Consider the following 119432-nt stretch of genomic DNA (forward strand, 5'->3'; position numbering starts at 1 on the left):
CACAGTCTGCCAAGACCAAATCCCGTAATCAGACCAGACTGATCATTCAAAAGCCAAAAGGAGGAAAATGACGATTACATAAGGAGCTGAAACTTTTGAAAACTTCTTACAGTCATAGTCCATGTTCATGTCAAGCTGTGCTTAAATGACAGAGGTACTTCTATAGATCTAAAAAATACTGGAAATATGAAACATCTCCAAAAGTTAGTATGTGAAGGCAAAAGCTGCTGTCTACAAGGATAAATCCATTCAAGCTTGCTCTTTGTTTGTAATCAAAACAAGCATTTCAAGTGTTTTTGTCCTCTTGAAGCAAAAATATAAACATATGTTGTTCTGCTCTCAAAGCTTCATTTTGTCATATCAAAGATAATGACAACAGCGGTCCTGCTCTGCTTTCAGCATCCTGCAGCTGATGCCATTACATTAGCTTCATTACCCGCCATTAATAATGCCCTGAACATACAAATGAATCACTCGGCTGAAAATAGCAGCGCTATGATCGTTTCTGCCTGCAGGATAAACAAAAAGAGAAAATATACAAAATGCCGGGAGAAGAAATGAATTCCTGCGGCTGGAAGAACAGATGCATATTTCAGACATGACACTTTCTGTGCTTTTGGATTTATTTTCCCTCGATAATATGTACTAAAAAGTACAATAATGTTGACTGAAAATGTTGATATGACATTCTTTGGAACAGTTGTTTAAAAACTGAGAGATACAGTCAAATGTACTTTTCATGCATGTCTGCAGCTCCACAGGTGGTTCATGTGTTCACAAATCAAAAGAAGCAGCTCAGAGTTTCATCATGGCAGTAAACAGAAATAGAAAGAGGAACAGTTGGTTTATATTTAAGTCCCCCATTTAGCATTTATAAGCAGTCTACAAACATTTAATAAAGGGTGTTTATTAATGTACAGTATTTGTCAGATGTTATAGCTACTCACACGGACACAAGCAACACATGTGCAATATATATATCAGGCTGAGGTTAAATATGAAGGTTCCTCAAACCACAACAGCTACTTAAAGGGTAACTCCACCAATTTTACACATTCTAAGTGTTATACAGGTCTGAGGGAGTACTACAACATATGGGGAAAATAGTGTAAAGCCTTTTGTCTAGCTGCATGTAATTTGATAAATTCCCTCCAGTGATGTCACTCAGTGGCTTAAAAAGCAGTCCACTAGCATTGCAATCCTATAACACTGTTGGGAGTCATTAGATTAAAAAATCAATACAGAGGAACCAGAAATATCACCGATTATATTCCAAACATTCTACTTCCTTTTCCAAACATGGTGCCTACACTACCCACAATGCAACTTAGCCACTGAGTGAAATCATTGGAGGCAATTTATTAGATTACATGCAGCTTCCTCTGGAGCCACAACAGGTATTGAAAAATCCAGCATGCCCAGTCAGCAACTGTGAGTACACCAGTTACAGATGCTTCAGGAGAATTGTTAGTTAGTAATAAACTCATGTAAACATCTGCATCATTGCATCTTCATTAAGCTGGAAGGCAACTTTTTCATAATCGTCAGAGACTTCCCAACAACACAAAAGAGATGTATTGATTTCTTCATTCATCTATTACAACTTTGAGTTTGTTCAAAAAAAATATTTCCATTGAATTCAGATTGTGTTGGCTGTATGCAAGACCTGACTGTTGAACAGAAGTGATGCGCTCTTTCTCAAAGATCAGCCAACGCTAAATATAGTCAATTCCTTTTTTTGTAGGGTTTAAAGGGGGCTTTAGCATCTTTGATGGTTTCACTGCTACTTTACAGACTTTTATACACCAACAAACCTTTGGGTGACATGTTGAATTGAATTGAATTTTGGAATTATATTATGCAAAGAGTTTTTCATTTTAGGGCTTTTTAAAAAAGTCCCACCAGTCTCTCTCTCTCTCTCTCTCTCTCTCTCTCACACACACACACACACACACACACACACACACACACACACACACACACACACACACACACACACTGCTGTAAATAGGACACCTCTCATCTTCTTCACTCAGGCTGTCAGGAGGTTCACACTCATTTAATTTCTCTATAACTCAGCTGCCCATCTCCAGGAGTTATTTAAAACACTCCGGCTGTATTTGCTTCCTTCCACTTGGAAATATTCTCTTGAAACTCTATCTTGACAGCCGTCTTCTGAGTGTGTGGAGCTCATACTGCTGCAGCAACTGTCAAAAAATGAGAATATTTTTCTGCTTACACTTCAGGCTCAAGTTTGCTTGCCTTTCTCTCTTCAGCATAGAGGATTTACTTTACTGTAAGCCATCATTATTTCAGTCTAGACAGGCCCACTTAAAGTGAAATATTGATCTAGTTTTGGCCGTCTGGGCACCACAGACGTGGCACAGCCTAAATCAGAGTCTCTAGGATGAGCAGTAGCCTAAAAATTCCAGTTATTTGTCTCACTGTACACATTTTTTAATATTTTTTTATATTTATTATATCATTATTCGTTATTCAAATATATGATTCTCATACTTCTTGTTGTTTTGGTAACTCTACTTTTTCACTGGTTGTTTCCCTGTCATTAAGTTTTCTCATCATGCCCCCTCACAACCATCTGACTGACTAATTCTACATATTAACTTTATTAATCATTAACAGTTTTATCAATTTGAACGTGTATTTAATTATTTCGTTTGTGTTTAATTTTATATTGTAAGATTAATTGTTTCAAACGTCTTTTTCAACTTCAGTCATAGCTGTAGAAACGCTATTCCGCCGCTGTACCGCTGGTGGCGGTAGTGCGCTTCACCAGCCTTTGTTTAACAAACGAAGAAGACGGAAACCGGAACTTACGACAAATGTTGTCATGGCGTCTCACATGTAAATGAACGAGCTCCAGAAATTGAATAAAACATCTTAATAGGAGATTTGAAGGTACGTTGGCGCAGATTAATTCATATGATATGTGTCTTTTCACTGTAGTTAGTCCGGTTAACTGGGCGACCACCTGATAATCTTGTAACCGTTAAAACTGCACACTGCACTTTGTTGCCAACTGGATGCAGCGCTAACCTGCTGTGATAGCCGCTGCTAATCAGAGCTAGCTCCCGTTAGCCAGAGTATTTTAGCAGATTTTTAATCTGTTTAGCTGCATGAATGTGTTAGTTTAATCAGTTATTCATTCGTCTTTTCTCCCTTTAACTGCAGTAGGTCTACAAATGTAATATCTTGTCTATAAGGTGTTTGTTTCCTGGCAGCCAAACTAGCAGTGGTGGAGCAACATTTGAGATCCTGTACTGAAGTAATAAAGTAATAATTAGTAATACCAAACCTTGAAAATACTGCAAGTTAAAGTGTAGTCATGGAAATGTACTCAAAGTCATGTAAAAGTACTCGATGCAAGTAAATGGCCCCTCTGTTATGCTGTTATTATATCATTAGATGATTATTGCTCAGACATTCATGTAAAAGCAGCTGTTTTTAACTATGTTGTATTGCAACAAATGATTATTATCATAATGGATCAATCCGCTGAATATTTTCTTCATTAATTGATTGATTATTTGGTTTGTAGAAACTTGGAAATTAGTGATAGTTGTCATCACAAATACCCAGAGCTGAAAGTGAAACCTTCTCTTCTCCAACAACAACAACAGTCCAAACTTCAGCATTATTATAACAAGAAATGACAATTATTAAAGGAAAAGCAGAAGCGATGATCAGAACAGTTGCCAGTGAATTTTCTGTCAGTCGACTAATTGATTCATCAACTAAATGTTTCAGATGTCTTTGTATATACTATTGGATAGTTTAATTTATACAAATCATATTTGATAAGCTCATCAGCAATCCCTATAATTTGTACTTGGTTCCATTTCACAACTGCAAACTAGTTTTTAAAAATAAAGATTCTCTGCTTTGTCAACACTAACACATGTTAATGTTGTTTCAGGTAAAAGTAATCTAACTGGCTGTCCAACTCCCAGGACCAAAACATGAGCACTCAAGTAAGCAACAAATTGAAAAAGCTTAATATTTATCCTCAGCATTTCCTTACTTTGTTTGTTTTCTGGATGAAAGACTAACTGTGAGTTTGTGCTCTGATTTCAGTACAGCATTCTTTTCAAGCAAGAACACGGTGAGTAACACAGAAGATAAACAGCTCTCTGAACTAATTTTCCTCTTTTTATGAAATTTAAATGTAATTAAATTTACACAGTTTTTTTTGGTCTGCAATCAGTAGTAGAGACAATAAGGCAAGACACTAAATGAAAAATAAAGGCTATTACTTAACAATACATAAGGATTTCTAGAGTCTACAACAGGTGTCGTCTAAAGCTAAAGCTTGTTATGCCGAAGCTTTTTACAATACACATCCTATTTGACGTCAAAGGCTAATGTCGAGTGAAAAAGACAGAACTTTGAAGCATTCTGTAATAATATCATAATAATGACAATTTGGCTTTCTGATCATGGCTTTATATATATTGGTTAATTACATAATTTTTAATGGTCTTTTTCAAACTTACTAAATGTGCCACATGTTTTTAATTCCTCACTACAGCTGATCCATAAATCTATAACTGAAATACACTGAGTTTTTACTTTGGTACTCAGAACTTGTTTTTTTAAACATCCAAATTCCTCTCAAATCAAATTGAATTTCACTCATTTTATTCAGCTTTTTTGATACTTTCAGGTCATAACTGATTTTTAACTTCATACATGATTCGAGCGGATTTAAAGTTGAACAAATCTCTAAATAGTTTTCTAACTTAATAAGCTACTTTCAACTGAAAAATCCTGTTATTCAGAACCAAAGACAGTGGATGGAGGTCAGAAAGTATTCAGAGTCGTACTACCTGATTGTGTTTTCAGGCATTTATTGACAATTACAATAAAATAATAAAACATCAGACTTATCTTTTAAATGCCTTTCCCATCAGCTCCAGTAGAAACACTGCTTGTACTCACTATCACTATCAACTTGTGTTTGTTTCCTCTCAGCACACGATGATGCTATCTGGACAGCAGCGTGGGGTAAAAGTGAGGCGGATGGGACAGAAACGATCGTCACTGGTTCACTAGATGATATGGTAAAAGTCTGGAAATGGTGAGTGTTTTTAACACTACTCCTCGTGACAATACCACTTAAAACACAGCTTTTACGGCCATTAGCCGGCTGTAAAGTCGCTTTCTTCATAAATATTATATTTGTGTTCTTTTTTATTTTCTTAATATTTGCCTCATTTTATTTATTGTCTTTGTATTGTCTTTTATTTCAAAATGTTCACAAATAATAAAAATGATCAGTATGAGTGACAAATCAAAAAACAAGACAAATATAGAAAAAACATTTTTAAAGCAGAAAAAGGCAGATATGATATCTACATGCTCAGAGGCTATATAAACATTAATAAATAAAGACAATGTTATTAATCGCACTCATTATCATTCACAAGGACATCAAAGATTTATCGTGTAGTTTGAGGTCCCATACAAACTAAATTCAGCCCACAGAGCAGAACCACATTTACTTCACTGTCTGTTAGAGTTCAAGTCTCTCTTCTGACAAGATGTGACATGTGTGTTCATTCCACATCAGCAGTCCTGGTTAACGGAGCCTGACTGTTTTTATTCAACTGTAGAGGCAGTGAGGGGATTGGTTGAGACCACAGATGGAGACTTCAAGAGCACACTTGTTTATTTCATTTTTAGCACATATATGGCTCTTGACTAGAGAGGTTTTCTGTTCAGACTGGCATCCTAAATATGGCAATGTGTATTTAGACATTTATCTTTGAGAAGATCTTTAACAAAGGAAAGACACATACAGTATATATACCCATTTTGGTACTAATAAGTTACTTGTTAATGGTTAATATATGTACGTTATATTAACCATTAATTAGTAACTTATTAGAGTGCATATTAGTATCATATTGGCTGTTTATGAGTCATTATGAAGCACTAATGAACGCCTTAATCTGCATGACCATATTCTACAACTACTAGGCCATTAACTATTGATAGTAAGCGGGGAAGTTATTGTACATGAATTTTGATCTTAATATGCTGACAAGTAAAGTCCATTCTTATGTAACAAAACTAAAATCTCTTTGTTCTGAGCACTTTACCAACTTCTCGTCCGTGTTGGCTTATCCATCGAGTTTATTTGACCTGACGTGACAGAATAATCTCAGTGTCGCACTGTTGCTGCAGGTCAGACGAGAAGCTGGAGCTGCAGTGGACTCTGGAGGGCCACCAGCTGGGTGTGGTGTCAGTGGACATCAGTCACAACGGAGCCATCGCTGCCTCCAGCTCCCTCGACGCTCACATCCGTCTCTGGGACCTGGAGTCAGGAAAACAGATCAAGTCCATGGACGCAGGGCCAGGTAAGCCCGGGCCTCAGAGGATCACTGACCTGTATCTACCTTTGTATTGATTCCCACATTTATATCCTTTTCCATCTGATTTTCAGTTCATTTCATATACAAATTAAATACATTAATATTCATTTTTAATATTATTTTTGGTGTATTCAATAGCATATTAATTGATTGATTTCTTTATTTTTTATTTTGGTAGTTTCAGTTCTCGAAAGCTCTTATGTGATAGTAAACCGAATAACTTTAGACATCTTTTAGGAAGTTGTGTCATTTGTCACTATTTTTTTTTGACTGATCAATTGAGAAAATAATCATCGTGATAATTGATTTTGACAATTTGAACTTTGATTTTGAGCTACTTTTTTACAGCCACAATGCCTGTCTGATAAAAATATAGCTGACCTAACCTTGTTACTGTGCATTGAGTGTTCAATCACTGCTTTTTACTGTCTACCACTGGAATAAGGTCGCTGTAAAGGAAATCGTCACCAGGTTTCGTATTCAAACGAACCTGCAGGGGCTGACAGCTTGTCTGTTCTGCTGTGTAGCACAGCATTACACAGTATTTTTTTCACTCTCACCTTTCAGAAACCCCACACCCAGAAATGTGTGTTGAATCAGGCTGTACTTCATCTAAATGCCATGTCACCTTCCATTAGTGACACCCTGTTTCACTCAGTGGTTGGTCTGGGTCAGTGGATTTAAGACCCTTTTTCTCTCTCTCTGTGGACGTACTGTGTTTTGGTATATTTGGATTCTTCAGAAGTCTTTATGTAAAACCTGTTTTCTTTGTGTAGACGTACATTATAATGCATTATTTACATTATATATGCTTATAATTTGGTGTTGTGTTTAGGGGCAGTTAGATGAGACACATTGACAATTAGAAAATAGAACATAAAAAGACACTTTAACAAGGTGGCACATTGCATTAATTTGCTGTAGACATTGTTAAAATAGTATGATGTGTTCAACGTTCCCTCTGTCTGTCTGTCTGCTCTCCACTCCAGTCGATGCATGGTCGGTCGCCTTCTCCCCAGACTCTAAGTACATTGCCACAGGAAGCCATCTTGGCAAGGTCAACATCTTCGGTGTGGAAAGCGGCAAAAAGGAATATTCTCTGGACACCCGAGGAAAATTCATCCTGAGTATAGCTTACGTAAGGAGCCATAAATCACCCTCTGGTCAGCTGGGTGGTGACGTCTCTGAAGGCTGAGACCTCACTGTCATACCTTCACAATAACTCATCTTGATTTGTGTTTCCTCTCGTTCACATCAATGTTTCCCTTTATTTTAACGCTGAACCTTTCCTCTTTGGGTCCAACGGTTGTTTTTAAAGGCTTTTAGAACTATCTATAGCTCATCCAGTTTCATGTCTCCACATTTTTTTACATTTCTGTTTTTGTTTTTGCGCCCTCAGAGCCCTGATGGAAAATATTTGGCCAGTGGAGCTATCGATGGAATCATCAATATCTTTGACATCGCCACTGGAAAGCTGCTCCATACACTGGAAGGTGGGTTCACATATGAAAGCAACATCATGTAGCTTTTTTACCTTAAATTAACAGCTTAAAAATCATTTTGTTGGTACAGTGTCTTGTAATAGAATGAATAGTGTCTCTGTCTTAACCAGATTTATTACCAGTTATTCTTTAAATGGTCTTTTAAAGGATAACTACCGTTTTTTACAACCTGGACCTTTTTTCTAGCAAAATCTATGGTCATTTACTCACCCAGATAACTTCGGTGTCATTTGAAGTTGTTCGGACGAAATTAGATCCAGTGTAGCGCCGATATATCCATATAATGCGAGTGACGGGGCACCGAAGCGCAGCCTTTATGAGCATTATCTGCCACGAAACTAGTTCATTTCACCAATATTTTGTTACGATATGCTAGTGCTATTCCCCTCTGAGTCCGGGCTCGTCTATTGTCAACATCCGGGGTCTGTAGGTTGATCTACTACCTCTGACCTGGAAGATGTCATCTCTGAGCTGCGCGCGCACCCACGACAGCTCGGCTTGTTTACCTGTAGCTGCTACTGCTAGTTTGACCCCGGATGTTGATAACGGAAGAGCCCGGACTCAGAGGGGAATAGCACTAGCGTATCATAAGAAAATATTGGTGAAATAAACTAGTTTCGTGGCAGATAATGCGCAGATAAATGAACAGATTAAGCAATTTGATTATTACATGTGAGAATATAATCAAAAATACTCACAACACTTTCTTAAAGGTCAAAATAACATCTTCCCATTGCTTGTTTTGTTTGACCAATGTGAGTAAAGTTACAGATATGAGGCCTAAAAAAACCAAACGAAAAACCTTTGATTCAGGATCCAGTCAGCTATATTAAACATTTTTAAAACAGAAGAGAGGCAGCGATCACCAGGACTCAGTAAGGAAGCTAACTGACTTGTTTCCTCTCCCCTCAGGTCACGCCATGCCCATCAGATCCCTCACTTTCTCCCCCGACTCCCAGCTCCTGGTCACAGCATCCGACGACGGCTACATCAAAATATATGACGTGTGAGTTCAGCTGGCAGCTTGCGGTGGACACTCTCACCAGACATTTTTTTTTTTTTAGCTCTTTTGAGAACTCAATTCATCCCGAAGGAAATTTCAGCACCAAAATGAAATAGAACAGATATACACAATGAAATAGAATATATACACAGATAACATGGGAGGGGAAGGTTGTTAATGATGTTACAAAACACAGATATTGAAGGAAAAAAGAAAGAAGCTTTTGTTTGCTCTAATAATGTGTGTTTTACAGGCAACATGCCAACCTGGCTGGCACACTGAGTGGACATGGATCCTGGGTCCTTAACGTCGCCTTCTCCCCAGATGACACCCACTTTGTCTCGAGGTAAAACTTCAAAAACAGCTTCAGGTCGCCACAAATCAGAGGTTAAGTTTTAAGACCTGAAGCTGAAGATATTATTAACACTCAAACAGCTGAGGCTGTTTTTACAGACCAATATTAACTGAGCAAGTCAGCCAGACAACACGAAGCTTGTTTCTAAGATGGGATGTAAAACATTCTCAAACGTTCTCTCTCTTCTGTCGCTCTCAGCTCGTCCGACAAGAGTGTGAAGGTTTGGGACGCCAGCACGAGAGCGTGCATCAACACTTTCTTCGACCATCAAGACCAGGTGACACAGATAACCCTCTATCTCTGCACTGAGTGTGTCATAATCAAATTCAAAGTGAGAAAATAGGTGCTAATGTGTTTGGGGGGGGAATCAATACAGCCAATGTCACCGACTGGCCTCTCACATGACCCTCCTCTGACGCTTCAGCTCAGATAAAACCAATAATCTCAGCTGTCATTAGATCGCTGGTTGCAGACGCCTGTGGGGAGGATGATCTGTTCTCTGTTATAGAACCACGGCTCCACAGAGAGATCAGAGGAGGTTGACTCTGCCATCTTTGTTTTGTTTGTTTCATCGTGGAAATGACAGCAAAACTGCAGGGACAGTTTGCTTGCCACTGAGGAGCTTGGCTTTGCTTTGTTCTTCTATTTAGAGCGTTTGTCGGGCGGCCTCATCGGTTTAGCTCTGCTCTGTTTCTCTATTCAAAAGCGTTTTGTTGCAAGTCTCCTTCCAGTTAAAAATGTGTTTTTCTGCTTGTTGCTACAGTTGAATGTTTGAGCTTCACTGTGAAGGAAGACGTATGTGCAGAGTTTGATACTAGAAGGCTGTTTTCACACTCAATGAAACAATGATTTTAACATCACAAATAGTTTGGAAGCAAATCCTGGTCCAATATGTGTAATGTGGAAACTTTAAGCCTCCAGTGCACAAACACTGAAAATGGACTTTACAGTGAAGTCAGAGACATCTTGTGTCCAGAGGTTAAACTTGTGAAATGAAAAATGTTTGAGTATTCATATATTTTGGAGGGAGAAGGAGTAGGGGCCATTTTAAGGATTTTAGTGTGGTAATTATATTTTTTTCAGAAAAAAACATGTCAAACACATTATTTTAGTATTTTTGTATGCTTTAATACATGTGTGGAGGGGATCTTTATATATTAGTATTTGTATTTGTATAGTATAGTATTTGTAAAACATCCAAAGAAAAGCATCCGGGAAAACTTCATTTCTAATAAGCTTTTCCTTTTGCCATCCGTTCTATCCCTGTTATCTTCAGGTGTGGAGTGTGAAGTACAACAGCACCGGCTCAAAGATCATCTCAGCTGGAGACGATCGCGCCATCCACATCTACGACTGCCCCCAGTAAAGGCTACAAGAGGAGAGAGTCCTCAGAGCTGTTTACTCAAACCATGCAGTTGAAGCTGTTAACTGGGGGAGGAAGGGAGAGAAGCTGTAAATGTAATGGATTTTTTTTGCACTGGCCCACCACGGTCAAATAAAGGGGTTGCTTTTTTACTTTGGTTTGAGTTTAATTTTTTTTCATTAGTTATCATTTTCATGTCAGTGGTATCATTTGGTTACAGAACCAGAGTGTCTTTGGGTTTCAGATGAAAAAAGCTCTCTAGGTCTTTCTTTAGGTCAGTTATAAATCCATGTAGTTATTAAGAACTGACAAAAGGCTAATAGTAATCAGATGAGTCAGAAATATAACTAAATAGATTTATAACAGAAAAGTAACAGATGTAATTTGTCAGACCTAACCTAATGTTTCATGTTATTCCAGTTTACATCCATTCCTAACCCTCCAAATACAACTGTAGAGGGACGTTGTTTCAGCATCTGTGTGCAGGTGATGAAGTATGATCGAGTGCTCCCCCCAGTGGTCCAGCAGCTGTACTGCAGCCCCATAATCGTAAAAGTGTTTAAGACTCAGACACGTTATTGATCCCTGAGGGGAGAAATTGGGCTATGTGTAGACTCTATATATACTGTAGAAAACTTTGACGTGTAATTGACAATAATTGCTAAAACAGAATTAAAAGATTCTTAAATGTACAGACCATAAAGACGGTTACTAACCACTGCAGTGATTCTGAAGTCTTTATTACTTTTCAGTTCAAAAACTTTATCTATAAACACACAGCAGGTAACATAGATGGTAAATATACATGGGTGTAGCACTTCCTCCATACAGGCAAAGACCCAATTTTTTTTCAGAAATTAATCACCAGTTCAGAAACTGGAGCAAATTCATCACTTATTCTCTTGAACATTGTATTGTACAAATAAAAAATTGCTGTTTGCAAAAACAGACAGATTATAAAAGACAGAAACCTCATTGAGATGTTTTCTGGCAGTAATTGTCGTTTCCAAACAACTTGTTGATGTACCTCAAATGTATTAAGTGACTGGTGAAATCTGAAGGCAACTTCGGAGTTTAGTTTAGTCTGCTGGTGCTGCTGCTACCTTTACCCTCCCTCTGTGTGCTCGCTTTAGCCAAACAGCAGAATCTCCCAGTGGTTTAACTTTCTGCCCTGTGACCAAATAGTTGCAGATTTGATCCTCAGTCATCCCAAACAGTATATAAAGCACAACAGATTTATTAACAGTAGTAGTGGCCTATGAAGAAGGCCCTGGATTCCCACCTCTCTGATGTGGTCTAAGGCCTGTAACACGTTTACACTTTTCTGCTGCATCTGCCATTTTCTGTCAAACTCCACTTTGTTTTTCTTTTTTTTACAATTAACTTACTCTGACAGGAACAAAAAGAAGAAGAAACACCTGCCTGATTGGCCCGTTCAACTTATCCTTACGTAGAATTCATCATTATACCTGCACACCTGACTTTACAGACTGCTGGAAAATTAATCACTTGACACAGCTATATTACAGAAAGGCTTTCGGTCTAACTACACGTACCAGGTTTCACAAAACCTCGAGATATTTCTCTCAACAAACTTGTTTTAAATACACTTTTGGAAGTCTGGCTTAATTATCACACAGACGGACGATATACTCATCACTGCTGTATTATTTAACAATATAGTGTAACTTCTAATCAAAGCTAACTCTTCATTTTACACCTGCACAAAAGTTTCTTTTCACTGGAATGCACACAGATAAAGCTTTTCTACTCTTGGCATGCTCAACAGAACAAAATGGGCATTTTTGTTTCATTACACTGGCCTGGTCAAATATTCTCTTAAAATACAAACTGTAATTTACTGTGGAATACCTTCATTTTAAAAAAAACTGGATCTAGCCAAACCGAACTCACAGGTGTATCAAGTGTTGACATGAGGTGCAATATGTAAGAACTGGCCACCCGTTGAAGGTCACTCCAAGCAAATAAAGGGGCACCGATCAGCAGATGATTACTGCTAACTGTAGCTGCCGTATGCTAGGTAGCTCTGTTAGCCGTGCAATTAGTGGGAGCTCGGAGTGGTATTCGGGACAGGCCAGGCCGGGGCTAGATAGTGGATATCTCCATATCTCATACAGATATTTTCGTTAATTTTTGAATGTTTTAAACCAAAATTCTTACATATTGCATCTTTAAAAATATGGCACGGTAAATAAACAAAAAACAAACAAACCCCAAGCTGTTACATATCCAGGCATAAAAAATACACCGGTTCAGTCGAGTCCATATTGTTAAAATATACAGTAGAGGAGACTTTATCTGCCATCTGTCCTCAGTCATCTGTCAAACTTCAAAGAAATCATGTTTTCTTTTTAAATGGGGACATTCAGTTTTGGCAAAAATACAGAACATTTTCACTGATAACTTTGGATTTCACAGTAACAGTAAAGAAAAGACAGAAAAGAAAAGAAAATCAGCAAGGTAACAATAACACCAAGTGTACCCAAAGATAAACATCACCATTTGCACTCTGCTGCATTGTACCTGCATTTAAAACAACACAGACCGAAGAGGCATGTGGAGGCAGCGACACAGCTGAGCGGTTACCACAGAGTCTGGACACAGATGCGGGCAATTCTCTCCTTTTTTGTGTGAAAGGTTCCTGCCCGTCTTTGTTGAGGTGAAGTGTGGTTCCCTCTGACCTTTCACCAGTGTCTCGTCTCTATTAAATCAGCCCGCAGGCTCAGTCTCTTCAGAGTCTCATATCCTACCACAATGAGCACCGACGTGGGCAGCGAGGAAATGATGCGAGCCGACAGCCCCTTGGTCATCCCCCAGAGGCCCTCCTCTGCTAGCAGCTGCTTGAACGTCTCGATGACGGATGATCGTCCCTCCACCTTCAACAGACAGGGGAGTGTTAGACCATCTCAGGTATTTGCAAACAAGGGAGATCATTACTAAAGCTACTAAACTATTTGATAGGTATGATTGATATGATCAAAAGCTCCATGGCAGCAGCTGAATGGACGTTGACATAGGGATGCAACAATTCTAAATTTTGATGGTGTAATTACTGTCTGAGGAGAAGTCCCGGTTTTGTGGTTTCACAATTTTAATCCATTCATTTATTTCACAACACTAAGGACATATAAATTACAGTGTTTTTATTTAGAGGTTTACTGTATTTTGTCCCCACAGCATGTCTTTGTTGGCTTGCTTTTTTAAACAGCTGGTGCCTTTCGACAAAGAAACTATTCATATAAAAAATAATAAATTAAAATTGAGTAGTTTTGATAAAAATGACTGAAACTGAGGGCATCTCTCATGAAGCTGTTCCGCCCTCGAGGGAATAACATGCTGTTTTGGTAAGTGTTCATTTATAAACGGTGCAATGCTCCTTTTCCTTCTTTGTTTCTGTTGGTTTACATTAGCCTGAAAGTCTTACTAATGTCCCTTTTATAGGAGTGAGAAAAGAAACGCTCTTTGAAGCTGAACCTTTTCGGTTACAAAACAGTGACATTTAAACTGTGGTTAATAGTGAAATCGGTTAACGCTGCACCCCTACACCTTGAGGTAAAATTGTTTTGTCAACTACTGCCTCCAAAGATGAAGAATGAACTTCCAAGTTCTACTCTTAAAAGCAACAGGGATGAAAAGTATTTCCAGTAGTAAACAAACTAAAAATATCAACATCAATTCCTTTACCAAAGGGGAACTTATCTACTGAGGAAGAGTGGACCAAGCTGTGAAATTGTTGTTACATTTTTTTGGCCTTTTTCACGGCTTCATTTGACAGGTCAGGCAGAGAGCGACAGGAATCAGGGAAGACTTGCAGCAAAGGGCCACCAGTTGGAAATAAACTCAGCCTGCTGTGGCGAGGACACAGCCTCCATACATAGGAAGCAGTAGCCAACTGAGCTACTGGGCCGCACGCAATGAAATCGTATGTCAGCTAATTTTATGTTGTATAGTTTATCTTCCTGGCCTAGAGATCTAATTTAAAATCAAGCAAAGTTCTGCTAACAGTCTTTGTTCTGAATGTTTAAGCACCAAATGTAATGAAATGACGTGTAAAGAAAAGGAAACTAATAAAAGAAGTGGGATGTACAAAAACATCAGCTACACACAAAGTTCTACTTCCATGTGCTGTCAAAACAGTTTGTTGTTCAATTGCAACAAAGAGCAAGTTGAGAAACTGTTGCATAATGTTCAGAAAAAGAGGAAGTGTATCTGCAGAGAGAAGCAGCTGACTCCAGCTGTATTTAGAGTTGAAATATCACTGCAATGAGGGCCAGACGCAGTTATTAGTTCTGCAGATTTATGAACAAATAGACTCATGTTCTCTACACCACACATCTGTTGCCTTGTACATATGACTCTTCACCCTGGATTAAGACAAATTTGTGTTGGTTAATTCTTGCTCCTCATATCAAAGTCTAACATTGTCTTTAGTTCACCTAAAAGTCAAAGTTGTTTCCATCCTTCCAAGAACAAAATCTTCCTGGCAAATATAATTTAATTTAGGGGTCACTTTTTAAAATATAAACCCTTGTCACTGTCTCAAATATATATGTATATATATATATATATATATATATATATATATATATATATATACATATTTATTTGGTGCACAATGGTGGCTTCAGTGTTTACCTGCACTCTTGCTCGAACAACATCCATCGGGTTGGTGATGGTGGAGGCAGTTGCTGCTGCCATTGGTCCTGCCAAAGCCTGCAGAATCAGATGAGGGCACTCAGTTGGTGCCATCAACGACAGCTGCTCTGTGAACACAAAGGATATAAAAACATTGTACGGTCAATATATTTAAAGACCACTACAGTTTTGTTTAAGTAAAGCTATAACTTGCCTGAACTGTCACAGAAAAACGCACTCTCACAGGCATCTGATTCACTTCTCTTTTCACCACCTTTTTTAATTGGTACTGTATAGTTGTGTACATTTTTAATATGTTGACTATGACTGTGGATCATTTTACAAGAGAGGGAGTTTTCTAAGAACAGCTACTATAAACAATGTCTAACTGTGTGTTGACTTACCTGCATAAAAATGATAAAAAGGCCACCAGAGTGCACTGTTAGGGATGTAAGTGAGTAGTGATGCCACGTAACCTCTGTAAAATCCCCTGAAGCCATCGGCTGCAAATATCTGCACCGTAATGTCCCGAGTTTGCCCGAAAGTCAGTCTGCGTTTGGAAGTTGCGAGCATCATTTTGGGTTTGGCCTTGAAGCGAGTCAGGTGTTCGCCCTGTCCCTGCATCATCAGTTGCTGAGACACAATGTCGATGGGCACAGTGATGGTCTGAGCCACCAGGGATGCTGCCCCTCCTGCCACCACCGACTTCACCGTGTTACTGGGAGAGTACTGGGACACATACTTGCGCACCAGCTCGTAGGTGGTGATGTAAGCCTGTCCTGAGATCAGGGTGAACGTATTGACCATAAAGCCACGGTAGAGGCCTTGCACGCCCTCAGCTCGCAGGATCTTGCAGAAAGCATCCAAGGTGCCGGAGTAGAGGGCCTTCCCCTTCTGCACCTGGAGCCGAGTGCGGATGAGGCTGGCTGGGTAGACGGTGGCCCTGGTGGTCAAGGTCATGAACACGCCCAGGGAGTAGAACTTCCTCTTGTCCAGGTCCTCCCATTCGATAATTTGGATCGCACCTTTCTGCTGCATGGTGCCGGCTAAGGCAGCGCTGCACCCCTAAAGCCACATATCTGCAGTCGTCAGCCCTCCGACTGCATTCACACCTGCAGACAAGAACATTCAGCGTCAGTAAATCTCTCTGATCAAATGTAGAAACATTCCTGGATCCAGTTAAGCACCACAAGTGTTTTTTTGCGTAATCCAGCTGACACACAAATCAACCAACCAACAAATGGACACACATCCTCCTTGCTTTCACATATACAGACATGATGGATAAATAATGAATTTCATTTTTTGTTCCTCATTTTTTATTATATACAGACTTGTGATGAATCCTCGATAAGTTACAAAACTGTTTCAAATTGAACGTTGACATTTGTGAATCACTGCAATAATAACCAGAATCATTTATCTTCTTTGCAATCCGGATTTACAACTAGACAGTATGACCTTGTTGTATTTATTATATAGTGTAGTAGCTTCAAATACTATTTGATTATTTTAAATGTTTGCTTTATTTAGAGTCTGACAGTATTTTATTCTTGGTAGTGATTTGTTGAGTTTAATTATTGACTTGTTTAGCATAGTTAGTTTTGCCTACTTAGTACTTTGTTTTGTTTTTGTTCAGAAAAAACTGTGGGCACCTTCTGTTATATAGGTAGAAGGGCAGGTAAAGTACCATGATGCACCTTGGGGTTGGCCTATGGTTTTTTGGGGGGTTTTTTTTAAACAGAGTAGGAGAGGCATACAGGAACTGATTTCTTTGGTGTTGATGGTTTCATTTCCAAAAAAGAGCAAGCAAGCAAACGAAGAACAAAGAAACTTTGACTGGACAATGCACTACTTTAGCTTGTGTGCATTACAGGCCTGTGGTGCAGCGGTGGATTTAGATTCTGAAGTTGGATTAAAGCTGCACTATGTAGTTTTGGGGAATAAATGTTACTCAGAAGAGAACGATCTTTATTGGCTTAAACAAACTCTTTGTTTTCATGTCTGAATAAACTGAATAAAACAAACTGACCTTAAAGGACAACACAATTTCATACTGTTTTACTACATACTGCTTTACTTTTACTTAAAACCATACTGTTTTGGCGGACCCTGCCACGTTTCTAGCTTCAAACAGTGTTCTGGGGACCTTATTTTCCTCTGAGAACAGCTTGTTTATTCACTTATGGAAAAAATAAATATTCCTGAGTTTATATGATGACCTTACTTAGGGCCCCAGTGCATCAGGTGACAGATGTGATTACATGGTTTGACCACTATGAAAGTTGGCTTCAGAGCCTGGTGCACTTCCTGGGGGCTTGCATAGTGCCCCTTTAAAGTTTGATTTTTTGACAAATGGCAGCTGCATCCTTCATATGATTGCAACTGCATAAGAGAGAGTATTTTAAATCAGGAACCCGTCAATACCTGAGCAAACCAAAGAGGGAAGCTCTGTCTGAATTTTCAGTTCATTGAAGCATTCATTAAATCTCTGCAGAAATGATCCAATGGCCCACTGCTTCATTGGGATTGAGGAATAATTAGTATGTTAAATTAATTTTCAAGCACAGCTGTTCTAACAACACAAGGGACCAGTCACAACCTGATAAACTCTCTGTGTATCAGTAAATCTGTCTTCCGTAGAGGCTAGAAGTAGCATGCTACACTCCAGTAGACAACACGCTGGTACTATCTAACGTTGCCTTATGCAACAGGAAAACAAAGGACAAAGCGGACAGGTTTGACTGCATGTTGCATGTTACAGGACAGGGCAGGGCAGGACGGCCGCCGCACGGCTGGTGTTCAAAGCAGTGAAGGCCACTCTGACTGACAGCTACACAAACATCTCATTTGTTCTCATCTGCATCTTTAACTACACACTAACAACCGGGCACAGTTTCCTAACACCACCACATGGCCGTCTGATCGGTTAATCGACCCGTTTTTATTGATGTCTCGCAGCGGTTGAGGAAGCACGTGCAATGTCACAGCGTGTACTCGCGCCGTGTGTTGGCTAGCTAGCAACATATTGATACACGTTAGCTGTGTTGAGAAGATTTAACGCGACCACACCGATTAAACTCACCTGTGAGCGGCTCATGTGGTTCACCTCCCACCTCCGCGGTCACTGTTACAACACTGGGCTGCTCGGTTGAACTCAGACGGCCTGCTCTGCCACAAGGTGGGTCATGTCTCCCGTCCATTACTGCTGCGAGCAAACATTGTCGAGAGGTGAAAGGTCATGAGCTGCGAGCCAATGCAGCGTGTTCTTCGTGTCAGACAAACTTTTCCTGGATAAATAACGTGCTCTGGAGATAGTTTTGTCTTCCAGGTGACCGCTGGGACGGTTATGTTTACTTAACTAGCGGTTTGATTAACTAACCTAAATCTGACGATGGCGGTGCATTCAGGGCCCGATGCAAACGTAGGAGTACCAACCGCTGTGAAACCAAAGCGTCAAATTAGGGAACTTTTGATATTGATGATCAGATTTTATGAAAATTATATTGAAACTGTAAATAAGACATTTAAGATGAATGTTTACATAAATGTGTTTGATGTAATGTTGTATTTGAGTTAAGATAACATGGGGAATAACATGCTGCATAATATATAACTTTGTTATTTGAAGGGGAAAAAAATCCATATTCATTAGGAAAAAATGAGAATCCTACTTTCCTGCACTTTATTAATGATCTTAACAGTATAGCACCTCCATATCTGATGTTAAGAAAACTAGATATTTTATCAAATTAATATAATATGCTTGTAACATGAAAACATTAACTCTGGCATTGTGAATGTAAATATAATTTTGTTTGTTTTTATGTTGTTGGACTATTTTGTTTTATATTGTCTGTATGATTTTTTGTAATTTAACTTGTGTACAATAAGGTCTTTGGGAAAAAATTATATATATTGAAAGACGGACCATGTGTTTTTTCATGTTGAGTAATTCATACGCTTTGGCTTGATATTCACACAAAAAAAAAAAACTTCCCATCTTATATGAAAAGTGGTATACCAATTAAGTCTATGTGATTGATTGACTGATTAATTGATTGATACTTTTTTGAACATTGCACAGGTAAATGTACACCCATCCATCTAGTGTATATAGCATTTCTATTTTAATATACTTTATCTTTTTATTTGAGTATATTTTTAATTTAATACAATCTTATTTTACTCTTTGTCAATTCCAACCTCACACTGCAACTTTGTGTATTGTTCGAAACACTGATTGTTTCCCTTTGTTGCTGTGCCACACTAAATATCTCCTACGGGGGATTAAAAAGGTACATCTTATATTATATTATGTAGTGTTAAATCGTTACATTTGTAAGTAACAGTAAAACAGCCAGCACCAGCATCTGAATACCAAACAATAATGTAATGAATATTTCACATGATGCATAGAGTATGCTGCAGATTGTACATCTTGCTCTATAAGCTACAAGAACTACATTTTTCATAGGGCACTATACAGTTTTTATCTCTGACCAAGGGCACTTGAATGCGACACAGATCACTGCAGCGACTTTCAGCGTTGGTCCATGGTTGGTTGGAAGTCGGAGGTTCCTGAAGGCAACACGAGTACATCGTCACATCTGTGCTGTGACGTGAGACGTGTTAAAGTCACAGTAGACATGTAGGGTCATGTTCACTGACTCCATGTTCCTGTGTTTACAAACTATGGCAGATGTTTAAAAGAATGACCAGAACAAGTTATTTACAGTATGACCTTGTAGAGTTTTTTTTTTTAAATGTTTGATGTCACATGAATGTCAAATACACAATTTATTTGTACAATTGAATTGTGTACTTTCATTATATACTTTTTGGGTGACATAAATCCAAATTTCTCTCCATGTCTTGGTAGAACCAACATAAAGGATTCTTTCAATCTAAACAATTAACACATCATGATTAGTTGTATATATGCATGTGGTGTTTTGTTAAACTTCAACTATCAACAGAATGTGAATTATGATGTATTGCATTGCAGAGATATCTACTGAAATAAGCATGCTAACCAGCTAGCCCTGGCTCATCTGGTCTAGAGTACGAATTTGTCAGTTGGCTAATTCTTACATATTGTACCTTTAATGTAGTGAGTAAAAAGTTTGATATTTGCCTCCAGAATGTACTGGAGTGGAAGTATAAAGTAGCAGAAAATGAAAATACTCAAGTAAAATACAAGTACCTCAAAAATCAGTTAATCATAGTTTCACTCCAGCACTGATTATGACCAAAAAAGACAAAATAACCTAAGGTCCCCTCAGGTCACCTGATAGTAACATGACAACATTTATGACAATTGAGGGAGCCATCTCATGTCACCTCCCTCAGATCTCCAGTTACTATCAGAAGTCTTTGTTGTATTAGTCGGTAGCGGCATGAATAAAGCAATGCATGGTCTTCCTATAAGATGCAACGTGTTGTAAACGTGCTGGTTCATGCCTTTAAAAAGGACTTCAGCTTGAGGTTTTGCTGTTTTAAAGTGTTTTTATTATTATTTTGTCAGTGACTGGTGAGTGGGCGTGGCCGCACAGCTCTGCGCTCTGATTGGTCGGCTCGGTGTTGCCAGTGCAGTGCCGTGAGAACGGGTCGTGTTGATTTCAGAAGTCATCATGGCGCTCACTTCCCCAGTCAAAGGTAAAGAGATGTCTTCTGCTAACCTTACCTAGCAAGCCGACGTCCGCTCAGTTGTTTACCTTTAATGACAGGAATCGATTAAGAAATACATCCTTCCCCTGAAAATGGCTGTCGGTAGCTTTTAGTTAACATTACATAAAGTGTACCGGCGTCAAACTGCTGTGAGACATGAAAGCTAACAGTAGCTAGCTTGGCACTCTTTGCTGTACAACTAAAGCAAGAGCTGTTAAATAAGCTAACACCGCAAGCTAAATGTGTCTTCGCTTTGCTGAAAATGTCAAACCCTTCGTTGTAGTTGAGGTTAAAATGTCTGCAAATTGCTTTTCTTATCTCCTCAAGACGTTCAGCAGTAGCACGATAAGTACTTAGCGAGTGTGCTTCACGATAAGGACCAGTGTTAGCAACTTGAACCTTAGCTAGCTTTGTAGCTGTCTTCATAGCCGTCGCGAGGACACATACAGAGATGATTTAATGCATGAGGATGTCCTCAGACAGCACTGTCATCACCACTTAACACATACAATATTCGCGTCTAAGATTGTTATAACAGTGTGATTTTACAGTCATATTAATCTTAGGGAGGATTGCCTTTTCTTTAAACACCCAACGGATCCGAAAGTGGGATTAAAAGCCAAAGCAGACACACAAAGCTGTGTAATATTTTAGTTCAGCTGTTAATTTCCGCAATCCTGCCATAACAGCAAAAACAGGTTCTCATAAGGATTTATCTCCAAAGGATCTCACTAGTGATGATCAGTATCTTTGTTGATTTTCTAGCAGTATGATATTACTGTATGTTTTCCATTTTGCCTGCTTTGCATCAGCTTGTGGCTTTTAGTATTCGCATCAAGTTAATTAAAAAAGATGAGCAGCACACTGGCTGACAAAATCATCTGTGACTGTGAGGCAGGACAATTTGAGCTAGGGTTGTTTTCATGTAAAAAGCAGTAAAACATGGGAGTGATCAGCAAGCTGCTTGTGAATAATCTGACAAAAAGACCAAATCCCTCATGTAAATGTGATGTTTTTGTGATGTTCTTGTACCTGTGTAACTTAAACTAGATATGAATGTATGTTAGAAAGAATATTTGGACAAAATGTTATGATCATTTCTTGATTAACACAGTGCATTGTAAATTTGATGCACTGGCTTTTGGACCCCAGGAAGTCTAGCTGGTGCCAAGTGCATGCAGCTAATCTGAATCCTTTTAAATATACAGATGTTAAATGTATCTGTTGACAAAGTTAAATGCAGGAGTGACAGTTTAAAATATTCTGCTGCATGTTTTGCTGTGGAGTCAAGTACACAAACACTGTTCTCATGTCAGTGTTTGATTAAAGCTTTGTTTCAAAACTAGTTTGTGCTTGCTAAGGTAAATGAGAGCTAAATTACAGCGTTGTGTTTATTTGTCGTCTTCTTCAGCAGCAGTGATAATGCTCCTGCTGCAGTGCCCCACCACTAGTGAAATACTCAGGAAATGCTGCAGTTAAAGAAGATATGAAACCACCAGTGTGTCATTCACGTTGGTTCACTGTCAGATTGTAGGAATCCGACTAAACCGGTTGTGTTGTGTGAACTTTCATCGTGCATTTTCATTTGTGTCTCATCATTGAAGACATTTTTCCTTTTTGTATTTATTCATTAAATACATATTTAGGATATGGGAAATCTTGGAAACTTGCAGCTTCAGGTTCATAATGATCAGAAAAAGTGTTGCTTTCAAAGCCAGTAGTAACCTGAGAGCCAGTCTTACAGCATGATGTCCTGTTTTGAGACCAGTGTGTAGTGCTGTGCCAAGACTCAAAAGATTACTTTGTCCATAGGGGCTCAGCACTTGCTTAGCTTCATTTTTCTCAAGATCTTAAAGGAGAATTTCATCAATATTAAACAGCTACAACATGACTTGACCAACATTTGTCTTTTGGCCCAAACTAATCACTTTTTTGAGTCTGCACCATTATTGAGTACAAATCTGATACAGACATTTATTATTCTGAGAACCAGAGACAGGACAATTATACAGTCAAAAACCTTTGGCAGGGCTAAAGACATCTCTGTTTTCTTGCCTTTTTGGTTCAGGTAACCACATCCTGTATTAGCTAACATAACTGCGCTTAAAGACCTGAAAGGAATCAATAAAACCAGGAAGATAACTTTCACTTCTTTTTCCTGTTTAATTCAAAATTGGAATATTCTTGATAGTTTAGACCAAATGCTCAGCTAACCACTATAACCCAGCATGATATGTGATAAGACAATTGTATAGAAGCACTATGTGCACAGGAAAAGGAGGCGTACTACCAGTTTCTTAGAGTTGTGCCTTGTTTTAAGGCTAGGCAGGTAAAGTAAGGACTACTTGGCTTGATTTCATGGGGTGAACCTGGCTTACCTGCAAGCAGACATGCTGAGACCAAAAACAACAAAACAAAGAAGGAGATTTGAGGTGATCACAACTGGAAATTTCCTGTACTTGTTTTGAATTGTAGTTGCTAGGCATGAGACGATATGAAAATGTAATGTCTCGTAATGGGGATTCACAACTTTGTCCAAATAGTTATCAAAATATTCTTAAACTTAAAAAATAAAAAACAAAGTGCCCTCAAATATACTGGAATCACTTCAGCATTACACTTTGTCAGAAAAAAAAAGTCTCTCTTGTTTTTGTGAAAAACAATCAAAGAATCTTAAGTAATAAGTCATCATAAAGTCTTCTGGCACAAATTTAAGACAAATAAATAGTGGTAAACTTGTCTTCCCGTCGTCTTTTAGTCTGGTATCCGTAGTATTTACACACATCTGATTTAACTTGTTTTTGTGAGGGATACAATGTGCAAGCCAAGCCTTCAGTCATGGTGACAGGCTTAGGTAATTCAGAATAAATCAGGAAATATAAGATATCAATATACGACAGTATGTCAGCGGGCTAGACAGCTTTTTCAAGTCATCCATGTCAGGATATTCAACATTATCACGGTAGTGAAAATTCACCACAATCAACGTATTGTCTGCGATAACATCTTTTATTGTCCCATCCCTTGCCTTGATAAATGTTTGTTTTCTCTCTGCAGAGCACTCATATAGCCATCTAATCGACACACTAGAAGATGGCACGTTCAAGTTCTTCAATCCACAGAAATTAAACGATCCAAGATATGGTGAGTTCAGGCCCTTTTAAATGCACATGTGGATATCTATCAGCATATTGTGCTATACAAGCTACAAATAAGGTGGTGTTTTCCAGCATAGCAGTGTGAACATGTTTGCATGTGAAAGGTCTCAAAGAACATTTGTAAATACACCTGTAGATGAAGGTAATTCTTGACTTAACCTTTAAGAGCCTGAATTGCTGTTGTCAGTGCAAACCCACTTCACAATTAGATTTAATTGCACATTGTTTACTGTGGGAAATTAACCCACCTTTTTCTGTTTGTTCCGTGTAGACCAGCTGCCTCTGTCCATCCGTGTCTTACTCGAAGCAGCGATACGTAACTGTGATGGCTTCTACACAAAAGAGGAAGACATCCAGAACATCCTGGACTGGCAGCAGCAGCAGAATAAAGCCGAGGTGCCGTTCTCTCCAGCGCGAGTCCTTCTCCAGGACTTTACGTGAGTTTCGCATAGAAGACAGCTGATCCACCAGGAGTTTGCATAGAAGATTTTTAGGGAAGGAAGGAAAGTTATGATTTCTTAGTTTCCTTCTCCTGTTTCCTTTGACAGTGGTATTCCTGCCATGGTGGACCTGGCAGCCATGAGGGATGCTGTGGCCAAACATGGCATGGACCCCGGCCTGGTCAACCCTAAATGCCCAACTGACCTCATCGTAGATCACTCATTACAGATTGATTATAGCAAATGGTGTGTTTGCTTTTATATTTTCCAGTTTATATATTTTTTTATATATTGACAATAAGCTAAAGTAAGTAAAAACTGACACATATTTGACTTCTGATCATTGGATAATTTTGTGCTTTCATAAAAAATGCAATCAGTAGAAGTAACTTATTTTTTTATGGCTTCTTATATATATATATATATATATATATATATATTATATTTTGTAATACAACATTTATTTTTGTCTCCACAGTGCCATACAGAATGCTCCAAACCCAGGTGGAGGTGACGGCCCAAACCAGAGCCAGGGTCCATCCCGATCCACACCCTCCAGGCCTCTGTCCAGAGGTGGCTCACATTGTGGAGGCCAGCGGGGCTCCTGTAGTAAAGTCGCCTGTAGTGACCCTTCAGCCTCCCCCGCTCAACCAGCGTCTGTCCAGCAGATCGAGAATACACCGCTCCTCTGCCCTTTCCACCTGAAGCCTGTGTCTGAGTGAGTTTGATACGTGGCTGTTCATCTACAACTCTGCCGTTTTTAACATACGACATTGCTGATATCACAAGATTCTGATAAAATAATTCAGTTATGAGATGAAATGATAAAAATTACACTTTTGGAATTTGACTCGCATGGAAATCAAGTGCACGTGTCACTTCTTTTGTTTCAGCACTTGTTTCAGTGAGTTGACATATTCTCACTGATTCAGTTCCCGTTTAGCTTGTTTTACTGTTAATGTGCTCTTTTTTTTCCACAGACCCGAAACAGCTTTGAAGAATCAGGAAATGGAACTTATCAGAAACAAAGAGAGGCTTCAGTTCTTTAAGGTACTGCAAAGAGAAAATCTGTTTTTATTATATCAAAACAGACAGTCAGAGGGGGAGAAATGTCTTAAAGGAAAAAGTTGACATTTTGGGAAATATTGTTGTGAGTTAGATGAAAAGACAGCTATATTTCAGTTTTTGATAACTGTTACTGAGGAGCAATAGAAAGCATCCTGACTGGAAACATCACAACTATCATGGTTTGTGCACAGCCCAGAACAGGAAGGCTCTACAGTGGGTGATTAAAACCACCAAGAACAACATTGGTAGCGATCTACTGAGCATCAGTGATATCGGTGAGGTCAGAGCCCAAAGGATGCTAAAATACAACACCCACCCTAGCCATAGTCTGTTCACCCTGCTGCGAAAGATACAGAGGTATCTGCTGCCGTACCACCAGACTACAGAGCAGCATCTTTCCTCAGGCTAAGAGACTCCTCAGTTCATCCTCCACACTCCCCCAAAATAATAGTTTAGTTTTTTGACTTATTAGTTATTAAGTTAATTATATAACTTTGTTTTGTGTCTAGCATAAAGGGACTACAACTAGCATTTCAATATACAATCCTGTGTTGTAGAATGATAAATAAATGAACTTCTGCATTTTGGCTGATGAGAATAATATGTAGAGGACAGGACAGAACAGAGTTTGTACCCTGAGACATAGTTTATTGATTTTCTAACCATCACTCTTTTCCTATACGTTTACCAAACAGTGGTGTTCAAAAGCATTTAAGAATGTGAACGTGGTTCCTCCGGACGTCGGTGCGGTCCACCAGGTGAATCTGGAGTATCTGTCCAGAGTGATCCAGGTCAGCGACGGCTTCATCTACCCTGACAGTGTGGTGGGAACCGATTCACACACCACCATGATCAATGGCCTGGGCATCCTGGGCTGGGGTAAACCATTTTTAAACTTTTCTTACCACTTGTTGACATATTGGTCAAGTTGCACATGAACTGTAATTTACAACTACATGTTGTTATCACATGTTTTTCTCTTCAGAGGGGTTAGGAAATAAAAAAAATCTTGTTCTTTTTTCTAACGCTAACCCTTTTTTTTTTTCTTTCCCTGTGGTGCTTTTCTCCACCAGGAGTTGGAGGAATCGAGTCAGAAGCCGTGATGCTGGGCCAGCCAGTGTCTCTGACCCTTCCTCAGGTGGTGGGTTGTAAACTGGTGGGCTCCATCAATCCCCTGACCACCTCCATAGACGTTGTCCTCGGCATCACAAAGGTACCACTGCTCTGCTGTGCTTCATGTCTCATTAGGACTATATTTCTTCACACATGTTCCAGTGAGACACACTAGTGAAAGACAGAAGATTATAAAACACTCAAAATACACTCAAGAATAATTTCACAGGTGTGAACTATTGAATCATCAAAAAAGAAACTTGACGAGGACGAACTTATCAAGAATAAAAACTGATACAGTATCATCCATCATGTTTTACAAAAAGTGACATTTCCCATTTGCTGTACTATCTGTGCTAACGTATTATGTGTGTGGATTTTCCAGCACTTAAGGCAAGCTGGGATCGCTGGGAGGTTTGTGGAGTTCTTTGGACCCGGTGTCTCCCAGCTGTCAGCTCCTGACCGAACCACCATCGCCAACATGTGCCCCGAGTACAACGCCACCGTCAGCTTCTTCCCCGTCGACCAAGTCACACTCAAGCACTTTAAAAAGACAAGTGAGTCAGCCGAGAGCGAAACTGTTAAGCATTTTTGCCTTACAGCTGCAAACTGGAACAGTGGTTTATCCAGTCCATTAAGTTATTCTTGGATTTATTCCATATTCAGTCTGAATTTACAGGGTAATTACTGTTGTTTTTTCAAATGCTTTATTGAACAATAGATTTATAAACATCAAGGCAAGTTGACCACGGTATTAAAAACCTGGGCATGTGTCTGAGTAAGAGAGAACGCAGGCAAACATAAAAGAAAATATAACCGTACAATTAAACTATTAAAAGTCATTAAATACAATAAGTTCTGCTTCATGTATATAATATTATGTCATTAAGAGAATTGTTTGTCATATTTGTTTGTTTGTCATATTTTACCTTCCAGATTTTACCCAGGAAAAACTTGAAATGCTGGAGTCTTACATGAAGGCTGTAAAACTTTTCAGAAGCTATGAAGACCCCTCAGAGGACCCCCAGTATTCTGAGGTAATGTGTCAAACCTTGCTGTAAATCCTCAGAGCACTTAAGGCTCATTTATGTTCCACTTATGTATGAAAATAGATTCAACTGTTTTAAACGATATAACCATCATTGGCATGGATGTTTAGCCGCACAACCACGAGAGGGCACCACTCAGAGTCAGTGGTTCTCACACGAACCTCCACTTTTCCTTCGCCATCGTCCAATCTTTGTCCCTCCCAATCTCCCAGTTGTTATGTAGTAAATGTTTGTCTCTGTGCCCGGGTGAAGTAACATCATACAGATGTTAAAAATTTCTCACCAACTCGCATAATCTCTCCTCGGAAAGTTCCGCCATTTTTCTTCAACTTCTTCCTTCTGCTTTTCGCCGCGACTAGCAGAAGTTCTGCTGTGTTGGTCCATATCTGTAAGCTTTGAGAAAATGTGCTGAAATACAGATGAAATTAACCCAGAATACAAACAAAAGTATCTTCTTCTTCTCGTCCTTACTCTTCTCCCGAGTAAGAAGAGAAGAAATGGTGGATAAAGTCTCTTTTTTGTGTGTAATGATGGTTCTAAGACCCTCATGATAGCCATACTCGGGGTGCAGCAGTAATGGCACAGATTTTTATAGTAAAGTGAAATTAAACCTGTTCCATAATCGGCAGGTGATTGAGATCAACCTGAGTTCCATGGTGCCCTATGTGAGCGGACCGAAGAGGCCTCAGGACAGAGTGGCAGTCAGCAGCATGAAAGAAGACTTCCAGAGTTGTCTCGATGAGAAGGTAACATACAATAAATACTCTGTTAGTCCCTAGACTAACAAGTATGACTCAATCAGATATTTGGACTCAGGCTCAAGGTTATGCTGGTGACACATTGTTGACATGTTTTTGAGTGTTATCTAACATTTCTTTCATTGTCCTTGGTTTCCCTGCAGGTTGGATTCAAAGGCTTCCACATCTCTAAGGCGAAGCAGGACATCCGGATCCCTTTCCTGCACGGTGGTCAGGAGTATCAGCTGGTCCACGGCTCGGTGGTCATCGCAGCCGTCATCAGCTGCACCAACAACTGCAACCCGTCTGTCATGCTGACTGCAGGTAGGGCACTGAGTCAACAGATGGAGCTGTGATCAGATTTCCTCTGAAAATAATCCCAAATGTCATCTGTGAATGAGTCAGTGGATGTGAAGTGTTTCCATCCAGCATGAATCTATTTCTAGCTGCACTCTCGCGTCTTTACTGTTACTCACAATAACAATACTCTGCTTTGTGACACTTTTCTTTGTGGTTACTCAACATAGGCACATTTGCGTAATGCAGCTGTTTTTTTGTGATTGACAGGTCTACTGGCCAAGAAGGCTGTGGAGGCGGGGCTTGTTGTCAAACCTTATATTCGGACCAGCCTGGCTCCTGGAAGTGGCATGGTCACTCACTACCTCAATACCAGTGGAGTCCTGCCTTACTTTAGCCAGCTGGGGTAAGCATGTGTACGCAGTGACAACACACACACAAATACCCCTTTAGCTCCAAGGCAATGACCCAGAATAAACCCACCTCCCCTTGACTGAAGTTGACCGCAGCTCTGACATAACTAAGGTTTTAAAGGAGTAACTGGCTCTTTTAGAGGTTGTAGTTCATGGTGCTGCTGAATTGTTCTGCGATACACTGACAGGTGTTTGTTTTATATAGTCCACCCCCTTTTTATCAACAAGGGCAGGCTAAATAACAGAAACCTCTATTAATGCAGGACTGTTGTTTATCAGACTGCATTAGTTATAGCTAGATTTATAAACTGGCAATTGAATATATGTTTATATAAACTGTCAAAAATATCAAATCCAACAACAAGGGTCAACCATGTGTTTTGAACGTGACAAACAAGATTTAAAAAGTCTTGTCTCCTTGCAATGTTAAAAAAAAAGTAAAACGGCTATTTTTAGCATTTAAAAAACCTGCATATACACGCTAATGTTGGTGTTAAAGTGGTATTCCTTCACATCACAGGTTTGAGGTGATTGGTTATGGCTGTGCCACCTGCGTGGGGAACACGGCTCCGTTACCAGAAGCTGTCGTGGATGCAATCAAACAGGTAAGAGCTCCATAAAGCTACATCAAGCTGTTTTTGTAGATCATTAAAAAAAGTGCTTCTCACAACAATGAAATCCGGATCATCTTCTGTGTTTAAGGGGGATCTGGTGGCCTGCGGTGTTTTATCTGGCAACAGGCACTTTGAAGGCCGCCTGTGTGACTGCGTGCGAGCCAACTACCTTGCCTCCCCTCCCCTGGTGGTGGCTTATGCTCTCGCGGGCACTGTGGGAATCGACTTTGAGAAAGAGCCTCTGGGTAAGGAAGGCACACATCGGGAAGCTGCTCCTCTAAAACCTGACGCTCATTAGGGGATTTGGCTGATGACATTGAAGAATAAGTGGTTTGGTGTCTTGTGCAGACTTGTATTAGCCATGGAACAGGTGACAAAGGAGCAGTGTGAGCAGATTCAGAACAATGTGTTGTCTGGTAGTGACAAGTGATAAGTTCAACAAAAAAAGAGCATTTATTTTACATAAATTGAGTTTTATTTGACTCTTTTTATGTTGCCGGTGCAGGTGTGACCTCAGAGGGGAAGGAGGTGTATCTCTGTGACATCTGGCCGTCCAGGGAGGAGGTCCAACAGACTGAGGAGGACACAGTCATCTCCTCCATTTTTAAGGATCTCAGGGGAAGGATGGAGGTGAGGATATGATCTTTCTTTCATTCCTTCCTTCCTTTACTTATGTCTAATGTATGTTTCATTTAACTGGAGTGAAGTACTGATGATATAAATGTTTGTCGTTCCCTCTGCGCTCTCTCTCCAGAAAGGGAACACATTTTGGAAAAACGTTGACAGTCCAGATTCTGTGGTCTTCCCCTGGGATCACAAGTCCACTTATATCCGTTCGCCGTCTTTCTTCAGCAAGTTGGTAAGTCTTCCAGCCGTCGTGGTAATTATTGTTTAGCTTGTGTCGCCTGATTTCACATAATGAAGTAAGCACAGCAGCAGATTAGACAATAAGGGCCTCCTCTGTCTCTACTTGTCTTTCATCTCAGAGTAAAGAGGTCACAGCTCCTCAGTCGATTGAGAACGCTCACGTCTTACTGTTCCTCGGAGACAAAGTGACCACGGACCACATCTCACCAGCAGGCAGCATTGCGAGGGTCAGCGCCGCTGCCAAGTACCTGCAGAGCAAACGGTCAGTTTCTCATCAGACACCGTGGAGACCAGAAATATAAATTCAATGGTACTGATGGAACAATCTCACCATAAGGTTCATCTGTTAGCTGTTCTGAAAAGTGTTATTTCAATAAAGGAGCCAATCTCAGCACATTCTCATAATATATATAAATAATATGGCAGTGAGAGTCATGATGGACTACAAGAAGTCCAGACTAGAGAATTAGAGACGACAACCTGCATATTTGTCCAATTCTTCAATCGATCTCGATCGAGCAGTCTGTTGTGTGATCGTCCTGGCATTCCTGGAATTTAAGCCCATGAAATGGTTCTTTACGGTTCTGGTTTCCCATCCTTGTGGTGAATAAGAGATTCTGATTGAGCAGAAGATGAACATTATCTTCAATATTTTCAGATAACGACAGATATACAGTATGTACAGTCTGTGGTCTGAATAGGTCAACAAAGGATGCAAGTGTTGTCCCTGAACAAAGTCACGGTTTGTTTAACTGTAGTTAATTTGGTTAAGTCAAATTTCTTTACCTCTCACTTTGAATATTTTTTCCTCAGCCTGACACCACGGGAGTTTAACTCGTACGGCGCTCGCAGAGGGAACGATGCCGTGATGACCAGAGGCACGTTCGCCAGCATCAAGCTTCAAAACCGATTCATCGGCAAACCAGGCCCTAAGACTTTGCACATTCCTTCAGGCCAGACGGTGAGTGGAAGTTGAAAGTGTTACTTTTGAGCTGAAGCATGTGTGTGTAATAACACTTCCTTATATGTCCTCCTCTCGTTCGTCTGATCAGCTGGATGTCTTCGAGGCAGCTGAACGCTATCAGAGAGACGGCATTCCCCTCATCATCCTGGCAGGGAAAGACTACGGCTCTGGGAACTCCAGGGACTGGGTCGCTAAAGGACCATACCTGCTGGTAAATTTCACTACGCACACGCTACACTTTCCACAGACCGATATGGAAGGAAATAAGTTCCAAAAAAGTTTCCACAATTATTTTACCCTGCCTCGCTTTTTTAACCGTCCTCCTGCTTCTCTACAGGGGGTACGTGCAGTCATAGCCGAGAGCTTTGAGAAGCTGCACAAGAACCAGCTGGTGGGGATGGGTATAATGCCGCTCCAGTTCCTGCCCGACCAGAACGCAGACTCACTGGAGCTCAGCGGGAAGGAGAGGTTCACCATCACGCTGCCCGACAGCCTGAGTCCGAGGCAGCAGCTAACTGTCAAGGTAGGAAACAGGCAGTCGACCCTCAGCTGTGATAACAGTCAGAATTCAGTCAGAAGGTTTGGTTTCTACTTTTATTAATTGTTTTGTACCCAGGAATCTGTACAAAACAACAATCCTTTGTTAAAAAGAGGCAGAATAAACGCAGCCTTTACATATTATTGACATTGTGAAGCTGTACAGAAGAACATTTAATAAAATTAATTAAAAAAAAAACATTTTGCATCATCCTCATCAGATGATCCTCTGAGGGATTATCTGATGATGAGGTCTGTAAAATATCTTAAATCCAAAAGCACTTTGATAGCCAGTTCAGTGAAAGTTGTTTCTGTCTTCTCTTGCAGACCAGCCAAGGAAAGTCCTTCTTCGTCACCGCAATGTTCGACAACGACATGGACATAATCTTTTTCCGACACGGCGGCCATCTCAGATATGTTGCTCGGACTTTTCTCTGAAACAACCTGCACCCTGAACACAAGCCTACTGAATGTGCCCGAGGTTCATGAACAGCAGCCTTCATCATTTCACCAGTTTGTCTTCAGCACAGATGGAAAAAAAATGGCTGATGATTTGTCTGGTTGATTTGGATAAACGTCTCCAGACTTTTTGGAGTTATGAGACGCCTGAACTGCTTCTCCATCACTACACATGGCTGGTTCTGCATTTGCATCGGCAGCGTTTCACCTCACAAGACAGGCAAAATAAGGGCGGGAAGAAGTGGAGATTGTAACCTAGGCAACGAACTTTGAACATCTTGTGATTTATTGTCGGAGACTGAATCTGCAGAGTACTGAGGGGACATTTCTTTCATCAAGGACTCAGCCGAGAAGAAATGAATCCAGTTTGCTTTTGTTGTTGTTGTTTAACTGACAAAAACAAAACAATCCTGCCTAGTAAGGCTAACATGGTGCTAGGTACTACAGCATGAATACATTGTTTTTTCCACCACAACCAAGTTAATTGTCTAATTTTGTGAATTGCAAAAATTTGCAGAATTGATGTCAGTTCCCTACAGTTCTTATTGCGGCCAAACAATCTCATGTAAACTAAAGTTCTGTTCATATTTCTTTCATCAGATTGCCTTTTGCCGAACGTGCAATTGCCTCCTAATACAGTCGACTTTTATTGTGTGGAAAAAGTGAAATCCCTCTTTTTGCTGTTGCTTGTATCACAAAGCTCCCAACGTAAAGATGTCTCCTATTACAACTGATAGTCTTCTGCATCACATTAAAGGTAAATTGTAAAAAGTTTTTCAGCCTAAAGAATCCATTAATATCACTCCAGAAAACAGCAGATGCTTCTGAAAGAGTTTGATGAGTTCTGAGCAAAAAGGGTAATTATTTGAAATACATTTGGTGTTTGTAGACAGAGTATTTACTAAGTATTATCAAAGTGCAACATTATAAGTTTAAAACTTAAGTCAACTTAACGCTGGCTTTGGTAAGATTGAAGAAGAACTTTATTAAGGTGCCTTTTATTGCTCAAGGGCACCTCAGCAGTGCTCAGGTGAAATGGCAGCTCCAGCTACTGGTCCACACTCCGTACAGACTGGTCCGGTACAGGTCTTGTAAAAAAAAAAGTAAAATGTAACAGACCAACAGAAAACTAGTAAATTGCTCCATATAGCTCGTCTGGTGTTTCCCAAATTGATTTTAAAAGATGTTATTATGACTCTTTAAGCCAAAATCTTCACTGTAGCTGCTAAGCTAAAAGTATTAGCTTTATATTTTTTTTCTGCCATCCTGCCTTATGTGGGTGAATGAGCTAAAACTCATGTAGAGGGTGAAAATTATGTCTTTTCAAACCAATTTGGGATCTCTGGGCTTCCTGAGACCTGGATAATGCTGGACAAGATGTATGGAGCCATTTTCATTTTGTTACTGTTTTTTTTTTAACATTTAAATACAACTCCCCATCAACTTTACCTGACTTTCCATATGCATGTGTGGTGAGTAGATAATGACTGAATTTAAATTTTTTGGTCAACTTCTCGAAGTTAAAAAATAACATTGACGATGCCCTCTGGTGGACAATCTTTGTATTGAAAATACTGTTTATAAATTACCTTAAGTTTATCTTTGGCATTTTTGGACTTACATTTCTTACCAGTATACCTGTTAATGAGGAGCTTCAATTAGGTCTTTACGTGGTTTATCTAAAAACTTAAAGACCAGTTGAAGTTGCAAAAACTGAAACAGCAGTGTAGTCCTATGAAAGATACACTAAGTTTCAAAAACAGATCAGTAAGTATTACATTTTTAAAGCTGATACTAATAACTGCCATTATTTAGAGTAGCCCGGTATGAAAATGTACAGTACAGACCAAAAGTTTGGACACACCTTCTCATTCAAAGAGTTTTCTTTATTTTCATGACTATGAAAATTGTAGATTCACACTGAAGGCATCAAAACTATGAATTAACACATGTGGAATTATATACTTAACAAAAAAGTGTGAAACAACTGAAAATATGTCTTATATTCTAGGTTCTTCAAAGTAGCCACCTTTTGCTTTGATTACTGCTTCGCACACTCTTGGCATTCTCTTGATGAGCTTCAAGAGGTAGTCACCTGAAATGGTCTTCCAACAGTCTTGAAGTAGTTCCCAGAGATGCTTAGCACTTGTTGGCCCTTTTGCCTTCACTCTGCGGTCCAGCTCACCCCAAACCATCTCGATTGGGTTCAGGTCCGGTGACTGTGGAGGCCAGGTCATCTGGCGCAGCACCCCATCACTCTCCTTCTTGGTCAAATAGCCCTTACACAGCCTGGAGGTGTGTTTGGGGTCATTGTCCTGTTGAAAAATAAATGATGGTCCAACTAAACGCAAACCGGATGGAATAGCATGCCGCTGCAAGATGCTGTGGTAGCCATGCTGGTTCAGTATGCCTTCAATTTTGAATAAATCCCCAACAGTGTCACCAGCAAAGCACCCCCACACCATCACACCTCCTCCTCCATGCTTCACGGTGGGAACCAGGCATGTAGAGTCCATCCGTTCACCTTTTCTGCGTCGCACAAAGACACGGTGGTTGGAACCAAAGATCTCAAATTTGGACTCATCAGACCAAAGCACAGATTTCCACTGGTCTAATGTCCATTCCTTGTGTTCTTTAGCCCAAACAAGTCTCTTCTGCTTGTTGCCTGTCCTTAGCAGTGGTTTCCTAGCAGCTATTCTACCGTGAAGGCCTGATTCACACAGTCTCCTCTTAACAGTTGTTCTAGAGATGTGTCTGCTGCTAGAACTCTGTCTGGCATTGACCTGGTCTCTAATCTGAGCTGCTGTTAACCTGCGATTTCTGAGGCAGGGGACTCGGATGAACTTATCCTCCGCAGCAGAGGTGACTCTTGGTCTTCCTTTCCTGGGGCGGTCCTCATGTGAGCCAGTTTCTTTGTAGCGCTTGATGGTTTTTGCGACTGCACTTGGGGACACTTTCAAAGTTTTCCCAATTTTTCGGACTGACTGACCTTCATTTCTTAAAGTAATGATGGCCACTCGTTTTTCTTTACTTAGCTGCTTTTTTCTTGCCATAATACAAATTCTAACAGTCTATTCAGTAGGACTATCAGCTGTGTATCCACCTGACTTCTGCACAACACAACTGATGGTCCCAACCCCATTTATAAGGCAAGAAATCCCACTTCTTAAACCTGACAGGGCACACCTGTGAAGTGAAAACCATTTCAGGTGACTACCTCTTGAAGCTCATCAAGAGAATGCAGAGTGTGTGCAAAGCAGTAATCGGAGCAAAAGGTGGCCACTTTGAAGAAACTAGAATATAAGGCGTATTTTCAGTTGTTTTACACTTTTTTGTTAAGTACATATTTCCACATGTGTTAATTCATAGTTTTGATGCCTTCAGTGTGAATCTACAATGTCAATAGTCATGAAAAGAAAGGAAACTCATTGAATGAGAAGGTGTGTCCAAACTTTTGGTCTGTACTGTATTTCTTCTTGGATAAAAAGGATCTAAAAGATCGGACTCACTCATTCAAGCTTCATCAAGCTGCATCATATGTGGAAAATAAAAGTAACAGCAGCAGGTTTTGCATTTGCTTGTGAGAAACACAAGAAAATGTACATCTAGTAAATGTTCTTACTTATTACTGGAGTTACACAACACTGTCTTCAACAGACGGTGTTATTATAAAACCTATGGTGAGGCTCAGAAAACAATCCGAGTGGAGAAAGAAGACACTGAAATCTGTTGTTTTTAATGAAATCTCAGAGTGTAAACAGTGCAACTTTTATTGATTTTTTTTTTTTAAAGAAATTTCTATGACACAGTGCACGTTGCTGACATTGCTCTGCACATTGACAAGTGATGACACACAGTATGAGGCGGCACTAATGACCTGTGCCGTCTTGAAAACAAGCATGCATCTACTTGTCAAAAAAAAAGTTAAAAAAAAAAAAACGGTGCAAAGAAATGTCTGCAGGTTCAGTGATGACAACAAATGAAACATGAACATCACTTTGTGTGTGCAAACGTGAAATTAAAGCTGTAATCAAAAGATGGCAGCCCGGCCACATAAAGCTGAGACGCCGGTGTGTTACTGTGTTAACTTGTCAGACTGCAGACTGAGGCTTCAGGGGAGCACGAGGTTCACTTTGACATCAGTAAGTTTAGGATTCAACATTAATCTCACGTCTATGACTCAGCATCGACAGCCTTGTCCCAGTGCTGTTTTAAAGGATCACTCTGGTGTTTTTTTTGCATGTTGTCGCCCATTTACAAGAAATTACACACTGTTGTTTAGTGCCGACATGATTAGACAACCAGCAGACAGTTCTTGCCAACAATCTATAATGCAACATTAGCTGCTCAGTTATATTTAGTAAATTAAAGGTATCCTGTGGATTTTTTTGTAAACAAAGTTATGTTGACATTCACCATTTCTCACCAAAGTGCATCATCTATCTTATAGATGTAACAACCGAGTTAAATGCATGTAGGTCAAACATTTTCAGAGCCATTCTCTTTGGAAGAATCCAAATTAGACCTGGTTTCTTTGATTCCAGCTTCTTTAATGTGATATTTTCTGTTTTCTTTCCTCCTCTGTGCCAGTAAACGGAATATCTTTGGGGTGGTGACGAAACAAGACATTTGAGGTCATCTATGATTATGGGAAACACTGGTTGACATTTTTCACCACGTTCTGACATTTTAAAGACCAAACAACTGATCGCTTAAATTAAGAAAATACATGACAGATTAATCGAAAAATAATCGCTAGCTGCAGTCCTAACGAAATCTGCGTCGTTTGAGTCCCCTTAGTGGGCAGTTTTCTTCTTCCTTGCTGGCACATTGCAGTATGGGATACTGACAAAAACTGGACCCAAACTTTAAAACTGGATCCACAATGCTATAATTGAAACTCCACAGGGTACCTTTACTAATCAGACTGTTTGTCAGATAAAACTATTTCAAGACATCCCCTTCACCTGACAGAGTAACAGAATTACTGTTAGTTGCAGCCCTAATGTTACTGCCAACCATATCACAAAGCAGGACTTGAGAATCATTACATGCAGGCAGCATTTGGTTTTATTGAGCCCTTTTCACACAGGAATAGTATGACCTGGGACCTCTAGTAATTTGTAATAATGGCTGAGGACGTCTGTCCTTAAATTAATAATGTGGCTGCTGAAGAACAGACGCAGGGAGTCGATGTTACATGGAGCCATGGCATCATATCCAGGAGATGTCAGTAAATAGAAGTGAAATACAGACTTTGCATATCCCGTGTGAATGCGCAACACGAAACACAAACATACTAGTCCTGCGTGAAGAGGGCTCAGGTTTTACATTAACGCACTAAAACAGCATGAAAATCTACTTGCAAAGACATGATAACTTGCTTGAGAAGGCAAATTCATACAGCGGACATGTCAGCATTTTTCTCAAAGTTGGTCACTGTTGCTTTGTAGCAGCTTGGAAAAGTGTCAAATGACACAACTTTGACTGTTTTAAGACTCTGCAGGTTGATTTTCACACAATAAATCCAAAGACTGAAACTAGAACTGAAGTTATCAGCAAGAACATAGAGGAAAAAACACTTCATTTGTAGTAAATGAGCCTCAACGTGATACCACCACCAATGATGCTCTTTAACCTCAGCTTTGACACTCATCATATCATTATGGCTGTTGTTGAAGTAACTGTTAACAAGCCTCTGCACTGTTCAACTTTCTCCAAAACTGGCTTCAAAAGGCACAGACATGTGTAGTTATAATAGTAAAGTTTGCACTATGATTGAAATCTAAGACATTAAACTCACAAGCTTGACCTACAATGCAACCCTTGACCACAGCTGTAGAAATCTAATGCCTCTCAACACCCTGCACCCCTCCCCTCAGCGTCGATAGTATTTCAAATCTGAAAGACAAAAACAAAAAAAACAAAAAAACATGGCTGGTACTTAAGTATTTTATCCACCTGGTGGAAGTGCTCATAAATCATATTCATCTAAATGTTATTTTTATCCCTTTGAGTCATTAAAAAGAAGCAACAGAGTGAGACTTTTGGCCACTTTCTTCATCTGGGTCCCCAGAAGTATCTGATGAGAGAGCAGCCGCGCTGTAAACAATTAACCACTGCTGATGTGAAGGAGCTCCTGATCACACGAGGGAGAAAATCCTGAGAACGACGGACTCAATTCCCTTCTCTTGTGGAAATTAATGGAATCATTCATCTACACTTTTCTCTTGTCGTGTGTCCATATCTTTGTATATGCAAACTCTTCATCTAATAAGAAAATATTTGTGGAAGGTTAAATGAAAATATACAATTATTAATACAATAGAATACAGAGCTATATGTTAAAGGTGATTAAAAAAACAGGTTGATTGTATCTCCCTTTACAATGCACACATTTTTCCTTGGTTTAAAGGCAAGAGGTAAAGTGTATAAGAAGAAGGCAGCCTGTCTGTTCTGTTCTGTCGTCCAAAAGGCTGGTGCTCGAGGATTAGGCGATTGCTTTTGCTTCTGGTAAGAAAGCCTCCCAGTATTTTATCAGCTGGGGAGAAAAAAAAAGACAACAGAGTCAATTCATTTATAGCTGCTAGATGAGAAGTGGTTAATAATTAGGATTTACAACAGATGTCATGACATTTTTCTACTCATGAATCCGATATCAAGCAAAAATATTAACATCTGTGAGATCCACTGACTCAAACATCTCTGAAAAATTAACTTTTATGGGTTTGAGACTTGTGGAGGAAACATGTCTTTGAATACATTACTTAGGCCTCTTGAAACTTAGCAACTTTTTCAGTACTTTTTAAATGTAATACTACTCATTGTGATGGGCCACAGAAATGTCCTCAAATTATTTGTCCAAAAAATTGCAGTTCCACCTTAGATATATAGTTACACCTGAGCCTAAAGGGACCTTTAGGCCCCAGACACCCAGAAAAATAATTTTTCTGTAGTCTTCTACATTAGTCACTTTACATTTTGATAATTTAAAATTCAATCTTATTGTAATGTTGCACTCATGAAGTCTTTCTGGATAAGATCGACAGCTAAATGCTTAAAATGTAAAACACATACAACCACTTCAGACATGCTGCATTGACAAGCACTTCTAAATCCTTTAAGTATAAATGAAATATTACTCTGACATGAAAAAGTCAAAACAAGGACTGCCAGAGTTGAAAAAGCCTTTCTCAATGTCAGAACTATTTATAAATGCACAGTGACAGGTGATTATCCGATTATTCAAATATTACATATTCATGTCTGCCAGAGAGACACTCACCTGCTGCTGAGACTGAAGCAGAGACTCCAAGTACTTAATTATCTGTCTTTTGAAATTCTTGGCTTTGTCTTTCTGTAAGATTAAATAAAACATTTCGTCAGTCAGCAGTAACAAACTTTTTCAGCTGTCCAGTAACTGACATGAAAGCAACAGGGATCAATATCAGTACCTCAAAGCGGACGACTTCCTTGCGCACAGTGGCAGAAACTCTTTCAAAGTCTCTCTCGAACTGTGTCACCTTGGCCTCCCACTGTTAACAAGAGAAGAAGAAGAGTTTAAAGTCCCGCAGTGAAGAAGCCCAATGGCAAGGTAAATTTGAATTTCTAAGGCAGAAATACAAAAAATAAAAAGTTGGGTGGGAGGAAGGATTTTATTTTTTCTTCTTTCCGTTACTGTGAGGTTTTGTGTTTGGCTGCTGTTGCTTATATGACAATGATTGTCCTTATTTCTCTGTTGATGTATTCAACGATCAATAAAAAGATGCATTTGATCTAAAAAAATAAATAAATAAAAAAAGGGAAAAAATGTTATCTTAAAAAATTCTGAGACACTAAGTCAGACTTTGGGCTTTGAGTGTATAAAATATTAATCATTCAGAATTTTTAGGTTACTTTTTATCACTTTTCAATGTTTGTGATTGTTTTCATTACAAGTGACCAAGACAATGAAATGTCAACTCTAATATATTTGGTTTGAAATTCAATAAAGTCCAGGTCACTGAAAAAAACAACAACTTCAAACTGCAGCATTCTCGTTATTTTCTCTGTGTTGATTTTGGCTGCCGTTGTACCTCAGCGATCTCCTCTTTGGCCAGCTGCAGTTTGTCTGGCTTGTTGGCCCACAGCAGTTTGGCCTCAGTCTCCCTCTTCTTCTGCAGCACAGTCTGAGCATCCTGCCAACGCTGCCACGCCTTCATCCGGTGATCAAACGACCCCTGCAGCCCACGAACACACACAGGATCATTTCATGTTTATATTTAGCTATTTACTTTAGCAACGTAGCCGCTAGCTGAGGCTCTTGTTCAGAACAACTGACAACTTTTTAGTCAGTTTTCATGGAAATTTTGCTTGTTGTTATTTCTTTCTATTAAACCACCGATTCTGAAATCAACCTTTAGGCTTTGGAATTAAATATATTATAATTTTTATGGCCTCTCTTTTTGTCTGGCAAAGACTTTCCTTACAAGGATTCAACACAACTTCTTGGACTACACTGAAATGGCAGACTTGACCTCACAGCTTAAGATGACCAGCCACAATGACTGATGGAAGGGCTGCAGGCTTTTTGGACTTGCAATGAAATGAAACTACTTAAAAACTAGTCTGGTGTTTACACTTCACTTACATGTAGCTAGTAAAATTGCCTCCTTAACTTTAAAAAGTAAAATCACTTACTAATTAAATTATCTGAGAAATTAATACTATGCTATGCAGACTTAACCTTGACACCCAGAAATGAAATGTTCTCATTACCCTCACGGCTCCAAGCAGGCGGATGTAATCTGCGATGACTTCGGCGAAGCTGAAGGTGTCGTTTGCAGCCTGGTCCTGGTGCAGCTGCTCCATCTTGTCCTCCACCTCTGCCAGCTGAGAGAGAGCTCGGGACAGAGCCGTGTTGTCCTCCGCGCTGCCCAGCATGGCCGTGCTCTTGGCGAAGCTGGCAGTATTTAAAGACAGCTCTGGAGGCGAAGAGCGAGACGAACGTGGCATTTTTACCAAAACACCAAAAAACATATGAATTATCTTCTTCAAACTACTTTCTGGGCAAAGCTCTGAGTAAAAATAACACCTAAAAATAACACTATGGAGTACACTGGTAAAGAGTTATCTCCAAAATGTTGTCTCTACTTAGGCCTTAGTAACAGTTAGTTTTTAAGGAAGAAAATCATCAAACTGAACTTGGTTTAGTCTCCCATAAAAATGCATTTAATTATCCTCAACCCTTTCTCAAAATCTGACTAATAAATAATCAGCACAGGACTCTAATTGAAACCATAAGCCTTTCGTGGTTGTATGGGAGATAACTGACCTTTCCTGTGGACCACCAGAGATTCAACCAGTGCATGGAGCTTCCTGAAGTGCTGGTCTGCGGACTCCACCTCCTGCAGCTTCTCCTCAAACCACTGCAGCAAAACACGCAGTTAGTGCAACTCCTGTTTGTTCTATAGCTGAGTTTACATCTCCCACTGTGATCCACACTGAGTTACTAAGATGAAGTCATTTGCCAGGAATACAAATATTCACAGAAATCCAATTTAAATATTTTCCAACATGTATGCAAATTATAATTAAGCTACACTTAAAAACTCCAGAAAACTCCAAAGGCACTGAGGCTACATGCCGTCTTTGCTGTAAAACCATAAAATCATCTATCACAATGATGACAGCATCGTAATTTTGGATGTTTGGATGTGAAATTGGGAAATTTTGGATATCAAGCAAGCCAATCTAACACGGCCAGGCCATGACAATAAAGGCAATTAACTAGTTTAATAGAGAGGCCCTTGAAATCTTCTTGTAATCTTTAAGTATAATATAATTATAATTTGTATAAATGTTGGATCAGTGTTGCTGCAAATGTATCCCTTGCATTTTTTTTCTATATAATTATATTAGAATTGTGCCTTCAGCTTCCTGAGAATGGAACTGCAATGATTAGTCAATTAATCAATTAGTCAATCAAAAGGAATTTTTATTATTCGTTTCAGTCATTTTGAAGAAAAACGTGAATCATTTTCTGGTTCTAGCTTCTTAAATGTGAGGATGAGCTGCTTTTCTTTGTTATTTGTGATAGTAAATAAAGAATCTTTGATTTTTTAAATGTTGATTGGACAAAAGACGCAATTTGAAGATGTCACTTTGGGCTCTGGTAAGCAGAACAGTCTGGTAGGTTTAGAAAATGTTATCACTTTACTTTAATGCAGCCTTTAAAACCAGGAAAAAACAACAATATATATCATATATATTTCCCAGCCCTAAACTATAGCAAACAAGAAAAGCACTGGACACAAATACATTAAATTAATACCAATAGATCAGCTGATAATTCAGTGTCTGTAAGTCTGTGCATTCATTTAGGTCACAATAAACACCATCATTTACACTCAAGAATGTTTTTTCCTCAGTGCAAATTCTCCACAGCACAGATTCTGATTAATTATGAAAAACAAAGGAGTTGGCAGACCAAATTTTCTGACTAATGTGAAGCCGTCATCAGCCTTTCACGGAGAGTTTGTTACTGGGAAAGGCAGATTTCCTCATTAAAAGAAATGATCTGCTACATCAGAGCTTCTTGGGAATGAAAACCGTTGTGAACAGCAGGAGTGTCTGTTTACGGCTCGACTCACCACGTCTGACTCATTCATCTTGATGGTCATTTTACTGACAGCATCTGTTGCTTTGTTGATCATTTTCAGAAAGCCGGCGCCGCTCAGAGCCTGGGTACTCACTGCTCTGGGCAACTGAAGACACACACACACACACAATACAGCTATCAACAGCCTGCATTTCAAAAATGTAGTAAAAATTCAGAGAAAAAATAGTAAATGGCAGAGGAATAATACATCCTGTGTTCCATCAATTTTAACTGATTTCTAGATGTGATAAAGATTCATTTATCAGCAAACTATTATTAATACTTAAGTTGTGTGTGAGGTGTTTTGATGGTCTTAAAGAGTTCAGTATATCACAGTGGTTCAAGTACAAAAATAAATAATTGTTTGTGTGATAGAAAGGCACTTTTATAAGGTTTCAGCTTACTTCTTCTCTCTCCAGGAATTCTCTGACGTCGGGATCTTGGAGAAGTGATGGGTGATTTACCACTCGCTGAAGATACCTGTCAAATGAGAAAAAAAGTCTCACTTTCTTGCAGGGAAACATTAAAACAAGGACAAGATTAGTTTTCTCTTTGTGTAACTGAATGGTCATAATTTAATTTTAAAACATACTTTGACTCCTTCTCTCTTACCTCTCCAACGCGCCTCTTCTTCTCTCAACAAAGTCTGCAGATGAGGAATCTTCCTTTCCCACCTTCACCTTTGTCATACCTGTGCAACACAACATCCCTTCTTAGAGCTGATGGAGATTAGTTTATAGTTTACCAGAGGAAAACCACTCAGCCTACCCAGGATGCTCTTCTCCGGTGGCGGAGGCACAATGAATCCATTTGGTCCATGTTTCTCAGAAAGCTTCTCGTAGAGGCCGAGGAAGTCGCTGAAGCGTCGTCTCACTGTGAATGTCTTGTTGCGGAACATGGGCAGTGTGGTCTGAGAGAGAGTTTATACAGTTATCTTCACTTGTTTAGAAGGCTTAAAGGCACAGTTCACCCAAAATCTAAAACACATAGTTTTCCTCCACCTGTTGGGCTGTTTATCCATCTAGATTGTTTTGGTGCGAGTTGCTGAGTTTTGGAGATATTGGCTGCAGAGATGCTAGCTCACCTAGCACCACTAAGCTAGCTAATGTTATAGCCAAGCATCAACCTCCAGCTCTTAGAATTGAGGCCTATGCTGAAGTATCAAAAACTGCAGTTCCTCGAATGGCCACTTGAGGCTGGCCGCAAAAGTCAATTCTCATAAGAAGCCATGTTAAAATGCCCAACTTCACAGCAGAAATAAACATGTTTAACAGCCTGGTAAAACAAGGCAAGACATCTCTATGGCTGATATCTCCAAAACTCGGCAACTTACAGAAGTTGATGAAGAAAACTGTACTTTTGATTTTGGGGTGAAGTGGCCCGTTAACTTTGGTGAATTACTACTGTTAAGCGTTTCAAGAGTAACAACATTAGCTTCCGCTGCATCAAACATGAACAACAAGTCAAACCCTGTATGTCGACGAGTTTTTACCTGTGTAGATACTTTGTAGGCCATGTAGGCGTTCATCCCGTCCCCTGAAAAAAAGATGAAGACAGATTTGGATTTTTTGGGGGGTTTTTTCGTGTCAATGCCAAAAAAAAAAAAAAGACACGCATTGCTAGAAATACTTTATTTTATCTCACTGTTATTGAGTTTCCTTTAAGGCAGTTTCTCACTAATCTCCCTTCTGTCTTTTAAAATGGTCATAAAATATTAAATCAAGGACTGAAGCTCTTCAGAATAACCTTTCCTCGCTTGATGTTTACAGCACACATACCAATTAGCAATCTTATTGCAATGAACAAAATAAACCCAGGTACATTATTTATACAAAACAGAATAAAAAGACTCACCTATTTTTTCAGGGTCTTTGACAGAGATAAAGATCTCAAATTTGTCTTCCAGCTCTTCTTCCTCTTCTTCTTCCAACTGAAACAAATATTGAACAGAAAGGGAAAAAATCAGAATTTGGATCTTTTGGGGGGAAATTTGAACAGTTTAATTTATTTTCAAATGTTTGTTCAGGTAAGATGTAATTAAACGAGAAATTGTGATGTTGATGTTGCAGTATTATTGAGATTTCACTCAGGATTAGATATGTGCGTACCTCCTCCAGGGCAGCAGGCTGTGGCTTGGTCAGACTGGCAGCTCCTGACGAAGAGGGGGCGGATGCAGACGGTTTGGCAGTAGCCTCCTTCTTTCTCTGGTCCTGCGGACTGTCAAGAGAAAGCTCCACAGTGGCTTCTGTTCGAGAGGGAAAAACAGATTGATGTCATTACATGCTGAATGGAAGAGCGACGTCATTATTTACTTTATATCCTGGATTGTCCTGGCCCTGTTATAAGTCTGTGTAAGTTTAATATATTTTCATTAGCTGTCAATGCGGCAGAAAAGGTCTTATATATAATATAATTAGAGCTGCAATGATTAATCGATTAGTTGTCAATGACTGAATTAATCAACAATTTTGATGATCAATTCTAGTTCTAGTCCCTAACCCTAACCCTTTTTACGAAGAAAATAATTCCCTGATACCAGCCTTACATGTGAAAACCAGGGCTCAAAACACTAGAGAATACTGGACAAAACCAGGGCTAATTTTGGATTTAGTGTCTTGTTCAAGGACATTGCCATGTGACAGAAGACTACTCTGATTAATGGCCAACCTGTTGAGTTGCAGTCTTTTCTGTCCACAAGTGCTGGACTACTGGACACTAGCAACCTAAGGATTTCATTGAATCGGCAACTTGTTTCTATAAATCCAACCTCGATCTGACAAATATAAACAATAAGTTCATGCACAGACATTCATGCTGAATAACTACAGTGTGTCTTTTTTTCATAAAACAGCTCAACTACATGAGGACCAGTGCTCGTAAACTGAAGTCACAAGTGCCTCATTTACTGGAGAGAGTTTGAGTGACCCGTCTTCTGGGAATATTGACAAATTCTTGCTGAAAGGGGAAGTAGAAACAAATTCAATTCCAGTCCAGTAAAGTGACCATTGTTTTTGTAGTAATTCATCCTCTCTGTTGTTTCAGTTAAAAGGGGAACTCCTGTGTTTGTACACATCAAAGTCTGCTGACAGGTGCAGAGCACTTCTGCATATTTATAAAGCTTTAAGTGGCTCCAGAGGGAGCTGCGTGAAAGTGAAAGTTGGGGTCATTTGGGGCTACACGATTGAAGATGAAAAAATGGATCCTTTATTTAAACTGCAATGTTGTAGAACGGCAATGCTAAAATCAGTGGAGTATTTTTTTAAGAACAGAAACGGGGCATCGTTGGTTTCAGACATTGACCATGAAATGTATCCGTAGCTCGAGTCTGGCCGTTAACCTTTGTTATCTTCAGTCTGTCTCCTCTCATTTCCTGGCAACCATCTAATATCCACTTTTTAATAACTGCAAACATACCTCCAAAAAATAAACACTGGGAATAAAGAACACATTGTAATGCCCTGATATGACCATCTGGTCTTTCTAAAATTGTAGTTGGGTCAAGTTATGTTTGTACCTTCAATAAATGTCTTATTGAAACTACACAGAAACCAACATTTTAATCCCAGAGTGCAGTTATTGGAGGCACACTTTGTCTTTAAATGTACGGCAATGATCCCTTTCAAAACCCAAATACTTAAATCCTGATTGTTAGAAAAACAGTGGACCTACCAGCAAATATATCCGTCTCTTCTTCAGAGTGGACTCCATTAGTCTTGGAGTTGACAGTGCTGGTGCTTTTGACGCTGGGCACTGTGGTGAGGGCTTCTTCAGTAAAGATATCAGCAGGTTCTGCAGGAGTACTGTCTTGCAGGGGTCCACCTATGTTGCTACTAACCCCAGCAGCTTTGGTCGTGACAGATTTGTCCTTCTGCTCCATGCTGATGGTTTTCTTTGAGGTGGCACCCAGTGGCTCACCGAACAGATCCTCATCGGGCTCACCGAAGAGGCTTTTCTGTGGCTGCTTGGTAGATTTAGTCTGGCGTGGATCTGTGAACAAGTCACTTCCCTCATCTTCGAACAGATCAACTGTTGCCTGGCTGGGTTTTTTGGCATCCGCAGCGGGTGGAGCATCACTGAGGAAGTCGACCAAAGGGTTGACAATTATTTCAGTGACAGGCGGCTTTTGTATGCTACTGGCTGGCATATCAGCAAATAGGTCGTTAACTGGAGCAGTGGAAGTTTCTTTTGCTGCCTGTTCAGCACTTCCTCCTGTTTCCCCATCACCAGGTGGATCTGTAGCCCCACTGGTCACTTCACTTTTATCTGTTGGTGCTTCGACAGTAACATCTGCAATTACAACTTCCTCTTCTAGTGCTTGAGTTTCACTTCTGATTATGTCAACAAAATCATCTGTGGGTTCATCTAAAGGGATTTCTGTTGGTTCATCGAGAAGGATTTCAGTTGAGTCTTTTGCTGCGTCTGCAACGGCAATTTCAGCTGCGACTGAGTCATCGGGAGAGTCGGTTAGGTTGTTCGTTAGATCGACAAAATCATCAGAGGGCTCACTGACAACTTCGCTCTCTGGTTTGCTTTCTGTTGGGCTGCTGACAGGCTCAATTAAGGGAGCATCCATGATGTCAACGAGAGGATTCACTAAAACATCACTGGGTTCATTGGCAGGTGGCAGTGTGGGATCCATTTCAGTCAGTGGAGGGTTGCTCTGTAGATGAGGGGGAAAAGGGAAAAAAGAGTTCATGTTTTAGAGTATTTGAATAGCGCTGTCACTAACAATTATCTATCAGTTTCTTTTTGGCTTAATCATCAGGACAATAAAATGTCTAAAATGGCAAAAAAAAAAAAGCCCATCCCAATTTCCTTGAGCTCAAAATGATGTCTCTGAGTTATTTGTTGTGTCTCACAGTCAAACAGATTTATTTGTAATCACATTAACACAAGCCATGAGATCCCAAACTGATTTGAAACATTATTACATCATTGTTTAAGCTGAAATCTTCACTGTATCTGGGACGCACACCATGTGAACTGGATGCACGAGTTTGACTGCGTGTCAAGGGACTAAATCCAGGATTTTCCCAGTCGGAAATACGTTTTTTGTAATTATTCCGACCCCACATGAATGCACTATTATACAACCAAAAAGGGCCAAGTGAAGAAAGAGTCGTGCATGTGTGGTGACGTAGAGAGCAGGGAGGAGGCTGCCAACTCTTAAATGTACAGGAAGTTAGCTAAAAGCTTTAAGCTCCAGAAATGTTTGTGGACTATGAAACTACACCTGACTTTCGAATCGACATGAAGACAGGTAGATAATAAGTTCATTTTCATTTTTGGGTGAACTTATCCTTTAATAATTATAAATTATCCCAAGCATCTTTTTCTGCATCATAAAAAAGGATCATATTGGTGCATATTAGGGGTAGACCGATTATCGATCTGGCCGATTATCTAGGCCAATAGTCAGCCTTTTTCCAATTATCGGTATCTATGTTTTTTGTGGCCGATCGCTGATAAGTAAATACATTGAAAAATGCACTACTTTGGCTCTGATGCAACATCATTTCTCTGTTTGTGGTCACCACTCTTTGTCCACAGTGCTATCTGATGTCACGAGTAACAGCCAATCTACACTGAATATAATGAATATGCAAAGTAAATCGTAGCTAAATTTATCAAATACATGAAGTGGAGTGACAGTTTTAAGTAGCAGAAAATTGAAAATGGAAAGTACTTGAGTAAATTGTAGTAGGTTACATTCCATCAATGGCTATTCTCAACTTTGGGAATAAGATTTTTATTTTTCCTGCAGATGTATATTGGTCCCAATTATCGGTTATTGGTCTCCTGGATTACTAATAATCGGTATCAGCCCTGAAAAAAACATATTGGTTGACCCCTTATACATATCAAACAACAAGTTAATGGATACTGACATACATCGGTCGGACTCTAATTATACTAAGAGGTGTAGTATTTACTCCACCCTCGCTTAAGAAAACATCAGAAACACCTCTCAGCTAGGTGCACCTAATAAACTGGCAGCCAAGTGTGTATACTGGGTGTACTGGCTAATTACCATGTTGAGTAATACTGAGTAAACAGTTCCTACACTTCTTTTACTGCATGAGGTAACTCTGAATCCACAAGTGACCACTTCCTGGTCCATCTCCAAGCATTACTTCAGCTACAGTCAGGCTCTGTTAAACGTAACATCCACACTGCTGAGTAAGGTTTTCCATGCAGCAGAGAGGGCAGCGCTCAAAAATCAAAGACAGCAACTTTCCAATCTCTCCTCTGAACTTTGACTGGGGGGAAAACATCCGGGTTCTGCCCATGTGACCACAGCTCACTCACATGACAGGAGGCTGTTGGTGCCAGCTTTTTAACCCTCATTAAGCAAAGATTGTGGATTTTGAAACACTGATTTAAAAGGAATAACAGATCTAAGATAGATGTCCACTTCCACAGTCAACCTCACTCTCTGCAGGTTAGACTTGCTTTACCTGTGCATGGCCTAAAAAGTCTGCACACCCAAACTGCTGGAGATTCCTCCAGATTAGTGCAAGTTAACCAAGAAGAGTTTAAGAAAACATCAACATTTCATTAACCACGTAGGAAGTATATCAGATGCATTGTGTGTTGACTGAATTCCCGATCAAATCACAGCTAGACAGCCCTCCCTGTTGCAACTTTTTCCGGAAGAAATCAATAGCATCATGGATATTTGCAACAGTGTCCACACAAGCTATTTAAGGCCAACAGCGGTGATAGGTGGGTAACGTCAGGACAGATTGTCTCCATCTAAACGCTCATAATGCTTTGATAATTCAAGTTACGATAAATGCTCCAAGTCTGACATTATCTGACATGACAGTTGCTTGGCTCGACAGTATTTTCCGAGAGTTTCCTCCACGCTAAAAGAAGCTAAATGTTGCTCAACACCTTTGCAAAACTTTTGCTAAATTAGCTTTCCTCGCTGATGTTAGCTAACTAGTCCCTTCTTTGACAGTTAGTGTCAGTTAGCCACAACAGAGGCGGCTAAGCTCGCCTGAGATTAACGTTAACCTCATTCAGACATACTGCGCTCATGAAGAGGTCCTCCCCGTCGTCTTCATCACTGTCTCGGCCTCCGACTTCTTCGGAGTCCAGCACATCTTGGTCCTCGGAGTCGGGGAACGGAGGAGGACTGCGCTCCGAGCTGGTCGCCATCTTCAATCTTTTTTAAAACACAAGGGGAGGCAACGTCAACTGCTCCCCGCCGCTCGCACCGCACAGACGGACCAGACGTGTCTCCTTTAGCTGCTGCTAACGTTACCTCCGCGGCTCATGTAAGGCTTGAAGCTCGGCTACACACTGTGGTAGTAGTTCGTACAACCAGAGCCAACAGACTGAGTGACTGGCTGCAGGAGACGGTGAGGACGTACGAGCCGCCGCTGTCTTTTTACTTCCTGGTCCTCCTTCTTGTCAGGTTAGCTTCAGTGTTAGCTAGCCAGCGGGCTCTGCAGTCATGAGACAGATGCAGCGGTGGAGGCAGTGATATGGACCTGGAGCGGGCTGCGGCCGAGTAGTTAGTGTTGCTCTGTGACTCTGCGGCTCTGTGTCCATATTAGAGACGTCCGACTGTGGGGATGTCTCGTCACGTGCATACCGGAGACACGGAGGCGCGAGAGCCGCTTCTCACCGGTGACTACCTGGAGCAGCACGAGCCGGACTCGGATGAAGGTAGGAGCTGTGCACCTCGGACATCTTCAGACACCTGTACTTTACTCGAGTATTTCCGTTTTTTTGGGCTACTTTTTACTAAATAGACACAATGAGCTAAAGAATACACTTCAGTAGTAATCACGTTATTTGGATACAGTGATGGGACGTGATTTACTTTCAGGTACTTCTACTTTACTTGAGTATTTCCCAGTTACATTGCATCACTGTAGGTAAACAAGGTGAGGACGACTGGATATTATCCTGTAGACTGCCACATGTCTGTTCTTGTAAACAAAAGTAACATAAAATGGAAATACTCAAGCAAAGTAGAAGTACCTCAAAATTGTATTCAAGTATAGTACCTGAGTAAATGTACTGTGTTACTTTTCATCACGGTAGCTAAATAAGGTGAGGATGACTGGAGTGTATTCTGTAGATCACTGTTTGTCTGTTTAGTAAACTACAAAGAAAGATAACATGGAAATACTCAAGTAAAGTCCAAGTACCTTAAGATTGTACTACAGTACAGTACTTGAGGAAATGCACTTACATGCCATCACTATAGCTAAATAAGGTGAGGACAACTGACGTGTACTCTGTAGCTCGTTGTGTCTGTATAGTAAACTAAAAAGGAGCAGAAAAAGAAGGAAAGTAAAGTACAAGCCCCGCAAACCTGTACTTAAGTAAATATAATTAGTTACAATCCCTGTAGCTAAATAAGGTGAGGAGGACCAAAGGCTACTCTGCAGCTCGCTGTGTCTGTTTATTCACCTGAAAAGTAGCCAAAAAATGGAAATACTCGAGTAATGTACAAGTACCTCAAAATTTTGCTTATGTATAGTACTTGAGTAAATGTACTTAGTTACTAAATAAGGTGAGGACTACTGAAGAGTATTCTTTAGCTCGTTGTTTGTTTAGTAAACTAGAAAGTAGCCAAACTTTGGAAATACTCAAGTAAAGTATATATTCATTTACTATTTATTTAGCTAGAGTGATGGAATGTAACTAAGTACATTTACTCAAGTATCATACTTAAGTACAGTTTTAAGGTACTCATGCTTTACTTGAGTATGATAATTTTCTGCTTCTTTTTAGTTTACTAAACAGACACAGGCCGAAAGAAAACCCTTCAGTCATCCTCACCTTATTTAGCTACAGTGATAGGATGTAACTGGGATACATTTACTCAAGTACTGTACTTAAGTATAATTCTGAGGTATGTGAACTTGAGTACTTCAATTTCCAGCTGCTTTATACTTCCACTCCCCTACGTTTTGGATGCAAATATTGTACTTTTTACTCCACTTAATTGATTTTGTGACTTTGTTCTTGGACTTAAAATTGTGATGGTATTACTCACTGTTCTCTTAAGTTTTACAGACCAAACAATTAATCAGTCGTTGAGAAAATAAGCAGCAGATTAATTGATTAACAATTAGAGTTGCAGACCTAGACTTAATCTAGTGGTTTTCCCAGTTAATTGTGTATTTTTGCTGCTTTTAAGGTGAAATCATTTTCGAGAGGAGGGCCTCAAACATCACAAGTGATGCTGGCGTGGGTGCACAGAGAAGACTAACTTATGAGGAGGCAGTGGAGGAAGCAGGTAAGTTTTTGTTGTTGTTGTTGTTGCTGTTGTTTTGAGGATTCAGATGTCGCTTTAAGCTGCTTGTACACAGATCATTCAACCTATTGGCTAATAAAACTCAAAATGGTTGCATCAGCTGAATAATGCATCATCTACACGCTACAAAAATAATGTTTTTTCATATTCTATTAAAATTAAGCTTTATAGGAACACAGAAAAAATAGAGCTTCATTATTGTGAAAGAACTAAGCCACATTCATTGTCTAAAATAGGTCAACAAAGACTGCCAGGTGATTCTTGCACAGATAACGCCTCTCCCCTAACCCTTTGTCTGGTCGCTGTTTGTTCTGCCTTTGCTCTCAGGGTTTGGTTTGTTCCACTGGCTGCTGTTGGTGGTGTGTGGTTGGGCCAATGCCAGCGATGCTGTCGAGATCCTGTGTGTGTCTTTTCTCCTGCCAACAGCGCGATGCGATCTATCGTTGAGCTCCTCAGACATGGGCCTGCTGACTGCCAGTATTTTCCTCGGTGAATCACAATCATTTAAAAAAAAAAAAAATCAGCTTTTGACATTTCAGAGAAGAAGTTCAGCGAGAAACGACTGAACTTATTGTAGAAACAAACGGTTATAGTATCGTCTAGTTACAGTCGTTTGCTGTTTTCTAGGAATGATGGTGGGCGGCTACTTGTGGGGATACTTAGCTGACCAGAGGGGGCGTCGCAGGGTCTTGATTGTATCCCTCACTGTCAACGGGGTGTTTGGAGGTCTTGCCAGCTTGGCTCCGTGGTTCTGGCTCTTCCTGCTGATGAGGCTCATCAGCGGTATCGGGTGAGCATATTTTTTACACCTTCTGTTTACATGCAGTCATTTCGCTGACAGACACACACTGAATTAAGTACACAAAAAACAACTGGCCATAGATTTTACAACACGCAGCTCTTGCTTCATTTGGGGAAAGAAAATCACAAAAATGGTTTAAATCACTGCCAAATACCTTAAAGATACAATATGTACAAATTAGTGTTCAAAACATTAAAAAATTAACCAAAATTATGTGAAAAAAAAACGTGTTGACGTTATGTCCAAGATATCTATTTATTGTGTTGCGGAGATATCCACTGAAGTTTGCAGGCTAACCAGCAAGCCCCAGCCCTGAAAATCTCTTTCTCCCAGCGGTCCAAAATTCCTGTGCTATAAGCACCAACGCTCCCCTGATAGTCCGGCTAGCTGCATGGCTAACTGAGCTAACAAGTTAATAGAAGCTACAGACACGGCTGTATAAAAAGTATACAGTTAGCAGCAGTTAGCAGATGTTCTGGTGATATGCTGCCCCTTTTTGTTGGTCATATGAATTCTTACGTATTGTACCTTTTACTCATATTTTCCTCATTAGGCCCACCCGTGATTTCTTCTCCTAAGTCGTTGGCAGCTCAAGACTAAAAGCTTTTTTTTCTTCCTCTGCAGGGTCGGCGGGTCGATCCCTGTGATCTTCTCCTACTTCTCAGAGTTCATGCCCCGTCTGAGGAGAGGTGCGATGATCAGTGCTCTGGCCACCTTCTGGATGGCAGGAAACATCTTGGCTGCAGGTGGGAAGACGCGTGACTCCCATTAATAAGAAAAAATAATATCTGGTTTGCAGGATAAAAAAACGTCATAAACGTCAGAAGTGCAGAAACCACGGGTTTTATGAAAATCATCAGTTACATGCTGACATTTACTGTGTATTATTCTGCATGTTAGCTTTATTTAGCTTGCTAAAGTTGGCATGCTAACGTGTAGCTACAACTACTGAATTTCTTTGTCAGACACTATCAAAATAAGACAAAAAGCACAGAATTAAAATTAAAAAAATCACTCCATGTGTTTATTGTTGAGCCACTGTCTGTGTGTTTCTGTCTGCAGGTCTGGCCTGGATGGTTATTCCAAGAACATCGTTACATTTCTCTCTGGGCTCTCTAAACTTTCAGAGCTGGAGACTGTTTGTGATGCTCTGCTCTGTCCCCAGCCTCACCTCGGCCCTCCTCTTCAAGCTGCTCATGCCTGAAAGCCCCAAGTTCCTCATGGAGGTATTTAAAAGCCGGACTCGTGCTCGTGTTTGAAGGCTGATTATTATTTTTCGAACTGCCTTATGGATTTTCGTCTTCTCTTTGTCAGGCTGCCCGAGAGAAAGAGGCGATCCATGTCTTTAAAGTGATGTTTGAGCTGAACATGCGGGGAAAAGGAAAAGATTTTCCGGTACGATTCTTTGTCATGGTTTGGTGTGCACATTTTAGATGTTTAGCTTAATTAGACATAAAACACAGTAAAGTGGTGACAATGATGGAGATATTAATGACAAATACTAAAGCAGCAAATAAAATGAACAAATTGAACCCAAGAAACACAAGACAACCAACAAAATTCAAAGACAGGAAGGACATGAAAATGAAGAAACAGAAAGTGCAAAATGTGAAATCAATATGGATGTCATGAAACGTGTGAATAATTTGTATGCTGTTTGTTCAAGTTTTTCTAAACACTTCCTTCTTTCTTTCAGTCTTAAGCATAATAATCTATATCAAGTGTAACGACTCTCATGTTTCACTTTTTGTTTTCAAGAAATTTGGTCTGTGTACAAGCTCCAAGCCAAGAGGGAAACCTGAGGAGACCAGAACTCGTGGTTCACGAAGACGGAGAGTGGCCAATATTTTAAAAAAGGTAAATGACACAGCTCTGACGGGACATCGACAGGGATGAAGCAGGAGGACAGCTGCTGGAGTTGTCTAAAAGCATACTAAATGTATTTATTCAAATTTGCTGTATATATTAGAGTGAGCTCTAAAGTGAAATTGTGTGGTTGTATATTATTTCTTTGGTTTTGCTTGCAGGGCTTGGCGCCAGTTAAACAGATGTTTAAAGGTCCACTCAGATCCAGAAGCATCGTTCTGCTCGTCATCTTCTACTGCATCTCCTTCGGGTGAGAAATCCAATGTGAAGGCCCACATACAGATTTTATACTGTAATTGTGTGTAAGTTCAGTGCTGTGACACCGCTGATATCTGCAGGAGGCAGTGAGAGATAATTGTTTTATCTTCAACAACCAGAACTCCTCTTCCTTAACTGAAAATAACTGCTGGAAAAAGTTTTGATCCCTAGCAGCTTGTCTGTTTAGACCAAACTAATGCAGTCTCAGTGTAGGACTGAGGAACATAAGTTCAGTTTTACATACATTTTCGTTTTATGTAAATGTGTGTTTGTGTGTGCGTGCGCATGTGCGTGTGCATGTGTGTGTAGTTACTACGGGCTGTGGATGTGGTTCCCGGAGCTGTTTGAGAGAATGGAGAGCGGCGGCTCGCCCTGTGCCAACGTGTCCCTGCCGTCTTCACTCCACAACCAGAGCTGCTACCCGGTCAAGACAGCAGGTGTGTCACTGTGACGAAATAATTAATTCTTCTGATTTTTATTTTTATTTTATTTTTTTTCGTCTTTTGCCTCCAGTCAGTAAACATAGAACTAAACTAGAGCCACAAATGTATAACTCATCCACAGATGAAAATCAAGTAGCTATCACATAATAATACTGTATATGTGCAATATTGTTTGAAGTATTAATAACAGCTGGAGGAGTTTTAAAAATTTCCCTTTAACGACATCTTGCAGCAAACTGATGGTAACAAATAGCAGCAGAGACTCATCTGGTCAACAGACAAGAATACAATTTTATGAAGAATAAAGTTTCCAATAATTTATTGATAATAATTAAAATTGAGCTCTTCTTTCTTTTCCTTATAATTACATCATTCTATTTAAGACCTGTAAAATGCAGCATTACTGATTGTGTCCAACCGAACTGCATGATGGGATAGGCTCCAGCCCCCGACGACCCAGTACAGAAGAAGACTTTTTATCTTACTGTCCTCACTCAGCTCTCCCGTTTGTGTCCCTCATTGACAGTGTATATGGAGGGCTTCATCATTGCTGCGTCAAACTTACCGGGAAACATCTTCTCCATTCTGATGATGGACAGCACAGGAGGAAAAGCTCTGCTGTGTGAGTCAGATGAATTACTTACCGCTGTTAACGTCTGTTTTGTCATGTCCAGTCAGCCCCGCTGGCAAGAAGTGTGGATCTATAAAACAAGCCACTTTCACACCTTAAATCCTCAAATGATGTCTCACCTCTTTGTGTCTCCAGCCGGCAGCCTGCTGGTGTCCAGTCTGAGCGTCTTCCTCATCTACGTGATCCAGACCAAAGTCCAGAGTCTGGTCGTGACGTGTGTCTTCAGCGGCGTGTCGGTGATCACCTGGAACGCCCTCGACGTGGTGGGAACGGAGCTCTACCCAACACAGCTACGGTATATGAAAAAAACTGGGATGAGGCGTCACACAAGCCAAAAAGCCAAAAACAAGTTTGGATCCACTGTCAACATTGAGAAAGTCGGTTTAATATCCTTGTTTTTGGTACTTATAGCAGAGCGTCTGCAGGTCCTTAAAGTGTCTTATAATTAATTTTAGAAATATATAAATAACATGCAACATTTCTGCACTGAGATATTCAAAAAATGACGAGAGCTTTGTTTCAGATTTTGTTGAGTTGTGGACGTTATCCCAAATTTTCCAACAATGTTCAAACCCAGAAAAATCTTAATTTTCATTTGGTCGCGTGTTGCTGTAACTTCCAGGAGAGTGAGGAGGAAAGTCAGCGAACGCGACTACACATAACACGGTTAAAACTTAAATACTTTACCTCGTCCCTGCATAATTCTGCCTGAGTCACGTTAAATAGATTTTCATCAGCAGTTGTTGTTTTAACAGTGAACGCCAACTCCCATGATCTCACACTACTGATGTCTTCTTTTTTTGATTTGATTGAGAGACCCCTAGTGGCAGAAAGTAAATATTGTTCATTTAAAAGTCATAAAATAGTTTTAAATTTGAACTTGTGAGGTCTTAATTACCAGAAACATCTTTTTAAATTCATCTTTTTTTTTATTTGTCAAAATGAGTGACGCTCCAACATTTCTGTTGTGAACCTAATATTGTTTTTTTTGACTTACTAACCATATTCCTACATCTGCAGCCTGTCTCTGAATGTACTACCATATTTATACTTCTTAACTTTATACTTACCTGTGATGCTTGAATAAGAAAAAGAGGTTTTGTCTAAAAATCTGTCTTAAATCTGGTTAAAAATGATCTTCAAAAGGTCTTAAAAATCATATCATATGTTAAACTCAGAGTGTGAGGTTATGTCCTGTTTCTGCTGCTCACATGTCCTGCTGCTTCTTGTCTTCTTTCAGGTCCTCTGCCCTCGGTTTCTTCACAGGTGTGGGCCGAGTTGCAGCGATCACGGGCAACGTCATCTTCGGAAAGTTGGTGGACACGAACTGCGCCGTGCCGGTCCTGCTGGTGTCGGCTCTGCTGCTGACAGGGGGGCTGGTGGCTCTTCTGCTTCCACAAACCAAACAGACGGAGCTCACCTGAGGGCTCAGACGCTACATCACTTTATGTTAGATTCATAAATTATTAGCAAACATCCTCTTAATGTCTTAATGGAAGCAGACTGGAGGATCGCTGCCTTTCTATCTCCTGTTTCTGCTCCATGAGGATGTTTGAATCCTGTGCCTTCTGTCGTCTCTCTGTGCCTTTTCATGGTGCCTCGTGTTAAATGCCAACAATATAGAAAATATGTCAGATGACAGATGGCTCTCTGCAGCTTCCAAGAATTGTTATTCAGGAAAGTGAGCGCGAAGGGAAAGAAATGCAATTGTACCATCGTGTACAATGTGAGCTTGTGAGTAAAATATCCTCCAGAACCGTCAAGGACGCCTTTTAAAAAGTTTATCTCTAAACCAAACAAAAATCTTTTCTGCTCAGTCAAAAAGTAGAACAAGAGGTTGAGTTTCTGGAGGATACTCAGTGATTTGAGTAGAGGCTGATGTGGAGCCTTATTAACAAACGCGTCCTTGTTTCTGTCATCTTGAACAGACGGATCACGAAGGATGTTTCAGGCTTTTTATTTTGCATTTCTTCGACTAAAGAAAACACTACATTCCACATCTTTCCTACAGGATCTGTTTACTTTGTAGTTTACTATGTAAAAGCCTTCGTAATATATTAGCAAATGCCTGTATATTAAAAAAGGAAAATCGTAAGTGTCCTTTTCTGCATGTGTGCATCTATGCAAGTGTCAATGTCAATGTCAATCTCTATCGGGGCTGCAACCATTGTTTTTATTATCGATGAATCTGTTGGTTATTTTTTCCTGATTAGCTGATTAATCATTTACCAAATTAAAAGTGACCTCTTATTGCTTCTCATGTCCAACCAACAGTCCAAAAAGAGACTCTAGTTTTAATATCATGAAGCAAAATCCTCACATAAATCAAAACATGTAAGTTTAGGAGAGCCTCCTGGACTCAGATTGAGTAGAGATGCTCTTTGGATAGAGATACATGCGAATTAGATGTGAAAATCAGAAGAAAAACTCAAAGGCACTCTCTTTCAGACTATTAAAATGCATTTTTTGTCACAACATGGTCAGGTTAGACCTTAAAAACAATTTCTTACACATTTCAGAGTTTGTTTTTAAGGTCTATCGTGACCACACCGTGACAATAAAGGTATTTAAATCATTTAATGATTATCAAAATATTTAGCAACTTTTGTTTTTTTGATAAACTAATTGATTAATAAACTCATTGTTGCAGCTCTGTCCTGTACTCATCTTTCTTTTTCCTAGACTGCGCAAGTTCAGTTCATTCCTTCAGAAGACCAAAGATTTCAAATTTCAGATGACAATCACTACAATCCAGAACAAGTACAGATGAACTTCACATCTGAGACCTTGTGACCACTTTTTTTTTTTAAATAAACACTACTTTTGAATGTCAGCTGTGTGTTTTTTGGTGTTGTATCATATCAGGTTTGACGGCAGACCAGAGGGAGAAGTCTTTAATAAAAGGACAACACTTAAAATAAAGAGAAACATGAAAAAGTCCTGCACTCGAAATCTTTAATTAAATGGTGTGAGTATTATTAGCAAATCGCACTGGAAGTGCCAAGAGGAACAACACGTGTATAACAGTAAGTTATCCCTGTGGCTGATAAGAGAGCCATGCACTATAACTTACAAGCTTTTCTGTTTTGTTAATGTAAGTTCTGAATCTGAATACTAAGCTGTCAGATAAATGTAGTAAAACGTACAATAATTCCCTCTGAAATGTCTGAAGTTGAAGGGAAATACTCAAGTAAAGTAGTTCCTCAAAACTGTAGCAGAAAATGAGGATGTCCCCTGAAATGTTTTCATTTTTCGAGGCATTCAGGAAATTGTCTTCTATATTTTACAACAGTCGGCTGTTTACACGTTCCCCTTTTCCATCATCACTCAAACTGCCAGTCGTTTGAGCTCTGTGGTCATTTTTCCTCCAGTTTGTCATTGTTTTTCAGGCCCCAAGACAGATAACAGATAAAAATGTGTCTGTAATTTTTATTTGTATTATAAATAAACTTACGGGGTTATCTTAGCTTAAAACATCTAACCGGACTTTGTCCAAACGTAACAAAACAAAACAATTTATTATTTTTATGCTCAAATAAAAAAATAAAATAAAAATATAATGTGTTAATCAATAAGCTTTAGAGGTGCTGGAAGACAGCTACTTTTGTACAGAAACAAGCTAGCTGTTTATCTGTTTATGATCTGTACGTCAAGCTAACGGCAGCCTTAACGCAAAGACAGTAAAACAGCTCGCCTGGTGTTGAGTGTTCCTTCAGTACCAGTGGTTTGTCATTGTTTGTGAAGTCACGAGACAGAAGACACGTGAAAATGTATCTGTAATTTTTATTTGTATAATAAATAAACTTGTAATACTTCAGGATCACATTTCACAAACACACACAGAGTATGATAAACCATACTTTGGATATCTGAAAGCAAAACAAATTGCCAGACATGACTTATGAGTCGGAGAGTAATTTTATCCAGCTGTGTCATTCTCAGTAGATGTTTACATTAAAAGTAGAATTTCTCACTCTTTACATTCTTCATCATGACTCTGCTGCATGAATGGACATTTCAGGTGTGAGTGGTTCAAAGGTAAACAATGCAAAAAGGCCAAAATAAAACCGTCCACTGCCGCTGCTGCTCGGGTTTCTACGATGATGGCTGAAGTTTGACTATACTCCTTTGGTAAAACACAGCTGTTACATTTTCCAACAGTATAGAAACAATAAATAAATGCGCTGATAAGAAGCCACAGGACACATGAGGGTTCATAACAAAAGAGAAACAACAAGACCTCTGACGTGAAATCAAAATATAATTAAAGGCATGAAAACAGAGCTGCCTGACAAATGAGATCAAGACAACACTCGATTTGAAAATGTTTGACATGATCAGAAGCACTATTTCAATTATGATCCATAGGTACTCTTTAAGAAAGAAAATACACTACAATTTCCAACTCAAACTAATTTAAACATCCATTAAAAGTTGTTTTAGGGGCAAGGTTTCAATTATTAATTTGGAGCAGCTAAAACCAATAGTCGATTGATGGAAAATAGTCAGTAGCTATTTTGATAATCGGTTAGTTTTTTGAAATAACTTGAAAAAAATCTCTGGTTCCAGCCTGAAATGTAAATATTTGCTGGTTATATTAATCTTCTATGGCTTTATACTGAAACTCTTCGGTTTTGGAGAAGAAACATATTATCTGACACATTAAGATGTGTATTGAGTAGTGCATTAAGTCCTTTGTGGATGATTCAATAATGAAAATAATTGTTAGTTGAGTTTGGTGACTAACGTTCAGTAGATTTGCCAAAAACATTTGCATCGGAAACTCGGGTGCGTTCACATTTGTTTGAGTATTAATTAATGTTCATCGTCCCTTTTTCAAATAAAAAATAAATTAAAGTTAACAGTCGTCAAAGACATGAATTCTGGTTATGATGTGCTTCATGAGGATTTCAAGTCAAGCATCATTTTGAGTCATTTTGAAAACAGGTGATGTTCGCCAGGTCAATCAATATTCAGCGTCATCTCACACACACACACTCACACTCAGACACACCACACCTTACTTACGTATAGCAGGACTGTATTACATGTTGCAATACATACAATAACATTTATACATCTTCAGGTTTATTTTAATAAATGCCCCACATACTGTAATGAACATGTGCACTATGAGAGCTAGCCAAATGCTAAAATCGCAGAATTTGAGATGGATATCCGTCTTTATTCCCGGGAATGTTAAGTTATTGATTAACAACATTTATTGTGCCAAGATGATTCAGTTATAGGTAGTTGTTGTCTCAGTTGAGCCTTCATGCTACATTCAAGTAATGACAAATGTCAAATAAGTGGAAGAGGATTAATTTTGAATGTTTTTAGCAACTATTACTTCTATAATCTACATCTTAAAATAGTCTAATAACTAATAAGATAAAAACTAAAACTGGTGTGACAGATTTGTGCAACCACTTAAAGAAGAAGAATTGTTTACTCTTGCGCCTTATTTCTAAAGTTTATGGGTGAAACTTGATCACTTCTTAATTTGTTTCCTCTGAATAGCATCAGAGAAAGACGCCCTTATGACTTGACGTAAAAATTCTCAACACAAGGTTCACTAACTTTGTTTCTTTAAAATGTTAAAGCATATCTGATGGCCTTCCTCTGCAGATGGAGTGTGAGTGAGGTCATGTGGTCATATTTTGAGGGTGGATATCATTGAATGGATCATTACTTTGGATCTGAATAACTTTGACCTCTTCACAATCGATGCTTTGACTAGTTTTCTGTTTCCAACCGCTGCTACATAATAAATGACCCAGACTTCTCAGGTCTTAATATTATAATTTTAATTCTCCTGATTTATCTAACTTATTTGTGACTCCTATTTTATTTCACTTTCACTATATATCTTTCTTTTGAACCTTGTTTTTAAGTACTTTCTGCCGCTAGAGTCTCTCAATTCAACAATGAAAACAAAAGATGTAGTTTAAAGATGTCGTGAAGTAGCGTGGGATGATGGGAGCTTCTGTCTTCATTGTTAAACGACCCTGACTGCCGATGAAAATCTATCCAACACGATTCAGGCAGAAATGTTCACGGACGAGGAAATGTTTTAAAGTTTTACTTCCTTCCTCACTCTCTGACGTATCATCCGACGTTTCCCCGGACGCTGTAGCTACGGGTAACTAAATTAAATGCGTTGTTACCTCGAGTGAAGTTGAGGAGTCTGAACATTGGTGGAAACATTTTGGATAATGTAACTACACAATACAATAATATATATTACAAAGGTCTAGTTGTTTTTGGACATTTTAATTCAGAAATGTTTCATATTCTACCTTGAGAGTATTTTTAACTCTTATGTTATTTTGCACATTGAATTGCATTGTTGTTGAAAGTTGCTTGATACGTCTACATGGAGTTTGGTAACTCCACGTGTTGAGGAAGGCCAGAAGCTTGAAAACATAAATTAAGTGGACCTTGTGCAAAGGAATTGGAATCCAATTAATCAAACTGTCTCCTCAAGAATGGAAAATTTGTTGCAAATTAAGTATATTTGGACAATGATGTAATAAACTTTAGTAGGAAGAGAATGACTTTATATCAGGTTCAGCATCAGTCATGTCTGATTGTCAAAAATATCATGTACAGCTGTTGCATTCAGTGGATACAGGAGTACTGTCTAAACGTGGAAGGCTTTTGAACCAAACAACAAACTGGAATTAAACATTCTGGGAACTTCCTCGCTGCTTACAGGAGAACGGAGGAGATGCTACACGTGTGATGAGTCTCGGACGATATGTGAGAAGTGTGTCGGTGTGTGAGGGAGCAGGGGCGACAAAGTCGAGCACACGTCACTGCGTCAGAGCCAGGAGGATGTCCTTCACCAGCATTGTGCCGATCACCATTTTCTCACAGTTGACTGTCAGCTGCGCGGCTCCTTCCTCTTTGGTCGCCACGGTGACCAACACCAAGCTGCTGCTGCTCACCGTCCTGCCTGCGAACCTGTAGACAGGATGGTCAGGAGGAGGAACAGGAGGACTGAGGTCAAGGCAGCAAAGATCGGAAATAAAGACGAAGCAGCAGAAATAAAAGAGGGGTGCACGTGTGTCAGTCAGCAGGTTTTTGGTTTCAAATAAAAAAAACATGAAGAACAGTCTGACAGGTTTACAGTGACACAAAATAATCACCTACGCATGATGCTGTAAAGAAACGTGCATTAAGCCTTTCTAAATGGTGTTTATGAGTGATCTGTTGAAATCTTCTCTAGTTTAGATAAAACATGGATTGATTTAAATATTTGAGCATGGCTGGCCTAATAATGGCACTGAAAATAAATTGAAATGGATAAATGACTAAAATATCTTTGCAATCACTTATCTAACAGTAACATTTGGATTATGTTAAAACTAAAATATTTCTTAGCATTTGGTAAAATGTTCAAATCAAATAAATAAGTAAATATCTTCAAGTAATCTAAATTAGCTCGATTGTGATGTTTTTTGCCAAAATGAAAAACAAACAAACATTTTTTATTGGCATATGCACGTATCTAAATGTTGACTTTTGTTGGGGAGGAGCACGTTGTGATCGTATGTTTTCTTGGTCATCTTGGACATTTTCGTCAACAGGTGTCTCCATTTGGTTGTGACCACGATGAAAAATATGTTCTGGACTTGGTCGTGTTGTCCCTGAAAAAATCTTTTACCCTTCTATCTTGACTACTGTGTTTATATTTTGTCAATTAAACCAAACTAAAAACAAAAAATTGTGCCCTCGAGTTACTAACATTGATGTTAACTGGTCAAATGGGGTCGCTATTATTGCATTTCAAAATTATACCATTGCCAAAAAAAACATAGAAAGATGATTTTATCAGCATTCAGACGCTTTCTGGATCATAATTGACAGTTCAGATAAACACCAAAGCAGCAGATTTGGGGCTGCTGATATTCATTTTAATCCCTCTCACCTGCACTCTTTATCTGAACCGCAGGGCACTCTGCTAAGGTTGGCGGCGGTGGTCACCCTCTGGACGATGGTGTGTTCGTTCCGGCACTTCACGTCCAGAGTAAGCTTCTCTGTGATCTCATTCATACCCATCAGCTGACCTGTGGAGGAGTCAGCAGAGCACTGGTCAAACTGGAGAACTCGAAAAACAACTGCTGCTTATTTTCTCTATCTGAGTAGCAAGAAATGCAAAGCAGTTATTGATAATACAACGATACAGAACAGGGTGCTGCTTGTACAGTATCAGTGTGCTGTTTTATCATTATCTAACAGCTTCAGACACATACAGTATTATATACAGATACTGTATATATGGCTTACACATCTTCTACAGTCATCGAGGACATACAATGCACCAATTATTCCAAAATGCTACTGAAACCTAAAGAGGAATACACTGATGCTTCCCACTGAGCACAGTAGAGGACAGACACAGTTTTCTTGGTCAATTCGAAGAGATAAAGAAGAAAATTTATGCGCCGTGCCCAGTTTAATGCCTCGTGAGTTTTCAGTGTGGTTTGAAAGTACGACATGTTCATTCTTTAATAATTAACACTCATATTTGAAAGTGGGTGCGTCCTGCTGAGCATTGATTTTGGAGATTTTGCAGGTCAAAAGACATCAAGAACCTGACTACGGTTTGTCACATGTCTTAATTACAAACACAATCTTGAGTCACTTAAACTCCAGCCAGCTCCTACTGTAGTTACACTTTGTTTTGTCTGCTCTGTTTTTTCCATAGACTGTATAAAACAAAGTAGACATAGCTGCCGTGATGTAACCTATGGTTTGTGGATTACAGTTTTGAGGCCTCAAGTTTGGGACTTTACCCCATCATCATCGTCCTTTTTTTGGAGCCAGGAGAAACCTTATTTGGACAAAAGGGTGGAGCTGGGGAGGAGTCAGGGCTGGATCTGAAAACACTAAGCATACCCACATATCTACCCTACCCACCTAGCCTCCCTAATTCAAGATACACTTTATAGTTAAGTGTTAAAGTAATGTTAGTAGCTATGCCTCAATCCTTATTGGAATGGGACCATAATTTACTAAACAAATATCATGCTCTATTGAAGAAGACTTGAAACTAGCACCTGACACCATAAACTCATTAGGAAACTGTTTACTGAGGTAATAAGTCATGTGAGAAGTAGGGTCATTTTCTCATAAGCTTACATCCAATAAGACATCTCATTGAAACCAGTTGAGTCGACAGTGACTTGATAGATAATTCTTCAACAAAAGTCAAACTTTTTAAATGTTAGAATTGATGTGAATATCTCTTTGGTCACACAAAGCACAACATCATTTGGGATTTTAGGAAATTTTGATGGGCAATTGTCAGCATTTTCTCATTTTTATAGAATTAACCAGTGGTTCTCAGCCTACGGGGACTCTCCGCAAGATAAATCTGAGGAGTTTTGAAATTGTTGACAAGTAAGGGTGGCAGAAAAACATATTATCACTACACAAATAAGGGTTCTGTTTGTGAATAATGGTATAAATGTACATATTCAGGCCCATGGGACATAAAACAATTTTCAAGTCAAGTAAAACCTGTTTACAGAACCCAATTTCATGAATCATGAATTTGTTTCAAGGGGTTTTACAGTTTGTGTAGGATAAAACACTATCGTTGATTCGGATAAGGAAAAATTCCCTGCAACGGGAAGAAAATTACGCAAATATTGATGGTTATGAGTAGCCAAAGCTTCCTTTTAAGTAGTCCTGAGCCAAAAAGGCTGCAAAACACAGGACTTAACAAACAATGACTCAAAAAATAATCAGCAAATTCATCACTGATGTAAATAATTGTGTAGTGAAATACTTTATACAAACCAATGCATCTAAAAAACCTTCTGTCTTTTGACCTGCAAATCACAAAAAAGCTCACCAGGTTTGAATGTACAACAAACCATCAGACAAACAAATGCGCTGTGTCAGCACCTCATATTCCCGTCAGTGGTTATCAGCAGTTTAGTGCACATGATCGAGTGCTGCTCTGATGCCTCATGTTATTAATTTTGTGCACATGGTGCTTGAAGAGTGAATCAGGATCAGTGGATGAGCATTTCCAGTCATTCCTGTTGCAGCAGAATGTGAGCGGCCTTTATAAGATGCAGGTTAGTACAGGTGAGTCTGTCTGCAGCTACAGACCTGGAGGTGCAGTTAAGTGTTGATTACCAAGGCAGGAGGGGAGGAGGGGGAGTCAGCAGGAGGCGTTAGAGGAGGGCAGAGGAGGAGGGGAGTGGGAGGGGGGTCTGTGTGAGGTTGAGGTTGGCTATAAGGCAGGTGGGCACACAGATGGCTGGGAGAAACAAATCTATCAAAGCCAACTTACCTAGATTGTGTAATAGCTTCTCTATTGGGGGACAGTACGGAGAGGGAGGAACCGTGGATATGACACATGTTTAAAGAGTCACTACGCTCAGTGTTAGTCAGGATGGGAAATGAACACCACACAACAGAAATATGCTGCTAACTGTTGTCTGTAGCTGCTCTACCAAACACTGGCTGGATGGTGGTGTATTTGAAGTGACTAGTACAATTAGTAAACACTGAAGGGTCTGTCACAATACCCACATTCGAGTCCACATTCATGCATCGCTCGGTAGTAAACAGGCAGGACCTACACACAGTACACTTAACCAGCACTTGATGGGCACATTTCCAACTCACCAGTGGTGGAAGAAGTACTCCAGTCATTTACTTAAAGGGTAACTCCACCAATTTTAGACATTAAAGTGCGTTTAAAGGTAAAGCGTTTTGTAGCTACCGAGGAAGCTGCATGTAATCTGATACCAGTGATGTCACTCAGTGGTTAAGTTGCATTGCAGCACACTTTCATGTAAAAAATTGGTGGAGTTACCTTTTAAATATAAGTACAAAAATATAAGCATTGAATTATACGTCAAGTACAGAAAGTACCCCCTTTTTAATTATTGATGAATTAACGTGTAACGTAACACAAGTGTGGGTATTGAGACGAACCCTTTGTTTACTGCACGGATGAAACTATTGTGCAGCAAACATTTAAAAGGCAATGAAGGCTCCCATTGAAATAAAAAAATATCATGCAAAATTGTGATTATTCATGTGACCTCATACTCTAGCTGTAATTACCAAACAATGATAAAAGAAAACAAATCAAACACTAAATGTTACTATAATTACAAACACTTTGAAAAATTAACTGCATTAGTGTCTAATCACATATAACGGACATGAAATGTGTTCAAAGCTCATACTTCAGGGACAACACCTCACGAAAGTGATGTTGCTTCTGTTGTCTCCTACTAAAATCTAATGATAAAGATGTTTCCTCCTCAACTGACCTTATTACAGTCCTTTTATCAGTGGGCCTAGTTTATAGTCATTTACTGAATGTGTACATCAGACTCTCTCTGGAGAGACTTTTGAACCTGACCAAAGTCTGAGTTACCTAAACAAACCCTGACACTCCAATACCTGTTCAGGATTGCAAAATGTTATAAGTTCAGAACCCCAGCACATGACAGCAGATGGACATCTAACTAAATCTACATCTGGACAATATTCCAGATAGACTCAGGATTATTATCTCTTAAAAATACTTTTGCTGGCAGCAAGAAAGCTAACACAAAGAAATTACCCTCCAACAAAGGACAACAAAATAAACTGTGGAGATATTAATGTCGTAGTTTGAGTTTGTGGTTTTGGTATTTCCTGTTTTATTTTGAAGTTCTATCCTCATGCGTCTTGTTTCACTTTCCATTTCCTCCCTTTGTTCGTGTTTCCCGCCTTTGTGATTGTCTGCCCCTCCCTGATGTGCTTCACCTGCTTCCAAGTATCCCTTCCTCCCCTGTGTATATAGCATGTGTGCTTCCTGCTCTCTTTGTCAGTTTGTCTGTGTAATTTCCCCGAGTCTGCTGTTCGCGTACCTGTGTCTCCCTTTCCCATCTTCCACGGTTCTGGCACTTTGCTTTTTGGTTTGTACCTTGTTGTTGCTTTTGCTCTTGGATTTCTTGAGTTTTGCTGTCCTCCTTTTGTGTCTTCTATTTTTGGATTTTGGATTTTATAGTTTTGGAGTTTTCAGCTTTTTGTTATTAAAGCTCGCTTTTTGTTTAGTTCTTGTCTGCCTGTGTGTCCTGTGAGTTTGGGTCCCCTTTGTTGGTTGCTATGTTCCCAATATAGATATGTAACACTCTTTTTTTCAGGAAATATTCTGTAAATGACAACAAAGTAGCCAAATAATAATAGGGAAAAAAATGATAGAAGTATGGAAATATGTGAAATCAATTGTTTATCTACACTTTCCTATTTTGATAGACTTGTTTTGATGCAATGGCAGTAAAGTTATAGTGTTTACATACTCTATATTCCTCAAAATTAATCATTTATTGCTCACCTTGCTCCTTTTTAAACTCGTTCTCGGTCAGGAAGACAGGCCTCATCAGCTCTCCAACCGGCGGCTGAATCGACACGAAGAATTTCCTGGTGTGAGTGCTGAAAATGAGAAAGACAAAACAGATTCAGGAATCATAATTGTTTTTCTAGGAGGACAGAGGAATTTCTGAAATTATATTATTATTCTTATATTTGTTTCCTCAGTGCTGTACACAGGACATAAAACCGAGTACGATCAACTATCAAGACTGGCCTGCAGACACATGCGGAGCTAACAAGCCCAACACTATAGTGCAATTTCAAAACTCAGCAATAAATGAGAAATTGTTCATTACAGCCTCAGTTCTGTTTCCACTCAGTGCTTCTTTGAGAGGACTGCAGGGTGTTGAAACTCGTAAACAGAGAATCCATCTCACCACAGTTGGAAGTTTGCTGCTTGTGTTGAGTCACAGAAATCGATGCCCATCACAGCTGTGGCCGTCTCACCTGCAGGCAGCAGCTCTATCGACACACGACAACAGAAACACGCAGTCAGGCAGCAACTCACTGACCTGAGATTAAACATGTGGTCACACTGGAAAAATAACAAAAAAAGGTACAGTTTCAATGAAAAGTTTAGTCCCAGCAGCCCATCACTCACCAATCTCAGCAAACTCTTTGACCCTCATCCCAGACTGCAGTTTCACGTCCTCTATGTGCAGGTTCTTGGTGTCGGAGGTGGCGTTGTTGGTGAACTGCATCTGCACCGCCACCATGTTGGCATCGGGGCTGAACGGCTGTCGGCTGAAGCAGTACTCCACGGACAGACCCTCCCCTGTGATCCGGTGCAGCAGCTCATAGTTCTTTAGTGCACTGGAGGGAGCAATGGTCTGTAAGCAGAGGACAAAATTAAGTGTCATTGATACTAAAACCCAATTATCCAGAGAGGGCTGATATCAGTTAGCATGAAAGCTACATTTTCTGATCTGCTGTCAGCTTCTAATGTTCAAGTCAGTTTCATGGTGGAGCACTATCTGGTCAGTCCAGGTGAGATGAGGATCTCATTCTGTTGAGTTTTGACTCTTCATTTTTTTTTCTAGCTGTCAGTTCAGAGAGGACACTCATGTCACAATAAGCATTTTAGTTTGGCAGTGTTACCTCTTTTCCACCACCATGGACCAGGCTCCATGTGTACTTTGATCTTTAGTACTTTTAGTGTGGCACTGAGGATGCAGAAGTCAAGATTTTTGTGTCCTGTATATTGTATCTTCCTTAGTTTATTAGAATTAGCCATGAATTGTTCCTAGCGGGTCATCTAATAAAGTGACTATACTAAACAGGAAGATGAGAAACGTGTGAATACTTACTGCCGGAGAGAGAACAGTGTCAGACAGAGACAATCCCTCCAGGTCGGTCACAAGGCTGTTTGACAGGAAGGTGTTGACGGGAGTGACTTGAGGAGATGGAGCAGGTTCGACTGAGAAGAGAGATGTGAGGTGTGAGTGTGATTCAGCCGTGACTCTGTTCATCTGTTATATTATCTCCCATGGGAACAAGTCTGAGTTTTGACTTTTAGAAATAATCACGTGGTTTGCAAACGTCCTTGCACGCTGACTTTGCTTTAGTTTTATATTCTCTTTCAGAGCAGAGAGCTCACAGAGATGAAAATACTCACAATCATCAAGGTCGAGCAGAGACATTTCTTTCTTCTCTTTCTTGGTCTCCTTCTTGACAGGCTTAGAAGGAGGTTTAGATTCAGCTGCCTGGAGGGAGATGAAAGAAATCTTAGATGAATAGGTGAAGATTTTTATGTTTCTGTGTGTGTGCAGGTGGGACATGCTAAATACAGGAATGTTTGGATCATAAGTCAGTGATAAGAATACGGGTTTAGACTTTGTTTAAATGTAGATATGTTCCTGATTTTACTTAAATGTAACATTTTAGGTTTTTTTTTAACAGAGATACATTATCATTACCTTTTTTTTCTTTTTGACCTCTGCCTCAGATTCAGACTCTTCAGACTCTGATTGACTGCTCTCAGACTCGCTCTCCTCATCCTCATCAGACTCAGACTCTGAGTCGCTCTTACGTTGTTTACTCTTCCTCTCGTGCTTCCTCTCTTCTTCTTCACTGCTCTGCTCACTGGAAAGGAAAGCAAAGTTAAGAGGTCTCATTAGGATCCCACTGTCATTATTATAAGTGTTGAGATTGCTGTATAAAAAAAACTACCAATCAAACCATACTGGATCTGAGATCACCAGCAATTCCGCTTTCAGAACAACGTGTGCAGTGTGTACTACCTTTCGCTTTCTTGCACCGGCTTCTTTAATTCCTTCTTTTTCTTCTTCTTTTCCTTTTCTTCCTCCTCCTCCTCCTCCTCTTCCTCCGACTCAGAGCCTTCCTCACTCTCTTCGCTCTCTGATCCCGACCCACTCTCCTCGCTGGCGCTGCCACTTTGCGAGCCGCTGGCAGAGTCCGACTCTGAAGGGGGAAAGGATCAGAGGGTGAGAAGCTCCCTTAATTTACACAGAGAACTGAGATGAAAGTCTGCATTGCAAGTTATAGTATACACCATATATCAGGTGACATGTACATACACACTGTTCAGAAGCACTTCCACAGACAACACAAGAGCTTCACATGAACCATGAGACAACTATGTTTTCAACGATTCATAAGACTCAAATTCACTGGAATACAAGTGTCAAATCTTTAGTAACCTCTTCTCCTTGACATTCACAAATGAAGATGATCACATTTTTATTCTCCCTTGTGTTATTAATGCCCCAGACACAGTTTTTCCAGGGGCAAACAAGTTCAAATAAAACAAGAGTGAGCAGCACCACTGACAGTTGCAGATTTTCTGTCTCTCAGATCGTACCTGGGACACAAACAAAAAAGGACTAAAGACAGAGATTAGAGAGACGATGTTGTACTACAGCTGTACAACGATGGTGCGTCGTTCCACAATATCTGGATTTTGTTATTAATAGTTTTTTTAATCTTTACAAAAACTAGACAACTTGTCAGACGTACACTGACATCCAGGATTTTGCTTTGTCCTTTATAATCTCTCATTTTAGTCATGAAAACTAAAAATTTTCACTGGATACTGAATGGAAGATTACGGAGAGACTATCCCCAAAGAAATCTTAATTTTCCCAATTAGGGACAGTATTATACTATCTATTACTATTTCACTCACACAAACATAATACTAAAGTACTCAATTAGTACTGCAATTCAGCAGATAATACTAATAGCATTGTATACAGTTGTACTATAAAGACCTTAAAATGAGTGTCTGCTTGACAGTGGTGCAAAGTAACTAGTTACTTGGGCTTTATAATACTTTTTACCTCCACTTCCACTTTAAAATACACACACAGCTCTGAGTTGGACAGTGCTCGTTGACTGTAAAAGAGCACAGCCAGCAGCCAGCTAAAGTTACCACTGTCAGCTGACTCCGTCGGCCCAGACTCGCCCTCTGAGTCAGAGTAGAATGGCTTTTCCACTTTCTTCTCCTTCCTCTTCTCTCGGCTGCTGCATTTGGTCCATTCGGGCACCTGGCAGGCAAAGAGGAGTTCAAACAGTGAGCCGTCAGCCTTGTTTCGGTGACAAACCCCCGCAGACAGAAGCAGAGACGAAGGCAGATTACAGTAGCATGGCCATGAATGCCTCTGCCTGGGCGTGATGCAGCCAAATGAAGCCAGCCGTCAGATCTGCTTTTAGATCTGACAGTCAGAGAACAAATTCAGTACACGCACTAATGCTTTGTCTTCCTTATTTTTTGTTGCACAGATAGATGTTAGCACCAGGTGATGCCTTCATGACCAGTTGCAGAAATGGCTTTCTTTTAATATAGGGAGCAGTTCCATTAAGAGAAGTGATGTCTTTGAGGACGGTGACTATCCTCCCACACTTTGTGTCTTGCCCTTTCTGTGACCAAACTCATTAACCAACGCCATCAGCTAATGAGTGTGGACATCGCTAAACCCCATTCAAAACCCACGAGGCTGCTAATGCATCTGGACATGTGAGAGGACCTCACATCCTGCTAAAAGAATCACTTCTTTAATGGTAGAGACCAAGAAAGAGGGTGCTGTGTTTCAGGTAGCTTTGGCTGAGCTTAGCACGGGAGAGCGACTACGTTAGGCAGGGTGTCAAAAAGCACTCGGGTTTTGCCGCTATATGGGTTTGAGGCTCAAGGAGGTGGGCTATTTGCCGCTAACTGACTCACACTCGTTAATGTTGTGACTCTTTCAAGCAGCGTAAAAACCTGGCAGATGTAGAAAAGAAAAAAGATTGGGATGGAGGTGAGAACAGGAAGGAAAAGTTTAAGAAAAAAGTCAGGAAAATAAGAGAAACAGGCACAGGAAGGTTTCTGGGTCTAAAAAAAGAAGACGTGTGAGAACAGTTTGTGACATCACAGAGACAACAAATACTTTTTTTTAACCACAATATCTGGCAGTTAGGTAGCTGGTAATTGTTGTTTTTCTCTGATAAAAGCAAAACACTCCAATATAACTTAATTATACTTGATACTTAATATATGCTGCAATAAAGAAATAAAAAAGTCAACATTAACATTCACCACTTACTAATACATCAAGCAAATACATGCCAATTTAAAATCTACCAAAAAACTTCATCAGTGGTAAAGCAGGATGCTGTACAAGCATGGATGAACATGAACTAGATGAAGAGTGGAACAGCAGAGGGAAATCAAATCACTCAGTATCACACAACAACATTTGTGACACATTCACAAGTTGTGTCACAAATTTCATGTGAGACCAGCCAGGTGCAGAAACAGAAACAGTGGCCCACTAACAACTCACTAACCACGTCCCCTCAAGGTCCACTTACTCCTAATCATCTGATCCTTCTGGGGCTTTCGGACGTTTTATCCCAAGTACTTTATTTCAGTTAAAGAAAGAAAATACAATAAAAACCATAAACTATAAAGTGAAAAGTTATAATGTTGAGATAAAAGTGGAAATTGTGAGTTAAAACGTCAAATTTCTGAGATAAAAATTCAAATGATGAGATAAAAAGTTGAAATTATGAGCTCCAAAAGTCAACAGTTAACTCATAATTATGACTTCTGTACCTCGAGATTATGACTTTTTGTTGAATAATTTAATATATCTTTTAATCGAATAACCTTTCAGTATCAGATCAGTGTGCTAGGTAACTGAACAGAATTGTAAAATAAAAACAGGACGGCACGGCGCGGTTCTTTTGGTACCATCCACAACTTCTGATAATGAGAACGCAAAAACAACCATTCTAATGTGTAACGAACTGAACAGAACTGGATTGCTTGGTGGAAACGAGGCTTTTGTGTTTTGTCCAAGGAAACTTCAACAGGTGGATTAAATCCCCCCCCCATCATTAACAGATGAAGTCTGTTAAATCGTCATGAAACTGTACACTGACTTCTTGTCCTTGTTGGCTTGAAAGTAAGTGTAAATAAGGTGGTTGTGTGGTTTTCAAGGTCAAGAATGAACTGTCAATCTCAACTTTTAAACCAACATGGAAGAGAAATATTGATAAGTGCTCAGAATAATGGAGTAATCATGTAGTCTAATGGAAGTTTGAACATCTACAGTTCCTTCACCTGCTGATAAAGAGTTATGACTGAAAGCTGCAGGACAGGCAAGCAAGTGGACTTGAAATGCTTTTTCCCGGATGAAGAATGAGCTGCCAAGCTCAGCTCCCTAATCCTTTCGACCTGAGTCAGCTTGGTCTGAAGATTTAGCATCAACTTTTATCCTACGTCTTCATTTCTACATATTTAAAGGAGGATAAACTATTATCTATTTCCATTTGAGACACAGACGGCTGTCACATTTATCCTCCGTAAATCTACACTGATTCTGGGATTCAGCACTGAGGAGTAAAATCTTATTAATCTTATCTCATCGACTTGACCATCATCTCCAGACACCAGACATCAGACTATAGGAGGAAAGAGAGCAGTCATCAAAACAAACACCACTGCACTCCCAAACTGAGGAGGAGGAGGGGGGGCACCTCTCGCCAGTCTCCGAGCAAGCCGATCCGCCCCTCGCTGGTGTCTATGACTTCCTCTATCTGTGGAGATGATAATGTGCAGAGGGAGAGCCTGTCAGAGAGGTCGGGACTTCAGAGGATCCACTGATCCTCGCAGCTTCCACAGCCACAACATGAGTGGATGTGATGGGAAACTCGGTTTGATCATGACCACGAGACATTTCTGAGCAACTGAGCTGCTACTTTGATGTGTTTTTGGGTTACTTTTCCTTTTTAACGTCAAATCATGCACATTATACATCATTGCAGACCATTTTTCAAAGCATACGATAGGTTTTTAGATATTCTGAATGGATGTTATTTATGCTATTAGTTATGAAATAGTACAGTTATTTTTTCAAACACCACACAGTGATATTGGGATTATCACTGTTTAGGCTTGGTCTCTTCCTTTTTTCTTTTTATCAGTAGGTTTAGCCAAGTCTGAATTTGTGCTATTATCACTTAAAGTGGCCAAAACTGGATGTTTTCAATAAATCTACCATTTTCTTTTAGTTATTTCAAGGTTCTCTGGTTGCGTGCTAAGGAGTTTTCACTCTCAAATTACCAAAAAATGAGATTTTGTTAGCTCAACTTATCCATATTCTTTCCACGTACACCTTGCAAATGCAGAATTGTTGACGCTTGGTCTCTTTTTTCCTTTATATCAGTGGGTTTAGTCAAGTTTGAGTTTGTGCTATTATTGAATCATGTCCTCTACCTAGAAAACAAAATGTCACGTGGGGAGGCGAGCCCTGGCATTAAAATGGTTAAATCCCCACAAAAGGAAAGATAACAGCTGCTTGCTTGTTAACGTTCATGCTGTTAGCGAACAGGTTAGAGATAGAGTAATTTGCCAATTTCAGTGTGTAGGTTGCTAGCTTGCAGGTTGTGCGTGTTGTTTCATGTAGCAATGGGGATTTTAAAAACAGTGAGATAGCGCAAGGAAGCGGGGAAAAGGCGCCCAATGACTACGAGTTAGGGTGTCTAATCAGGTATAGAAAGGGTTTGTCTTGATCTGTCAGTTATCAGTTTCCTGACCTTTAAATGATGTCACAAGCTAATGTCATCTGATCCCCGCCAGACCACAATTAGAATAGTAAAATCGGGGCATGGCATTGCAAACCTAGTTGTGGTTATGAGGTATGTTGTTGGAAAATCAATCACTCTGATAACAAAATAAAAGCAAGAAATCGTTCACTGTGATGGATTAGCTATCTTTCAACTCCTTGTAATGGAAACAAACATCTGCCTGGAGGGTTGAGAATTGAATCAAAGGGGAATTAAATGCTCTGGAAAGCAGCCGACAGTAATGTGACTTATGTGCTTATTTAAACTGGTCTGGTCTTTTACAAGCCTGTCTCTCGTGAACCAAAAGTCAAATCGAAATAACATTCAATGCACCTGTGGCCTCATCTTGAAATCTGCATCACAAGTTAATAACACATTAACACTGGGTATGGAACAATGGGCTGTGAGTAATAAAACAAACACTATAATAACAATATGACGACAAAATCAAGGCTTGAGGTCACTCCTGAAATTTAAAATCAAGCAGTTTTATGAGTCTTGATTTTGACGGGAAGTGATGCACTCGAGTATTGATTTCATGTCGTCATTTATATCACATTGTTGGGTATGAACCGATGGCACATGGAGTGAATGGGATGGAGAAGAAGAGGAGGGAATTGGGTGAGTTGGGAAGATGAAGATCGCACCTCTTAATTCTTCTTAAAGCACTCAGATCAAATTAAAGTTTGTTCAGCTACAATCCAGTAGAGTAAAACTTGTTTTTCTAATCGAAAGTTTGGGAATAATTCTGTTGAAATTAAATAGATTGACTAAAGATGCATAATATTAACTACTGGCTGCATCTGTATGTGGTATTATTGTAAATGCTGACCTCTTAAAACTCCTGTTTAGGTCAACATTTAACAGAGACAGCAGGAGATGAGGTTAACTGCTGTTGACGCTGATTTGTGGTGAAGACTTAGCTGTAGCTCCCTTCTGTATCACATGTGCTATTGGCTCAGACATTGGTGAGAAATCACCTGGATGGGGCGAGTAAGCTGCTGCCGAACAGAAGCCAGTGCAGCAGAGAGGGCGAGGAGTTCACTGCTGCTCACTGTTTTCATTGTGAATCAGAAGTTTTTAAATAGAGACTGTAATCCTCTTTTCTCCTTTGTGACTCATTCTCCTCCCTGGAGGGGGGAGAAGTTCAGCAGCATCCATTTGGAAACAGATGGAGGCAAAAAAGGATGCATGTCACAGATGAGCTGTTAATGCTTATGAATGAAAGATGGCTAGTGAAAGAGGAATCAATGTTATATTGGAGTTGATGTTATATTGGATGTGAGGCTTTGGTGACTCTGTCTAGCCCCTCTGAGGCACCGCTCTGGGGCAGGAGCGACCCTCGCTCCCCTCCAACTTTTGGGGCCCCTGGAGACCCCAGAGGGCCCCTGTGTCTCTGTAAGTTACTGTTCCCACTGCACGCACAGACTCCTTCACCTCCACGTTGCGCACGGAGGGGTCTGGGGCGGCTTCAGGCCAGTCAGGCAACTCCTGGTAGCCGCCGGCCTTCGCATTCAGCAGGTGGGACAATGAACCCAACTGGAAGTGGTCTCGATCTGCAAAACAGGAAAAAAGGAATCCAGATTTGACACGGACAAACAGAGGTCAGTGCAACACATAGGGCACTTTGTTACTATTTCTCAGGGGGGATAACCATCCCCCAAAAATGTTAACTATAGTTACCATTATTTTTATAAGGGATATTTCATTGGTTGCAATTTGCAACCACACCACTAGATGCTACTAAATTCTACATACCAGACCTTTACAAGTTTGCCAAATTAGCTATTAGAAGTTCCTGTTTGCAATGTAACCATGGATGTGCAGAAGGCTATCACTGAATTACCTTGATACTGAAGAAAACATAAAAACTCAATTATTTTCAGGCAAGTTTGGAATTATAAACCAATATTTTCTGTGATTTCTAAGCAGCTGTATCACATCTGTGTTTGTGAAATGAGTAACAGCTTGAAGTACAATGTGTCACGCAAAATTGCGACAATCTCAGTTAAGTTTTTGATTTGCCTCCAGGCGCTTTGCGTCACAGCCACTGCTGCAGCTGCAACTGCTGATCATTGATAAGTGGGTCAAAAAAATGGGACAAACTAGAATAACTATCGTCCTGTGTTTTCAGAATACCTGTCCCTTTCACATCACGCAGTATCTCTGCCTCACATCTCTCCCTTTGGATCCATCCCTGCGACTCCTTACAGTATGAAAACCTCAGCAGTTGCTTTAGCACCAAATGTAATTAAGCCCTAACAAATTGCTTGAAACATGTCAATCAGTTTAGTTTTCTTTATTGCAAAAGTTGGCTTTCTCTCAATATAAAACTAGATAAAAACCTGCTAGCTCATAAGGACACATAATCTGTTTCAGTGTTTACAGTGTTTACAGCTGTGTTAGCTTTCAGCTCTCTCTAAGTTGCGATCGAGTGAGGACTTATGTACCTTTAAATGGAGACTCGAGGACTGGTGCAGGTTTGAGGGCGAGGAACAGTTTCTTTGCGTACTTGCTGAGTGCCCCACTCTTCTCGGTGGGCACGATGAGCTGGCGAATGAAGCGCGCCCGATCACGGATGTCATAGTTCTGGTCATACTTGGCCAAGTTGAGAACATACTGCGTCAACAGTTTGGTCTGTGAAAAGAGGGCAAAAAACATTAACATTTAATTTGGGATTCCTCCAAAAGTATAAGAAATACAAAAATTATCAGCATTCAAATATAAAAACCAGACTGATTTGTAAAAGATTTGATTCTACTTGAGTTAACAAAACTTTGTTTCTGCGCTGAAGCTTAGTAGCACTGCACACACTATTGACAAGTTAAAGTTATCTCAATGCTAGTGATAGACAAACATGCCAGGCACACCTGTTTGGAGTTGGTGAGATAGAGCTTGGCAGCTAAATTGATGATTTGTAGCTTGACAATGTCCTCCTCGTTAGTGAACGACTTGGCCATCTTTCTCAGGACATCCGGGGCGATCTTAGGAACGTGCTCACAATATTCTCCAATCAGCCACAGGATACTGGCCCGCGCCATCGGCACCTGAAAACAATTAAACTAAATTAAATGGTTGTGTACGTCCTCATCTTCTACTGGTCCTGGACAGGGATGCAAACTCCAAATCCAAGAGGAGAGTTGAAAAAGAAAGTACAACTCTTAATTCCTTTTCTGTAACCAGATATTTCAAATTTCAAAGACATTGACAGCAGTTGTGAATGAAACTCTCACCTGGATGTTGTCTGTTAGTTTCGCCATGTGCTTTATGATGTCACTGTGCTTCTCTGGTTGCATCTGCAACAGCTTCTTAATAACCACCACAGACTCGGCTACGACCAACTCTGTACAACAGGAGGGAGAATCACTCATTGAAATCATAAATGAACATTAAATACGTTTTCCTTCATCTTCAACATAGATTGAGTTACTAAAATTAATTCAGTCTAAATTTAGTCCCTTCAAGTTTTGCTGCTGCTGTTGAGAAGACAACAAGGTCGTTTCCGTTTTCCTTATGGATGCAACTAACAAAAACGTCAAAACGTGAATTTATTTATTCAGTTAGACTATAATGGAGACATGAAAGCATATAGAAATGGTGCCAGGCTGTCAATTATCCTTTTGACCTGGTATCTTAAACTTCTAGCTGCAGCAATTAATTCTTCAATGGCATTTACTGCAATGTGTGTCACTTAAAGAGCATCTAGAGTACCACACAGAAAGACTTACCGTCTCGGTTGGACAGCAGCTGCACAAGGCCGTTCAGACACGTGTCCCTCACCTCTCCGATGTTGGTAGCACAACGGCCGATGGCTTGGATTGTGGCAGCCACAAAGTCTTTATCCATGCTTTTAATGTACGTCTGCCGGAAAATAAATAGTCTCTCAGTCCAGCAATACAAGAAGAAGGCTACTTCTAGGCAAAGTGAATCCCTCCTTATGGAAGAAAGTGATTTTCAACTCTGATTGAAGACAAAACTCAAAATTCAGTTTAACTGTACCTGAAACTCTCTGAGAATGGTGGAGATGTTTGTCTCATTGGCCAGATTGGTGAGAACCTCCAGCTGCAAAAGACAAAAAAGAGCAAACTTCATTTACAAGACCCTATTTACTGTAACTACTGTGTAGCTTTGTCCTGTAGCATTTTTCACCTACTGGGGCCTCTGTCAAAGTCTGCGCGTTCACATTTGAAATCGTACTTTTTCACATTTATGTCCATATCTTAGAAACTGCTTCACTCTGATTCATGGTAATTTGGCACAGCAAGATAACAACATCCTTGCTCAACAAAAAACTCACTAGTTTATGGTTTGATGTACTTGCTTGTTTGCTTAACAATATTTTATTGCAAGTAAGAGGGTACAAATGATTGAGTGCAAATGCAGCTGATATACTGTATGTTATATTACCATGCCTCGGAGTGGAGAGAAGTAACAGTCTTTTCATAGAGAAAAGCGTAGCAGCACAATAGAACAGAATGTAAAATAACCTTAAGGACTTTGATCTGGGTCGGGTCTGTAGAGCGGATGTAGAAGCTCTTCAGGTAAGGTTCAAACATCCCCTGTGAAACATAAAGACAGGAAGAGTTATAAAAATCTCACTGAATCTGCAGCTGCATCAGCCAAAAAACCCAAAATACCACCAGGTGCAGCTCACCCTTCTCTTGATCGTCATTGTTGCCACATTCTGAAGAACAACATACTGGACTTCACTGGAGGAAGAAACAGAGACAAGAGAGATTCATGGTGAAGAAGAGTAGGATAGAAAAAGATGTATTTAATAATAATGTCTAAGACACCCTGTGGCCATACTGGCAGTCCACAGCTCTTCACAACAGTGGCAGTATTTGTATGAATATTTAGAATTAGGAAAAGATCATTTCACAACAAAAAACAACAAAATTAGCCAACTCACATATCTGAGCACTAAACAATTATAATCTAGTTAATAATACAACGTGTTTTTGGGTATCAAAAAATTGTTAAAAGTAAAATAAATACTGCAAAAGTACTAATCTAAGACCAATTCATATTATTTTATTTTTTAAGTTAATCTTTATCATTTTTATCATGTGTTATTTCTATTGTACTGTTTGTTATGTACTATTTTGTTGTCTATTAATTTTTTCAAAACTCATGTATTTAAATCCAATTTTCTTATTTTTTAAAATCTTATTTTTTAATGTTTACAATTCTCTTTACTACTCATATATGCACCCAAGGGATATTGTTATCCTGCCTTGTTGTAAATGCATCGTTCAATGAAGACAAAGAAATAAAATAAAATAATAATGTAAGGTTTTCCCATCGCTTCCCATTCTGCAGAATGCAGCATAAGAATCATGCCTACAGAATTTCCTGAGTCAAAAAAGGCAAATTACTGACGTCAACGTAAGGAGGTTTTCTGGTATGATTACTCTGATAAAATGTAGCTGCAACTTTGTGGAGCTTTGCATCTACATTTGTCTGTAGACAGTCTATAACACAAACAAGACCAATAAGAATGTTTTTTACAACACTTGAGTAGCTTTCTTTTTAAACATCGAGGCATTATTCTTCATAGTATTAAACCATAGTGGTAGTAATGAGAGCTGAAACACCACTAACTCCATACACATAATTAAGTCTAATGAAACATTGCACAGCACAATGGACTTAAGACGAATCCCCCACAGAGAGATGCTGCTGTTTGGTCGCTGCTGAATGATGATCCCATTACAACACACCCAGAGCCACAGGAGCACTTGTTCAATAAGAAGCTGACAGTCTGCAGGACTTACAGCCAAGAGGCCACTTATGTGCCTTCATCACTCCTTATGGTTTATGCTTTCATGTTTACTTCAGTCTCACTGAGCTCCCTCTTTAATTTCACTTCCTGCTTCAGGGCAGGGGAGATTTATTTTACTACCCTCACTTGTCTTTTTGTTTTACTGTTTTCCACTTTGCTGAGTTTCATGGTCATTATAGCTTTCTCTTCTCAAATTCAGCTGTGTGTTCTCATTCTTTATTTTGGGGCATTTGGACTTGTTTTTTGTCTCTTTTCAAGTGAGACTCATAAACGCAGAGCTCTTTCTTTTCAACCCTCTCAGCAACAATAACGCTGTGAGATGGCTCATACAACTGGCTTCTTTACGATTAATTTTGGACTACGCAGTTGCCAAAATCTATGGTCTAGTAATTTGAATGGACAATTTATTTCAAATTATAGATGGTAATGCTCACCTGTGGCTCCTGAGGAGACGGACCAAGGCCTTGGCTATCACCCCGACCTCCGCTTTAGGGGCAAGATGGAAATACAGCTGAGCCACGGCCATCACCACCTGGAATGAGAAAACAGAGAGAAAAGTAAATCATCCCCAGTGATGCAATCACACAACATAAAATAACAGTGAAAACTAAAATGTGCTATATTTTCCCAGTCCATGGACAACGGTGCATTACCAATGCATCACTGCCTTATACTCCTGTATGTTGGACATGCTGGATTCATTGTATCAATGTGCTGAATAAGCATGAAATATTAAAGCAAATACAGGGCTTAAAAAAGGGCTTTTTTAGGTCTCAATCAGCATATTACACAAAAATTAAACCATCTTTAAAGGTCCCATATTGTAGAAAGTGAGATATTCCGTCTTTCTTGATTATAAAGCAGGTCATGGTGCTATGTAAATACTGCAAAAGTATAACATTTTTTATACAAGGAGAAATCTCACATCCCGTTTCAGAAACTTTGCCTTTAAAAGAGCCGTCAGGACTACTGTAAGGTTGTGATGTCAAAACTATACAGTCACGCCCCAGTGTGGCCATAGATGCAAAAACACCTGCAGAACTGAGGTGGAAACATGGTGTGTGATGCCTGCTCAGGCCTGTGAGAGCTGACCAATCAGGGAGAAGTGTTCATTTCGGGAAGGGGGCCTTAAAGAGACAGGAGCATTCACACAGAGGGTGAATAGAGGTGCTATAGAGAACAATAATGTGTCTTTTGAACACTGAACCATGTGAACATTTTCTCGAAGACAACACATAAACTCCTTGGCGGAGGTAATTCGGCAACATTAAGTAGGAATTGGTGTTTTGTGCGACACCACTGTCGTGAATACAAATCCCAGGTTTCTGTAGCAATATTATCAGAAGACCTGTCGGATGAGTTAACTACCTAACAGCAGCTACAGTAGGCAGCAGTTAGCGGTTACTTTAGCAACAAGTGAAGCTATCTGTTTTTGTAAAGGCAAAGCAGCTGGAGGACATCAGGAGGAAAACCAGAAAACGTTTTCTCAATAAAATATGATTCCACATCACCAGTACAGTTTGTGAGGTGTGACTTAGTGTCGTGAATCGTTACGCACTTTCCCCGGGAGGTCCTACCCGCTAAGTAACATAGTGCAAATATAAGCAATTGGGGTGCAAGTAGGACTGACAAAGACACTACTCACTATTACAAGACAGTGTACCATTAAAATGATTTTCAAGATAGGGATATAAATTTGTTGCTTGAGGAACAACAGGGTTAATCTTGAACCACCCTGAAGCAGCCAGCTCGACTACAGCAGCACAAAGGCAGAATAATGTGTGACGGGTGAATTTCATAACATCCAACATGAAACAAAGCGGGCCTTCCAAGGTGACCACAGCAGCACTAATGTGGTGTGATGATTTATTAATTTCCTTCGGGAAATTATCACTTCAGGTCAGCTCTGATTAAGTGTCTTGCTCGGGGACACTTCAGTTGGACGGATGCTTGTTAATAAGAACTTAACTACTCACAACACCAACCTGCTGCTCAACACTGAGGAAAAAAGTCGGCTATAAGCTCTGCCTCGGAAACAGACTTAATAGGAGAGTTAATGTGCTGTGCTGTCTTATACTGATGTAACGTGTGTGAGTATTATTTAAAGGAGAAGTGGTCTCACAGCTGCGTTGCGGCTCTGTAGGAGCGGCTTGGTGTTCCTCAGCAGCAGCCGGTGGTCTGGATCCATCACGTACGGCTTCCTCTTGGCCATGGCAGGAGCCTCGGCCTTCTTTTCTTTCTCCTCCTCCTCCTCGTCCTCATCTTCATCTGAGCCATAGAAAGTCCTGTCCCCCCCGCCCTCCTCCAACAGGGACTCCTGCAGAGATGGTGGGGATTAAATAAACGTCTTTAAAGTCTCTAGAAGTCACCAGATGGTAATTTGCTTCTGAATATATTTGTTAAAAGGCAGAAAGGTTGTGTATGAGAAACATTATCATCAGACCTCCCCGTGTTAAATGCAAAATGGCTGTAGCCATTTGTCACCACATGCGCTGCAAATTACCACAATAACAATGTTCAGACCAGCATGAAAAATGGCTTTTTGTTGCTGGTTCCATATGAGAAAATAAGACGACAGGTGGGTCTGGAAAACTGATTAAAAAAAAAGGCAGTTGGCAACGCTCAAAGAGGAAAATAATGACAGGATGGTTTCAATTTGTACCTCTGCAGAGTCACAATAGCAGGAACAGAAGAAAGAATAATCCAACAAAATAAATGTTGTATTACTGTAATAACTGTTAAACAGTTTTGTTGCACAGTAATCTCCCAAAATCCTATTCCTATGCAAATGAGTTGTTGGGGACAACATACAACAAGTAAACTTGGACCTCTTGACCATACAATGATCAGTTGAACGATTTAAGTTTATAATCTTTTATGTAATCAAATTCATTGATACACACTACTGTGTATGCAGTGTCTTTGAAAAAAACACAAAAAAAACATAGTGTATATTGAGTAAAACTGGAAAAAATCTAGTAAACATGGCTGTGCAAAGTGCAAATTAAGTGTTAAAATTTAAATCTAAATTTAAAATGTATCTATAAACATTATTTGGATGACCATTATAAAGTTGCAACTGATGTTTATAAACCTTTACAACTGCTTAATAAATGATAAAACATTGTATTGCTTGTTATCAGTTAAATTACTGTTAAATCAAGTTTGATTTACCATCAATTTGCCATTTTTTAATGACAGTTAACATAAAATGTTTCTGAATATGTGCTGGATTATTGGTTGGACAAAACAAGCAACTTGAAGACATCACATTGGGCTCTAAGAAACTGTGATGAAAATTTTTCACGGGTTTTCTCAGATTTGGCATATATTTACAAAAATCAATGAAGTTGATGAGGTAAAACATCAGCTCTCTGTTATGTTTTCAACCGTGTATATATCCAAAAGGGATTAGCAAATTATCGCATTCTGTCTTATTCATCTTTTAAACTTTGTGGACTAAATTGCTTATCAATTATGAAATTAGTTTATAAAAATGTATTGTTAGATGTTGTCCTAGTTGCTAGTTAACCTGTTCAACTGGCAAGCTAAGAAACCTGACATGAGCTTTAGTTGGAAGAAATTATTAGATAATCAACAAGTCTACAGTGAGCAGAGGTTACACTGATCATTTTTTGGACTGTAAAGATTCTGTCTGTGATTTTTACTCACGTTCATGTTTGGGTTGAGGAACTGGGTCCTGGCATAGCGGGTCAGCATGTTGATTATGACAACCTGGCCCCACTCCTCCACGTCAATCAGGAGGTTACACAACTTCCTGTAGTTCTTGTGGATCAGGTCGATGCGCTCCGGACACACCTCCTCAAAAGCCATGACAACGCTTCCTGCCACCAGCTGCAGCACAATTTCAATCACACAACAGGTGGCGGTGTTAGCATAATGATCTTTAATACCTCATGTCAGGAGAGTACATATTATCTATGAGAATTACTGTCAAGTCATTCTTAAATTACATCTTAAGTTAACAATAAACCTCAAAAGGATGACTGGATTCTACAGCCTGTTTCTGGTATATTTTGGTTGGAAAAACTGCATAGTGAGGAGGGAGACTGGTTAAACAAATGATAAGCCGTGAAACAACTGAGGCGATAAGGAAACAACTGAGGCGATAAGTGCAATCTGGTTCTATGCACAGAAGCTAATTCCAATGTTTTTTTGCAAACTTGTTTTTGCTATTTGTTAAAAGAAAAAAAAATACTGGATCAGTAGTGCAAAACCCACCGTGGTTTTGTCAGCGAGGAGTTTCTCTATGACTTCAATCAGTTGGTCCTTCTGTTCTGGATCCAAACTGAGAGCAAAGAAGAATAAATCATGAAAAGAGAAATGTTGGAGGAAAGAGTTAGAAATCATTTGTTCTAATCTCACGTATAAAACAAATGGATTTTATTGGCGGAGCAGTAATGAATTTCTGGAGGATGTTCCTTTTACTACCATAAAGGGCTTCAAAAAACGTACGTATGTTTTATTATAGAAACGTTTCAAGATGTAAGACATGAGGACACAGTCTACATTTTCATAAGATAAAGGGCTTTAATTTAAGTATGACAGTAAGTCATAACAACATTTGATCATATTCAAGTGGTCCTCACCCTGGGGATAAGGACTCTGCAAAGTGAATATTAAATTCTCAAAAAAAGATTTCTAACTTACAAATGTATTATTCATGCTCCTTTTAATCATTGTTATAAAAGCCTCAGTTCAAGCAGTAATATGTGGAACTAGTAGGCATCTTTAAATAAAAACTTATAAATGGTAAGTGAAAAAGTACTGAACAAATCTCAGTAAGTCACCTGTAGAGTTTAGGGATTGCATGAGCAGCTGTCTTCCTGACGTAAGGAGACATATCAGAAGCAGCCTCTTTGATGGCCAACATCATTATGGGGACGATGATAGTGACTCGGATGCTTGAGAGAACTCGCAGGGCGCTGGCTCTGATCAGCTGGTTCGGATCCTGCAACAGTACAGAGCAAGAATTTCATGAGCAAATATTAATCCAAAAGAAGAAAAGAGTCTTTAATAAATAGTTGTAGATGATGTTGCACCAAGCTTTAAAACTGACCTAAAATTACATTTAAACCTTTCTTTAAACCACTGTTTACTTCCAATTTAATTCTATTCATTCATCAAAACTTTAGACTCATTTAAAATGTGATCCAGTATTAACTATAAAGTATTGAATCCAGTATGCTCACAGTGAAAATGCCACTGTAACATGCTGATGTACGCAGATCTAATGTTTACCAAGATCATCTTACTTGATCCTATTAGCATGCCAACATTTGCTAATTAGCACTAAACACAGCATGATGGGGATGTAGTTAGTTCTACAGCTATTTGGTCATAAATTATTTGACAAATTAAAATTTTGATCAGATGATGGCGCAGCATAAAAAGTTAAGAGGTTCCAGTCAGAATTTATGGAACAAATTTAATGTCAATCCTTCTAATAGTCGTCAAGATTTTACACTCAAAACCATAAAGATCAATTATATTGTGGTGCTAGAGACAATCTCAGGAGAACATCAAAGTTTGTAGCATTCATCTTCTGGGTGCCACGAATGTCTGCACGCTATCTGTGGCAATTTCTCCAATAGTTGTTGGATGAATGAAGCCAACGATAGCGAGGAAAATTATATTAAGGCATAATTAAGGGCATGGCCATTTCGAGTGATAGCTAGTCGCTCACTGTCTAGCTAGCTGTCAGCAATCTCTTTGGAAACCTATAAGTGACATCACAACAGCCATGTTTATAAGAAGAACCATAGAACCAAACTAGCTATTAGCATAGCTTTAAGAATACAGTAAATCTTTATTTTCTGATTTTTATCATAACGTTTGACCCCCAGTTTTGATAAATGTTATTCTTTTTGTTGTCAGAAAGTCCAAATCTGAAGGAATTGACTCATGAAAGATGCTGTACCTTCAACCCTCGCTGAAACGTGGAAATGGAGAGTAGAGCAAGATCCTGCTGCTCCTCAGCGTAACGCACCAAGTAAACATAGACCAGCTTCTTCACCTGAAGGGAGGAACAGTGAGAGAGAAACAGACCGAAAAAAAGATTGAATCCAAATAATGTAGAATACTTCAATTATTTTCACTGAGATAAATCTAAAGTGAAGTGATAAAGTAAGTGATAAAAACCCTAAAAAGAAGAGAGGAAAATTGCAATTTTGCTCAGGTGAGATAAAGCCAAACCCTTCTGGGCTTTTAAAAATGTGATAAGATCACGCATAAATTACAAGCAAGCAAAATAGAAAAGCCTTAATGCAGTAAACCACGTAAAACTACACAAACTGAAGAAATGCAACATGACGCTGAGTTCATTACAAACCTCGATGTTTTTACAGGCCACGTTTTTCACCACAGCAGGGAAGAGATCTGATGCGTTTTTACCTCGGGCGATCATCTGCAGAGAAAACACAAAAATCAGCAATGACGATTTGAAAAGGTGACACTGTTAAAGAGTTTCAGTCATTTTTAAGAGAAGGTACAACTTTTTTAAGTTTATTCTAGCCCATGCTTCTCCTTCCCTTTCATCTTCAATGTCCTGCAGGGACGATGAATGAAGAGATGCGTGTGGAGCTTCAGATAGAAGAATCTCACACAGATTGTGAATATTTAACAGCCAACTGCTCTGCTGATTGAGTCTGTTACAGTTTCAGTTTGTGTGTGATCTGCATCTTTCATGGCAACATTTTTAAACGGAGACATTAGCCATCAAAATTGTGAAATCAGGTTTGATACAGAGAAGAAGATTTGGGTCTTTGAAGTTGTCTGAATTAATCTAAAATGATGCATGTTGTGTTATTCCCGGCCTGTGTCCTTCACTCAGCGTACCTGCTGATCAGTTACATCCCAAAGTAAACATTATTTATACTCACGGCCACAATCCGCTTCATTGCCTCCAGCTTCAGAGAGTCTTTGTTGCTGTCCAGCATCTCCTTCAAGTCGTCATGTCTTAGGGAGGAAAATACTGAAAATTAGTTCACAGCTTGGCAGTTTGTTTTGCTTCTTTCTCAGCAGACAGGAACAAGCAAAAGACTATGATTACCGAGGCCACAAACACGAAATGCAGACCTGTTTACAATTTCCATTCAACGCTCAAAATTTATCAAAGTCTGCAAGTATGACCCAGAAATTATTCTCTTTGAAGTCAGAGGCCAGTAAGCAAAATATGGAAACCTTTGAAACTGCAGCTCATATAAAGGAGGGTAATTGGAAAGTGGCACAATCCCTAAAAAACATGTTGACATCTCAGAGAAATTATAGATGTTTTAGCAGAAATGTTTTCTTGAAGATGTGACCCAGGACAACTGTTAATCAGCCTGTAGGTATATTACTATCATACAAGCTCACTTTATAATTGATAAGGTAACTCGATAATCAAACATAATGGACACAAAGATTCCAGTGCTGAAACGATCAGTTAATTGACAGAGAATTAACTACCAACTATTTTGTTTATAAATTATTTTTTTAATTCTTTCATCAAGCACTTATGTCAGACAGTGTCTGATTGAATTAAAAGGGACTGCTGGGCCTTGGCAGAGTCATGCGCTCTACTGAGAGTCAATCTAGTTTTACATTGATTATCTTTGCTGTTTGAAAATGGCACCTTGAGCATAACAAAGTCATATTTAAATTTTCTGTCTATTTTTTTTATTTTCTATTTAATGGATTAATTGTCAGATTCACCAGCATAGTTGAAGACTATGATAATCCAATATTGATTATTGATTTCCTGCTTGTGGTAATGTGCTATATAAATTAGTGAAAAATGATTCTCACTGGGGCTGAAAAATGTGTCGATTTATTGATTTGTTTGATACACTTTCCTCGATACATCTTTTAAATTGTGAGGATTTGCTGCTTTTCTTTGTCTTATGAGATATTACAATTGAATATCATTTTGACTGAAAAAAAGAAAAAATCATGTCGTGAATACAAGGACTCAAAGACTAAATCAACACATCATTTTTGACCAATTACTTCCATGTCCAAATCGTGACAATATTGCACGGATAACTGGTACTTTAACCTACTTTATAATCATCAGTAATGTGGATATAATGACTACTTGGATAAAGACAAGTAATAGAACAAGTAGAACAGTCCACAATCACTTCACTGTAATGCAGCCTTTATAACCAGGAAAGACTTAAACCATATCCCGAAGCACTAATATTCAAAATTGAAGACGATATATATAGTTTCATATCATAGTAATGATATAATATCGATATTGCCCAGGCCTGCTATACAGACCACTGTAACCCAGTTGACATGTAACTCTGCAGCCATGTTCATCCATCCCCCCTGTCAGAGATGATGGGAACAGACCAGCAAGCTCACACATGCAAGAGGGATCCTTGCCTGAGTGGATCTAAGCTGACATCTCCACCCAGCTGCAATACAAACTCACACACACAACACGGCCAGTTTGACCAAACCTGCAAACAGCAGCAGTTAGTCAGAGTGCAGACAGGATCACTGCGACAGCTGGCAAGATAAAGACGACAGCGTAATTGAATGTTGAAAAATACTGATCGATGACATTTCCAAACAAGCTAGATATCTGTTTTGTTGCTCTGCTATTGTCAAGAAACAGAAGACAATAATTAGATCACCATATCCATGAAAACTGGTTTATGTAAATGAACATTTAAAAGCTAAAAAAAACCTCTCAAATCAATGTTGTAACAATCATTGATTGTTACAATGTGAAGTGTCTGTGTTGGTGTCAGTTTTCCAGCCTGCATTCATAAACAAAAACTTTACTCAAAACTACTAAAAAGGAAGAATTCACTGACTGAAAGAGTCAAAGATTAAACTTGTCATTTGGACGTGTAGGAGTTAAGGGTGGGGTTTGTAGTGTGGTGGGTGGGGTGACTAATTAGCTCCAGAGCTGCACATTTCCTCCAACTAGTTTCCAAGGCAACAAAGGATGCAATAAAATGAATTTAAGTGATTTCCTGCCTTCCTGCAGCGCCATCTGACAGTGTTCCACAGGGGACTGAAGGTCTGCGGTGCTGAGCTGTGGAAACACAGAGGATCGACTCCAGGGACTGATTTATGCCTCTCACACTGCTAATATAACAGGTGTTACTCGGTGGATACAATGCAATTCAGACACTGTGTGATCTCGTACATAAATGTAAATAATCTTATTACCTCAGCTGGAGAGGTTTTGATTTAGTCCTCCTGTTTGTGTGTTTGTCTGTTCATTAGCAGCACAAACTACTAAACTAATTTCAGGAGTGGAAGAGAAGATTGTTTTAAAAAACAAAAAACAAAAAAAAAAAACAAGCAAAATTTAACTTGTTATCACTGGAAAACTGAGAAAATAATATGACTGTTTAGGGCTTCCATTATAATTGTTTAACTGATTTTAATTTGATTTTTTTTATAAAAATAAGTAAAATTTCTATGACTGTGAATATTTTTTTGGTTTCTTTAAACTGAAGAAAATAAACTGAATAAACTGAATATCTTTGGGTTGTGGACAAAACAAGACATTTGAGTACGTCATCTTGGGATGAACACTGATGATGATGACGATTTTTAAAATGTTCTGATATTTATAGCCCTAACAACTCAATCAACAATGAAATGAATTATAAGTTGCAGCGCTAGTAGCTTGAACATGTTCTGAGTGCTGAGCTTTACAGTTTGTTCAAATGTCAATACTCTAAACAACTCATTTTGATTGGAATTAGGACTGCACAATTAATTGAAATGTTATCGAAATCACAATACGGCCGAGTGGCATATCCAAAACATAGAAGCTGCAATTTAAGGTAAAGATAAAGGTAAAATGTGTGACAGAACAACACTATAATGAAGTACTGTAGTGCTGCAGAGAGGCACTGGTCTACAAATCTTGCTCTCCAGATGTACCAAATATGTTTGTTTGGTACAGACTCAAACAAACGTCACATCATCATGATATCAATAGTTTTTTTCCCGTAAAAATGAAAACTGTGATGCAATAATGATCATTCCTACAGATCGTGAACCAAATCGCAATCGTGATATCTGTCAAAATATGAAGTGAAGTCCTAATTGGAACCTATTTTAACTTTTTGACTCTGCTGGGCTACATGCAGTGAATACCACACACACACTTCAAACACACTCAAACCAACACTACAAACGACTTTCCAAACTATTTGATCCAAGAAGTTTTACATCATTCCTCTGTATGAGTGGGAGGCTGTTGGGGTGTACTATATATTTCATCTGTTTTGGTTGTGTGACAGCACTGAACGGAGGTCTGTGAGGAGGTGGCCGCTGCAGAACACAGTTGATTTATCACAGCTCTGCCTCGAGTTTAATGTGTGTGTGTTTCTGTGTGCTAAGCAAGATTTCTGCTTTCGTCTCCTTCAAGCATCAAAGTGTTAATAATAATATCGCATGAATAATATAGTTCACACACTGTCACACACTTCAAAACCTTAATTCATCAAAGAGTGTCAAATTAAAACCTGACAGTATCTATAAAATGGTGTTTGTGACAGATTATTTTTGGATGTGAACCGTGAACTGACGCTGGTTTCCTGGTTACAAATATGTGACTGCTACCCAAAACAAATTATAAAATGAACTCTGAGAAAATGCAAAGAGAAATTGCCCAAAGCACTGAAAGCCCAGACAGGAGGATGAGTAACACTAATGCTGATATCCAGCAGAAAATTATGGTCTCACTGGTTCATTCCTCCCCATGAAATCGTGATGATGGGTCGCGGCCTCTGGCCGAGACTCAAAAGGAGGGAACATTTCCATCAACTAGTCACCTTATTGCAGTGAAACCTCCGACATCCACTGTCTTTGATGTTAACTTCTAAAACTGAAGTGATTTCTTTGAAAGTGACAAAACATAAAGACAAACTATTAAAAGAAAAGTCTAACCCAAAACACCTGAACAAACATCTAGAATTAGTAAATCTTACATTTCTATGGGGAATTTGTCATCTTTGTTTTTTTCTTATTCCTGTGAATAATCAGACACATGTAGATAATGTAATAGAGATAATGGAATTATTTTCCAGGGACTGACAACAATTTAGCTAATCTCTACAGACAGATATGGTTCATGCAAATGAATACAGAAAGATTTTTAAAAGAGTGTCATCAGAAGATAGCTGATGGGTTTTGTCCTATCTTGACTTGCATTTACAGCAATCCACAGTATCCACATTATGGTTTCAACTAACCATTATTTTTATCATCACCTCCATTATCCGATTAGTTGTTGGGTCTGTAAAATGTCAGAAAATGCTGAAAAATGTCAATCAGTTTTTCCTAAACCACAGGATAACGTCCTCAAATATCTTAGTTTTGACCCCAAACATTCACATTTAAGAAATTGGAATCTGAGAAATGTCTTTTGATTTTATTCTTAAAAAATAGCTAAGGATTATTATTATTAGTTACTAATCAACATAGTTTCGTTTTTAAACCCTTGTGTTTAAAAAAACAAAAAACTATAAATTTACCTTGTAACCTTGTAATCGATAATCATTGCAGCTCTAGTCTACAGCCATTTGTGAGGCACAGTGGTGCTTCATGCTAACATCAGTATGCTAATATGCTGACATTAAAGCATTTATACTGTTTACAATGTTCACAATTATATTTTAGATCTGAGAATGCTAACATTTACTAATTATTGCTATATTCAAAGTACAGTTTGGGCTTGAATGTCCTAAGTCTAGCAGATAATTTGGTCATAAACAAAAGTATTGGACACATGTCATGAACATGAATGCACAAATATGAATGAATATTTCAGTCAATACCAAAAATGTCAACTTTATAGCGGCTCTAGAGGAAAAGTCAAGAGATTACCAAAGTCATTGGGATTCATCCTCTGGGTATCATGAGTGTCACAATGAAATTTCATGACAATCCACGCAACATTGTTCATAAACTTCAGTCTGGATCAAAGATGTGACCAACCGACAGACAGATAGACAGACACTGCAGTAAAAATCAACAGTAAATCACCATCAATTGTAGGAATCAAATTTTAGTGTCTGAGCTTATTTCAAGATTCACATCATGTTGTTCCAATATTCAGAAATAAAACAGGTAAGAATCTGATGTGAGAGAGGCAGATTTTCCTTTTTTTCCATACCCTCAATGAAACACACTGCTGCAGCATGATGTTGCTCTGACCTTGTTTTTTTCTGAGGATGCTCTCACTCTCCTTCTCTACATGTAACACCTACAGCTGAATGCAAAGAGCTCATATCATTTATCTGGATATTATCATCAGGTATTCTAGTAAATAGTAATTCACTAACCAAATAAATATGTACAGTTCAACAACTTGACAGCTAAATTTCATTTTTTACAACAGGCACTTGCAGAGAAACTTGCCAAATAACAGACTTCATTTGTTGTTTGGCTTGTGTCTATTAACCACCTTGATCAGCCTCACTAATTAATAAAGTGACAGGGATTCATGTGGCTTGTTTATGTCTAATTAAAACTAGACCTACAAACACGATTACATTTGCTGTAGCAGTGGCAAAAACATTAAACCTGTCAATGTATGATTATCTACAATTTGCAACCACAGACAAGTTATACCTGCATTATTAGTGATAGTCGTAGTGTGAATAATAGTGGCTTATATGGCTGCTTAGAAGCAGAGCCCACAGTACAAAATATTTCAAAGCAGTTTCAGGAAAAAAGGCGACAGCCTCGGATACTTTACATTCTCTCAGCTCAACTGTGATGTATTTTAACAAACTATAAATGCCACCTCTGTGAATTATCTTAGAAATAAAGCTTCATCTTGAGCACCGAGAGGAAAAACGACCCTCTGACTGGGTTTACACTTCCCTGCTCATGGCCAAAGGGCCCACAGTAATTCTACACCAACAGTGGTTCTCTAATTTCTCTGGATTTTGTCCTGTCCTGCCAAACGACAGCTGAATTTACAAACAGCTCTGAATTATTTAACCTGCTGTGGTACAACAGAGTACACCAGTGGTCAGGTTACCTGGCATCAAAGCCAAGAGATCAGCAAGAAAGTCTTCATGGAAGTAGACAGTGTTCAATGATACAACTTCACATGCAATGTCATTTTGTTCAAGAACAGAGCTGTGTAAGACTGCAATAACATTAAAAAAGGACTATGAAAACGTATTTGCATGAATCAGAGGGAAGTGGGAGATTAAAAAGTTGCAGCTTGCATTCATAAGCAGCTGTTTTACATAAGCTGACTCTTTCAGCAGACTTTGAAAGTTTCTTGTTTTTTTCTTGGTGACAGATGTACCAACCAGAACTGTACTTCAGTAAAGCTCTCATCCTGCAAAATAAAAATATTTATAGGTATGAATCCAGAGGAGGAATAACATCGCTCTTAAAGCAAATGTGAGCACCACTTTTGATGTTCATCTGTATGGTTTGAAGTCAAATTGATTAAAGAATACAGCAGCTCCTATGGCTTTTGCATATTGATTCATGAATCATGTCTTATGGTAACAGCACCAATGCAGAAAAACCTTAACCCATGGATTTTAATGTAGTTAAGAAAGCTTTACTGGTACTCATCTTCCTGATTGTAATTTCTTTAAGTCTATTGGATTTTCTTTCTAGCTACAGTCTCTCCAAAGCTTCATCAGGGGTCTAATACCAAAGGTTCAAATGTTTTTTACTTCTGATCCGTAAAAATGAGGCAGTGTCTCGAAAGTCCATTTCACATGTTGTATATGAGTAAGAGTTCAGAGCAGTTAGACTGAAGAATTGTTTTCCATGATGTCATACACAGACTTGCCTGAAATGATTAATCCATCAAATGATTAGAAATGATCAGAAAGATTAAAAAAATCTGCAAGTGTTTTGACAATCATTTCCCGGTGTCACTTTCTCAAATGCAGATTTTTCAGTTTTTCTGTGTTTTTTATAATTGTTTAATTGTATGTCTTTGTGTTTTGGACTGTTGATTGGTGAAAAGACATTTCAAAATGTGACCTTGGACTCTGATAGATAATAATCATTAGCTGCCATACTGAAGTCTCTACACTGTATATACTTTGGGCTATATACTCCAATAACTGTCTACACTTTTTATCCATGCAATATGAGTTTCAGTCACGCAAAATGGTAGAGTAAGTAAATACACATTGCACAGTGCAATGGCTATAAAAATAACACCATCCATGTACAATTTGTTCCCTATAAATCTCACTTTCATCATACTATTCGGTCTGCCACCTGGTATGATTTTACCCACAAAAATGAAAGTCGCGTTATGGTACAAAGGAAGAGTGTGCCAGTAGGGAAGAGCATTGTTTTCCGAGGTTGCTATCCCCGGGTTATGGCGTAAAAACTGGAATAACTGTGGAAACTGTTCACTGCTAAAGAAAATGAACCCCACTGAGAGGGCAAAGAAGGCGAAGAGGGAGAGTGATAGAAAACAAGTTGAAACAGGAGCGAATGGATGAGCATTCAATCGATGGGGAGCAGCGCCTTGGTGTTGTGTCAAAGTCTGTTCCCCCGCTGCTGTGTTTCCTCTTACCACTGGGGCTCGAGATGGTTCAAAACCAGCATTATTTTTACTAGATCAGTAGGTAACAAAACCAGCCTACGTATAAATACTTTCTAGGTCATATTCTTACTTAGCAGTAGCCATGTTGCTAACGCTGACTTTGCAATTCATTGTACTGTAATCTACCCTGGAAAGGAAGCAGCTAAATGTAAATATAACTAAACATTAGCATTAAATGGTCAAACAGGTCTGGATCCTCCTTGATTATCCTACCGCAAAGGTTGAGTTTGGAAACTGCCGCCACCACCTCCACCACCACCTTCCTCCAGTGGTGCTCGTTCCTCCTGATCCCCACCACCGCCTCCTCCTCCTGAACCTCCAGATCGGAGGTGGCGAAGCTCATCGGGCTGTAGGGCGCTATACCAGGAGTGCTGCCCACTGTCAGGGGTCAGCACGGGGCTCTTGTCCTCCTCCTGGCCCTGGACCTGACTCTGCACCGTCTTCACAATGTTCACCGCGTTCACTGGCAGCTGCAGCAGCTTCTGCATGGTGGTCATGTTTGAAACTTGGCCTGAACCAAAAGCTTGAGAGCAACCTGTAGAATCCCAGGTAGATAAATTTTGATGATGGCAGTTTTCTTAAGCCCACTCCTGTTAATCAGCCGGATGAGTCTCCAGAGCCTCCTCTGACAGGCGATGAGCAGCTTCAGTTAGATTCTGTGTTTTAAATACTCCCTTTGAGGTAAAGTATATCCAACATTTCCTACACGAATGATGCAGCAAACCTCTTCAGAAATGCTCCAGTGCCTGCTGAAAGACTTCTCCACGGTGGTGAGGTTGATACACTTTGCTGCCTGGGTACTGTTATCCAAATCCAGAGCCCCGCTGCACTGTAGGGTTTTTTCCCCTTCTGTTACTGCTGAGTCTGTACGCATCCAGTGAAGCAGCAGACATCAGCTGCTCAGTAAATGGATGCTCGGCAGAGAGGGGCGTGGAGTTTTATTTGTCTCTCCCCTCGCGACTCCTCCCGCTTCTCATGTGGTTCCTGCTGCTGCACCAGCCTCTCTCTGCCTCCCCGTGTGGATACAATATGTCCACATATCCTGGATCTCCAACAATGACACAGCCTCTCCCATCTTTTGCCACGTTATCACTCCCTCTCCTTCATGCTTGTCATCTTCGCTCCGCCTCTCCACATTAACGGCTGGAAATCTCGCTTCCCTCATTCACTCACTCTACGCAGCTCTCTTTATCCGCCATCGTCTGAACTCCAACAACCTAACAAACCTTTTCTGATGCCCGACAGATGCTTTAGAAATATTACTCACTCCTCTTGCTCATTATGTTGAAAAATTTCTGTCTTATTCATTTTTAATATCCTATGATGTGCCTTTTTTCTCTTCTTACATGACTCAGCTTTCTTGGCAGTGTCGTGATGAGGACAACTCTCTCTCCCTTCTCTCTCTTTCTCTCTCCCACTCATTTCGTTTTGGCTCGAACCAAAATAACTGCCTTGAAGCGCAGTTCACATATGCTCTTCCTGTGATCTGTCACAGCTCAGTGAGGATTTGTAGAAAATTGCTCAGGATGAATAAGATGTTTGACCTGTGATATTGCCAAGAAATACACCGTGCGGCTGCAGTGACAATCCTAGTATGGAGTGTTTTCTTGCTGTAAATGCTGTAAACACAAATGCAATGTAAATTTCCCTCCTGCAGTTGCACCAGAAAGTATTTTTGGCTGGTTCAACAGACGGAGTCTCTGATCTCTTAGTTTTCAATGTAGAAGAAACATGTTTTTAAGAAATATAGTCTAAATAATCTCCATCTAACAGCACAAAAATGAAAAACATCACAGTCATTATTTAAACATACAAAGAAGATCCAGTTCTGCAAAATCTCTTATCATTCTGACTACAGAAGACTGCTGCTGCCAATTGATATTTAAAAGCATCTTTTAGATTTTCTCCTCCTCTTGTCAAAACTTTTATGTCTCAGTTTGGAGGGCTGTGCAGCAGTATCATATTCTCTAAAAGGAGTAAGATTATAGCAACAGAGTATCTCAAAGAGAATATAAGAATGCGTTCATGAATTAATTAACTCTGGCATGTATGTAAGTCCTGAAGCTGGATAATTCATATTCATCCCCTACTGGGACCACACTCAACATAAGCCTTTAAGCTTGTCTCTGTCATTTTTTAAAAATCCTTATTTATCCATTTGTTGGGTTTTTTCAAAGGAATAGTTGACATTTTGGGAAAAATATGCTTTTATGTGTTCATGCTGAAAGTAAAATGAGCAGATTTGACGTATGTATGATAAATGAAAGGCTACATCACATAACCATTCTTCTTAGCTTAACATAAAGACTGGAAACAGCTAGCCTGGCTCAGTATGAAGGAAACAAAATCTACCAACAGCTGTAAAGCTAGTTTGTTTAATCCATACAAAGCCAGAAGTACAGTATAAAACATAAAGTTGAGGTTCTCAGCAAGTTACGTCTCAAACTACTTATTGGCCAGGTACAGTGACTTCCTACAGTAAGCTTAGCTTAGCTTAGCTTAGCTTAGCTTAGCATAAAGACCAGAAATGGGGAAGTAGCTAGCCTGGTCAGTTGTTCATAAATTTGCACTTTGTTTTTTGCAAAAATGAGATGTGTGGATGGGCTTGAGGGTAGAAATGCTGTCTTTTCAAATCTATTTGGGATCTTAGGGCTTATACAAGAAAGAAGAAGTCCTACTGGGACAAGTTGTATGGAGCAACAAGTCTCAAACTACTTCAGTTACTTAGGAGAATGCTGCAACACTGTTGTTTTGTGGACTATGACACACCCGACTTTCAATCTAGCATCAGGGTGAGAAGATAATGATCTAATTTTCATTTTTAGGTGAACTTATCCTTTGATCAAACTTTTTGAGGGCCCAAGACACCTCAAAGAAGCAATTACAATCCACAATGAATTATTGCAATATTTTATCCTCCTTTTGAAATCCTGTAAACTATAGCCACACTTGAAATAGCCTTTGAATTTCTACATTTGCACCATAAAACACAATATTGCATTAAAAATAGTTATTTTTTGGCACAAGCTCCTCCTCCCCTTCTTTTGTTTTAAATATCTCATTCAAAAAAAGCCACATGAGGTAATGTATCCAATCAACATAGCCATCTAGTCGGCCAAATCACTTTTGTTTGTTTGCCTAGAGTGGATCTTTGTGTCAAAGATCTCTAAAATTCACCTGAAAAGTAGATTGTGTATGCTTTCAAGATTGATCTGAAATGGCCAGATCGCCCACCCCTACTTCAAAACAACATGTTGTCTTCAACATGGCTAATGGTATGACACAATTGACATAATTTGACATTTTCACAAATTAACTAGGATCCAGCCAACAGATCCAACTGAATCATCAGCCAAGAAGGGCAACCATCACATGCAAATACAAAATGATACTACTTTGACATTCACTTTGACATTTAATTTCACGACTTGAGAATTAAATGTGTTACAGATCCCTACAACAAACAACCCGCACTGAAATCTCTGTACCAAGTCACGAATGAAGCACCCCTATTAAACTTACAACAGTCATTTCATGTTGAAAGCTTTACAGAGTAAAACTTTTGCACCTGTGGATCAACAGGTGCGTAGGAGAAGACCAAGGGGCGACAAAGATAACCAGGTTATCTTCAAGAAAACCCGATGAAGGTATTTGTATGGAAACAATGTTATTAAAATTAATTCCTGATTGCACATGAGATGAAGTGTGTGCTTGAGTTTTTGTCCTGATGCTTAGGGACAGAAAAGACCTTTTAAAGAAGAGGAAATGTGTTTGTTTTTTCGCAGAGTAATAACACACACAGAGATTGAAATGGTTTCAGGACTGAAGCAACATTTCACATCTAGCCATGTTTCCAAGGAGACGAGAGTGAAGGTCGAGTCAGCGCTTTCACTGTCATGTTTACAGACAAACCGGTTGATCTACCTTAACTGATGAGACTGTGACTTCTGCAAACAGAGACCTACATGACTACAACACCCAGGCCAGCCTGAACCAGAATCAACTGATAAAGGCAGAATTTAGTCACAGGTAGTTTAAAATGCATGACTAATGTCTGCCAAACAGCCTCAAGGCTAAATCTCCTCCTCCACATCCAAAGGTCACAGTTCACATCCACAGATGCCTCCTACATCTACAGACAAAGAGCTCCCTCTGCTGGTAAGTTATGGTGATGCTGCTGCTTATACTGCACAGTTTCAGTGAAGAAACAGTGAGGGCATTAAACAGTAATGCATTGCCATTAGACATGTTCGCAAAATGAGATAAGTGCACAGTTTACAGGTGTTAAACAAAACAACCAAGATTAAAGCCAATGTAGAGACACAAAACTTGCAGGCTAAAATGTAGGGCTGCAACAAACTGTTATGTTCACTGTTGATTAAACAATTCTATTGTATTGCTTTCTCAATCAATCGATCAGTTGTTTAGTTTTTAAAATGTCAGAAAATGGTAAAAACGTATTTCCCAAAGCCCAAGACAAAGTCAATTCCATTCAATTCAAAGATATTTAGTTTTCTGTCATAGATGGGTAAAGACACCAAAAAATATTCACATTTAAGAAGCTGAAAGAAAGAATTCAAGAGAATTTAGTTTTTTTCTTTTTTCTTCAGTTTTCTTTAAAAACAATACCCAAACAGATTAATCGATTATCAGAATAGTTTGCGATTAATTTAATAATAGCAGCTCTGCATTTGACATTCACACAACCCCTGGAAAAAAAAAAGTTGTTTCCAAATGACTTAAGAAAGCAAGGCTTTAATCATACCAAAATATAAGTCTGCCTTGTAAAAAAAACAAACCTTATTTATAAGAAATCACAGATATTATTGTCATATGACAGTGATAAATTTGAATACAGTTCATTTTAGAATAAAGCTGAGATGTCTGTACTGTACATCCAACGGAGGTTGACAAATCTAAAGGCAGACAGTATAACTCACAGAATGTGGACACTGATGAGTCATATTAATGCATTTAGTCAGCATTGATGATGTTTAGGCTTGTGATGTAGTAGCATTGTGCAGTTTCAGACATTTTTGTCCAACAGCTTACTATGGAGCTGATGTATTATCAACATATGTCTATGGCTGTGCACACACAAAGGTGTTTTCACTTTTTCTGGTTGAGTAAACCTCTGCTTGGGATGAAATCGGCTTTTTTGACAACAAAATAAGTGAAAACACAAGTGAGGGATTACTGTGGGTTTGTAGAGCCTTTAAAAACTATTATCCGTATTTTCAAAGGAATGCAGCAGTTTAATTCTAGCTTGTTACATTTATCTCACATACACAAAGACATTTTAAACAGATTTCAAGGTCAGATAGAATATAAATTGAAGGCCAATATTAATTTACTGCAGATATATTGTATCAAGACAAGAAATTTCAGTACAGAACCACCATACTATGAGTAATTTAGAAACATGTCTCAATTATGTAATTCCAGAGGCAACTGACAAGTTGATTTTTCAACTGTAAAATTAAATGCTTAAGAATTAAAGTGATCCATTTTAAGATTGTTTGTTTATGTTGTGTGTTTATAAAGGAAATAATCTTGGGTTATTAATAATCTTGTGACACAGATATGTTTTTACTGCTTGCCCAACATTTAAAGCGCAAACAACTTACTTACTTTGCAAATTTAAATTTGCCATGTGTGACAATTTGATTTGAAAACATTCAAAAAATTAACTAAAGGTATCAATACAATGAGATGAAAAAACAGCTTCGATGTTATGATGGATGTGTTGTGTTGCAAAGATATCAACTCCAGTTAGCATGCTAACCAGCTAGCCCAGGCCCATTTCAGTCCTGCTCCTGTGCTAGCTGAACGGCTAACTGAGCTACTGTGCTAACGGCAGCTAAAGTTAGCAGCAGTTAGCAGTTACTGCGGTGATATGCTGCCCGCTGTTTGTTTGGAATATGAACTTGACAGGTGGCCAATCCTTACATATTGCACCTTTAAAAATTTTGCACACAAAACATACAAAGAGCTTAGAAAATATGATGTCATTAGATGTCAGATAAATTAAAGCAACTACCTCAACAGTCTAAAAAAATTCTATTAATAGTATATAATTATAGTAAAAGTCCAGAACTGACAATGTCACTGGAAAGGATCACGGCTCATATTTCATGTTCATGTTTAATATCATATTGTTTTCATATTAGCGGATATCGGACAATATATAAGCAGATCCTAATATATATGTGATAGGCCAATATGAACAAATAATATCCCCCAAATAATATATCTGTCAGACTGTAAATATGCAGTATCACTTTATAACAACTAAAAGAATATAACGCTATCATTCAGTGTTGGGGGTAACGTGTTAAAAAAGCAAACCGTTACAGTAATATATTTCTTTTAGCGTTAACGGAGTAATAAAATACGTCACTAATAATGTTTCAGTAATTTATTACTACAGTTATGTCACGTAACGCGTTACAATCTGCGTTACAGACTGATGTGAAACGTTCATTGTTGTTTTTTGAATGAATCCTAATCCTTTGAGCACACTTTAATTTACATTCTTGAATCACATATGATCATGCATTCCTTGTTCTGTGGACTAGAAAACTAGTTTTGTCTTGTTGTGTCATTATAGGCTTCATTATAGAAGGTATAGGTCTATTGTGTTTCATATGACTAAGCCTAGAATTAAAAATATTTATTCCTATTATTATATCATTATATCTCATAATATATCAGACTTTGATCCTTTGTCTGCCTGCTCATCCCTGTGTCCAAGGCCATTTGTTTAGTTAAAAAGATCTAGGCAATTTAATTATTCTATACAGATTATTGGGGCATTTGTTTAAAGTAACTTAAGAGTAGTGTCATACCTTAGTAATTTATTACTTTACGCAGACAGTAATTTTGTAACGTGATATATTACTTTAAAATGAAGGTAACTAGTAATGTATTGCATTTTGAAAGTAACTATGGACTGACAAATGGGTTTAGGCTATGAATATACTGCCTAACACAGCATTAGGATTAATGATTATTTGTATTGTCTTGTCCAATTAATAATCTTGTGACAGAGTATTTTCTCAGTGTGGTGGTAGTACTTTTAGCTAGCCTAAGTACAGGATCTGAACACTTCTTCCTCCACTGTGTACATACAGAAGATACACTGAAACACTGTGTGTGTATGTGTATGTGTGCAGCTGCTGCCGCTCTGCGCGCTGTCCAGCAGGGGTGGTGCTGAAAAGCTCGGCGCTGAGGCCTGGCATCCCCTCTGACAGGCCTTCCACATCTCCCCTCACAAACATGCCGATATAAACACCCTGAACACCGCTGCCGTGAACACACATCAATGGGTGAACATGTATAACAGGTCAGCACCAGAACTGGATCATCATTTGTCCGTATCCGCGACCAAATCACGGTGAGAGATTCACGACTAGAAAAAAGCAGACACCGCTTTAAATCACGGGCCTGATAGCAAACAAAGTTCAGTTTGGGGGTTTCTATGCTGCTTTCCGTCCACCGACATTAAATAGCACTTCCTAGCAGACAGGAAACCACATCCACACCGCGCCTCCCCCGCCATTAGCTGCCCGGTTTACCCCCCACAATATGACAAATACTAACGGCGTCAAGCGGCACCCAGGCAGGTGGCTCCGTACCTTTTGTAGTCGGAGGAGAAAATCCCTCCGCTCGCCGGGTCGTGACCATATTCAGGCTCCCCGACACTGGACGAGCCCCCCTTCTCATCGTTGAAAGCAGAGCTGGCGGACATTGCCGTGGCTTTCTGTGTTTTCTCCCCCTCACACAGCAGCGATGGAGATTTAGTGCAGAGGGCAGCAGGATGTACGGCTCTTAAAGGCGCACTGACACACGGCCGTTATCTCCGAGATGCTCGGTGAGGAGGGGAGGGGGGTGATGGGTGGAAGAGCGGAGGGGGAGGGATGACGTTCTGGTCACGTGATTTGAGTGTCAGTAAAACCCGGAAGTGTTTGACACAGATTCCCTTTTCAAGGTTCAGGGTTCATTTATTCGTCATTGTACAACTTGTACAACATTATGCAAGTTTTACACCCTTAATGCTACACAAGAAAAAATATTGTGGAGTGATGAGTTAAAGAAGTACTACACTACTAGAAAGACAGCCCTTGAATAAAACTGGGCTGTCTATGCAATAAAAAGATACAAGAAAACAGAGGAAAAGGGCTGTGATATTGTGGTATATATTTGTGAACGCAAAGATGGCAGCTATTCAGTCCAAGAGCTGAAGTCACATCTCTTTCCTGACCTTATTTCAAAAAAACTTTGTCTGGTAGTGAATGGAGAGAAACACATTTTTTGTTGCATAACTGCAGTTGTCAATATGGCAAGTTTTATTGTTATTTTCACCTTTTTTAGTACCGACAACGATTGCAGGATGTGTCTGCGGCAAAGTATGCAAAAACCAACGGGGCCTGAAGATCCACCAGGCCAAGATGAAATGCTTGATGAAGGAGCAACTGACACAGCGCGCAGGGATCCCCCCCTTTTCTGTGTGGAGTTGGCAGCCATGTTGGTGTTTGTGACGTGCATTGAGCGAGACAATGTAGTTGACTGAGCAGTTTTACACAAAACTAGAGGTTGTTTCTCTTTAATTACGACAAACTGTGACTCTCTTGACTTGATTAATTATCTTTTAAATTGACAAACATCATATGTGTAGTTCATAACACAGTTGAAGCAGGATCAAAAAATGATTTGTCTCTCTCCATTTACTACCATACAAATTTGATCTGAAAGTTTCGGGTCACCCGAAGGGGCATGACTTCGGCTCTCTTTATGTGGAGTAGTGTCTCTCCTGCTGGCCCTGCCCACAAGTTCTTAGGCTGCAGGCAAATGGAAAGAAGTTTAAAGAATAAGTTCACAAACAAAAGTAAATTCAGTCATGATCTACTCACCCCCATACCTTGGTTGGGCTTGGTTTAAAGATCACATGGGACATTGGAGATGTTCTAGACCCCCCCTGATAATACTAACTAAGAGACAACAATGACTGAGGGTTATCCATGATTTGCCTCGTCCCAGGTGGCGTGATTATACTTGATTCTTTACTGTACCTATATATTCTCTGATGTCAGATTAGTGTTGTAATAAATTTCTACTATTTTCAAGTATTGACACTTGCTATTTTTGTCCACATCAGTATCAATCCACCCATCCCTCGTAGGATTTTTTTGTCCCTCTTTTCTCCTAGCTTGGAATGGCTTCCTCAGACATGCTGGTCTGTGTGACTTCAAACCGTTGGTCTGGTGAAAATGTGGTCTTAGAAGCATGTCAATCCGATGTATAAAACAATGTGACCAAAGTGTCATGGCAAATTTGTAGGTATCCGATATGTTTACCAATGTGACAATACTCACAAATAATAGATAATACTCTAAACTTGTTGTTAGTCTTGAGTTATTCACATAAATGGACGATCATGTCAAAAATGACTTTTGCAAATGCTTTTTTAGTTGATGCTCCTGCGAGTTTAATTACAAAATACATTGTATCATGGTTGGTACACAGTATTGTATGGTTAGAATTAGTACGATATTTTTGTTATACAAGTAGTAAGCGATGGGAATGGTATGTGAGGCACAGGTTGTAGTTGTTGCAATTTTAGGCAAGGTTCGAGTTATAATCTGAGGTTTGTGGGGGTCTCTAAAATAACAGACCCTAACCCTAACTAACGTTAGGGCGGATAAAGCCAAATAGGATAATAGCCGAACATGTTTGTTTTGAGAGAGAGAGAAAGAGAGCCCGTCAATTCACACCTGGCATTAAATACATCTCGAGTGACAGGATCTCACTTCTTGGCAGTATATGCAGATTTTTTTACACAAAGAAAGAAATATCTTCATATATAACGCTTGCCGAATGAACAAGAAGAAGAAGAAGAAGAAGAAGAATAAATTGTTGTATACAGCGTTTCTCAAAGCTTATACAGTTTCTCTCAATGCAACAAGTCTAAAAAATGAGCATTGATGATCAGTTAAAACAGTGTGTTCAAACAGCTGCTGGGGAGGTATGACACTCTTCAGATGTTGTAATTTTACTGCTTTAGCAGCTAGGACCCTCCCATATAGGAGCTCAGCTCCCACTTAACTCGAACCCTAGTTTCATGTCTAGCATATTAGCAGTAATAGTGCATGGAGATGTAGTAGACAATAATAACAGCTGAAGCATCGCATTGATTTACTGCCACCTAGTGTAGAAATAGGTTACATGCAGAAATTGTCTATCAAGCACTTGGACATATGCAGCAGAGTTCATTTTTATATCTTGTATTAATGGTATAGGCTAACAGAGGCGCCATTTAGATACATGTGCTAAAACATTTGTTAAAACAGGAAATGGTACTTTATTGTTCTCCGCTCTGGTCTAAATATATATTAAAACTTTACATACCTGAGCTACAACGGCCCAAAGTCAGTTACAGATTTCAGGAAAAGTTGCAGAAAAACAAGAAAAACATATGAAGCCAATTTGAACCTGAAGATGACTCCTAACTGACAGGGGCGCGAGGGTCATCATGTTGCCATGGTAACCATGGGGCAAAGGTCGTTTAGAGACGTTGAGAGATACTCCGCTGTTAAAAATAAGACATTTTAGGTTCGCTGCATTAGCGAGATATACTCCGAGCAAGTTAATGAAATACACAGACGCGTTATATGTACTGTAAGGCGGACATAGAGAACACAAAGATGTGTACCCCTGTGAAACAAAAGAAGAAAACTACTTGGGTCCTTAATGATTTGTAAGTTCAGTTTTTCAACACAGCTAACGTCAACGTTAGCAGCGTTTGGTACCTAACGTAGCGCTAACAGCTTTATCGTTAGCTGAGAAGAAACATACCGTTTGTCACTGTAATGTATGTTGTAATCTTATATTTTGATGTGTTATTTTCCTGTCTCCCAGAGCTCCTAGATCAATAAATAATTCAGTATCAGGAGTTCCAAGCTCCATCTTGGTTGGTGGCAGAAACTACGAACTTAAGCGTCTGGAGAGAGGCCAAAATCGGGTTCCCAGAAAGGCAGCTCAGGTATAGTTTGTAAATAGACTAATTGCATTGGTGGGTCGAGTATTCAAAACTAATGTACTTAAAAGCAATACCACCATGCAGAAATACTCTTAACGTGAAACTCTCGCCAAAAAGCAACCGAGGCTTTATTTATGATTGGGTATGAGTCAAACCTTCACGTACAAGCACACTCATGACCAAAGAGGCACTTTCAAGATTTACCGTAGTTTCGTTTTGGGGCAAGCTCATTTTGAACGGGAGTACATAGGGCATACCACGACGGCATCAAAATGTCTATTTTTAGACCACTAAGAAGGCTCCACACATCATGAAACTTTACTGGTAGCATCACCAGGGTCTCTACTCATGACACGAGCAGTAAGAACATTGTTTGTGTACACAAAGTGTGTGAAAAAGACGGTTTTGAACTACTTACGCTTAGCTACTGGGACTCCGGCGCGCCGCCGCCATTCCAGGCAAAAAGTGTCGATCTCCGAGTGCGGCCATCATGACGGAGAGTAACGGTGGGACGCTCCTCGGGCTTATTTCCAGATGAATTCGCGGATAATTCGTTGTTCTGTCGTTAGTCAAAAGCAACACTGACGTCCATGTTGACAAGGGAGCCACATATTACAGAGCGTCCCACCGTTACTCTCCGTCATGATGGCCGCACTCGGAGATCGATACCTTTTGCCTGGAATGGCGGCGGCGCGCCGGAGTCCCAGTAGCTAAGCGTAAGTAGTTCAAAACCGTCTTTTTCACACACTTTGTGTACACAAACAATGTTCTTACTGCTCGTGTCATGAGTAGAGACCCTGGTGATGCTACCAGTAAAGTTTCATGATGTGTGGAGCCTTCTTAGTGGTCTAAAAATAGACATTTTGATGCCGTCGTGGTATGCCCTATGTACTCCCGTTCAAAATGAGCTTGCCCCAAAACGAAACTACGGTAAATCTTAAAAGTGCCTCTTTGGTCATGAGTGTGCTTGTACGTGAAGGTTTGACTCATACCCAATCATAAATAAAGCCTCGGTTGCTTTTTGGCGAGAGTTTCACTTTAAGTCCTGCATTCAAATTTTACTGGAGTAAAAGAGTACTCATGAAGACCCATGACTCATTTCAGAGTAATGCAGTTTTAGCCCCAATTGGGCTATTTTTTAGCACCTATGGCAACATATAAGTGAAATATATAGTTTGGTACCTGATAAATTTAGATGGTGCTGAAATGTGCAAAAATAGCACATTTGGAGATTCTGAGTACTCTGTACTAAAACCTCTCTAATTTTGTTCTGATGCACTTTATTAACATAGAAGTTGGCAGAGGTAATGTTCAGATGTTTTGCTATGGTTTGCTAGAGATTTGGAGCTGCAGCTGCATCATTCCTTAGGGAGATTCATTCTAAAATTGTAATTAAAAAAAAAAAAAAATCTTTTATAATCATTTATGTAGTGTGCCAACTTCATTTACTCGGACCCAGTGACATATATATTTATACTTACACATCTGAACAAATATTTCAAGTGTGCTCACTTTATTATGATACCTTGATTATTCAAATAGACCATGTAGTTGCAGAGACACAAAATAGAGGCTAGTTCTTTACAGGTTGAGATAGTTCAGCAGACTTACCAAACAACTTGTTTATATATGGGGATCCTTTTGCTGTGTTTTTCTTGTTTGCTATTTGTCTCAATAATTCTGTACGTAGAATTCTACCCAAAGGAAATTAATAAGGGAAGACTATTAAGAATAATAATGTAAAGAATAATATATCTCTGTGTATGTGCAATTAAAAGCATTAAGAGTTTGAAATTAACAACAAAATCCAAACAGAATGTTAGAATTTAGACTTAGTTGTAATGTGAAGTAAATTATGAAGTAAATGTTTTAACTAATTCTGGCCGTGGTTTTTATCTTTGCAGATGCTGGACAGTGATGGCAAAGAAATCACTCCTCTGGCCATTTTTCAAGCAGAGCTGGGAGTTATGCCGTCCTCAGCAGGCTTTCTGGGTGAAACCTTTTTCAGCTCAGGATCAGACCACAGGAAATCCACTTCAAGCTTCAATGTGCACTCTTCCAGGTACCAGGGATTATGTTTCATATACACCAGCTGATTTTTAGAGGGAGTAAAGCAACATTTTACTTTGTATAAATATACATATACAAACATAGCTCTCTTACCACAAAAATGTACTCTTTCTCAGTAGTGACATTGTTTGGAGCTCATTTGTGGGGAGCAGTCTACCATTCAGCCTGTCTACCAGAGCATCACTGACTAATGAGACTGAGGATAGTTCTCAAAAACTGGACATACCAATCAACCCCCCAGCTCCATGTGGTTAATATACTCTTTTTAAAACAGATATATTGTCAATATGTTTATTAGTATTGCTGTTTCCTCCTGGTGATTATCAAATCCTCCATTATTTAAAATTAGTCTTAAATATTGATAGTATAATAATTTAATGACAATGCAATGTTACATTGTTACATGCGCTAAAATAATATGCAGACTTACGGTTAAATCTACACCATCCTATCATGATGAACTGACATTTCTGCAGCAGGTAATCCTTTGTTGTGTGATACACGGCTACTTTCTATGTTTTGTCTGCTGCCAGAGGTACTGAAGAAAAGAGACAACATTAAACAAACTGTGACGGAAGAGATGTTGGATGAGGTGGTAGAAATCTGCCTCACCGAGACAGATACCACTTCACTGATAGACATACCAGCAAGCAGCTTTGTGACAGAGGATGCTGATGATGCAGAAGCTATTAAGTGAGTGAAGCTCTCTGCTTGTTGGTTTTCTTTAATATTTGGCAAGATAAGAATTGCATCTTCACTGGTAACAAGCTGTCAACATTTTCATGTTTTACAGAGAGAAAAACAATCAATACGCTGAGCTTTGCAAGAACAGAATAGGCAATGATAACTATGTGTTACAATCAGCACAGACATTCAGTGGAGCACCAAAAGACAAACACACCCAGAGTGACAAGGTCGTCAAGGAGGATAAAGGTTTAAAGACTTGTTCAAATTCATAAATAGGAATAATGATCAGTTTGTTGTTTAGGTTTACTCAATGGAGCTCAACTCTTTTGTCTGGCAAGAAAACCTCATCAATTTTCAAACACATGTAAACCTGGCAGTGAACCACTGGTTGAAAAAAATGACATATGTCAAAGTCCAAACCAAGTCTCTGCAGACAGCAGTTTAGTTTGCTGATATTATTTTCTAGCTGATGTCACAGGGTAATGTTTAAGTGAAATCAACACCTGAACATTCATGCCATAATCAATTATCAGTTCAGATAGTAGCTGGCTTTCAAACTGCAGATAGTTACATCACAGTCCATCAAGGTTTGGTATCCAGATAGAATCAATATTTTGGTGCAGGATGCAGGATTTTGGGCAGTCATAGTTGAAATGTTATCATGTCCACAGGCATGACTGCTACTACCTGGGACATCTTTGACTCTTTCTGTGACCAAAATGAAAGCTCTGACACTGACAAGGATGACCATACAGAGAGTAGTGTGGGCACCAGCAAGGGCCAAGAAAAGAGTGGAGAGAAGAGCAGGAGCAGCAGCAGCTATACAGTAGCCACAGGTAACAGGGTAAACATTAATGTTCAGTTCTTTGTCCCAGCGTGTGCTTCAGACTGAAGAGGTCTAGGGATAAATAATTGTGTCTGTTCTAAAGCCATTCACAGCATTACAGTATAGTCGATACTCAGTATATACTGACACATTTTGCCATTTTTGCTGTTTTGTAATATCCGGCATGTATCATTTTATCATATTTCATTTCCTCAGACAGTACCAGAGGCTCACTGTGTGTGTGTGGGAGCAGTTTAAATACTGAGCCTGACCCACAGCTGATATTATCAGAGTCGTTCCAACACAGCTTACTTGTTATGGAGAGGACCATCGCGGGAAAGATCTTTCAACCCAAGCTGGCTGCTTATAGACAGCTGCCCATGCTAGAAGGTAAGCTTTGACCTTTCTACTGACTTTTCTAGAAATGCTGGTAACAGTATAGTAATGTTGATTTTTGAAGACCCTGACAGCACAGCAAAGCCTGGGACTGAGGAACAGAGCGAGAAGGGTGAGGAGAGCTCTTCATCTCCAACTCTGGAATATCTCTGGACTTTCAGTTGCGAGCTCACCAAAGGATGCAACATTACCAGCATGGCATGGAACAAGATCAACCCGGTAACACATGCCAAAAACCAGAACACCTACATGTACAGTAAACCAGCTGCAGTTGTTTAAAAGCTGCTTAAAAATAGTCAAATTACTGATTCAGTGGTTGAAATTATAGGAGTTGCCCTTGATACCACTCAGAATTATAATGGGAATTTAATATTTAACATTTAACATTTGCTTTTATGTAGTTCTAGTCTTACGAGTCCTTACTTGGATGTTTCTTATACTGCACAGGTCAAATGTTTCCCAATTCATCCTCTCCGTTTGTGCTCTGTACTCTCCGTAAGGATATCCTGGCAGTGGCCTATGGTGACTGTGAGCCGAGCAACAACAAACCAAGTCTGATCTGCTGCTGGTCCCTCAAAAACCCTATGGTATAATTATACACTTTTTTGCCCTTTACTGTATTTCCTTTAAGTCATCATCTTCCAGTGCCCTATTTCAACTCACTACTATAATAGTCAGGCCAGTGTCTTCTATGGTAGCTTACTGCCTCTGTGGGTGTGTATGGGTGAATGAGAGGCAGATTGTACTGTTTACAAATTCTTTTGGGAGTGACAGTGATTCTAAATGTGTCCCCTGTGCAGTGGCCAGAGCGTGTCTTCCACTGTGATAGTTGTGTCACATCTCTGGACTTCTCAGCCATCAACCCTGGCCAGCTGGCTGTGGGGATGTACGACGGCACTATAGCCATCTACAATGTCCAGAGACAGAACAACAACGCATGTATCGCCAACAGCAGGTGAGGACTGTCTGTGTGTGTGTTGATGGTGGAGTATGGAAATAAACTCTCACAACTGGATAAAACCCTTTTTTCTGATAGCTTGTCTAATATTTTTGTAGTGAGTGCTCCGAAAGGCACCTGCATCCAGTGTGGCAGGTCAACTGGATCAAAGAAGAGATGTTATTTCTGAGAGAGGACAGGGAAGAAGCTCTCATCTCTGTGTCAGCAGATAGCCGGATTACCATATGGTTCATCCTCAACGATGGTCTTGACTGCAGAGGTACTGTATGCTGGCCTGTGTGATTATGGTTTAACACATATTAGGGCTGCCTGATTGTGGAAAAAAAATCACAATCACGATTATACTTAGCTCACTATTGGACTGTTTGGATATTGGAATGCAAATTAAGCTAACAAAAAAAATTCAAGTGGTGGCTTTACCGTGTTTTCGCTAATGACATCTCAGTTGACCGCGGTGAGCTGAACTAAACAGCCTGGCTGACATTGAGTTTGGGCTTTTAGGGAGGGGCAACAAAGTGAGAGCATGATCGTGAAACATAATGTGGCACAATTCTTTTATCTCAATTTACTTGCCAAAACCATAATTGAAAATAAAATTTGATTAATTGCCCCGCCCTGACACATATGATTAATGAAGCTCTTTAAGAATAAACGTAGTAGATTCAAGAGTAAACAGCAACATTGTTACTTATTGACACAATCATTATGAAACATGTGAACCCTGTATAACAGTGCTCCAACACAGTAATCATAATGTCTGTATACCTGTAGACCTGATGGAGCTAAGGACAACTCAAAATAGAAAGGAGAAGAAGAAGAAGGCTGCAGGAACAAAGACGAAGATAGAGCATTTTCTGTCAGTATTGACCCCAGGTCTTTGTCTTGACATCCATCCAACAGTAAGTTGACAGAAATCTAACTGATCCTAGTCCTCAGGCGAAAAATGTTAAAATTGCATTCATACAATTTAACATTTTACGATGAGCTTCTCAGGTTGTGTGTTTCTCTGACTTGAGAATTATATAACATATTTCTTCTGGATTGCTCTTTATCCTGCAGGATTCCTGTATCTATCTGGCTGGCACAATGGAGGGCCTCATCCACAAGTGCTCCCTCTCCAACAGTCAGTATGTCCTGGACACTTACCAAAAACACCTTGTAAGTTTTTCTGGATAAAACATTTAATTTGATGAAAATGTGTAAATGCACACTTGGTAAAAGATAGTACAACCCCAGTACAACAACCCAAAACAAACATTTCCTTGTGTTAACTTCAGTGAAACCACAGTTTCATCTATGACTGTAATAAAAAAATTTAAATATGGAGTTCTACTGTTAGTTATTGCAGTATATTCACCACATCACATCTTGCTCTCTCTCAGTGCCCTGTGAACCACATCGAATGGTCTCCATTTAGTTCTGATGTGTTCCTGAGCTGCTCCTCAGATGGGACGATCCAGTTGTGGAAGCAGGACCAATTCACTCCTGTGTTAAGCTTCACATCCACCCAGGAGGCCGTGATTACCGTCAGGTGGTCCCCAAACTGGCCCACAATATTTGCAGCCATTATTGGACGACAAGTGGAGATCTGGGACCTGAATTCAAACATGTGAGTCAGATTAACATCGGTCTCTGAAACATGAGCCAGAAATAATCCTGTGTCCACTGACCACAAACCTCTCCTTTTAGTCTGGAGCCAATGATTGTACACCATGCTGCACCTGGAGTCAAGCTGACGTCCCTGTTGTTTGCCACAGGGACAGACTGTGTCTTGGTAGGGGACAGTGATGGGCAAGTTACTGTCTACCAGCTGAAGAATCTAAGTGTGGGCAAAGGCAAGCAGGTAAAACTGCATATAGCCTATTACAAAACACTTTAGATATGAGCACACGCCCATATTAATGAATTTATTTTTCAAGTATTTTTTTTTTTATATCTCTTTCTATCTATGTTCCTTTATAGCAAAGCAAACAAGTTATTATAAGCATGATAAAGGACAGGCTTGGTGTTAAGCTAAGAGTAAAACAAGCTCTGGTACTTGGTTTCAGAAGCATCCGCTAGTCATTAGAGATCCAGAGAAGCAAAGATTTAAGATAATCATTTTCTACCAACCTTTATACAATGTATCAGTTACAAGAGGAATACAAGAAAACAAATCAATCAGTGTAGTATATTTAGTTAGCTGTCCACAGGTAAAGCTGTCTCTCTTGCTCTGTCTTTCAGGAGGACACATTGGACGACATCATGCTGCACCTTTCAGGAGTAGGGAGAAGCAGCAGTATAACTCAGTTGTAATACCACAAATCATAAAAAAAGAAAAGATGCAAGATGAATTTTTTTGATAATCTCTTCTACAAAATTAGTCAAAAATTACTTTATACGTCATTTATAACATGATGTGGTTCATGCAGAGAGTTTAGTTTTGGTCTTGAATGAGACATGTAGAATAAAGTGATTTTACGAACAAGTGCTCATTCAACATGATTCGGATATGTGAAAATCAGACAATAATTTCTACATTTACTGTTTCTGGCTGTGATATATGGTGTAGTAATGGGAAACAGAAACATGTCTTCCAATCCCTCAGCATCTTATGGGGTTCAGAGGGTTAAGGTTCATTGGAGATCTAAAGACTTAATCTTGGCAAATTGTGATGACAAGATATTGAAGTGTTAGACCTTATTTTCAAGATATAGGGAGACCCCTACTGGCAGATCACATTAATGAATGCTAGGAGAGATGTAACTAAAAAGCATTGCTTTGCTCTCCACCAGGGAGAGTTTTGTGCATCATATAATCTTCTACTCAAAGATACTGCAATATCTGACAGTTGAAAATCAAAAGCTAAATCACAGCAGAAAGAAAAACCCAATGGAACAATAAAATCTGTCATACAGTAATTAAACTGTGGGTATATTTGAACTTTGTCTCTCTTTTACTAACTCTCTCACACTCTTTCTTCCTTGTGAGACATGGAGAGACAGATGGCTGATTTTGCTGTGTTTTATCATTATCATTATTATCATTTTCAAACATTATCACATAATCTAAACAAAGACTCTAATCAAGATTTCAAAACACATTTCCTTATACTGGACAGAAAGCCAGCGTTTTAAGCTTTAAAAAACATAAACCAACTATGAAGATAAACATCAGAAATAGGAAATAAGTAAAAAAGGTTAGATCCATACAATCAAAGATTTTAACAAGAGAGACAGGAAACTACAAACGTTTAAAACATTAAATGAGTCCATAGAAAGCCTTGGTTTTATGCCAAAGTTTAGGTAGACAGTCATGCATTTTCCATTATGTCTGATAACAGTTATTATGTTGGTCTGTATGAGGACTTGTATCTGTGGATGCACAACTGAATGGCAGTTTCTGGCTGTAAACACCAGAGCCAAACGTTGTGCAGAACTCAAGAATGCATCAACTAACTCAGTTATTCTGGATGACAGTGCTTTCTTTCATTCACACACTAGCTCCAACAAATTGCATCACGCTCCCCAGACCGGCTGGTATGTCTATAGATGACAGACTGCAGTGAGTGAAGCTGTGGCTACTTGCCTTCACATTGCCCTAGAACGGGTTTCAGAAGAGGAGGAGTTTAAATTGCAAAATATAAACATAATAGTGAAAATGCTGTCTTCTACAACTGCGTCCTCATTTCAGATTTAAATTGATCAGATTTCCCCTCTGCTGCATCCGGATCACAAGATTAAGTTACAACTTTAAATCATTCTCGAGCAGCCAAACAAAAAGTAAAACCAAAAAAATGAGGATCCAGCTAGTGCTATAGTGTAGAAACTAGAACATAATTCTTATATGAGGAATGGGAACTTGGGTCATTGCCTTTGTCAAGATAGGAGGTTCTTTGGGACTTCCTGTCGGTTCTGAAGAGTTTTCAGAAGGAGGTTTAAGAACTACTTGAGCTGTCGACGTTGTGGCGGTACCAGATGATGTTCCTTGGGTCTTTGAGGGGGTTTTGGGTTCTGTTGAAAACTGTATATGATCCATTTGGAAGTTTCAAAGGTCCTTGAATACATTTTAGAGGTTCTTTGCGGTTGCAAAGGGTTCTTCATAGGGCTCAAGGTAGGAGGCTCTTGAGGGGTTTTGAAGGGTTCTTAAGGAGATTCTAGGCACTCATGAAAATGTTCCAGATGCTTTCAAGGATGTTTAAAAGCTTCAGATTACATTTTAGGCTTCTCGGTGAGGTTCTGAGAGACAGTGAGTGTGTTTAAGGGGTTTAATAATGATAACTTTGTTCATTAACCAAAGTTAACCAGACACCAATAAGCAGCACTCCCAACATTTTCTTTTCGACTTGCAGATGTCACAATGAAAACCTTATAACATTATAAGAATTGCATTCTTTCATGTGAAATTCTTGTTGTCCTATAAACCCATTTAGACTCTTTCTGAATCCACTGAGATACATTATAAGATTGACCAAACAAAAACAAGGCAGTCTAAACAAAAATGAGACCAGTGTTTTTAAATCCAATTCAACATGAACAACATCAACAATGTAATTTTTAAAGTATTAAAATATAAAATATTGCTCTTGAGTTATGATTAAGATAGAAACTAATGAAGTACTATATTCCTGCTACAAACCAAGACGTACTTCCTTTTTGTTAATGTGTATGGCCTGTATCTGCTGACAGTGTGACTGCAGACACAATGAGTGCTTGCCAGCAGGGCAAAGATTCACATGAGCCGTAGTAAAACGGGGTGATGACGCAACACGCAGACAAGTTATATTTTTACCCCGCTGTGATCTATGACTCTTTAGGGTCACATATCCTCATACAGAGATGCTTAAGTAAGCTCTTCTGCCTGCTTAAATTAAAACACAGTGAGCAACAACAGGGATGTGAAGATATAAATCCCATGATGACAGGTCACAGGCAGAGCATGTGATCCAACACATGGAAAATGAGCTGTACAAAGTATTTGAATGGTGAAAGAGGAAAATGAAAAAGGCAAAACAAATACATGATACATTTATTCTAAACTACACAAAGTTTAGTTTGAATTTTAAGCAGCATGTCTGAGGATGTGAGCAGTTTTGTGTTATGTGGTCTGGGTTTACATCCCCTTTTATACCCAAAGATTTTTACTTTGTGTTTCTGTGTTTCTTTGTGTAGTGAGAAGTGAACCTGGATTTGAAAGTGACATTACTGAAGTAGGCTAGTTTTAAACCCAGTGTCCTTAAGTTGATGCACCTTTTTAATCAGAAAATACAGTGTGGAAGCTCTAATAGGCTGTTATAAATATATTAGTATGTGATAATTATAGTTTATTTAGTTTGTGTAAAAAAAACCCCAAAACAATATTTTATATGTGCTTGCCGTGAACGTTTATTCTGAACCTTTGGAGTAGTAGTTAAACATAAACCTTGACTCAAACATACTGCAAGGTACTTTTGAAATAGTCTTAATTTAATACTGATGCCTTTTTATGACCTACATGAGCAAACAAGACCATCATCGAGAAGACTGGCAATTTCTGTATAATTAAAAAAGTTATCAGTGTTGGATAAGACATAAAATTAAAACAGTTTTCAGTAACAGAGTAAAGCTGCACAGTTTACGTTTTGTTTCACCATCATCATATTAAACTTATTAATTTTACATATGTTTAAAAAGAAAACTAGCATTAAAAATTATGTTATGCATGATGTTGCTTCTTTCTTTCAATCCAAGTTGCACACATTAGCAGCTCTCTTTATGCAGTGGTGCTCGTACCGCTTCTGACCACAGGGGCCGCCAAAACCAACTAACAATAAAGTTCCTTGTAGCTGCTTTAAGCTCCGCTAACAACTCCATTAAGTTTCCTTAGTTGTCATCACATGGCAACTGGTAAATCGGAGTAAGTATCTCTTTAGTTAAGATTATTTTGTTGACTTTTAATGTATTTTCTTTAATCAGAAAACACAGCTGCTATTCTGTTGGCAGTTCTCTACTCGCTGAGTTATTAATTTCTCTGTCAATAGATTAATAAGATAGACAGACGGCAGTCTTTGTGTAGGAAGAGGAATATTTAGGTCACTCTGATGTTTTGTGTGTCATGTGAACTTGTACTTTTGACAGTGGAGATGTCCTTTACTGAAGGAAGGTGTCCTGACCTGACCTGAGATCAGGTGTTTCCTCTTTAAATACATCTCATTTGCCCTGGCGCTGATCCAAGATGAGAGGTTGAAAAAGTGATTAGTCAAGCTTTTTTTATGCGAAAGTAAAAATGAAACCTAACAGACCTGCTTGAAGGGGCTCTATGTAACAATTTCTAGTGATTTAAATGAATTAATCACTTTTTTATTGACCATATGTGAGCGGATTGTAACATGCTAACGTAGACTAACAACTGGCTTCCAGCACAACTGAGAAGTTGCACAGAGCCTTATTTAATGCAGCACAGAAGCATTAAGAATAAATATTAAATACTGTGTGTAAGAGAAAAGATCTGTAGTTCCTCTCAGCTCTACAGCGTTTGAGTGTCTTTCAGCTCAGTGTTTTTTTTTTTTGTGGGCCACAACCTTATTATTTTGATACTCCCATCACTTTGATCAGCATCACTTTCACTCCCTGCTCAGCAGACTAGCTGATGAACATAAAGTGGAGCATTCAGCCACTTAATATCCAGATATTGTTCGTAGTTGGTGCAGACCAAAAATGGGCTAAAAGGAGACCCTCATATTGAGAAATAACCTAACATTTACAGAAAACTGAAAAAGGAAAATATGGAAAATCAAAATAATAAAAATCTTGTTTTCTAAAAATGTAAGAGTAGGAGAGCTTCCTGGAGTCAAAGACTTGAGTTTGTCCGAGGTGCTCTTTGGATGGGGATACATGAAGACATGAACATCACAAGAAAAACTCCTCGGCTCTCCTTGAAACATTTAAAATGCCTTTATTGTCACAGCAAGACTGCGACATGTTCCAGCGTCTTTGTCAGACTCCCAGATTGATGCTGTGACAATAAAGGCATTTAAGGAGTTTAAAAAAGAGAGCCCAGGAGCTTTTCTTGTGATTTTATGTCTTTTTAT

At 39.3% G+C, this 119432-nt stretch overlaps 7 protein-coding genes across 21 annotated transcripts; 4 read left to right on the forward strand and 3 right to left on the reverse strand.

Annotated features, from left to right (window-relative positions):
- Nucleotides 1–2809: 2809 nt before the first annotated feature.
- Nucleotides 2810–10770, forward strand: skic8 (SKI8 subunit of superkiller complex). The gene is made up of 11 exons (XM_084364430.1): nucleotides 2810–2919; nucleotides 3938–3992; nucleotides 4096–4123; nucleotides 4993–5098; nucleotides 6208–6380; nucleotides 7385–7533; nucleotides 7795–7888; nucleotides 8810–8903; nucleotides 9154–9246; nucleotides 9454–9532; nucleotides 10532–10770. Exons 2-11 carry the CDS (start codon nucleotides 3981–3983, stop codon nucleotides 10619–10621), a joined length of 918 nt encoding a protein of 305 aa, XP_084220556.1. The 5' UTR covers nucleotides 2810–2919; nucleotides 3938–3980; the 3' UTR covers nucleotides 10622–10770.
- A 567-nt stretch (nucleotides 10771–11337) lies between these two features.
- On the reverse strand, nucleotides 11338–18679 carry slc25a44a (solute carrier family 25 member 44a). Its single transcript, XM_084364429.1, has 4 exons — nucleotides 18360–18679; nucleotides 15679–16386; nucleotides 15275–15402; nucleotides 11338–13515 (listed from the first exon to the last, which is right to left on the reverse strand). The coding sequence occupies exons 2-4, from the start codon at nucleotides 16310–16312 to the stop codon at nucleotides 13324–13326; spliced, it is 954 nt and encodes a 317-aa protein (XP_084220555.1). The 5' UTR covers nucleotides 16313–16386; nucleotides 18360–18679; the 3' UTR covers nucleotides 11338–13323.
- Nucleotides 18680–20829: 2150 nt separating this feature from the next.
- Nucleotides 20830–33435, forward strand: ireb2 (iron-responsive element binding protein 2). The gene is made up of 22 exons (XM_084364876.1): nucleotides 20830–20932; nucleotides 24002–24088; nucleotides 24374–24539; nucleotides 24651–24788; nucleotides 25021–25260; nucleotides 25523–25592; nucleotides 26306–26489; nucleotides 26684–26823; nucleotides 27109–27280; nucleotides 27660–27760; nucleotides 28402–28518; nucleotides 28674–28833; nucleotides 29077–29212; nucleotides 29740–29824; nucleotides 29922–30078; nucleotides 30339–30463; nucleotides 30588–30692; nucleotides 30820–30962; nucleotides 31514–31661; nucleotides 31753–31875; nucleotides 32002–32187; nucleotides 32529–33435. The coding sequence occupies exons 1-22, from the start codon at nucleotides 20908–20910 to the stop codon at nucleotides 32637–32639; spliced, it is 2919 nt and encodes a 972-aa protein (XP_084221002.1). The 5' UTR covers nucleotides 20830–20907; the 3' UTR covers nucleotides 32640–33435.
- Nucleotides 33436–36380: 2945 nt separating this feature from the next.
- On the reverse strand, nucleotides 36381–50469 carry snx1a (sorting nexin 1a). The gene is made up of 15 exons (XM_084363263.1): nucleotides 50335–50469; nucleotides 46969–47959; nucleotides 45408–45544; nucleotides 45154–45229; nucleotides 44792–44835; nucleotides 44068–44209; nucleotides 43912–43990; nucleotides 43704–43779; nucleotides 43292–43405; nucleotides 41974–42067; nucleotides 41418–41623; nucleotides 40736–40879; nucleotides 40115–40195; nucleotides 39946–40017; nucleotides 36381–39201 (listed from the first exon to the last, which is right to left on the reverse strand). The coding sequence occupies exons 1-15, from the start codon at nucleotides 50461–50463 to the stop codon at nucleotides 39151–39153; spliced, it is 2436 nt and encodes an 811-aa protein (XP_084219389.1). The 5' UTR covers nucleotides 50464–50469; the 3' UTR covers nucleotides 36381–39150.
- sv2 (synaptic vesicle glycoprotein 2) lies at nucleotides 50005–59412 on the forward strand. The gene is made up of 14 exons (XM_084363264.1): nucleotides 50005–50025; nucleotides 50865–50976; nucleotides 52463–52561; nucleotides 52907–53068; nucleotides 53207–53369; nucleotides 54006–54127; nucleotides 54444–54607; nucleotides 54696–54776; nucleotides 55140–55238; nucleotides 55409–55497; nucleotides 55815–55942; nucleotides 56475–56570; nucleotides 56715–56874; nucleotides 57820–59412. The coding sequence occupies exons 2-14, from the start codon at nucleotides 50883–50885 to the stop codon at nucleotides 58001–58003; spliced, it is 1641 nt and encodes a 546-aa protein (XP_084219390.1). The 5' UTR covers nucleotides 50005–50025; nucleotides 50865–50882; the 3' UTR covers nucleotides 58004–59412.
- A 936-nt stretch (nucleotides 59413–60348) lies between these two features.
- ap3b2 (adaptor related protein complex 3 subunit beta 2) lies at nucleotides 60349–106916 on the reverse strand. 13 transcript variants are annotated; one of them, XM_084364386.1, is made up of 28 exons: nucleotides 106817–106916; nucleotides 88731–88806; nucleotides 88181–88255; nucleotides 87770–87865; nucleotides 86640–86800; nucleotides 86071–86137; nucleotides 85501–85683; nucleotides 83951–84145; nucleotides 82263–82360; nucleotides 80698–80752; nucleotides 80531–80602; nucleotides 80043–80105; nucleotides 79772–79904; nucleotides 79277–79386; nucleotides 78914–79090; nucleotides 78494–78680; nucleotides 77469–77599; nucleotides 73156–73194; nucleotides 72367–72481; nucleotides 71216–71396; nucleotides 70892–71057; nucleotides 70591–70678; nucleotides 70283–70392; nucleotides 69577–69805; nucleotides 69353–69437; nucleotides 68938–69035; nucleotides 64513–64651; nucleotides 60349–63581 (listed from the first exon to the last, which is right to left on the reverse strand). In XM_084364386.1, exons 2-28 carry the CDS (start codon nucleotides 88785–88787, stop codon nucleotides 63395–63397), a joined length of 3297 nt encoding a protein of 1098 aa, XP_084220512.1. In that variant the 5' UTR covers nucleotides 88788–88806; nucleotides 106817–106916; the 3' UTR covers nucleotides 60349–63394. The 13 variants fall into 13 exon arrangements, with proteins under 13 accessions (XP_084220512.1, XP_084220514.1, XP_084220522.1 ...); XM_084364388.1 differs by lacking the exon at nucleotides 106817–106916 and adding an exon at nucleotides 104047–104290 and having other exon boundaries at nucleotides 60349–63545; nucleotides 77481–77599; XM_084364396.1 differs by lacking the exon at nucleotides 106817–106916 and adding an exon at nucleotides 104047–104290 and having other exon boundaries at nucleotides 77481–77599.
- A 50-nt stretch (nucleotides 106917–106966) lies between these two features.
- On the forward strand, nucleotides 106967–115306 carry LOC311264000 (dynein axonemal intermediate chain 4-like). 3 transcript variants are annotated; one of them, XM_084364484.1, is made up of 17 exons: nucleotides 106967–107165; nucleotides 107327–107450; nucleotides 109352–109509; nucleotides 109634–109767; nucleotides 110051–110210; nucleotides 110311–110450; nucleotides 110876–111040; nucleotides 111247–111420; nucleotides 111491–111645; nucleotides 111927–112013; nucleotides 112227–112381; nucleotides 112483–112643; nucleotides 113156–113283; nucleotides 113444–113542; nucleotides 113767–113993; nucleotides 114074–114227; nucleotides 114608–115306. In XM_084364484.1, the coding sequence occupies exons 1-17, from the start codon at nucleotides 107080–107082 to the stop codon at nucleotides 114677–114679; spliced, it is 2379 nt and encodes a 792-aa protein (XP_084220610.1). In that variant the 5' UTR covers nucleotides 106967–107079; the 3' UTR covers nucleotides 114680–115306. The 3 variants fall into 3 exon arrangements, with proteins under 3 accessions (XP_084220610.1, XP_084220611.1, XP_084220612.1); XM_084364485.1 differs by having other exon boundaries at nucleotides 109637–109767; XM_084364486.1 differs by lacking the exon at nucleotides 106967–107165 and having other exon boundaries at nucleotides 107407–107480.
- The last annotated feature ends 4126 nt before the right edge of the window (nucleotides 115307–119432 follow it).

This window comes from Pagrus pagrus (genome assembly GCF_965226575.1).
Source record: "Pagrus pagrus genome assembly, chromosome: 10".
In the NCBI taxonomy this organism is placed as follows: Eukaryota; Metazoa; Chordata; class Actinopteri; order Spariformes; family Sparidae; genus Pagrus; species Pagrus pagrus.

Coding starts and splice junctions, on each gene's coding strand:
- skic8 (XM_084364430.1), top strand. Junction 7,889..8,809: donor GCTGCTCCATACACTGGAAG/GTGGGTTCACAT, acceptor CTCTCCCCTCAG/GTCACGCCATGCCCATCAGA. Junction 8,904..9,153: donor TACATCAAAATATATGACGT/GTGAGTTCAGCT, acceptor TGTGTTTTACAG/GCAACATGCCAACCTGGCTG.
- slc25a44a (XM_084364429.1), bottom strand. CDS start 16,312: ATGCAGCAGAAAGGTGCGATCCAAATTATCGAATGGGAGGACCTGGAC. Junction 15,403..15,678: donor TTTTTATCATTTTTATGCAG/GTAAGTCAACAC, acceptor TTGTGTTCACAG/AGCAGCTGTCGTTGATGGCA. Junction 13,516..15,274: donor TTGTTCGAGCAAGAGTGCAG/GTAAACACTGAA, acceptor TGTCTGTTGAAG/GTGGAGGGACGATCATCCGT.
- ireb2 (XM_084364876.1), top strand. CDS start 20,908: ATGGCGCTCACTTCCCCAGTCAAAG. Junction 24,789..25,020: donor CAGATTGATTATAGCAAATG/GTGTGTTTGCTT, acceptor TTGTCTCCACAG/TGCCATACAGAATGCTCCAA. Junction 32,188..32,528: donor GGCAGCAGCTAACTGTCAAG/GTAGGAAACAGG, acceptor CTTCTCTTGCAG/ACCAGCCAAGGAAAGTCCTT.
- snx1a (XM_084363263.1), bottom strand. CDS start 50,463: ATGGCGACCAGCTCGGAGCGCAGTCCTCCTCCGTTCCCCGACTCCGAG. Junction 47,960..50,334: donor AGGACCTCTTCATGAGCGCA/GTATGTCTGAAT, acceptor CCTCATCTACAG/AGCAACCCTCCACTGACTGA. Junction 41,624..41,973: donor TCTGGTGGTCCACAGGAAAG/GTCAGTTATCTC, acceptor CTTCGCCTCCAG/AGCTGTCTTTAAATACTGCC.
- sv2 (XM_084363264.1), top strand. CDS start 50,883: ATGTCTCGTCACGTGCATACCGGAGACACGGAGGCGCGAGAGCCGCTT. Junction 53,370..54,005: donor AGGCTCATCAGCGGTATCGG/GTGAGCATATTT, acceptor CTTCCTCTGCAG/GGTCGGCGGGTCGATCCCTG. Junction 54,608..54,695: donor GCCCCAAGTTCCTCATGGAG/GTATTTAAAAGC, acceptor TCTCTTTGTCAG/GCTGCCCGAGAGAAAGAGGC.
- ap3b2 (XM_084364385.1), bottom strand. CDS start 96,906: ATGACCACCATGCAGAAGCTGCTGCAGCTGCCAGTGAACGCGGTGAAC. Junction 87,866..88,180: donor TGGCCTGTAAAAACATCGAG/GTTTGTAATGAA, acceptor TCCTCCCTTCAG/GTGAAGAAGCTGGTCTATGT. Junction 71,397..72,366: donor GACGGAGTCAGCTGACAGTG/GTAACTTTAGCT, acceptor TTCCCCCTTCAG/AGTCGGACTCTGCCAGCGGC.
- LOC311264000 (XM_084364484.1), top strand. CDS start 107,080: ATGTACTGTAAGGCGGACATAGAGAACACAAAGATGTGTACCCCTGTG. Junction 107,166..107,326: donor ACTTGGGTCCTTAATGATTT/GTAAGTTCAGTT, acceptor CCTGTCTCCCAG/AGCTCCTAGATCAATAAATA. Junction 112,014..112,226: donor GGTCCCTCAAAAACCCTATG/GTATAATTATAC, acceptor TCCCCTGTGCAG/TGGCCAGAGCGTGTCTTCCA.